Source organism: Aotus nancymaae, unplaced genomic scaffold (assembly GCF_030222135.1).
Source record: "Aotus nancymaae isolate 86718 unplaced genomic scaffold, 86718_ANA_hifiasm-v0.15.2.pri h1tg000030l, whole genome shotgun sequence".
Taxonomy (NCBI): Eukaryota; Metazoa; Chordata; class Mammalia; order Primates; family Aotidae; genus Aotus; species Aotus nancymaae.
Window position 1 is genome coordinate 5,894,802 of NW_026988443.1, and position 121,896 is coordinate 6,016,697.

The window sequence follows — 121,896 nt, forward strand, 5'->3', positions numbered from 1 at the left end:
CTGAGATTACAGGTGTGAGCCCCGCACCTGGCCTAGGATATATTTTTAAGGGTGGCATTGCAACCCTGGACAAGTCACTTAACCCCCGCAGGTTACAATGTTACAAATGATCCCATTTTCCTCAACTGTACAATGGGATAGGAACACATCCTGAGCAGAGCTGGACTGATGACCCGGCAGTGCCTGGCCACACAGTAGGCCTGGGGAGCCCTGACTGTTACTGCGCAGGGAGCTGCTCGCAGAGCTTGTTTTCAATCATGGGCTTGGTAGGGACTTGCTGGTATCCTAAGGAACAGGGTCTCATGAGGATGCCTAATCCCAGCCCAAAGAGGAGACCCCGGGACTCTATCACTGCCAGTGGGGGGAGTGGCTGCTGGAGCAGGGCTTCATTGGAATAAACTCCTTCAAGCTCCAGGCCGAATGCCCAGAGTGGGTTTGGAGGTATGGTTGTGAGGCTGGCATGCTGCTCCTATCTGCAGTCCCTTGGGATGGGGCACCTATATGGTAGAGGGTCTGGGTGGAGAGACAATGAGGATGGGGATGAATCCCAGGATCACAGACAGGCCAGTTCCATGGATGATTTTCATTGAGGTGCCTTTAAGTCAGTTCAACACTGGGCTTTGCAACCTTTGAGGTGTGCAGGTAGAAGTTACCTGCGGCAGTGGGGGATGCTCTTGTTAAAGTGCAGACTTGGATTCAGCAGGTCCAGGGTGGGGCCTGAAATCCTGTGTTCCTAACAAGGCCTCATCATGGATATGGAAGGCAGGTACCTTACCTCTCCTGTGGACCCAGCTTTTGAGGAGTCAGGAGAAGAAGGTTCAGTCCCAGCTGCTACCACTCTACAGTCCCCTAGAAACAAAGACTAATACAGATGGCATGGGAGAAGACCCAGGCAAACAGGGAGGTGGAGTACCCTGGTGGGGCTGCAGTGAGCCCTGAGGAAAGCTTGCTGGAGGAGGGGGCCGGAGGGATTCAAGGACTTGTTCCAGGAACCCAAGGAATGTGTGAGTCCTAACTGCTGCTGCATATGGGAGATGCCAGGAGGAGCTGGCTGTGGTGGGCCATCCCAGGCCATCAGACAACTTGTAGTGGGTGAAGACGCAATGTGCATGGCCAGAAGAAACTCCCATGAACCCTCAGTTCTAGGCTGCGAGAAGCACGAGGAAGGGCAGCAAAGAGTCATCAGGAAGAGGCAAGGTCATGGTCCTGACGCTGCCCTGTGTGGCCAGTCCCTTTTGGGAAAGCTGAATAAGTCCATTTCCTGTTCACTGCGTGGGAAGCCAGCCTCTCTTCAGAGGTACCGATGGGGAGCCCTCCGTGTGATTCCGTAGGCTCCTTTACTCCCATATACGTATTTTCTTTCTCTGTGCACATGCACACACACACACACACACATACACAATGTCCTGCACACATCTCATCTATCTCTGATTTTGAGATGCACTTTCTTTTTTCACATTTCAGCATCTCTGAACTCAGTGGCACCCTACACTCCTTACTGGCCTGGCTTGATGCTGACATCCTTCAGCCCCAGGAAAGACCTGAAGATCTCCAGGTCTTGAGGCACTTGGAACACCTCAATCTGAGACCACTTTTGATTCCTCTGCTTGAGGAATTTTGGACCACACTGTGTGTATTCAGCCCCAAAACATGGGTGAGCGCCAGCCTGCAGTACAAATTCTCAGAGGAAGTTCCCGGTCCTCCGCCCAGTGCCAAGTTTGATTCGTGTGAATTTCCCTAATGTCCCCTCCTGTGCAACAGGTTTATTCGGTGTTAGCCCTTACATTGGGGTCTGACTCTTTGGTTTCCAATTTCCTGCAGGAATATGCCATTAAACTGTCCATGTTGGGCATTTTTTCTATTTAGTATATATTTGGTGCACCTTGGAGTTGATAGCATTTTAGATTTGAAGAAATAACTGGCAAAATCAATAAAATCTGTTTCATCATCACAAATAGACTAATAGTTCTTTAATTATTCCATTTAATACTTTAATTTTCCATAGGCCCAGCTTTTCAAGAAGTCCAATATCTCCCAGTTCAAGTGTCTTTTCCCTGGAGTAGATTGAGAGACTTGAGGGATATCTGTCCAAAGATAGCTGTTTCTAATCTCCCATCTAGCCTGCTGGGGTGCCTATACTTGTTACCACAAGGTGTCGCTGTTGAACAGATTCTGGTGCAGTCTGGTGCGTGCTTGTCTACCTCTAGAGTGATCACTTGCTGGGCCAAGTCCCTCCCCTTAAGTGGTGGCTCACATTAAGGTTCCCAAGTTACAGCCTTTTAAATTCACCCTAATAAACTCATCCAGGCTGTTTAGGTCTTCAGGGGCTTCCAGCCTCTAACACACATTGGGCCAAAACCTACCTGTACCACCAACTCCAAGCCCTGTGTTGAACCTAGGTCATTGATGCAGATGCCCCTTCATTCTGGGCCTGTGGTGTCCTTTCCAGACAGCGGACCTCAGTCAAGGGCATCCCAACCCACCAGAGAGGTTCCAGGATACAGACTCTCAAAAGGGGCAGCGTTGAGGATTCAGTCTCTTTTCTACCCAGAAGCCCCATTAAGTATGTTGTATCACCTCCTGCCAGGGCTGTGTCTACATAACCCAGGGAAGCCATTCATGGAACAGCTGCCTTATGAATGAAAATCTACACCTAGACAATGTGCTACGCCATCCCAGCCAGAAAAAATTGGCAACTTGCCAAAAGTGCCTTGTATCATAAAATCTTATGCTATTATTGCTTTCTGGTTCAGGATCCTACCACCCTTCAAAGGATGGCATACAACTCCCACCGTGTGTGTGTGTGTGTGTGTGTGTGTGTGTGTGTGTGTGTGTGTGTGTAGAGGCTGTTCTTGAGGGCAATAGGTAAGCTTTTGTTTTGCTGCATCAGGTCTACATGGTAAAGGAGAAAGGCTAGAATATTAGGATAGTATTAGGATAATGGATGGGAATATTTTAAAGCAATTCTGAGGTGGAAGGAACAGAGAGAAAAGCCTTGGAACAGCTGGAGAAAACTGTCTTCAAGGAAATGGACTAAGCTTTGTTTAGAATGTGCGAGGTAAACTTCTCCTCTAGCTTCCCATGAAGATACTGGTGAGGTGGACACCGCTGTGCAGGGTTTTGTCAGCTGGGTTTCTGTTTTGGAGATGAAATGACCCTGGCATCAAGGGGACATGGGACACAAGCAGAGGCTTCCAAGGGACCCCAGGAGCACCTCTGTTCCATACAGATGGGGAAATTGAGGACCAGAGGAGGGGCTTGTCCAAAGTCACCTAGTGAGTTAGAGCCCTCAATGGCTTTTCCCATTAAAAATGAACCCCAGGCCAGGGGAGGTGGCTCACACCTGTAATCCCAGTGTTTTGGGAGGCTGGAGCAGGAAGATCATTTAAGGTCAGAAGTTTGAGACCAGCCTGGCCAACAGAGAAACCCTGTCTCTACAAAAAAATTAAAACATTAGCCTGGTGTGGTGGTGTGCACCTGTAATCCCAGCTACTTGGGAGGCTGAGGTGGGAGGATCGCTTGTGCCCAGGAGTTTGAGACTGCAGTGAGCCATAACTGAGCCACAATTGAGCCACTGCACTCCAGCCTGGGTGACAGAGCAAGACTATCTCAAACACCAAAAAAGAATAGGAAAAAGAAAAAAAAAGAAAGAAAGAAAGAAGAAGAACCCCAAACAGTCCACGGTGAGCCATGGTGACCCCAAATCTCTAGCGTCCCTGCGGGGTCCCAGGCCGGCTCAGTGGAGGTATTCCCGCACAGTGAGCTCCTTCAGGGTGATGCCGCGGGGCATGGGCCTCCGGAGCTGGCTCTCCTCCAGCCTCTCCTGCAGAGACACGAAGTCCTTGCCCAGCGCGTAGGCCAGGCGGACCATGGCGTCCAGCAGAGGCGCGTAGTAGCGATGGCCCTCCCGGGCCTGCAGCCGCTGCAGGGCGCTCTCTCCGGCCGCGAAGGCCTCGGCGGGGCGGTCGAGGTCGCGGTAGCACAGCAGCACAGCGCACAGGGCCGGGACGGCGGCTGCGGGGCAGTGGGCGGTGAGCTTCTCCTGCAGCGGCAGCACGCGCAGCAGCAGCTCCAGGGCTCGCGGGGTACTGGCCGGCGCGCAGGCAGCCGAAGGCCTCGCGCAGCTCCGGCCGCGTGAGGAAGTCCAGGAACTCGCGGGAGCGGCGCACGCAGCGGATGGCGTAGAGCAGGCCCAGGTAGTCCTGCAGCGCACGCCGACGCTTGCAGATGATCTCCTCCGCGAAGTTCCCGGTCAGGTGCTTCCTGGGGAACTCCACATCTTCGATCTCCTCCCTGAACGTCTTCAGCAGCGCTTTCTGGAGCTTCGCGAAGTCAGAATAGCGCCGTTCCAGGACGGCCTTGTTGTTGTCAAAGCTCCCGGTCTGGATGACGATGATCTGGTATACCTAGGGCGCAACGCAGAGAGAGCCGTGGCCACCTCCCAGCGGGGGCTGCGGTGGACGGAGCGCCCCGAGAATAAAGCTAACCAGGCCGGTGTAAAGCATGCCCTAAAAACGGGCGATCCTTATATGCAATTCTGTTTATTTATTTATATATTTATATTTAGAGACAGGGGCTCGCACTGTCACCCTGGCTGGAGTACAGTGATGCGATCATAGCTTACTGCAACCTTGAACTTCTGGGTTCAAGTGATCCGCCCACCTCAGCCTCCCGAGTAGCTGGGACTACAGGCACACCACTGTCCGGCTGACTTTTTTGATTTTTATAAAGATATGGGGTCTGGCCGTGTTGCCTAGGCTGATCTTGAACTCCTGGGCTCAAGCGATCCTCCTACCTGGGCCTCCCAAAGTGCTGGAATTACAGGCCTGAGTCACTGCACCTGGCCCAATTCTGTTTTAAATTGCTGTTGGCATCAGCTGAGTCAACCCTGGAACAATAACACAGCAAGGTGGGGACATCCTGGAGGAGAAAGGGCACGGGGACCTGGCCTGCAGGCTGCTGGGGTCCCTCTTGGCTTTACTTGCTAAAACTGGGCCTCCATTTTCTGAACTAGGATGCAGTGTTTTCCAAATATTTCACACTTGGGAGTTAGTTTTAGGTACAATATAACATCATTTAGGTACACCAGTGATGGCGTTATATGGTAAGAAAATCATTCCTTTTCAATTCTCTTTCAAGAGAATCCTGATTAAGGGCAATTATATATTAAGGGCAATTATAACCCATGCATCTGACTCCAGAGCCAGATTGCATGGGCTATTATTATAGCCCTACCATGGTCTAGCTGTGTGGTTTTAGATTGGTAATTTAACCTCTCCGAGCCTCAGTTTTCTTATTCATAGAACGAGGACAGGCATACTGCCTACCTCACCCAGCGAGGATTAAATGAGATAATGCACTGAAATCACATGGAGTTGTGCCCAGCATGTCACTGGCATTCAGTGGTAGCTTTGTTATTATCCTGGTCCCAGGTAAGTGAAGGAGAAGGATGAAGTGCGGCTCTTAGGACGTCTTGAATATCTCCTTACACAAGCTAAAATTCCAGTCTAATAGGGAGAGCAGCCCCCAGGCTCAGGGCCTTCCCGAAGCCACAGTACCCAACTAGAATTTAACAACAGCGGGTGGCTTTCTTTGTATTGACTGACCTTTCTAGTATGACTTTTCTAGTTACTTTTCTTTATGCCATGTGATGTTGGTTTTCCATTTAAGGTATTTCTCTTAGAAATAAATGTATCTTGTGTTTTAAAAAAGTGATCCAGGCCGGGCGCGGTGGCTCAAGCCTGTAATCCCAGCACTTTGGGAGGCCAAGGCGGGTGGATCACGAGATCAAGAGATCGAGACCATCCTGGTCAACATGGTGAAACCCCGTCTCTACTAATACAAAAAATTAGCTGGGCATGGTGGCGCGTGCCTGTAATCCTAGCTACTCAGGAGGCTGAGGCAGGAGAATTGCCTGAACCCAGGAGGCGGAGGTTGCGGTGAGCCAAGATCGCGCCATTGCACTCCAGCCTGGGTAACGGGCGAAACTCCGTCTCAAAAAAAAAAAAAAGTGATCCAATTTAAAGAAAAAAATAAGTAATAATAATTATAATGGATACAGGGATATGGCAAAATTGGTGAAGAAAGGATACAGGTGACCCACACCTGATAAATAGGATTAAACTGGACTATTTCCTTCTTAGGACCAAGAAGCATGAGTTGTATGCTTGGAATCCTCACAGACGCTAGCAGGTACTGAGCCTGAAATCTTGCTCTTTGGCCGTTTTCTCTGGAAGAACACTGTGAGTTAGAGTGTGTCGATCCATTTCATAGTTGGGAAAGCTAAGGCCCCACAAGATTTGTTCAGGGGCAGGAAGGAAGCAGAGTGAAAGAGGCACCGCCATTTCCCAATCTCTGCTTACCACAAACTTAGAGACTTTTCTCTCCTCGATGCGAGCTGAAGCGATCTCAAAGAGCAGTTTGACATGCTTCCAGTGGCATTTCTCGTTCTGCCAGTACTGCTGAAGCTCCCGCGTGGTCATGCTGGAGTTGGAGCTCAGGCCGCTGTGCATGTCTGGAAGGACAACACCCTTAAGGATCTGTGCCCGGTCAGTGCGCTTTTGAGGCAAGGGCTTGGGGAGATGGCTGGGATCTGAGATGGGATATCAGAACTCCTAAAGAGTGCTGAATATCTTTCACTCCCACCCCACCATTTATAGGCCCAAGCGACCTGTGTGTCCAGCCTGGCTGAATCCACCTTACAACTGACAATCTCAAATAGCGCATCATCTCCAAGTGGTTTCTCAGCTGTGAAATGTGGTGCAGGCACCTTGCATCATCCATTTTTGGTCTGCGGATTGGCCTTGGTGAAATCCCTGCTCCCGACAAGCAGAGACCGTGGCTTGTGTGTTTCTGAGCTCCCTGCAGCCCTGACTTCATGATTGTCTCCAGGACTTCTTGAGCACACATCAGTGGGCAGGGGGCAGGGAGTGATAAGGATGTTGTGTTCCAGCCTCAGCGGGCTGGCCCTTCCTAACGTTCGCATCTAACTGCCCACGTGCCAGGCTCTTCTCAGACACGCACTCCTCTGCTTTGCATCCAACCCTCTATTTCCATGCCTGGAAAATGAACACGGTGTTTCTTAAACTCCACTCGAGCCCTGCGCCTCTCTGAGCTTCTTGAGAAGTGCAAATAATTGTGCATTTTATTGCAAAGGGCATGGGTCCCAGCTCTTTTCCAGTCTACCCTTCAAGACCCAATCCCCGCATCACTGCAAAGGCCCCTTGGCATTAGAGTAAGAGCCTCCCACCTTGCTCCTATAGCCTTTTTTGTGGCACGTCTAACTATTTTTCACTGATCTGTTTCTCTGCCAAACCTCAGGGCCAGTGCAGTGTTTGATTTGTTCTGTTCCTGCTTCTGCAGTGCCCTGCAGAGGGCTGGGAACAAAGCAGGTATTCAACAGGGGAATCTTGAAGGGTTGTAAGAAAAGTTCCAGGAGATGGCGCTACAGCAGATGCTGTCCATGCCCATGGCTGGGCCATGCCCTCTTGGCACTCACTTTTCCAGAACATGCTACTGGCTTCCCTGAAGGTTTTCTAGGGCCGTAGCAGCAGACCCAGGAGTGTCCCTTCTCTGATGCAGGGCAGGACTGGTAGATAACAGCCTGGCTTTCTCACCCTTGTGATAGGACAACCCAGAGATATGTTCCAGGGTCTCCTAGAAGACCCCTGCTGGAGTTGGGCCCCAGCCACCTACCATGCCCATCTGTTCACTGATGCCCTGCACTGGCCTCCTGCCCTGCCCTTCCTCGATTGCCCACTCTCCTGCTGTGACTCCTAGGACCGTCTCCCAGATAAATAGCTTGCACAGATCTGTGTCTCAGTGTCTGCTTTGGGATAACCCAAGTTACAAGAGCTGCCCAGGCCTCTTGCTGCATCCGCCAAAGTGACCCACATTTGTACTTTGAATGTCTTCCGACATCTCCCCTGGACCGAGTCTCAAGCCTCAAGCCCACCTAAGTGCCCATCAGGTCCCAGGTGCGGGAGGTCAGGGCCAGTGGCTGGTGCTTCCTGCTTGGTCCTTGCAGTGCACTGGGTTATGGGTCCCGTCCAGCCAGGGCTCCCAGGATGCTCTGGACTTGCCATGCTCCAAGTCTGCCAGAGGAACAAGAGAACAGTGAGTACCCCCTCCAACTGGGTTCCCCTTGGTTCCTGGAGTGCCTAGGAGCTGTGTCATGCTCCCTGCTGGCAGGTGGAGGGAATGACAATAGCCCCACGGCTAAACCTTCCCGGCTCTCCCAGCTGCCAGATCCCAAACCTGGGTCTGCCCCTTTGCTGGGCAGGAAGGCAGAGAAGACCCTTCGCCTACTGTGATGACCCGTGTGTTATTGACGTGGTCCTTATGTACTGCTCAGAGTTTTAAATGAGATGATTTCAAGCAAAAGTATTGGCTTTAGCGATTACTTGAGAGAAAGATGCTGGCTTGTCCAGATGATCAGTTTTATGTTACACATGTGAATGATGTCTCAGTGTTCAGGCTGGGCATGGTGGCTCATGCCTATAATCCCAGAGCTTTGAGAGGCAGAGTCAGGAGGATCACTTGAGCCTGGGAATTTCAGACCCACCTGTGCAATGTAGTGAGACCCCGTCTCTAGAAAAAATTTTTAAAAATTATCCAGGGGTGGTGGTGCACACCTGTGGTCCCAACTACTTAGGAGGCTGAGGCAGGAGGATCCCTTAAGCCCAAGAGACTGAGGCTGCAGTGAGCTATGATGATGCCACTGCACTCCAGTCTGGGTGACAGAACGAGACCATCTCAAAAAAAAAAAAAGAAAGAAAAGAAATCTCAGTATTCAGAGCAGAGCAGGTAGATATACTGGTATGAATCTTCTATAGAGCAATCAATCAATTATCCATCTATCAGCAAAATTAGCTGATAGCTTGTTATACCGACTCCACACCCACCTAGGTTCTTCACAGCCCCTAATCTAGTTTAATGCTCACAAAAATCTATCATTACCACCAAATAACAGATGAGGAACCTGAGGTCTAGTCCAAAGTCACGCAGCTGGTGAGTGTGGGCAACAAGCAAAAGTGAGTTTGTCCCCAGTGATCAGTGACATTCCGGTGTGTGTCTGACACCCAGCACACACGCTGGCGCTAGCCTCACTGCTGGGTGCAGTCAGGACTGTTTTCTCCCTTTTATAAGGGAACTGAGACTCAGAGTTGCCAAAAATGATGAGCTGGTGAGTGGTGGGCAGGATACAGACCCAGGCTGGGTTGACTTCAGAATTCTCTCCACCTTACTCAGGGAAGGAGAATAGGCAGCTGGCATCTGGTTTACATAATAACTCTGTCTGTGACCTGGATAAGTGGATGAGATGACCTGGTGGCTGACAAGTTGCTCAACTTCTCTGTGTTTCTGTTTCCTATAAACTGGGGATGATAACAGAACCCATGTTCACGAGGCTGGGGAGAGGATTCCAACAGGCAGACTCTGAAGCCTCAGCTCAGGGCCCTGTCCATCCTAGGCACTGTGTAGTAGCCCTGCTCTTAGTGTCCAGCAAATGCTAGATGCTTCCAGAAATATTTGTGAAATAAATGACTAAGTTAAGGTGGACTGGAATAGAATTACAAATGTTTGAGACAACTTCAAAAAAGAGACAATTAAAACATTAGCTCAGCTGGAGCGAGTAGCTGATATACCAGTTTGGCACAGAAATTCAAGATGAGGAGGGTGCAAGTGACCTCACTTTTCTCTTACCAGGACCTGAGGAAGCTGCCAGTGGAACACAGAGGTAGAGCTGGGACTTGAACTCTGATCTGTGGGATTCTGGGCCCTTGGTCTGACCCCTGGGCTGACTACAGCCTAGAGAAAGATAGAGCCAATGCCTCCCTGGCACCCTGGCACCCCTTGAGCACAGATGGGGGCAGGAGGGCGGGTCATGCATGTCCCTGAGCACAGCTAGCACCTGTCCTGGGAAGAGAGCCCCTGGCCTGGGAAAGGGGAGGTCAGCTGGGGCCTGGAGCCTGCACTTCACAGGGAAGTGCTTGCTGTGTCAGGTAAAAGGAACGCTGTGGTTCTGCACAGCTGTCCAGTGAGTGGCCCTCAGGGACCCTTGATCCAACCTCACCTTTTACAGATGGGCAAACTGAGGCAGGCACAGGGGCCTGGCTGGCCTGGGGCTGCACATTCTTGAGCATGCTGTCACGGACACCTCTCGCTTGTCTCTTGTCCCTGTCAGGGAGTCAGGAGACATCGCCTTCCATCCTGAACAACCGTGTGACCTCAGGCAAGTTCTTTAATAGCTCTAGGCCTCAGTTTCCCCACCTGAAAAGTGTGGCTACAAGTCCCGTCCTGTTGATAAGATGATGGATGACTGGAGGGGAGGTTTCCTATATTCTGATAGATGCCTAAGCGAGAGAGCCGGTGGTCTACGTGATTCTTGGTAGCGATTCTTGGGGGCCCAGGGTTTTCCTTGGGCACTCCTATGCTCAGCACTGCTGTAAAATGGGTGATGGAGAGTGGCCTTGGTCACTGAGGCCCCAGCCTTTGCAGATCAGCTTTCACGCCCAGGCAACTGGCTCCAGGTCAGAAGCAGGGCACTGTTGGGCCAGACACCCTGTAAGACCCTAGAAATGATGCGTTGGCTGGACACTCCAGTGAAGACTGAGAAAGCTGATCACGAAACCAGGCCTTAGAATTAAAAATCAGGCCGGGTGCAGTGGCTCACGTCTGTAATCCCAGTACTTTGGGAGGCCGAGGTGAGTGAATCACCTGAAGTCAGGAGTTCAAGATCAGCCTGACCAATATGGTGAAACCACTTCTCTACTAAAATTACGAATTTAGGGCTTGCTGGCATGCGCCTGTAGTCTCATCTACTCGGGAAGCTGAGGCGGAAAAATTGCTTGAACCCGGGAAGCAGAGGTTGCAGCCAGCCGAGATCGCGCCACTGCACTCCAGCCTGGGCAACAGAGTGAGACTCTGTCTCAAAAAGAAAAAGAAAAAGGGAATAAAAATCGATTTCAGCAGTCACAGTCAGCTCCCTTACGCTGTCATGTTGTTTCTTATGGGTTTCATTGGAGTCACACATTTAAAGAGGAGGCAGAAGGAAAGAGTTGTGCATTGGTGTATCCATTGGGTTTTGGGTAGCTTTCCATCCCTCTCCAGGCCTCAGTTTCCTCATCTGTGAAATGGGAAAGCAATCCTGTCGCTCTAAAAGCTCTCTGGGGACAGCCACATAGACGGTTCCATGGACCCTTTCCTCCCCTCTCCTCACCCTCTGTAACAAAGCTTCCTCGACTTTATAACTAAATACTGCAAGTGTTGGTGCTGTTGGCCTGGGGGCCTGTAGTTCGCCCAGGGGACAGAGCAGCTTCCCAGACCCCGCTACCCTCCAGCCCTGTGTGCATAGAAGTCATTCTCCTCCTCCTGTCCCCAGGTGCCCTGACCACCCGCTCTCCAAGAGCTGCCTGCCAAGTCCAGTCCTTCTTTTGCTGGGCACACAGAGGTCATGCTATCTTTCTGAGGGCCTGCAGAGGACTTTTCATGGGGGATGAGCCTCCAGAGGGGTGAAATAAAGCACCTGGCTCACTCCGGGAGACAGGAGGTCCCGGGACGCTGGATGTGTGGCTCCCTCTGTTGGGGAAAGGATGGGTACCCTCTGACACCTGGATGCTCAGCTGAGAAGCCTTGCCAAAGCCAGGGGCTCCCAGCCCGAGTATGTGTAACAATCTCCTGGCGGGTGGAGGTGGAGGTGGAGGTGGGATACCAGGGGGTTATTCAAAAGCAGGTTTCCTGGCTCCTAACATAGGAAACTGCCTTCAAACAGGCCTGGATTCTGTATTTTCCACGAGTTCTCTAAGGCTATGCTGACACAGGGGTTCCCTGACACTGTTTTTTGAGAAACACAGGTGTGGTGACTTATTCTCCAGGCCTAAGATGGGTTGTATAAGTGTCTAGCATTTCAAAAGGAATGGAGGTGATGGAGGGTCCAGGAGCTGCCCCCTCCTCTGCCTCAGTGTGCTAAGGAGAGCTCCAGACACAGCGGCTGTCACCCACCCTTCCCCGTCCCACCCTGCCCCCAATAGATGTCAAGCAGGGTCCCAGGAGGAGGAACTCAGCCCACAGCTGAGCTTGGGATCAAATACTGACCTCCAGTCTCTGGGGCTGTGTGTGTCCAGGAGTCCAGGAAGAGTGTCACATGGCTCCTTCAAGCTCTCGGTTCCAAGCTCCAGTGACCAGCCAAGGAGCTGCCACTTTGCTAAGTTCCCCGTTTGAAAACAGGAAACAGGCTGTGAGCAGGCTGTGACCTGCTCCTGATCGCCCCAGCCCATTGGCTGGTGAAACATGGTATATTGAACTCAATTGGCAGCCTGTCAGCTGTACCTACTTCTCCTTCCGGGCAGCGCAGGGAAGGACAAGGTGTTGCGGGGCCAGCCTTGTGGGGTCTAGGTGAGCCTCACTCTCCCTGCAGCCTTGCAGCAGTCTGGCTGTCCTTCGAGTCCCCGTCGATCTCTGGCATTCAGGCATTAGCTCCCAGAGCCCTTTAACATTCATTATTCCACTCTATGAGCTAGGCAAGATGGGGGCTGGCATGCTCCATGAACAGATGGGAAAACCGAGGCTTGGATCACAGAGCTGGTGGGACACACAGCCAGTGACAGACACAGAACAGCAGCGGGGTGGGGTTGCAGTTCCATCTCGTGCCTTTTCTCTGAGCGAAGCTGTATCCATCACCACCAAGAGAAAGTACCAGGGAAGTGAAACTCCTCGGCACTGGTGTGATTCATGGCCACCCATCTTTGTGGCTTTGAGGGAAGAGACTGAAATCAGACAGAAGATAGAACCTCGCTGGCTGGCCCAGAAGTTTACTGAGTTTCCTCAGAGCCATGATTCCCTTCTTCCCCATTAGAGGTAGTCAGAATCCTGATTCAGATGGGGGTTACTTCTTTATTTTTCCTTAGCAATTTACCACCTATGAGATCCCCGAACAACTGAGTTTCATTTTACTTGTTTGTGAATCTTATATAAATTGAGCCATGTATACTGTGTGTATTCTCCAGCGCCTTGCTTCTTTCATGCAACGTTTACGTGTGTAAGATTCACTGACACGTTACTGTGTAGCTAGTTTTCTCATTTCCATTGTGTGTTGCTACATTATTATTATTACTATTTATTTTACTTTAAGTTCTGGGACACATGTGCAGGCTTGTTATATAGGTATATATGTGCCATAGTGTTTGCTGCACCTATTAACCTGTCATCTAGGTTTTAAGCCCTGCATGCATTAGATATTTGTCCTAATGTTCACCCTCCCCTTGCCCCCCGCCCCGACAGGCCCCGGTGTATGATGTTCCCCTCCCTGTGTCCATGTGTTCTCATTGTTCAACTTGTACTTATGAGTGAGAACATGCGGTGTTTGGTTTTCTGTTGCTGCATTATTGAAATACATCACTATTTATCATTTTTTGTCTTTTGATGCACACTTGACTTGTTCCTAGGATGGCCATCATGATCAGTGCCACTGATGATATTCTTACAGATTTGTCCAATTCCATGTAGTTACCTGAGGTGAAATTGCTGGGTCTTAGAGTATGGATAGCTTCAACTGTGCCAGATTATGCCAAATATTTTCCAGAGTGGCTGTGCCATTTTATATTCCTACCAGCAGCATATGAGAGTTCCAGGTACTCCACCTTCCCACCTGCACTTGATATGGTCATTATTATTATTATTTTAGAGACAGAGTCTTGCTCTGTCACCCAGGCTGGAGTGCAGTGCAACCTAGAACTCCTGGGCTCAAATGATCCTCCCACCTCAGCCTCCTGAGTAGCTAAGACTACAGGTATGTTACCATGGTGGGCTAATAAAAAATTTTTTTTTGTAGAGATTGACCATGATGGCTACTATGTTGCCCAGGCTGGTCTTGAACCCCTGGCCTCAAGCAATCCTCCTGTCTTGGGCTCCCAAATGCTGAGATTACCAGTGTGAGCCACCATGCCTGGCCTGGTCAGTGTTTTTTAGTGTGTCACTGCATTAATGTGCAGTGGTCTCTCATCATGGTTTTAAGTTGCATTTCCCTAAGGACTAACAATGTTTAGCATCTTTTCATGGGCTTATTCACCATCCTTATGCCTTCTCCAGTGAAGTGTCCTTTCAAAGCCATTGCTCATTATGGATTGGATTATTTTAATGGTTTGTAGGTGTTCTTTACGTATTCCTTTGGGTTTATGTGCTTCTCAATGCCCTTTTCCATCCTACAGTTTGCATTTTGTACCCTCTTAATGGAGTTTTGTGATGAATCAAAGTTGCCAACTTTAAAGAACCCTATCAGTCCTTTGATATGGTTGAACTTCGACTCTCCTAATTGCAACACGAAATTTATTAAAGTCCTCCTGGTACCAAAGCATTCTGCCCTGAGCCAGTGTCATCCTTGGCGGGCATGGAGGTTTCTCCTGTATTCACTGCTGCAACCTCATAGGCTTGTGAGGCTTAAGAGGAGTTCAGATGAGCCAAGCGCTTAGAACAATGCTGTTCTGTGCTGTGCAAGTGCTGGCAGTTATTATTCTAAGACCTTTATCGCTTGTCTTTTTCACTGGGGGCTCTATAAGGTCCCTGTTTACCTATTGGCCTTGCTTATTGACATGGCCCTGCAATCCCACCTCTCTGCAGTGCCATCACTGTCATTAAGGATCTCCACATCTGCAAAGGTCTGTCTCTGGGCAGAGCTCATGAGGAGCGCCATGAATGGTGTGCCTCTGGCCTGCTAGCCAGCGTGCTCCATGAGAGCAGGGGCCGTAGCTCAGTCATCTCCATCTCCCCCTGCCCAGCAGAGGACCTGGTGGTGTGGCTCCCTGCGTAGAGTAAGGCTGGAGTGTCCTGTGCCCTCTCCTCCCTGGGTTGTGTCCCGTAACTTTTCAGTTTTCTCGCCTATTCTCTGCCCAGGCGAGGGATCTGCGAGGCACCAGGGTGGACTCTAAGCCCTTCTCGGCAACCCTGTGGGCCTCTCACTCTGCAGAAGATAACCACAGGGGAACATGCGTGGTTGCTGCCGCTTCCTCTTCTGGGGAAAGGGGAAGTTTCTTGGAAACCCCCTGACGGAGAGGACTCTGACCCACATAGGTAGGATCCAGCTGAACTAGAGTGACAGAAGATGCCACACATGGTCACCAGTTGGATGTTGTGTTTTCTCTGCAGCCAGAATTCTCTGTGGTGGAGGCAGAGATAATTCTCACACTGCAGAATGGGCAGCTTAAACAACAAACATCTCTTTCTCACGGTTTTGGAGGCTGGGAAGGCCAAGATCAAGGTGTTAGCAGATTCAGTGTCTGGGGAGGGCTTGATTCCTGGTTTGCAGATGGCTGTCTTCTTGTTGTGTCCTCACATGGCACTCAGGGGTCTCTACCCTCACGGCCTCATGACCTCCCAAAGACCCCACCTCGTGATCACAGTGTGTGTTAGGATTTCAATATATGAACTATATGAATTTGGAGGGCACACAGTCAGTTCATCACAGGCAGGCAAGGTCCCATTGTCATGTGGGGGACACAGGAATGGGCATCCTCCATTGCAGTGCTGAAGCCAGAAGGCGAGGAGGGTCACCAAGAGGTACCAGGAGTGAGAAAGGGGAAATGCTGGTAGTGTCTCAGAGTCTGATGCTTCTCCTGGAATTCAAAATCAGAGCAGGTCTCCCTCTTGCTCGGACCCACCCTTCAGTGGCCTCCCACCGCACTCAGAGTGAATCCGAGCTCTCTACTGAGGCTTCTGTGACCTGCCGCTGGTCTCCCTTCTTGTCACTCGGTCCGCTCCCAGTGTCACTTGCCACACGCCAGCCGACCCAGACTGCGTTCTGTTGCCCAGATGTGCCTTTGTCTTTGCAGTTCCTTCAGCTGGAAATACCCTCCGCTTGGTTTTTCCATCTCTGGCTTTCTCATCGTTAGGCGGCAGCTCCGTTGTCGCTCCTCCCTGCGGTCTTCTCCTGACCCCTCTGTCGGGATCTGTCCTTGTTTTGCTTATCTGTATACTTGTGCATTTCCTGCCTCAAATGCCACGATGGCAGGGACTTTGTCCATATCATCATCTGTGCCCCCAGCACCTAGCACAGTGCCTGCTGCAGAGCGAGTGCTCAGTAAATAATTGTGTGAATGAATGAATGAATATCGGGGTGAATGCAGAGAAGTGGACACCTGGGCTGTGGTTGCAGCTCAGCCCCGACTCACTGTGGGATTCTGGGCAGGCCACCGCCCCTGTCTGATTTTTGGCTTTCCTAATTGCAACATGAAGTTAAATGATGTCCTTTTAGCACCAAAGCATTCTATATTGAGCAAACAGTTGAATACTAGAAGCTACCCCCTCTACCGCTCTGGATGCCTGATATGCTTGGAACTGCAGCACTGATACACCTTCTTTGAGAAATTCAGCAAGAATGTATCAATCCCAGGTGTGTCTCCCAGCACTGGTATAGCAAACCGTAACAGGCCAGGTGTTTTTCACAGGTGACACAAAACTTGGTCGTGTCAATCTTGTTTTTCTGCAGCTGGATGTGCCTGTATAGCCTTTTATTAAGTTTCAAAGGTTCTTAATATTGTAGGGTTTAAAAACTGGGACTGCAGACAGAATGCACTATGGGGCACTGCTGTGGTTGTATTGAGACATAACAGGGTGGGGCTGGGCACACGCCCATTTATTTCTACACTGCAGGCCCGGGAGCTTCAATCACTATTACTGGACTTCCTGGTCTTCACAAACCTCAGGACTGTCAGAACTGCTGATTGTGTAAAGATTCATGGTTAAGATTTGGAGAAAATCCAACTTTTCTTATCAGGAGAGCACACACATCCTGTTCTTGCAACATCTGTTTGGGCAAAGGTGTTGATGAGCAGTTTGGATGCGGTTAAGGGCCATCAAGGCCATTGAATATCATTTTAAGGTTTGTGCCTTGCACAGATGACCTATAAAATGGCAGTGGTGGGCCGGGCATAGTGGCAAATCATGAGATCAGGAGATTGAGACCATCCTGGCCAACATGGTAAAACCCCAGGTCTACCAAAAATACAAAAAATTAGCCGGGCATGGTGGCGCATGCCTGTAGTCCCACCTACTCAGGAGGTTGAGATAAAAGAATTGCTTGAACCTGGGAGGGAGAGGTTACAGCGAGCCAATATTGCACCACTGCACTCCAGCCTGGGTGACAGGCAGCAGTGACGCTAAAATCCAGCCCTGGCTCTGCTGTTCCAAGCTGGCACCTGTGTCCATGAAGATAAAGCTGGCACTTGTGACCACATATTGGAAAAGAAGAATCATACGGTCTGCTATGAGTTAATTAATAATGAAGGAGTGAGAAACTGATTTTCAAAGACAATGCCCTCAGCCAATGGAACATTTTATTTTGCTGAAGTGGGTTTGTAAGCTTGGGGCTAAAATGGCAAGATTTGAGAATAGAGGCGTGATCCTAGAAGCAATATGGCAGAGGGAAGGAGAGAGAGGAGGTACAGCAAGGGGTCTCAGGAGGAGGCTTGGGCAGGGGGGCTGGATTGTGTTTTTCGGGTGTCTGATCTTCCTGTCCAATGTACTGATGAGCCTGGACCTAAGGTGGGGAAGTGACAAAATTCTAAGTCTGGTCTTCAGGTAGGAATGGGGCAATCTCAGAGGCTGCCCAAGAGACGCAGGCACATTGGGTTCCCAGGTTGGTGGCTGCTCCATGGAGAGCTGTCTGCTCTGATGTGTCCTTGTCTCAAGCATTGTCCCTCTGTCCATAAGTCACCCACAGGCTGGGCGCAGTGGCTCACACCTGTAATCCCAGCACTTTAGAAGGCTGAGGCAGGCAGATCACCTGAGGTCAGGGGTTTGAGACCAGCCTGACCAGCGTGGTAAAACCCCGTCTCTACTAAAAATGGAAAAATTAGCTGGGCGTGATGGCACATGACTATAGTCCCAGCTACTTGGGAGGCTGAGACAGGAGAATTGCTTGAGCCCAGCATGCAGAGGTTGCAGTGAGCCAAGATCTCGCCACTGCACTCCAGCCTGGGTGACAGAGTGAGACTCTGCCTCAAAAAAAAAAAAAAAGTCATTCTGCAAACAGACTTGGGCCGAGCACTGGGCCAGAGGCTGAGGTCTAGCAACAGAAAATGGTTCCCTGAATCCTCAGAGACTCGTGGTCTGGTGAAACACAGGACAGACACGTGGAACCGGGGCTGACAATGGAGGACCATCTTGGCTGATGGCCAACAGGAGGACACGCAGGCTGCTCTTTGCAGCTGAGAGGACTGGGAGACCCGTGGGGACTGCGGGGTCTGGAGAGCTTTTTTGTGGGAGGTGGGCATGGAAGCTCCCGATAAAAGCGGATAGAGAAGGACATGGACTTGACTCACAGTCCCACCATTCCTTAGCTGGGTCACCTTAGGAAATGTATAAACCTCTTGAAACCTCTGTTTCTTCATCTCAAAGATGGGGACGAGGAATAGAATCTACTCCATAGAGGTGTTGTGAGAATACAGGGCATGGCATATGGCAAGTGTTCAATAACATATTCACACTGTAGAGTGTTTACTATTTACCAAGTCCTAGTGTAGGTATCCCTCATGACAAGATCTAAGGGGATTGTCATCCCCACTTAACTATGAGGGAGACTGTGGTCAAGAGAAGTGAAATGACTGGCCAAGAGTATTCAGCTGCTAAGGGGCAGGGCTGGGATTCAAATCCAGGTTCGCTGGGGCCAGAGTCCCTGCTCTTGCCCCCTGTTGCCTCTGCCTGGGGTGCAGAGTGAGCAGAAGCTGAGGGTGGGAGTACTGAGGGCTGGTGGAAGCTGGTGGAGCTGGGGATGCAGAGACTAGGGGAGGCAAAGGCATTCCTGTCGTCATCCATTTGGGCCAGCTTGTGGAAGGGTTTGGATTATGGTGAGTGGCTGGGCTGCCTGGAGCAGAAGACCACCAGCGTGGAGACCGTAGCCCAGCATGAGGCGGGGTAACCACCACTGTCAGCAACAGCTGGTCCTGGGCTGAGCTCCCATCATCCAGGCCTTCTGAGAGCCCTCGCTCCTGGGGGCAGTGCTCCAGCACAGGCAGCTTCCCCACCTGGGAGAATTCTAAATGACACAACCCAAGGGTTTCTCTCTTCCGAGGCCCTGGGGAGCCCGGAGGCTTTTTCCCTCTGCCCCTTCTGAGCTCTTACTGGCTGGTGCCCAGGTCAGAGCACTCAAGGACAGAAATGTCCCCAGGGCATCCCAATTGCCCGTCTTGGCAGAGGGCCCTACATGCAGGGAGTTTTTAATTGATGTCCCTTAACTCATTAGAAAGTTTTTAAAAATCATTGGACAAGTAAACTGTGCTTATTAGGAAATACAGGTTAGCACGGAAGAGTTTTAAAAGTCCACTTATAACCTGATCCTAACTTGTCTTTTAGATGTTTCAATGCATACATATTCATACATAGCTACTACAGAATGTCTGTATAAAGTGTGAGGTAGGAGTCCAAATTCGTTTCTTTTACATGTGGGTATCTAGTTTTCCCAGCACCATTTGTTAAAAAGATCATTTTCCCCCCTTGAATTATCTTGGCATCCTTGTTAAAAAAAATCTACTTTTAAAATTTAGCCTTATATTTTTTCTACACAAAGCACTTGGCAGCCCAACTGTTTTTCATTGAGTATAATTCACATACCATAAAATTCACCCTTTTAAGGTGTATGATTCACTGGTTTTTAGTCCATTCACAAGGTTGTGTAACCATCACCGTGATCTAATTCCAGAATATTTTCATCGTGCCAATGAAACAAACAAACCAAAAACAAATCTTACACCCACTAGTGGTCACTCCTCATTCCTCCTTCCTCAGCTCCTCGCAACCACAAATCTACTTTCTTTCCTTATGAGTTTGCCTACTGTGGACGTTGCATATAAATGAACTTGCATAATACATGTCATTTTGCGGCTGGCTTCTTTCACTTAGCATAGTGTTTTCAAGGTTCATCTATGTTGCAGCATTTCTCAGTCCTTTGTTTATTTCACAGCTGAATAATGTTCCGTTGCACGGATACATCACATTTTCTGGATCTATTCATCAGCTGAGGGGAGCTTAGGTTGCTTCCACTTTTTCCACTTACAATAATGCTGCTACGAATATTTGTGTACAAGTTTTTGTGTGCATATATGCTTCAATTCTGTTAACTATACCTAGGAGTAGAATTGCTGAATCATATAGTAACTCTATGTTTAACTTTATGAAGAACCAACAAACCATTCTCCACAGTGGCTTCACCATTTTACATTCTGATCAACAATGTAAGAGGCTTCCAATTTCTCCACATTCTTTCCAACGCTTGTCTTCTGTCCTTTGGACTCTCGGCACTTTTGTTAGTGTAAAGTGGTATCTCAGGGTGGATTTGATTCACATTTCCCTAACAATTAATGAAGTTGAGCATCTTTTCATGTGCTTGTTGGCTACTTACATATGTTCTCTGAACGTTTTCAAATCCTTTGCTCATTTAAACAGTTGTGTTAGTCTTTTTCTTATTGAGTTTCAGGAGTCCCTTATATATTCTGGATATGAGTCGAAACTATTTTTTCCCATTCTGTTGGTTGTCTTTTCACTTTCTTGAGAGTGTCTTTCAAAGCACAAAAGATTGGAATTCCAATGAAGTCCAATTTATCTGTTTTTTTCTTTGGTCATTTGTGTTTTAGGTGTCAAATCTGAGGATCATTGCTTCATCCAAGGTCACAAAGATTTTCACCTTTGTTTTCTTCTAAGGATTTTATATTTTAAATCTTGCATTTGGGACTTTGATCTATTTTGGGTTAATTTTTGTAAAAGGCATGAGGTAGGAGTCCAAATTCAGTTATTTTGCATGTGAATGTCTAGCTTTCCCTGCACCATTTATTAAAAAGACCATTTTTTCCCTTTAAATTATCTTGGCATCCTTGTTTTAAAAAATCTACTTTTAAAATTCAGCCCTATATTCTAGGCATCTTTCTATCTAATAAACACACTTATAGGATCTTTAAAAAATAAATATCTATTGAAATATGACAAGCATAAAGGAAAATGCAAATATCATGTGTTTAACTTGGTCAGTTTCACAATGTATTTGCATCAATGCAACCACTATTCAGAGCAAAAATAGTGGAAAAAAAAAATAGCACCGCAGAAGTCACCTTCACCCCTTCCCTAGTCACTACCTCCAACTTTCTCCCCAGTGATAGCCCCTCTCTTGGCTCCTACCACTGTAATGCAGTTTTGCCTGCTTTTGAACTGTATAGAAACGATACCATTCAGTATGCATGCTTTTCTATTCAGCTTCTTTCACCCAACATCATGTCTGTGAGGCTGCAGTTCTTGTAGGCTGGAGTGGTTCATTGATTTTCCTTGGTTATTAGAATCACAGCATTATTTTTAGCATATTCACTTAATAAAGATTTACTGCTTGCCAGGTCCTGTTCTAGGCCTTGGGAGAAGGCAAGGAATAAGGCAAAAAGTCCCTGTTCCCTCGGAGCTCATGTTCTCCTGGGGAGAGACTGACAACGAAGACAATAAATAAATAGAATACTTAGCGTGTAGTGTGCAGATAAGTGACATGGGGAAAAATACAAAATAAATCAGGAAAAGGGAGTGGGGGTGTTGCAATTGTACACAGAATAGTTAGGGAAGCCCTTGTTGAGAAAGTCACATGAAAGCAAAGACCCGAAGGGGAGGAAGGAGGGAGCCATGTAGATTTCTAAAGAGCATTCCAGGCACAGCAAAGGCCTGAGTATAGCTGCAGGCTTGGCATATTTGAGGAACAGCCAGGAGGCCAGTGTGGGTGGAGTAGAGTGAGTAACTGGAGAGTGTAAGGAGGCAGGCAGAGAAGGTGCCAGGGCCAAACAGTCATTGTAAGGACCTTGGTTTTTACTTTGGGATGGGAATCATCAACAGAGAAGTTTCAGCAGAGGAGTGATTTAATTTGACTTAAAGAAAAAAAAAAGCAGACTTTCTGGCTGCTGGATTGAAGAAAGGCTGTAGTTGGAGGCGTGCAGAATGGCCAGGAACTCCTGGCCTCACCCAGGTGAGAGATGGTGGAGATTTGGACCCAGGTGGTAATGGTGCATATGGAAAAAATAGGATGCATTTTGGAAATATTTGAAGGCCAAGCTGAAAATTTTGCTCCCAGATTGGATAGTGGGATTGAGAGAAGATGGGTCAGGTTGAATTTTCTAGGTTCAGATGTTCTGTCAGTTTTCTTAATTAATTTTCTGTTACTGGGCATTAGGGAGGTTCCCAGCTTCTTACTGTTATAGGCAAGATGGTGGAGAATATCCTTGTAGATGGATCTATTCACTGTCCAGAATGATTTTTCTAGGGTAGATTCAGTCCTTCTAATGCAGCGTTTTCCAACCTTGGCCGACTGTGTACCACCTGTACAGTTATTTACCTGAAAGCAGTATGGGGTAGTGGTTAGAGCATGAATTTGGTGCCAGAGGCCTGGGGCAAATCCCATTTCTGGGGCAAATCCCCATCTCTGGTACCAGAGAAAAGGGGCCATTTCAAAGTTGAGGAGGTCCCTGGCAGGAGTGAGGAGTCCTGAGGAGCCCTGGCTTCAGGTCTCAGAGGGGGCCAGCTCCCCTGCTGGCCACCACCAAAACTCTCCATCCCCAACCCTTGCCCTTGGGACTGGCCAAGGACATCCCAGAGCACGGCTGCAGGTCCTGCTGAGCCCCTGTGCTGCATTGGGCCACCTGCTGGTTGTGCCACTGGGAAGCCCAAGGCCTGGTCAGCTGCCACAGCCTCCAGGGGCACCAGGTCCCCGTTTTTGCCTCTGTCACCACCTGCTGGCCAGGTCAGCTGGGGCTCCAGTTGGGTGGAGAGTGCCTTCCTCACTGGGGGCTCGGTGTTGGGCATGCGCTTCTTCTTGGAAATCAGCACCTGGAGATCAGATGCATCTGAGTAGAGCACTGTCCTCTTTGGTTGATTATTTCTCTGCATCATTACCTTTATATACTTCCAGTTCTGGGAAGTTTGAAAATTTCCTTTCAACTATATTAGGCATTCTGTGAATTCTTGTAACTTCTTAGTGATTTTACTTGTCTGCATAAGTGTTTAAAATGTATTATTTTTCTGAAAAGCAGAAGTATCAATAGTTGCACATATTAGTAAAATATTTTACATAGATTTTCTATGGTATATGTCACCACCTTATGAGAAATTCCAAGTTTTTTCATTTGAAACACCTCTCCCATCAATAGACCATATTGTAATAATTTGTAGAATGTGATTACTTTTGCACCATTGTTAAATTAATCATATATTATGTACAATATGTCCTTTGTAGGGACATGGATGAACTTGGAAACCATCATTCTCAGCAAACTGACACAAGAACAGAAAATCAAACACATGTTCTCACTCATAGGTGGGTGTTGAACAATGAGGACACATGGATACGGGGGGGATCATCACACACTGGGGTGTGTTGTGGGGAGTAGGGGAGGGACTGCAGGGGGTAGGGAGTTGGGGAGGGAAAACATGGGGAGTAATGCCAGATATAGGTGATGGGGATGGAGGCAGCAAGCCACATTGCCATGTGTGTTCCTATGCAACAATCCTGCATGTTCTTCACAAGTACTCCAGAACCTAAAGTGCAATAATATATATATGAAATCTGTACCCTGGCTGTTACTCTCTCTTCATCCCTCCTTCCTCTAGCCCTGGCAATGGCTAATATACTTTCTGTGTTTATGGATTTGCCTCTTCTGGACATGTCATAGAAATGGTATCATATAATACATAGTCTTTTGTGTCTTGTTTGCTTTTAGCATAATATTTTCAAAGCTCGTTCATGTTGCAGCATGCAGCAGTGCTTCGTTGCTTTTTATATTTGAATATTGCATTGTATGCATGGACCACTTTGTTTATTCATTCTTCTGTTGATGGACATTTGGATTATTTTCCCTTTTTGGTTATTGTGAATACAGCTGTTATGGTAATTATCATACAGTAATTCCATTTAGCTTTTTGAGGAACTAGGCCTTCCAATTCCAAAATCACAATAATTTTGCAATAATTTAGTCTGATTTGTTGTTTTTGTTTATATATGACCATGACTTAGAAAAATGTTCACCAGCCGGGCGCGGTGGCTCACGCCTGTAATCCCAGCACTTTGGGAGGCCGAGGCGGGTGGATCACGAGGTCAAGAGATCGAGACCATTCTGGTCAACATGGTGAAACCCCGTCTCTACTAATACAAAAAATTAGCTGGGCATGGTGGCGCGTGCCTGTAATCCCAGCTACTCAGGAGGCTGAGGCAGGAGAATTGCCTGAACCCAGGAGGCGGAGGTTGCAGTGAGCCGAGATCGCGCCATTGCACTCCAGCCTGGGTAACAAGAGCGAAACTCCATCTCAAAAAAAAAAAAAAAAAAAAAAAAAAAGAAAAATGTTCACCAATTAAAAGAAATATAGACAACAATTTCTAATACACATTTCCTAGCTTCTATAATAGCTCAAGTCTCAGTCTGAGTGATGGGCCATTGACACTTCTCTGACTTCCTTCAGAAAAGTAATACATAAAGTCTTACTTCCAAAGCTAGGTAAAAAGTAACCTCCTGAATTAAATCTGCCTTTCAGTGAAGGTTGGTTAGGTAACAAAGGCAATGACACTGAAGCAGTTACTGAAATGTGGATAGATAGCACAGGAAATCTGAGTGGAACACCACTGTAGAATCCCATACACATAACAAGGCAGTTAGCTTTTATACAAATCCAAGAATTTAAAAAAGTTTTTAGCAAAAATGCAACTACACTTATTACCTAATAAGTATTCTCTCTCCCATGTGCATTTCACATACTAATGGCCGTTTTGTGGTGGTGGGGTGGGTTTTCCCAGAGTTTTCTAAAATCCTTTCTAGGGACATTTCCTGCCCCATACTGCAGGTTTTCCAGGATGCAAAGGCAGCTCACTCACTCTTCTCAAAGTGAGGTGCCAGGCCACCGAGCATGGGGTCCTTCAGCAGCTCTCAGGGCATGGGCTCTGGCTTCTTCAAGTACCAGGGACAGCTGCCCTTGGGTCAACAACATCTGAGGCTGGCTTGCATGGTTTGCTCCCCAAGTCTCCTCACTCCATTGTTTCCATTTTCATGGGGGTCCAAGGCTGGGATCTGGTGGCTGATACCTTGAAAGAGCTCTTCAATATTAATAGCATTTTTTGCCCTTGCCTCAACCAGTGATGGCACCTATGGATTCATCGTATTCCTCAGCAACCTTCAGGGGAACCTCCCTAATATCTGAGAGATGGCACTTGTTTCAGCGAGAACCATTAGGATGTTTTCCGGACCATGTTCTTTCAGCTCTTCATCCCACTTCTTCAAGGTATGAAATGAATCCTGCTATCAGCTGCAGCCGATCCTTCATAGCACATGAGCCAATGAATGAAACCGTTCCTGGCCAGCAGTGTCCCACATGAGGAACTTGTGAAGGTCATTTCCACTAGGCGCTGTTTTGGTCATAAAAGATGCCTCAGGCTGGGCGCAGTGGTTCACACCTGTAATCCCAGCACTTTGGGAGGCAGAGGCGGGCCGATCACGAGGTCAAGAGATTGAGACCATCCTGGCCAACATGGCGAAACCCTGTCTCTACTAAAAAAATACAAAAATTAGCTGGGCATGGTGGCTCACAGCTGCAGTCCCAGCTACTTGAGAGGCTGAGGCAGGAGAATCACTTGAACCACGGAGCCAGAGGTTGCAGTGAGCTGAGATCGTTTCATTGCACTCCAGCCTGGCGACAGAATGAGACTCTGTCTCAAAAAAAAAAAAAAAAAAAAAAAGCCTCAATGGTAGGGCTGATGTTGTGGTAAAAGTGATCCTGAGCAAATCGACACACAATGCTTGATTTCCCAATGCTTGTGTCCCTGAGAAGGCACGCTTTGTGCTCCCCTATTGCCATCATGTGCTGGCGGTCAGGCCGGCAAGGGCTCAGCAACATCCTCCCGGCCCCATCGGCATCTCCTGCCTGGGCCCCTCGCTGGTGCCACCCAACTTTTCATCTTAAAAGCCCCACTGCAGTTGTTTTTCCCAACTGCTGCATATTTATACCAGGGAAGGACTCTGATAGGGGCTGGTTGAAGCATAGGTCCATTCCTGGGCCAATCCCTCTGCCCCAGGTAATGAGATGCAATGATTGGTTAGGTCTGCATCAGATGCTTATCCACCAAAAGGAGAGGTGCTGGGCAGTCTGAAACCATGGCTGTTATAATCCACTACAGCCCGGATTGCGAGATCATGGGAACTTTCCTCTTTCATAGTTCCATAGGGAGGACATTTGGTTGGTATCAGGAGACTAAAAGGGGAGTAGGGTTTTCTGTGTTTCTCCTTGTTAATTTAGGACTGGGATTTCTTTGGAGGTTGAAAGTCAGCTTAGGTTCTAGGTAGAGACAGCTGATTCAGTGTATGCATCACCTGGCATGTCAGTGAAGCTTTGAGAGTAAACAAAAAGTAAGAAGATTAAAAGAATATGTTTAAAAAAAAAAAAAACTAGGAAAAAGCAGGAGAAAGGAAATAAAAACGTGAAATTTGGAAGTTGAAAAGCACATGGACAAGTGGGAACTGACTTGGTTCTCCCTACCACTGGCTTAGGAGTCAGTTTTCTCTGTCTGCTGGGAAATGCCTACTTTACACTGAAGAACCCCTAAATGGCACAGGAATTAGCACTTTCAGGCACTTCTGGAAGTAGTGGTAAAGGCAAGATTTGAAAAAGCAGAAAATCAGTTGGGTGTGGTGGCTCAGACCTATGTAATTCCAACACTTTGGGAGGCCAAGATGGGTGGATCACCTGAGGTCAGGTGTTCGAGACCAGTCTTGCCAAGATGATGAAACCCCGTCTCTACTAAAAATACAAAAAATTAGCCGGGTGTGTGGTAGATACCTATAATCCCAGCTATTCAGGAGGCTGAGGCAGAAGAATCCATTGAATCCGGGAGGCGGAGGTTGCAGTGAGCTGAGATAGCACCATTGCACTCAAGCCTGGGCCACAAATAGGGAAAATCCGTCAAAAAAAAGAAAGTCTCTGGCTTGGCAGACACCATGGATAGTAGGCCACAGGAGTGGCTCCTAGTTTTCTTCTCTCTCTCCCTTTTCTTTCTTTTTTCATTTTTTTTCCTCTCTCTCTCTCTTTTTTTTTTTTTTTTGAGTCAGGGTCTCGCTCCGTCACCCAGGCTGGAGTGCAGTGGTGCGACCCTCCGCCTCCCGGGTTCAAACTATTCTCGTGTCTCAGCCTCCTGAGTAGCAGGGACTACAGGTGCCCTCCACCACATCCGGCTAATTTTTGTAGAGACGGGGTTTTCGCCGTGTTAGCCAGGCTGGTCTCGAACTCCTGAGCTCAGGTGATCCACCCGCCTTGGTCTCCCGCAGTGCTGGGAGTACAGGCGTGAGCCACCGTGCCCGGCCCCTAGTTTTCTTCTCATGCTCAGCTTCCAGGATGCCGACTGCCAGGGCCGTACTCTATGGGCAGAGGGTTATAGAAAACTTTTTTAGTCTCCCTTCGTAGTCGGTTTCCCCAAAAAAACTGTACAAATACTGGATGTTCTTTAAAGGAATGCCCCATGATTGCCCTCCTGTAAAGCTCACAGTTGCTAAGTATCAGGGGATTGAGCCTCCAATCAGTGTGTTAGTGTCTTGCCCTTTTAAATAGAGCAGATGGCGCAGGATCCCCAGACAGCTGAGGAGAGCCTCTAATATGACTGAGATGAATGCAACCCCTATCTCCTCCGACCGTTTTTCCTCCAGCAGCACGGACCCGGGGTCAGTCTCCGCTGAGGCGGCCAGGCCTGGCTGCGGCTACGGTGACTGAGTAGGGGTGGAACCGGCAGCTGGGTCCTATGCAGATGGCAGGACGCTGGGGCCGGCCGGCCCCGCTGGGAGGGCCCGCTGGCCGCGCAGAGGGTGGCGAGCTGCCCACTCTGAGGTCCTCGGGTCTGAGCTCAGCAGCCCTCGCTCGCGCCCGAGCTGCAGCCGCGATTTGCACGGAGCTCCGCCAGCCAGAGAGTGTCCTCATGAGTGTTTCTCCGGGCGAGGCTTTCAGCATCCCAAGGTTCTCTAGCTGCTCTAGCCCCAGCCCTGTGTTCCCACGTGGGAACGCAGTCTTCACACACGACTGGCGCTAGAGTAACTGGAACTTCAGGATGCCTTCCTCTCTCAGAAAATGTCCTGAAAACTCTGCCAACTCCCACTGACGTGGGACGGGAACGCAGAGCTGGTGACAAGCTGTCATCGATGTTTCTAACACGTGGGCCTTGCACACACCCGCTGAGAACCGTTAGCCAGCTGTCGGCTGTGCGCACGCGCAGTGACGGAGCTGTCAGAGGTGCGCACGCGCAGTGACGAGCTGTCAGAGGTGCGCATGCACGGTTGGGCTTACAGGCTTTGCTTGGCGCGCCTTGGCTGCTTGGCTTCGCTTGTTACTGGCTCTGACTTTGGAAACAGCGGAGTTTCCTGGTTGGAGGTGGTGGCTGACCAGAGTGGTTTGGTCTTATTGGGCCCCTGAGGCTGTGATAGGTGGAATGGTGCTAAGGTGTCTCTAATAAACTCCTCCATGAAAAAGATCTCTGGCTCCCGGGACCAGAAGGGCCAGGGGCCTAGTGGCTTCTTCACCCGCTGGTGGAGGAGCAGCAGGGGTGATGTCGCCGAGTGCAATGAGAGCCCCTTCGCCCAGCGTGGGTACGACATCCGAGGGAAACATCTCGGCAAGCTCCACAGAGCGGCTAGCCGGGGTGACGTCTTCAGGGTGCAGCTCATCCTTACTCGCGGGAACGTTGACTTGGATGAGAGAGACAAGAAGAGGTGACAGGAGCTGGACTGGGGGCAGGGGCTGGGTTGAGGTGGGGTGTGAGAGAAGCGCCCCCTTCCCGGGGGGGTGATGCGGTGCACGGGGAGCGAGCCCTCCTGTCCTCGGGGCCCGTGCTTTTCTGCCTCGGGCAGGCTCCACAGCACCTGGCATAGGGAAACCCTGGAGAGGTAAATTAAGTCTATATAGCACTTTATCTTGAATGGACACATTTCAAAGCATATATTATATATATTTATTTATTTTACTTTAGGTGTATACTACATCCAGTATTTCTCCCCATGTTATCCCTCCCCTCCCTCCCTACCCTCCCCACCTCCCCTCGTCCCTCCCCTAATCCCCACAACTGCCCCAGTGTGTGATGCTCTTCTCCCTGAGTCTATGTGTTCTCATTGTTCAACACCCACCTATGAGTGAGAACATGTGGTGTTTGGTTTTCTGTTTTTGTGTCAGTTTGCTGAGAATGATGGCTTCCAGATTCATCCAAGTCCCTACAAAAGACACAAACTCCTCGTTTTTTATGGCTGCGTAGTATTCCATGGTGTATATGTACCACATTGTCTTTGTCCAGTCTATCATTGATGGGCATTTGGGTTGGTTCCAGGTCTTTGTTATTGTACACAGGGCTGCAATGAACATACATGTGCATGTGTCTTTATAGCAGAACAATTTATAGTTCTTTGGATATATACCCAGTAATGGGATTGCTGGGTCAAATGGAATTTCTATTTCTAGATCCTTGAGAAATTGCCACACTGTCTTCCACAATGGTTGAACTAATTTACACTCCCACCAACTGTGTAGGAGTGTTCCTATTTCTCCACATCCTCTCCAGCATCTGTTGTCTCCAGAATCTGTTGTCTCCAGATTTTTTAATAATCGCCATTCTCACTGGCATGAGATGGTATCTCAATGTGGTTTTGATTTGCATTTCTCTAATGACCAGTGATGATGAGCATTTTTTCATATGTTTCTTGGCCTCATATATGTCTTCTTTTGAAAAATGTCTGTTCATATCTTTTGCCTACTTTTGAATGGGTTTGTTTTTTTCTTGTAAATCTGTTTTAGTTCTTTGGAGATTCTGGATATATGTCCTTTGTCAGCTGGGTAGATTGCAAAAAATTTTTCCCATTCTGTTGGTTGCTGATTCACTCTAATGCCTGTGTCTTTGGCCATGCAGAAGCTCTGGAGTTTAATTGGATCCCATTTGTCTATTTTGGCTTTTGTTGCCAATGCTTTTGGTGTTTTAGTCATGAAGTCCTTGCCTATGCCTACATTCTGAATGGTTTTGCCTAGGTTTTCTTCTAGGGCTTTTATGGTGTTAGGTCTTATGTTTAAGTCTTTAATTCATCCGGAGTTAATTTTAGTGTAAGGTGTCAGGAAGGGGTGCAGTTTCTGCTTTCTGCACATGGCTAGCCAGTTTTCCCAACACCATTTATTAAACATGGAGTCCTTTCCCCATTGCTTGTTTTCGTCAGGTTTGTCAAAGATCAGATGGTTGTAGATGTGTGGTGTTGCTTCCAAGGCCTCTGTTCTGTTCCATTGGTCTATGTCTCTGTTTTGGTACCAGTGCCATGCTGTTTTGATTACTGTAGCCTTGTACTATAGTGTGAAGTCAGGTAGTGTGATGCCTCCAGCTTTGTTCTTTTTGCTTAGAATTGACTTGGCTATGTGGGCTCTCTTTTGGTTCCATATGAAGTTTAAAGTGTTTTTTCCAGTTCTGTGAAGAGGGTCATAGGTAGCTTGCTGGGGATAGCGTTAATCTATAGATCACTTTGGGCAGTATGGCCATTTTCACGATATTAATTCTTCCTAACCATGAGCATGGAATGTTTTTCCAACTGTTTATGTCCTCTCTTATTTCATTGAGCAGTGGTTTGTAGTTCTCCTTGAAGAGGTCCTTTACATCCTTTGTTAGTTGTATTCCTAGGTATTTTATTCTTTGTAGCAATTGTGAAAGGGAGTTCACTCTTGATTTGACTCTCTTTAAGTCTGTTTTTGGTATACAGGAATGCTTGTGATTTCTGCACATTGATTTTGTATCCTGAGACTTTACTGAAGTTGCTTATCAGTTTGAGAAGATTTTGGGCTGAGATGATGGGGTCGTCTAGATATACAATCATGTCGTCTGCAAATAGAGACAGTTTGACTTCCTCCTTTCCTATTTGAATATGCTTTGTTTTCCTGATTGCTCTGGCTAGAACTTCCAATTCTATATTTGATTAGGAGTGGTGAGAGAGGGCATCCTTGTCTAGTGGCTGATTTCAAAGGGAATTCTTCCAGCTTTTGCCCATTCAGTATGATATTGGCTGTAGGTTTATCATAAATGGCTTTTTATCATTTTATGATACGTTCCATTGATACCTAGTTTATTGAGAGTTTTTAGCGCTATTGAATTTTGTCAAAGGCCTTCTCTGCCTCTATTGAGATAATCATGTGCTTTTTGTCTTTTGTTCTGTTTATGTGATGGATTACGTTTATGGATTTGTGTTATGTTGAACCAGCCTTGCATCCCCAGGATGAAGCCCGCTTGATCGTGATGGATAAGCTTTTTGATGTGCTGTTGCAATCGGTTTGGCAGTATTATATTGATGACTTTTGCATTGATTTTCATCATGGATATTTTCCTGAAGTTTTCTTTTTTAGTTGAGTGTCTGCCTGGTTTTGGTATCAGGATGATGTTGGTCTCATAAAATGAGTTAGGGAGGATTCCCTCCTTTTGTATTGTTTGACACAGTTTTAGAAGGGATTTACAGTTTTACAGCTCCTCTTTGTACGTCTGGTAGAATTCGGCTGTGAACCCATCTGGACCTGGACATTTTTGGTTGGCAGGCTATTGATTGCTGCCTCTACTTCAGCCCTTGTTATTGGTCTGTTCAGGGTTTCAACTTCCTCCTGGTTTAGTCTTGGTAGAGTACAGGTGTCCAGGAATTTAACCATTTCTTCCTGGTGTACTGGTTTATATGCAAAGAGTTGTTTGTAGTACTCTCTGATGGTAGTTTGTATTTCTGTGGGATCAGTGGTGATGTCCCCTTTACCTTTTTTTATTGCATCTATTTGAGTATTCTCTCTTTTCTTTTTTATTAATCTGGCTAGTGGTCTGTCTATTTTGTTGATCTTTTCAAAAAAACAACCTCCTGGATTTATTGATTTTTTGAAGCATTTTTTGTCTCTATCTCCTTCAGTTTGGCTCTGATCTTAGTTATTTCTTGTCTTCTGCTAGCTTTTGAGTTTTTTGATCTTCCTCCTCTAGCTCTTTCAATTTTGACTATTGGGTATCAATTTTAGATCTTTCTTCTCTTCTCATGCAGGCATTTATTGCTATAAATTTTCCTCCAGTCTCTGCTTTAAATGTGTTCCAGAGATTCCGGTACATTGTGTCTTCATTCTCATTTGTTTCAAAAAACATCTTTATTTCTGCCTTCCTTTCATTGTTTATCCAGTCATCATTCATGAGCAGGTTGTTCAGTTTCCATGTAGTTGTGCAGTTTTGAGTGAGTTTCTTAATCCTGAGTTCTATTTTGATTGCACTGTGGTCTGAGAGACTATTTGTTATGATTTCCATTCTTTTGCATTTGCTGATGAGTGATTTACTTCTAATTATGTGGTCAATTTTAGAGTAAGTGCAATGTGGTGCTGAGAAGAATGTATGTTCTGTGGATTTGGGGTGGAGAGTTCTGTAGATGTCTATTAGGTCTGCTTGGTCTAGATCTACATTCAAGTTCTGAATATCCTTGTTAACTTTCTGTCTCATTGATCTGTCTAATATTGACAGTGGAGTGTTGAAGTCTCCCACCATTATTGTGTGGTAGTCTAAGTCTCTTCATAGGATGTTAAGAACTTGCTTTATGTATATGGGTGCTCCTGTATTGGGTGCATATATATTTAAGATAGTTAGCTCTTCTTGTTGTATTGATCCTTTTACCATTATATAATGTCCTTCTTTGTCTCTTTTGATCTTTGTTGGTTTAAAGTCTACTTTATCAGAGACTAGGATTACAACCCCTGCTTTTTTTGCTCTCCATTTGCTTGATAAATCTTCTTTCATCCCTTTATTTTGAGTCTATGTAAGTCTTTGCACACTAGATGGGTCTCCTGAATACAGCACACTGATGGGTCTTGACTTTTTATCCAATTTGCCAGTCTGTGTCTTTTGATTGGGGCTTTTAGCCCATTTACATTCAAGATTAATATTGTTATGTGTGAATTTGATCCTGCCAATTTGAAACTAGCTGGTTGTTTTGCCTGTTAGTTGATGCAGTTTCTTCATTGTGTCAATGGTCTTGACCATTTGGTACATTTTTGCAGTGGCTGGTACTGGTTAATCCTTTGTTTACTGCTTCCTTCAGAAGCTCTCGTAAGGCAGGCCTGGTGGTGATGAAATCTCTCAGCAATTGCTTGTCTGTAAAGGATTTTATTTCTCCTTCACTTATGAAGCTTAGTTTGACTGGATATGAAATTCTGGGTTGAAAGTTCTTTTCTTTAAGGATGTTGAATATTGGCCCCCACTCTCTTCTGGCTTGTAGTGTTTCTGCTGAGAGACCCACTGTGAGTCTGATCGGCTTCCCTTTGTGGGTAACCCGACCTTTCTCTCTGGCTTCCCTTAGCATTTTTTCCTTCATTTCAACCCTGGTAAATCTGATGATTATGTGCCTTAGGGTTGTTCTTCATGAGGAATATGTTTGTGGTGTTCTCTGTATTCCTTGGATTTGAGTGTTGGCCTGTCTTACTAGGTTGGAGAAGTTCTCCTGGATAGTATCCTGAAGAGTGTCTTCCAGCTTGGATTCATTCTCCCCATCACATTCAAGTATGCAGGTCAAATGTAGATTATGACTTTTCACATAATCCCATAATTCTTGGAGTCTTTGTTCATTTCAGAGTGACAAAGGCTTAAAGAAGTGATCTTCTCAGTGGTTCTTTCCATGGGAGGTAAAATGGTAGGTAAATTTGAACCTTATTTGTGTCATACATAGGGCAGAGAAATTCACTAGAACTAAGTAAATTTAACTAGCCTCTTCCTTAGAAGAGGATTAGTAACAGTGATTACATTTTAATATTTCTCTTGAGCTCCTCTCTGTTGGCTGGAATGTGATTTGCTGAATCTTTGACTTGCTGAAAGTGATTTGCAAGAATCTTTGTTTCTGGTCTATTTTCTATGTTTTGCTATAAAACATAGTATGGTGCCCATAGACCTAGCTTCTTTGTGATAAAGCATTTTATTCTAAACTAAATAATTTTGACTGAAGAGTTGGAGAAGTTATGTTGTATGATAACAAAATAAGTACAGTTGTCTCCCTTTATCCATGGGGAATATGTTCCAGGACCTGTGGCGAATACCTGAGTGTTTGCATAGTACCCATCCCCATATATGCAATGTTTTTTCTATACATACATATGTGTGATAAAGTTTAATGTGATATTTAGGCACGGTCTGAGCTTAACAACAATAACTAATAATAAAACAGGACAGTGATAACAATATACTGTCATAGGAGAATACCAACTATCTTGGCCTGTGGCATGGTGGTAAAAGGATTTACCAAGACAGCTGTAGGTCAAGAAGGGCAGAGTCATTACAGAAGGCATGAAAATATGTTGCAAGAAGGCAATGGGCAGCCTGAAAGAAAAATGCCTACTTCCAGGAAACAAAAGCTTGCTGGAAATTTTATAGGATTGTCCTTAGGCTGACTGATAATGCCAAGATAGCAGGGAGCTAACTTGCATTCTAATGTCTGCTGTGGGGTTTGATACACTGAAGTGTTTGATGGTAAGCAGGAAGTTTGTGACTTATATACATTATCTGTGCTGGAAGGTGGTATGTCCTGGGCCATAAAGAAAAGGAGACCTATAACTTATTTGGTTCCTCTTTTTAAAAATAATTTCTGGACCATGAAGAAAGGAAGACATAGCTAATTTGCTTTATCTCTTTGTTTTCTTCTGGCCCTGCCAGCCTGACTCTTTTTTTTTTTCTAATTAGAACTTCACGTACGCTATAATAAAAGTTTATATGTATATGTGTGTGTGTGTGTGTGTGTGTGTGTGTGTATTCTTTCAAAATGTCTTCTTGTACTCCACTTACACTTCTTATGAAGATGATACAAAGCCTCTGCAGTGAGATGAAGTGAGATGAATGATATTGTGATGTAGTCTTAGGCTACTATTAACCTTCAGAAGGAGGACCATCTGCTTCTGGTAATCCTGGATTACTGAGCCTTGTTGATGTTGTTGGTTGGATGTCAGGAGGAGATGAAGTCAGTGACTGATGTGCACATAGCATATACGGCATAGATACACTAGACAAAGGGATGATTCATGTCCTGGGTGGGATGGAGTGGGAAGGCTGGAGAGTCTATCATGCCACTCAACACACAATATAAAACTTATGAATTGCTTATTGCTGGAATTTTCCATTTAACATTTCTGGACCATGGGTGATGTATTAGTTTGTTCTCACACTGCTAATGAAGACATACCCAAGAATGGGTAATTTATAAAGGAAAGAGGTTTAATTGACTCATGGTTCCACTGTGGAAGGCTCAGGAAACTTGCACTCATGGTGAAAGGGGAAGCAAACACTTCCTTTTTCACATGGTGAGAGCAAGAAGTACAGAGCAAAGGGTAGAAAAAGCGCATTATAAAGCCATCAGATTTTGTGAGAACTCACTCACTCTCATGAGAACAGCATGATAACTCCCCTCCATGATTCAATTACCTCCCACAGAGTACCTCCCATGACACATGCGGATTATGGGAACTACAATTCAAGATAAGATTTGGGTGGGGACATAGCCAAACTATCAGGTGACCATGGGTGACTAAAACCACAGAAAGCAAAACCACAGATGTGATACTGTGAATATATATTTGATCTTTGAACGCTTTTCTTGGCAAACAACTCCTGAAATCCTTAGAACCTCCAAAGTGGTGTCTCTTTGTATGTGAATGATTCATTATGGCTGGCAGCCCCTAATGAGCTTCAGGATGGGGGCTTGTCACCAGAAAGACCAAGGCATGATGAGAGGGTTAGAACTTTCAGCCTCACCCTCTAACCCTTTAATCTCATGGGAAAAGGTAGGGGGACAAAGCTTAAGTTGATCACCAATGATGAATGATTTAATCAGTCATGGCTATGTAGTAAAATTTTTATAAAAACCCAAAAGGACTGGGTTCAGAGAGCTTCCAGATAGGTGAGTATGTGCAGGTTCCTGGAGGGTGGTGTACCCTTGGAGGGTCTGAAACTCTGCACTTCTTCTCCTATGCCTTGCCCTATGTAATTCTTTATCTGTATCCTTTTTTTCATTCTTAAAATAACCAAGAAATGTAAATAAGTGGTTCCCTGAGTTCTGTGAACTACTCTAGCAAATTAAACAAACCTAAAGTGGGAATTGTGAGAACCTTGAAGATGGTTGATCAGGAGTTCTGAAGGTCCAGGCTTGTGTCTGGTGTGGGGATGGGGGAGCCTTGGGGACTGAGCCTTCTACTGTGGGATCTGACACTATTTCTAGCTAGACAACATGGGAATGGAATTAGAGGTCACCCAGCTGGTGTCTACTGCAGAAATGATTGCTTGCTTATTGGTAGTGACCCTCAACATTTGGTCTGTGTTGGTGGTGGTTGTGGTGTGAGCGCCGAGGAAAAATATGTTGAGTGTGTTTTTTCACACATATCATGGATAAGGGAGCCTTACTGTATATTCTGTTCCAAGTGCTACTAATTCATTAGTTCAGAGAGTATGCTCTTGAAGTTTGACTCTGTTTGCTAGTAATGCTAGTCAGTCTGACAGCGTTTGGTTAGGATTATGATTATTGTACACAGCAATTCACTTGTAGGTTTCACATTTTGCCAAATCCCATTTTCTTTTGCATTTGACTGATACAAAGGAGGAGAAGTAAGAATTCTTAATGTAGTAATTGCCTACCAATAGTATAATTAATATTAATTCTCAAGGTATGGTCCTAAAGGAATACTTTGTGAAAAAAAAGATCTAAAGCATGCACGAAAGTATACATGATTTCTTTTAATGAAGGCAGAGTCTCACTATGCTTCCCAGGCTGGTCTCAAACTCCTGAGCTCCTCAAGTGATTCTCTGGCCTCAGCCTCCTGAGTAGTTGGGATTACACATATACACCACTGGACCCTCTTATCAAGGCTTTAAATATTCTGTGTTTTTCCATTGTTGACTTAAAATGTATTCTTTTTTTCTTTAATAGTGGATGAGATTCCTGAAAATCCTGTAAAAAGGTAAGACTTAAAGCTTTTAAAAATATATGTTACCTAAGGCAATATAGAGAAAAGAAACTAACATCTGTTGAGTGTTGTATTCTGGGGTAGACACTATTTTACGTGCTTATCTCATCTCATCTCATATAGTTATCACAGCAGTTTTGAAAGGTTCTCTGTTATTATAACCTACTTTTTCCTAGTTAGCCAACTGTGGTCAGAGAGGTTGATTAATTGGCCCATGTCCCCATAGTCAAAAGTAGCTGATCATGATTTGACTGGCAGCCTGCCTCACTCCCAAATCCCTTCTCTTGCCCCTCTGCATAGATTGGCAGAGACCTGTACAGCACTAGAATCAAGGTATAGGTCCAGACCAGATCAATTCAGAAAGTCAAATTTAGTTAACTCTGATTTATAGTTTTTCTCAGAAGCCTTGTTAGTCTAAGAGTTTTTTCTAGTATATTTCAGTGGCAATTTCAGTGGTAATCAGTATCTTGTTTTTACCATCAAAGATTTTAGGGCAGATCTCACTTAGCTATGGCCACAAGAGCATAGGTTTTACATAAGCAAGACCAGCCTCGTCCTAAAGAGGAATTATTTTTTTCTAAGTGAAGGATATTTGTGTTACATTTACTTATTATGTTAGTTATATTTAGCATTTAAATAGAGGCTATTTATAATTGATTTCTCTACTTATTGACTCCCTAGTTTAGTTTTCCCTTTAAGACACTACCCTAATTCCAGGTGCCTTTTAAAGAGTATTTTTTCTTTTTCCATGACTTTTCCATAATTTTTTTCTTTAGTTGTTAACTTTCTTCTCTGCTTTCTGTAGTGTTGATTTTGTTCTAGTTTTTCCATTTCTGGCAGCTAAGTATTTCACATTTTTGTATAGATAGAATCAAAAGCATACACAATTTCAGGATTTTAAGGAATCTTAGTGACTAATCAAAATACTCTCTAGCACTTCAACCTGTGTTTAACATTCTGGTTATGTGGTTGTTCAGATGGAGATCTGAAACTAAAAGAGATTAAGGTGACTTATTTGTATACAGGAAGTGGCAGAAATGAGATCTGAACTCATTTCAAAGCCTGTTACTCTTCCTTCTTTACCATCAGTTGGTGAGTGTTTTAATAATAGAAAGGGAAAGTGGGTTTAGTGAACACAGTGGATGAGCCTAGGAAGGGAATTAGCTGGGAACCCAATGGAAGAGAAGAATTAAGTTAGTAGGGGAAGGTCAAGTTTGAAGAGAAATAACACTAGGCTAGATAGGAATAAGGGTTTTAGAAAAGAGAAGTGAATATTGGGGTTTATGGCAAGTTTCATAAAGATAAATTATAGGAATGAAGAAGACAGGATGTTGGGAGCTATCTAGAAATGCATATTTACGTAGGTGGTTCAAAGGAATCCTGAATAGGTTACTGCTGTTTTGATTGTTTAATTACAGTGACTGACCAACTTCAAAGTTTCTATTGAAAGATGTTAAAAGAGTTTGAGCTATTGGGAAGAGTCTCTCTAGCAGATTGAATTGTGGTATTATCTACTTCCACCCCACCTTATAGAGGGATGGCTCAGAGTCCCTCCAGTACTAGAGGACTGAAGTTTCCTGAACTATATAGATCTGTGCACCAGAACACATATTCTCTAACCTCTGCCTCTTTTCCCAATTCACTGATTGTCCTTCCCATTTCCATGTAGGGTAGGGCTGGGGTAGGATTGTCTGACAAATCAGTCATGTACCTTCAGTTTGGTAGTTGATAACAAGCCTATGCTGGGGGAAGATGACTGAAATTCCATTTAGCTTTCTTTCTAGCAGCAGTAAAATAGAGAGCTCTGACGCTTGGTCATTTGAGTCCACTCTTTTAGTAATGTGTGCTTTTACTGGCTGAAGATTTAAAGGTAGGAGACTGCCATAGAGCCTTGCAGAAGAGGGATGTGGAAGTGGGAGCCCATAGGAAGAAAGATATTTAGCTACTACTTAGGGAAATAGAGATACAACTAAGAGGACTCTGTTTTTCAAGAAGTTTCTCTCCTTTGGTATCTGACTGTCTATGGAGGTTTTCAAGAGCTTAGTACTTTATGTGGCCCTGAATAGGGCAGAGTCTATCTAGGGAAAATAGATTTTATAATTAAGTTTTAATATTTCTGGGAAGAGTATTTTTAATAACAATATATACATTTGTCCTTTGAAATCCATACATTTAACTTTCAAGTATTTTAGAAGTTTGAGGGAAGATTCTGCACTATTTTAGAAAAAGGGGAAGCAATGGGGGCCTGCTTAAGTGGTTTCCAAGCAGAAGAATCAGGACTGCCATTTTTAAGTGACACAGATTAGTCTTTGAACCAGAGATAGATCATGGAGAAGGGACAGTGGACCTTTTTACCTTATTTTAGGTTATCGGGTTTCTTCCAGTTCAGGTAACAAAGATTATGTCAGCCATTACTTGGATTTTAAGTTCTGCCTCCAGGACATAGAATTTGTGAAGCCCAATTCTTCTCAGGCTCTACCAATGTATTGACTGTCATGATTTGTTATGGAACTGTGGGTGAGTCTTCATGGACTGTTCTATAGCTTGGGAGAGGAGGAAGTAGAAATAGGTAATTAAGATCTTTTCCACAACAGAGGCCAAAATATAATTATATTGAGACATTATTTAAATACAGATAGTTGACTTTTCACCAGATTTGCTTTTTTGTTTGTTTGTTTGGTTTTGGGAGGGTACCCAGGTATGAACCTGCAAATTACTTAAAGAAATGAACACACTCATTTTTATTGTATATTTTTATTCTAAAGGCTTTGCAATAAACTATCTATTGATCACTCACGATCTACGTCAGCTAATGAAGACTCTGATTTTGATACTGAGGTAAGGAGGTCTCTTGCAAAATTAATTTTCTCATTCTGAATCTAATTTTCTATAACATTTACTCTTAAAATTTAGTAGTAATCTACCTATAATCCTTTTATATTGGTTGTGGAAAGTTCATCAGAGAAAAACCATTTTACAGAAACATGACTAAACATTTTTGAACATTTTTTACTTTGATAAATAACAAAGACTTGGTAAATACGTAAAGGGAGTGGGAGTGAAAAAAGAATGGGCTGGAAAATACACAGTGACAGGAAAATTGTATTAAGCAAAGCTTTTTCATAACAGCAAATTTGAAATTTGGTCAAGGTTGATTTGAATAAATATTCTTATGCATGACTTTTAAGTTATACTAAGATGGCTTTTTAATATTTATGCTGAAATAAACCTTTAATGGATATAATTACTTATTATAGTAATCATGGAATCTCCTTGATGCCTTTTGGTTCAAAAACTGTACAACAGATAGCATATACTTTTCTTTCTTAAACACATTATTTTAGTATTATATATATAGTTTTTAGGGGTGAGTTTTTTCCTATTTCCATATTTGGTTATGTAGCTAGACTAAAATAATATTAGCCATCGTGAAAATTTAGCTGGGTATGGTGGTGCATGCCTGCAGTCCAAGCTACTCAGGAGGCCGAGGTGGCAGAATTGCTTGAGCCCAGGAGCCTGATCCCAGCCTGGGCAACTTAGCGAGAACCTGCCTCTGATTTTAAAAAGATTGTGAAAATGTAGAAATTTAAATTTTCTTTCTCAAAATCTGTATTCCAATGAGATTCCACTGTGTTTTCTATGTCATTTCATTAAGAATATATTTAAAACTCTTCCCCTAATTGAAGAATAGTTGTTTTGTCCAAATAACCAGTTCTAGAAGCAGAGACTCTTAATAACCATATAGTGTGATTTAATTTCAGAATTATTTATATCGTAGTTCTTAAAAATATCCAAATAAAATCCTTACATCACATACTAAGATTTCAAATTTCAGAAGTTTTTGTATTTATTAAATAATCATTTTAAAACTCCTTTATTACTATGAGCTCCTGGAGGTTAGGGAATTATTTTTTGTATCCTGGAGTACCACAAATGAACAGACAAATGCATTTCTATATAATGGAATGTTAGCAGTAATATAATATGCCAAACATATCTAATAATTAAATCCATTCATTTATAAGATATGGCCTAAATGTATATTCCCTTTTATATTTAGGATGTATAAACTCAGATGTGTTATGTTGAGAAAATGTGTCATAAATAAGAAGAAAGTAAATTAGAAATGTATCAACAATAGGAAAGAGGGTTAAAGTGTTAATATATTTTCTAGTGCCTTCCAGCTGTAAGAATAAATTAAGATTTTAGATATAAAGTATTTAAACTTTTTAAAAGCCCCAACCCATATTCTACTAAATATATCTTTTCAATCCATATATTACTGTTTAGAATTCTGATTAGTATTTTCTCTCCAAGTGGAATGTTGATGGAATATTTCTTTTTCCATTTTTCTTTCTCTGAGGTAATACTGTTCCAGCTTTTAGGAAGCGGTATACGCTGAATATCTTGTTTTACAGTATGAAATTCAATTCTGTGTCACAGAAATGTTTACCAAAAACTATTATAAATGCTACGCAGTATTATTAGAAATACACTATGAACCAAAGTTTCTGTTATACATCTATATTTCTCCACGTACCTTACTGTATGTGATGTTTCTCTTTCTCTTCTTTGGCTTTGGCTTTTTTTCTTGGCTTTCTTTCAAGCTCATACTTGATTGACTGGTCAAGTTATATCTTTTTGTTTGTTTCTTTCTTTCTCCCTCCTCCCCAGTCTTTTAAAAATGATTTATCTCAACCTATGTTTTTCCTCATAGAACACATTCTCTACAGCGTCTCTTCTTTCAATCCATGTGTGTGTGTGTGTCTTCACTGAAGCATACTTAGTGTAGCTTTCTACTTAGTAACTATGTGAGGCTTTTATTCACCTATCATTGCCCTACAAGATTTATTCTTTTTTTCTCTGTTTCCTGGAAAGAGGTGAATTTATACATCATTTGTCCTTAGCTTTATGAGAAACAGAATAGAAACACAGGAAAGAATTAGAAAGTAACTCACTACTGCAGCTTAACAAATGTGAAGCTGAAGAGGGGGATGAAGGGGAAGAATTTGTTTATTTATTTTAAAATTATTATTATTATACTTTACTTTCTGGGGTACATGTGCAGAACATGCAGATTTGTTACATAGATATACACATGCCATGGTGGTTTGTTGCATCCATCACCCCATCATCTACATTAGGTAGTTCTCCCAATGCTATCCCTCCCCTAGCCCCCACCACCTCTCTCCTATCCCTTCCCTAGCCCTCCACTCCCCAACAGACCCCAGTGTGTGATGTTTCCCTTCCTGTGTCCATGTGTTCTCACTGTTCGATACCCACTTATGAGTGAGAATATGCAGTGTTAGGTTTTCTGTTCTTGTGTCATTTTGCGAGAATGATGGTTTCTAGCTTCATCCACATCCCTGCAAAGGACATGAACTCATCTTTTTTAATGGCTGTATAGTATTCCATGGGTATATATGCCACGTTTTCTTTATCCTGTCTATCACTGATGGACATTTGGGTTGGTTCCAAGTATTTTCTATCGTGAACAGTGCTGCAATAAACATATGTGTCCATGTGTCTTTATAACAGAATGATTTATAAGTCTTTGGGTATATACCAAAGACTTTGATTGCTGGGTCAAATGGTAGTTCTAGTTCTAGATCTTTGAGGAATTGCTACACTGTCTTCTACCATGGGTGAATGTGAACTGATTTACACTCCCACTAACAGTGTAAAAGCATCCTACTTCTCCACATCCTCTCCAGCATCTGTTGTCTCCTGATTTTTTAATCATCACCATTCTAACTGGCATGAGAAGGGGAAGAATTTATTAAAGAGAGGCAAGATAAATGTAAAGATTGAGTAAAGTCAAGTTGAGTCAGATTATTGTAAAAACACATCACAAACTGGGATTTAATGAGAGCAGGAACTCTTTACATTATAAAATATAATAGGAATTATTTTAAATGTAAATTAAGAAAAGAAAGACAGATAATGAAAAAAAATTGCTGAGATTCCTCTGAATATATTATAGCTGATTTTTATGAAGAACTGAAGGAAAATTTAAGGGTGCTATAGTTAACATTAATCTACTGTACATTTAAAAGAAAATATAACTAAGGTGATTTGATTATATGACTGCATCAAATTATCACATTTACTTAAAAAATATGTACATCTATTATGTATCAATTTTTAAAAAAGAAATTTTTATCCTCACATCTTTGAATTTAGCAAAGTTATGTCTTATATTTTATCTAGTAGGAACTGTGTTTATAAATAATGCACAGTGAAATCTGTTTTAGGCCTTATCAGATTTATTATGAATTTTTTTTTCTTTTTAAAGTCAAACCTGTGAGTTCATATTATGAATTCTTAATTTTTGACTCTTGCTTCTTGTTTAACTTTTCTAACTTAGTGTTTGGCATATCCATGACTTAACTAATTTATCTTACTCTTTCATATAATCTGGATAGCTGTTTTAGATGTTTCTAAGAATAAAGAAAGAAAAGAAATAAATACATTATATTTAATCTTTTCATTAGTTAACATTTCTGGTTATATAAAAAGGGTTCTTAACTTTATCCATTCAATGAGAAAATAAATTTCAAGGTACAATCCTCTTAAAGAAATAAATTCAGGGAAGAAGATGAATCCCCCGCCCCTGCCACAAGGATACCAAGTCCACAACTATCTACGTAGGAAAAAACACCTTTATTCATAAGAACCAAAAATAAGGTGAGCACTCACAGTACCTACTTTTAACTTCATATCACTGAAAGAGGCACTGAAGAAATTTTTTTAAAGTCCTGAATGGCTGACATCACCCCTCCCCCATTCCCAGCAGACTGACATAGTGTGGAGAGTCTCTTTGGGTGCTGGGGGAGGGAGAACACAGCAAACACGAGGCAGTGAACTCAGTGCTGTTCTGTTAGAGAAAAAAGGAAAATTAGACCAAACTCAGCTGATGTCCAATTATGGAGGGAGCATTTAAACCAGCCCTGGCAGGAGGAAAATCACCAGGCCCAGTGGTCTGAACTTGAGTGCCTGAAACCTTGCCACTGATGGCTACAGTACTCTGTGTATCCAAGTAAACTCAAAAGCCAGTCTAGGCCATAAGGACTGCAACTCACAGGTGAGTCCTAGTGCCGAATTAGGCCAAGAGATAACAAACTGGATGGGGAGGATATACCATATTGAGGACATCAGCTGGGGTAGCCAAAGGAGTGTTGGCATCAACCCTCCCCTAACCTCAGGCTGCACAGCTCACAGTTCCAAAAGGCCCCTTTCTTCTGCTTGAGGAAAGAACAGGGAGGACTTTTACATTTAAGATACCAGCTGAGCCACAGCAGCAAGGTAGGGCACTGGTAAGAGTTGTGAGGCCCCCATTCCAGGCCCTGGCTCTCTGATGACATTTCTGGACATACCCTGGGCCAAAAGGGAACCTGCTGCCTTGAAGGAAAGAACTCAGTCCTGGACTGGCAGCATTCCTCACCTGCTAACTGAAGGGCTCTTAGGCCCTTAATAACCAGCAGTGATACTCAGGTCAAAGGCCTTGGGTGAGCCTCTGTGACTTGCTGACCTCAGGTGAGATAGCACATAACCAGCTATGGTAGCAATGGGGCAAAATCTTAGCAGAAGGAAAAATAAAGGGGACTTTGTCTCGCACCTTAGGTATCAGCATGGCCATGGGGTTGGGGGGGCAGGGGTAAAGCACCAAGTAGGCTCTTGAAAGTCCCTGATTCTAAGATTTGACTCTTGGATGACAGTTTTGGACATGCTGTGGTCCAGAGGGGAGCCCATGCCCCTGAAGGCTGAGTCGCAGGCCAGGCAGCATTTATGACAAGCTGACTTGGGAGACTTTGGGCCTTAGGAGAACATAGACAGTAATCTGGTGGTACTTCTCATGGCCTGAGGTGGTGGTGGTTATGGGATAAGGCTCCTCTCCCTTTGGAAAGGAAAAGGAAAATTGGGAAGGATGTCATCATGTAGTTTGACTGCCAGCTCACCTGTAGTACAGTAGAATACCAGGTAGACTTCTAAAGGTTTGACTCTAGTTGCTGACTCCTGGACAGCACTTCTGGACCCACCTGGGGCTTGAGAGACTTCACTGCCTTTAAATGGAGGACACAGGCCTGGGTGGCTTTGTCACCTGTTGATTGTAGAATTCCAGAGCCTTGAGTGAACACAGGCAGTAGCCATGGAGTGGTTACAGCAGGCCTTGGGTGAGACTAAGTTAAGTACTGTGCTGGCTTCAGGTCTGACCCAGTGCAGTTATAGTGGCGGTGGCCACAGGGGTGCCTGTGTCACTGCACCCCCAGCTTTAGGTGGCTTAGAACAAAGAGAGAGAGTCTATATATTTGGAAAAAAGTAAGGGAAGAGAACAAGAGTCTATGCCTGGTAGTCAAGAGAATTCTTCAAGACCATCAGGATGATACCTTTATGAGTATGCAAGAATCACAGCCTTACTGGGCTTGGGGTGCTCCCTAAAGCAGATACAGCTTAGATTACAACACCCAAGTCCTTTCAAATATCTAGAAATCTTTCCCAAGAAGGATGGCTACAAATGAACCCAGACAGTGAAGACTACAATAAACACCTAAACCTTCAATGCCCGGACACTGAAGAACATATACTAGAATCAGCTTGATTCAGGAAAATATGACCTCACCAGATGAACTAAATAAGGTACCAAGGACCATTCCAGAAGAAACAGAGATATGTGACCTTTCAGACAGATAATTCAAAATAGCTGTATTGAGGAAGATTCAAGATAACAGAGAGAAGGATTTCTGAATTCGATCACATAAATTCAGCAAAGAGACTGAAATAATTTAAAAGAATCAGGCAAAAATTCTGGAGCTGAAAAAATACAATTAGATTTTTTTATTTGTTTAAAATCAAAGATTTTATATTTGTTTAAACTCTTCTTTGGACATATGTATATATTTGAGTAAAGAGGCATATAGGCAAGACAATGATGGCCTCTGGACAACTAAGACAAACCAACAGAAAGAGATGGTGCTGCAACACCAGATTTACTCAGGAATCCCAGTACGTGCAGTGAACAGCAAGATGTAAGCCCAACAAAAGGGATGAGAGATTGAGCCAGCAGAAACTCACTCTGGATTTCTCAGCCTTGAGACATGGGCTTCAAGATAGAGTGACCAGTGAGGAAGCACCTGTTCCTGCAGCACCTGCTGCTCTCTCGGCCACTCAGTTGTCACTACTCATGAACCTCACAGGCAGCTGGCAGAGATGTGGCAATTTGACAGATCTGCCTATAGCCCTAATAAACCACTAATGTTCATCTTTATTACAGGCAGTCTTATAAAAACTGAATTTCATCTTTTTCAACAAATAAAGGCTGGACATGGTGACTCATGCCTGTCATCCCAGCACTTTTGGAGGCCAAGGCAGGTGGATCAAGGCAGGAGGTCAAAAGTTCGAGACCAGCCTGGTCAACATGGTGAAACCCCGTCTCTACTAAAAATACAAAAATTAGCCAGGCATGGTGACACACAGCTGTAGTCCCAGCTACTCAGGAGGCTGAGGTATAAGAATCACTTGAACCTGGGAGGTGGAGGTTGCAGTGAGCTGAGATTGCACCACTGCAGTCCAGCTTGGGCAACAGAGTGAGACTCCATTTCAAAAAAAAAAGAGTTTTTTCCAAAGAGATAGTAACAGAGAACTTCTTAAACCTAGAGAAAGATATTAGTATCCAAATATAAGAAGGTTATAGAACATCAAGCAGATTTAACCCAAAGAAGCCTACCTCAAGGCAATTTAATAATCAAACTGCCAAAGGCCATAAAGGATTCTAAAAGCAGGAAGAGAAAAGAAACAACAGACAATGGAGCTGAAATGCATCTGGAATCTGATTTTTCAGAGGAAACCTCCTTACAAGCCATGAGAGAGTGGCATGACATATTTAACGTGCTGAAGTAAAAAACTCTTACCCTAAAATAGTATATCTGGCAACAATATTTTACTAACATGAAGGAGAAATAAAGAGGTTCCAGACAAACAAAAAGCTGAGGGATTTTATCAACACCAGACCTATCATACAAGAACTTCTAAAGGGAATTCTTTAGTTTGAAACAAAAGGATGTTAATGAGCAATAAGAAATCATCTAAAGGTATAAAACTCACTGTTAATAATAAGTACACAGAAAAACATAGACTATTACAGTACTATAGTTGTGGTATATAAACTACTCATATCTTAAGTAGAAGGATAAAAAGTTGAACCAAAGAAAAATAATAACTATGACAGTTTTTCAAGACATAGTACTATAAGAAAGAAATAGAAACAAGAAAAAGTCAAAAAATGGGCAGTTGAAGTTAAAGTATAGTTTTTATTAGGTTTCTTTTTGCTTGTTTATGTAAATAGTGTTAAGTTGTTATCACCTTAAATAATGGGTTCTAAGATAGTATTCGTAAGCCTCAAAGCTCAAACCAAAAGAACAGTGGGTTCACAAAAAATAAAAAGCTGGAAACTAAATCATATCACCAGAGAAAATTACCTTCACTAGAGGAAGGCAGGAAGGAAAGTAACAAGGAAGAGAAGACCACAAAAGAAACAGAAAACAAATAACAAAATGGCAGTAGTCAAGTCCTTACTTACCAATAGTAACATTTAGAGGAAGACAGGAAGGAAAGTAACAAGGAAGAGAAGACCACAAAAGAAACAGAAAATAAATAACAAAATGGCAGTAAGTCAAGTCCTTACTTACCAATAGTAACATTTAGAGGAAGACAGGAAGGAAAGTAACAAGGAAGAGAAGACCACAAAAGAAACAGAAAATAAATAACAAAATGGCAGGAGTTAAGTCCTTACTTATCAATAGTAACACTGACTGTAAATGGAGTAAACTTTCCAATCAAAAGATATAAACTGGCTGAATGAGTGAAAAAACAAGACCCACTGATCTGTTGCCTTTAATAAACACACTTAATTTACCTTTAAAGTCCACATAGACTGAAAATAAAGGTATGGAAGAAGATATTCTACGCCAATGGAAATCAAAAAAGAGCAGGAATCACTATACTTACATCGGAAAAAAATATATTTCAATACAGAAACTATAAGAAGAGACAAAGAGGGTCACTATATAATGATAAAAGGGTTAATTCAGCAAGAGGATATAATACACTCAACATTGGACAACCCCACTATATGAAAAAATATTATTAGAGCTACAGAGATAGACCTCAATATAATAATAGCTGGAGACTTCAACAACTCACATTCAGCATCAGACAGATCTTCCAGACGGAAAAATCAATAATCATTCTTGAGGATAGACTATGTTAGGTCACAAAACAAGCCTAAAACATTAAAAAATTTAAATAATGTCAAACATCTTCTCTGACCACATGGAATAAAACTAAACAAGAAGAGTTTGGGAAACTGTAGAAGCACATGGAAACTCAATAATATGCTCCTGAATGACTAGTGGGTCAATGAAGAAATTAAGAAGGAAATTAAAAAATTTCTTGAAATGAATGATAATGAAAACACAACATGCAAGAAACCTATAGGGTACAGCAAAAACAGTACTCAGAGGGAACTGGTACAAGTGCCTACATCCAAAATAAGAAAAAACTTCAAATAAAAAACCTAATAATGCATCTTAAGAATTAGAAAACCAAGAGCAAATCAAACCCAAAGCTTATAGAAGAAAATAAATAACAAGGATCACAGCAGAAATAAATGAAATTAAAATAAAAAAACACAAAAGATCAATGAAACAAAAGTTGATTTTTTTTAAAGTTAAAAAGATTGACAAACCATTAGCCACACTATGAAAAAAAGAAGACCCAAATAAATAAAACCAAAAATGAAAAGGAAGGCATGAAAACTGATACTGCAGAAATTCAAAGGATTATTAGTGACTACTGTGAGCAACTATATGCCAATAAATTAGAAAATCTAGAAGTGATAGACAAATTCCTAGATATGTACAACTTACCAAGACTGAATCAGAAAGAAATATAAAACATTAACAGACCAATAACAGGTAATAAGATTGAAGCTGTAATAAAAAGTCTTCCAGTAAAGATAAGCCTGGGACCAGATGGCTTCAGTGCTGAATTCTACCAAACATTTAAGGAAGAAATAATACCAATCCTGCTCAAACTATTCTAAAAAATAGAAGAAGACAGAAAATTTCCAAACTCATTCTATGAGAAAAGTATTACCCTAATACCAAAACCAAACAAAGATACATCAAAAAACAAAACTACAGGCCAATATCTCTGATGAGTATTTATGCAAAAATCCTCAATGGAATATTTGCAAACTTAATTCAATAATACATTGGAAAGATTATCACAACCAAGTGGGATTCATCCCTGGGATGCAAGGCAAGGATGGTTCAACATATGCAAATGAATCAATGTGATATATCAACAGAATGAAGGATAAAAATCATATGATAATTTTAATTGATGCCAAAAAAATGCATTTGATAAAATTCAACATCCCGTCATGGTAAAAATCCTCAACTGGATATGGAAGGAGCATACTTCAATCATAAAAGCCATATATGACAGACCCACAGCTAGTATCATACTGAATGGGGAACCCAAATTTGCATTTCCTTTAAGATGTGGGACACAACAAGGATGCCCTCTGTCACCACTGTTATTCCACATAGTACTGGAAGTTCTAGCCAGAGCAATCAGACAAGACAAAGATATAAGGGACATCGAAATTGGAAAGGAGAAAGTCAAATTATCCTTATTTGTAGATGATATGATCTTATATTTGACAAAACCTAAAGAATCCACAAGTCAACTATTGGAACTGATAAATGAATTCAGTAAAGTGGCAGGATACAAGATGAACGTACAAACATTGGTAGCATTTCTAGATGCCAACAATGAACAATGTGAAAAAGAAATTTACAACAGCCACATGTAAAGTTAAATACCTAGGAACTAACTTAACCCAAGAAGTGAAAGATCTCTACAATGAAATGTATAAAACATTGCTAAAGAAATGGAATAGAACACCAAAAAATGGAAAAATATTCTATGTTCATGAATTGGAAGAATCAGTATTGTTAAAAGTTTCATACTACCCCAAAGAATCTACAGATTCAACGCAATCTCATAAAAATATAAATTACATTCTTTATAGAAATAGAAAAAAATTATCCAAAAATTTATATGGAACCACAAAAGACCCAGAGTAGCCAAAGCTCTCCTATACAAAAATAAGAAATCTGGAGAAATCATATTACCTGACTTTAAATTATAATACAGAGCTATAGTAACCAAAGCAGCATGTTACTGGCATAAAAGCAGACACATTGACAAATGCAACAGAATAGAAAACCCAGAAACACAGCCACATACCTACAGTGAACATATTTTTGAAAAAGGTGCCAAGAACATACACTGGAGGAAAAGACAGTCTCTTCAATAAATGATGCTGGGAAAATTGAATATCTATATACAGAAGAATGAAACTAGACCCCTATGTCTTTTTTTTTTTTTTTTGAGACAGAGTCTGGATCTGTCACCCATGCTGAGTGCAGTGGCGCGATCTTGGCTCACTGCAACCTCTGCCTTCCAGGTTCAAGTGATTCTCCTGCCTCAGCCTCCCAAGTAGCTGAGATTACAGGCACCCACCACTATGCCTGGCTAATTTTCGTATTTTTAGTAGAGTAGGGGTTTCGCCATGTTGGCCAGGCTGGTCTCAGTCTCCTGACCTCAGGTAATCCGCCTGCCTCAGCCTCCCAAAGTCTTGGGATTTATGGGCATGAGCCTGCCGCACCTGGCCTAGATTCCTTTCTCTCATCATATACCAAAGCCAAATAAAAATAGATTAAAGACTTAAATTTAAGACCTCAAACTATGAAATTAGTACAAGAAAACATTGGGGAAATCGCTAGGACAATAATTTAAGTAAAAATTTCTTGAACAATACCCCAACAAGCACAGGCAACAAAAGCAAAAATGGACAAATGTGATCACATGAAATTAAACAACTTCTGCACAGCAAAGGATGCAGTCCAACAAAATGAAGAGACAATCCACAGAATAGGAGAAAATATTTGCAAACTACCCATCTGACAAGGGATTAATAACCAGAATATGTAAGAAGCTCAAACAACTCTATAGAAAAAAATCTAATAATCCAATAAAAAAATGGGCAAAAGATTTGAACAGATGTTTTTCAAAAGAAGACATACAAATGGAAAACAGGCATATTAAAAGGTACTCAACATCATTGATCACAGAGAAATGCAAATGAAAACTACAATGAGATATTATCTTGCCTCAGCTCAAATGGCTTATATCCTCAAGATAGGCAACAAGAAATGATGGTGAGGATGTGAAGAAAAGGGAACCCTTGTACACTATGGATGGGAATGTAAATTAGTACAACCACTATGGTTAGAACGGTTCAGACATGCCTCAAAAAACTAAAAATTGAGCTACAATCTGATCCAGCAATCCCACTGCTGTGTACATATCCAAAAGAAAGGGAATCAGTATATCAAAGAGATATCTGCACTTCTATATTTGTTGCAACACCATTTATAATAGCTAAGATTTGAAGCAAACTAAGATTCCATCAACAGATGAATGGATAAAGAAAATGTGGTACAGATAGATACACAATGCAGTACTATTTAGCCATAAAAAAGAATGAGATCTGGCCTGGCGCAGTGGCTCATGCCTGTAATACCAGCATTTTGGGAGGCCCAGGTGGGCAGATAACGAGGTCAAGAGACGAAGACCATCCTGGCTAACATGGTGAAACCCTGTCTCTACTAAAAATACAAGAATTAGCCAGGAGTGGTGGCGTGCTACTTGGGAGGCTGAGGCTGGAGAATCGCTTGAACCCTGGAGGTGGAGGTTGCATGGAGGTGAAGGTTGCAGTGAGCCGAGATTGTGCCACTGCACTCCAGTCTGGCTACAGAGTGAGACTCCATCTCAAAAAAGAAAAGAGAAAAAAAGAGATCCAATCATTTACAAAACAAACATTGCGTGTTTTCACTTATTTCTGGGTTCTAAAAATCAAAACAATTGAACCTGTGGGCTTAGAGAGTAGAAGGTTGTTTATCAGAGGCTGGGAAGGGTAATAGGGTTTGGCAGAAGTTGGGGATGGTTAATGGATACAAAAAATAGAAAGAATGAATAAGACCTACCATTGTTAGCACAATACGGTGAGTATAGTCAATAATAATTGTATATTTTTAAATAACTTAAAGAATTTAATTGGATTGCCTGCAACTCACAGAATAAATGCCTCAAAGAATGTAATTGGATTGCCTGCAACTCACAGGATAAATGCTTGAGAGGATGGTTACTCCATTCTCCATAATGTGCTTATTTCACATTGCATGCTTGTATCAAAACATCTCATGTACCTTATAAATATGTACACTTACTACATACCCACAAAAATAAACAAATAAAAGTATTAAAATAAATGAAATAAATTAAGAAATTATCTCTGGAGGTATTCTCATTTCTAATAACACCAGTACATAATAGACATACATGCATACATCAAAATGCAACCAAAATTTATGATTTTCTAAAATAAACTACCTGTTACCATAGGATTACAAGAAAGTTAAGATTTCTAAGAAAGTATCAACAATTATCTCTAGAAGATGATTTTCTAATTTTAAAAACGTCTCTGGCAACAAAGACACATTATGTTATTGTCAGGAAGCTTTATTAACTTTAATATTCATAGTTGTTAAACTTTACACATAAATTATTGCATCTCTAATACTTAGGAATTCTGCTGACTTGATTTTTTTGTGTAGAGAATGGGGTCTTACTATATTGCCCAGGGAGGTGGTCTCAAACACCTGGTCTCAAGCTGTCCTCTCACCTCTGCCTCCACAAGTGTTGGGATTACAGGAGTGAGCCATGGTGCCTGGCCTGACTTGATTTTTAGTCATTTTTTTCTCTCCTCATGTGAATATGGGGTCCTACTTGAGCAGCATCTTGAGTTGATGTTTTAGAATGACATCTTTTCATTCAATTTAAAATGCATATTACCATAATATTTCAGAAATAAATATTTGTGTATATTAGTAAAAGTATATTTTATATCCTTGAAACAAATGTTGAAATGTGTAATTAAAATTTGGAATCTCAAGATTTTTTTCTCTTCTTGCTTTCATTTTAGAAATTTCAGAGAAATGTATAGGTTTGCATTATTTAATTCTGTGAGTTTAGTATAATTTAAAAATATTCCTTTTCTTCACATTATATGCTTTTCCTGAGTAAGGTCATCCACTCTTACTTTCTGGGTGCCTCAAATTTGTTGTGTCCCACACTGAAGACATTGTCTTTGACCCTTTCCTGACTTTTTTTTTTTTTTTGAGACGGAGTTTCGCTCTTGTTACCCAGGCTGGAGTGCAATGGCGCGATCTCGGCTCACCGCAACCTCCGCCTCCTGGGTTCAGGCAATTCTCCTGCCTCAGCCTCCTGAGTAGCTGGGATTACAGGCACGCGCCACCATGCCCAGCTAATTTTTTGTATTAGTAGAGACGGGGTTTCACCATGTTGACCAGGATGGTCTCGATCTCTTGACCTCGTGATCCACCCACCTCGGCCTCCCAAAGTGCTGGGATTACAGGCTTGAGCCACCGCGCCCGGCCGACCCTTTCCTGACTTTTTGTAATCTACTCTGTCATCTGGTTTCACCTTCCTAGGAAATAACACCTAGTAAGTAGCACTGAAACGTTGAAGCAGGAAAAATTCTACATTTCAGCTCTTTCTCAAATCATCAATTCAGTCACTTGCAAATTCTTTATTTTCTACCTGCATAGCATTTTTTTTTTTTTTTGAGACGGAGTTTCGCTCTTGTTCCCAGACTGGAGTGCAATGGCGGGATCTCGGCTCACCGCAACCTCCGCCTCCTGGGTTCAGGCAATTCTCCTGCCTCAGCCTCCTGAGTAGCTGGGATTACAGGCACGCGCCACCATGCCCAGCTAATTTTTTGTATTTTTAGTAGAGATGGGGTTTCACCGTGTTGACCAGGATGGTTTCGATCTCTTGACCTCAGGATCCACCCGCCTCGGCCTCCCAAAGTACTGGCATTACAGCCGTGAGCCACCGCGCCCGGCCCCATAGCATTTTTTATATCTCATTACCATAATTCACTCTCTGACTCATAATTTTGAAGTGCTCTTGTCTAATTTCCTCCCATGCCATGTTCATCTGTATCTTTTTGTTGCTGCCAAGGTGACTTTTATAAAATGTATTTATAATGATATATAACTCATCTGCTTTTGAATGGTTCCCCATTACATGATGGGAAAAGGCCACACTCTAGTGTGGGCCATATCTTTCTGTGGTTTGGCCTGATTCTCCCATTTTATCTCCATTCCATTCCTTCTGTGTTCCACTTTTACCACATTATTTTGGTATCCCTCATTACCCTGTCATTTCATGCGTCTTGCTTTTACGCATGCTTCTCTGTCTAGAAACTTTTCCTACCCTCACTGTGTACTTGGTCTATGTTTCAAAATATGGGTCTATCTTTGCAGTATTTCCTGAGCTTCCCATGTAGAACTGATTGTTCTGTTCCTTGTGCCTGTACTGTACTTTATTCCTTTAGTTGTAGAACTCGTGGATTATACTTTTCTGTTTTTATCACTTTTCATATATCTCTACCTCACTGAAATATAAGGTAGGATCTGACTTTTATTTATATTTTTAGCTTATCCCCAAATATTGATTATGATTCGATAGACAGTAAATTTTTGTTGTCTTACTGACAGAGTGGGTGAGTAAGTAAATACAATGTTTTCTGAAGTTGCTGTTTTTTTCTTTTTAATAGGAGAAAGCAACAGAGCAAGCAAACGGAAAAAGACAAAATGGTATGGGTATTACTGAGGGTGCTCCACAAATGCACACAAATAATGAAAATTTAATTTCGATTAAAAAAATTAGAGGTGGTAAGTTAGTGAGTATCTCTGAAAAGAGTTTGTACTAAGTACTTTGAATAGAAAATCACCAAATTGTAGATCCAAACATAATATTCACTTCTTTTCAATCATTTTTTGTCTTTATTCTACCAACTTTTTCTTAAAGCTACTTCAATTCTTCAATTCCCTTAAATTCTTTTTTCTTTTTTTTTTTTTTTTTTGCTGTTACTTTTGTTTCACTGAAATATTTATGGGTGTAGACAAACTTGTATATGTATATAAAATTCACATACAATTTAGTGATAAATTTTCTCATGTATGTATCTGTGTATGACATTTTATAGATATGCCATCCATAGTAAAATCAGGACAAAAGGAAGAGATACAATCACATTTGGACACCAAGGTATTATCTATGGTTATTGCTGTAGTTACTATTTTAGAAAATAAGTTTTCAGTGATGTTACAACATAAAAGAGAATGCTTTCACTTCCTTTTGCACCTCTGCAATATACTCATAAAGAATTATTTTTTGGACAGGCGTGGTGGCTCATGCCTGTAATCCCAGCACTTTGGGAGGCCGAGGCAGGCACATCACCTGAGGTCAGGTGTTCGAGACCAGCCTGGTCAACATGGTGAAACCCAGTTTCTACTGAAAAAAATACAAAAATTAGCAGAGTGTGGTGGTGTTCACCTGTAATCCCAGCTACTCAGGAGGCTGAGGCAGGAGAATCACTTGAACCCAGAAGATGGAGGTTTCAGTGAGCTGAGATGGCACCACTGCACTCCAGCCTGGGTGACAAAGCAAGACTCTGTCTCAAAAAAAAATTATTTTCTTACAGATACATAATCAGCCCATTATTTGTACAGTAATTATGTACAAAGTATATCACTGCTGCATAGTACAATTCTGTTAATTTGGAGAATTTGTGTAAAAAGCTGGTATCATATAGTACAAAAAATGTAAGGCTTAGAAGTCACAAGGAATCAGTTTGGGCTCTAAAGCTAAGTTTATCTAGAAACTAAAAAAACTGTTCCATGTCAATATATGGCTAAATGCATGATTCTGTGGTCTACCTGGATGTGTAAAAGTGCTAATTGTAAGGCTGGCTGCGTCGCGGAGAGTTCGGACACACCTCCTCCCCTCGCGGGGAGTTCGGACACGCCTCCTTCCCTTGCGGGGAGCTCGGACACGCCTCCTTCCCTTGCCGGGAGCCAGGGAAAAAAGCCCCATCAGGACCTACCTGATACTATTTTGTCCTATCTGGGCCCCACTCCCTGCCTACTATTTTGTCCTATTTGGGCCCCATTCCCCTCCATCCGGGTCCCACTCCCCTCCATTTTGTTTCATCCGGGCCCCACTCCCCACCATTTTGTCTCACTCACCTTGGGCACAGCCAATCAAACGCCTCCACTCCCTATAAAACCCTGTGCCCGCGAGGAGTCCGCGCGACTTCTCCGGCGCCTCTTGTTGGACCGCAGAACCTTGTCCGGGAGCCTGAATAAATTCCCTTGCGTTGGATTATTTTCGTGCTGGCCTCAGTTTCTTCATTTTATCCTCGGTGAGAACAGACCTTACACTAATGAGATTCAGAGAGAAAGAGTTTGTACTGTAGTTTTGTACAATTTGAAACTTGAAAAGATAATGCCTGGGACTTGAAAGTACTACCATATTTGGATTGTCTAGTATAGATCTGCAAAAAATTTCAGAAGAAGCAAAAGCATGGGGAGTTGTAAATAAGTGAAGCTATAAACACAATAGTTTGGTTTAGTGGTGTTTTATTAAGTAGAAATCATATTCAAAAAAAGAAAACATTGAGTAACTTCATGATAAATGAAGACTATTCTAAGGTGACAATAGAAAGAGATGAAAGGGCCTGGCTTCCTAGAAGCAGTTGCTGTATCATGATACCAGTACCAAGTTGGTCAAAAGACATGTTGTTATCATGGTGCTTTTACTCACTAGCTATGAATTTCTGGTAAAAGTTATTTAACCTATTTGAAGGTCAAGTGACGACCTTCATAAAAAGGAATAGTATGTGTCTCTTAGGCATGTGTAATGAACAAATGCACTAAAAATTTGGAAAGCATTTTGTAAACTTGAAAGTGGGTACACTAATGCATGATGAAGTGATCACAGGGGTATTCAGTGGCTTAATAAGTAGTGAGGATGCTTCATGTAAACCTGGAGGACAATAAAATGACAGTAGCATCAAGAAAAGATTGGGAAAGTCAGAGTGGATATGCGAATTTCTAGTTTGGGGAACATGTAGTTTCAGCAGACTATTATTAGAGAAATCTAGGAATCTAGTTGTTTGACACTTGAGACATTCCCATGGTATTTAAAGTGTTTTGACCTGGAGTGAATTTCTGCTGTTGAACACTAACTCTGCTAGGCAGTTAGAGACTGAATTTAGATGATGGAGGCTTAGGTTACAGCAGCAAGAAGAGAAAAACAAGTAAATAACCTAGTCTGTAAGTTGAATGTCCTTCCTATTAAGCAAACAGAGAAGGTAGATTAGAGATTATTGAAGAGGTTTGTAGTTAGCATGGGGATGGGAATGGCAGTAGAGTTCTGTAGTCAGAGATGTTTCCGTATGTGACATTGAAACTGTCACCTAAAGGATGAAAGGAGCCAGCCATGGGAAAGTCTAGGAGGAGGACATTCTGGACAGAGAGCAAACAATGGATCTCATCTGTTCATTTTCTTGTTAACATTCTGGAATGACAAGAAAGTGGGGTGACCATCATCATCATCATCATTTTTATTAGTATAATATGTAGAAAAGAAAATGTGAAATGAATTGCCTGGTACATTTTAGATGCTTCACAAGTGAATGTTCTTGTTCTGTTTTATACTGAGGCTCAGTATACTTTGTTGAAGTTATTTCATTATTGGGAGAGAGTTGCTTACTATATCTAATATTTGCTTGCTTATATGCAGACATAATCTAAAAGTTTTCTCTTTGCTTTGTAATTTTTTTCAACCATTTTTCTATCAGTAAAAATGGTATCAAAAACTGTGTTTATTTCTCCAAGCTCTTGTTTACCTAAATGAAGCAGCTTCTACAATGTTCTGTTTAAATGCAACATCCCACACTCCACAGTTTCTTATTGTGCTGTTTTAACATTTACAGATTCTATAACCAGAAATCTTTAAAATATGTAATGCTTTAAGTGTAATAGCAAGTGTGTTATGTAGCATTTTAAGTGGTCTCTTACTTTTGGTTGGGAACGTAGGGTAGAGTTAGGTATTTTGAAGTTAGTCTTTTGCTGCAATATGCACGTAAGTTATTGTTTGGTCTGTGAATCTACTTCTTGTAGCCTTTTAGTCTGGGTGTGTAGAGGCAATAGCTGTGTAAAGATAAAAGATAAGTTTGATTTAGAGAGCCTATGTAAGTTTATCTTTTAAATAATTTAGTTTCCCAACACACACTTTTCTTATTTTGAAGTTATCTTAATGATAAACACTTTCTCTAAAAGAAAGTGTTTGGGAAATCTTTATGTAACTACTACTTCTTCTTCATCTTCTTGAAACTCATTGTCGTTATTAATTTTTACAGAAGATCTCCAAGAATCACACAGCTAATGGTGGCAGTCATGTATCTGGGGCTACAGACTGTAAGACAAAATATAATATAGTAAATAGGCAAGAAAAAGGTAAAAACTGTATATCACAGAATAAGTCAATTGACAGAATGTCTCTTTGAAAACATGAGCACTAGTATATTCTAATAACCAGAGAAAACTTCTTAAAATGACTTTTTTTTTTGAGACGGAGTTTCACTCTTGTTGCCCAGGCTGGAGTGCAATGCTGTGATCTCAGCTCACTGCAACATCTGCCTCCCAGGTGCAAGCTATCCTCCTTTCTCAGCCTCCCAAGTTGCTGAGATTACAGGGGTGCACCACCATGCCCAGCTAATTTTTTTGTATGTTGTTTAGTAGTTTAGTATAGATCCGGTTTCACCATGTTGGCCAGGCTGGTTTTGAACTCCTGACTTCATGTGATCCACCTGCCTTGGTCTCCCAAAGTGCTGGGATTACAGGCATGAACCACTATGTTCGGCCCTTTAAAATGACTTCTGAGGTCAGGCCTCAGATTACGCCTATAATTTCAGCACCTTGGGAGCACGAGGCGGGTGGATCACCTGAGGTGGGAGTTCAAGACCAGCCTGATCAACATGGAGAAATCTTATCTCTACCAAAAATACAAAATTAGCCAGGCATGGTGGCGCCTGTCTGTAATCCCACCTACTCGGGAGGCTGAGGCAGGAAAATTGCTTGAACCTGGGAGGCAGAGGTTGCAGTGAGCTGAGATCATGCCATTGCACTCCAGCCTGGGCAACAAGAGTGAGACTCCCTCTCAAAATAAAATAAAATAAAAATACACAGTGATAAATGTTCTCATGAATGTGTCTGTAATATCATTTTTTAGGTAGAACATCTGTATTAGGAGCTGGAGAAGAGGAGGGTACAGAATCATGCTGAATTCTGAGGTATTGTCTATTGTCATTGTTGTGGTTGTGATTTTAGAATATAAGCATTGAGTGATACTTAAAGAGGATGGTTTATATTACCTTCTCATTTCAGCGTGTGCTCATAAGGAATTACTTTTTTTTTTCATGCCATAAAGTACAGTAATTATGTGCTGTTCCCCCTCCATAGTACTAATCTGCTAATTAGCAAGATTTGTGTAAGAAGCCAGTGGTAGCATAGAGCAAAAAATGTAAGGCTTAGAAGTCACAAGGCATCAGTTTGGGTTCTGTAGTTAAGTTCATCTACAAACTAAAGAATTACTCCACATCAACTTATAGCCAAATGTATGATTCTGTATTTGACCCGGATGTGTAAAAGTCCTAATAAGATTCAGAAAGAAAGTGTTTGGACTGTAGTTATATACAACTTGAAACTTGAAAAGATAATGCCTGGAACTTGAACGTACTACTGCATTTGGATTGTCCAGTATAGATCTGCAAGGAGCACTGTAGGAGAAAGTCCTGGGGAGTAGGGGATATGTGGGAATATAAGAACGGTGTGGTATGGTGGTGTTTTAATAAATAGAAATCATGTTTGAAAATTGAACACATTGAGTACCTTCATGGCAAATGAAAAATTGAACACATTGAGTACCTTCATGGCAAATGATGACATATTCCAAGGAGGCAACTATGGAAACAGGTGAAAGTGCCTGGCCTCGTAGAAGCAGTTGCTTTATAGTGATCCAATGTGTGGAAAAGAAAATGTGAAATTAAGTACCTGGCACATTTTAGATGCATCATGTATAATGTTCTTATTCTTTTGTTAAGGCTTGTTATGCTTTGTTGAAGTTATTTCTTAATAGGGAGAGAGTTGCTTACTATATCTAATATTTGCTTGCTTTTATTTAAAGATAACCTAAAGACAAGTTTTTAAATGATTTTATTATTTTATTCAACCATTCTTTGTATCAGTAAGAATTTTTGAAAAATGATGTAGATTTTTTGAAGCTCTTGTTTACCTAAATAAAGCAGCTTCTACCATGTCCTGTTTATATTCAACATGACATATTCCACAGTTTATTATGCTAAGCTTTTTAACACTAAAAATTATATAACTAGAAATCTTTAAAATATTTAATGCTATAATAATATAGCAAGTATAGTATGTAATTATTTAAATGTCCTTTCATTTTCCATGTGGAATTTAAAATTGAGTTAGATATTTTTAAGTTAGCTTCTTTCTGTGATATGCACATAAAGGTACTGTATAGTCTGTGAATATATTTCTGTGGCCTTCCAATCTCAGTGTACAGAGGCCATAGCCATATGAAGATGAAACATAAGCTTGATCTAGAGAGCCTAAGTAAAGTTCTCTGTAGAAATGTTTTCCTTGTCAGTACATAATTTTTTAATTTTTAAGTCATTTGAAAGAAGAAATTCAGATTTTTAAAAGAAAGTGATTGCGACATTTTTGTGTAACTCATTATCATTTCATTTTTAATTTAAATACATTGCTATGATTTGCTTTAACAGCATCTCTAAGTGTCTTTCACGGATGTCTTTTGCTCGTTTATCTGGGGCTGAAGATTCTGAGTCAAAATATTTATTATATGACCAAGTGGCAGGTAAAAACTGTACTTTATAAAAAATGTCATTTGTTAGAAAGTTTATTTGGAGTCATAAGTAGTAATTTATTCTTATCACCAAATAAATCTCTTATTAATTGCATAATAAATAAAAAGCGACATGGAATGATAATAAGTCTTATCGTGTCAGGAACAGATTAAATTGAGAATGTCGATAAAGGGGCTGAATTATTGGTTGCAATTTAAGAAATTCTGAAATCTGAGAAATGTCAGGAAAGAAGGAAGAGCAAGTGAGTAAAAGAAGGAATGATGGCTTGGTGTTGTGGCTCACACTTTCAATCTCATCACTTTTGGTGACTGAATTGGGAGTATCAGTGAGTCCTGGAGTTTCAGACCAGTGTGGACAACACAGTGAAACCCCATATGAACAAATAATGCAAAAATTAGCCAGATACAGTTGTGTGTGTACCTGTATTTAGCTATTCAGGTGGCTAAGGTGGGAGAATTGGCTGAGTCTGGGAGCTGGCAGCTTCAGCGAGCTGTGATCATGCCACTGCGTGCCAGCCTGAGCCACAGTAAGACCTCATCTTGAATAAAAGTCTAATAGAACAAAGTGGGAATGAAGAATAAGGGAAGCAGTGTGTACAGGTAGTAAATGAAGGGAAACAAAGCAAGCCTATATAGCAGAGAGTGGTAAAATAAAGTCATTGTAGAGGAAAAGGAAGAGTGAGGTATTTTAAAAATAAGCAGAATGTAAAATGAACTTCCAATACGAAAACTTGTCAGAGAAGTGGAGCAAAAATTTCTCACTCTTCCTGTCTTCTTCAGTGCTTGAAAGGAATTAAAAATGAAGGAGACACTTGACAATGTCAAGGTATGCTTTATCTACATAGATGAATACATGTATATTTGGTGAGCCATACGCATCTATAATTTAGGAGAAATACCTAATGTAAATGACAGGGTGATGGATGCAGCCAACCACCATGACACGCGCATACCTATGTAACAAACCTGCATGTTCTGCACATGTACCCCAGAACTTAAACTATAATAAATAAAATAAAAGGATTTTTTAAAATGTAAGCTTTAACTCAGATATTTTAACTTTTATGTTTTGATACCCTAAAGTTCTCAGTTTGGAATCCCTATATTAGAGATTCACAGAGAGAAACTGTGAGACTCTTAAGATTTTTTCTGTGTTTAAAATGCTTTTTGGAATTCTGTTCTACCTGGAGAAAAGCTAACATGTCACTTTTAAGTTTAATTATTAGATCATAGTGTGGTTACACTGATCTTAAGCCAATCAAATGTTCTAATTAGCAAACTGTGTGTGTGTTATCTTTGATTATTAAAAATGAAGAAAGTAATTAATCATTTCTTAATGCCCATTTGGTAGTCTTTAAATACACCAGTTCTGAAACTTGCTGGGCTTTGGGTCCTTTTATACAATTAAAAATTATTTCACAGATATAACCAACATGCTATATGAGGTGTTTATTATTTATATTTACTGTTAAAACATTTTACTACATACGGGTATAGTCATAAATAATATTTAGAATTTGTTTCATGTCCTGAACTTGGATATAAATGGTTATATATTAGACATGCCATTCTGCAAATTTCTTTTATTTGGTCAGCATTATATTTCTGAGATCAATCCATATTGACATAAATAGCTCTGGTTTAACTTATTTTAAGTTATCCATCATATGACTGGACCTGATTTAATTAAACCCTGTTTATATTGGAAAAAAAAAAGGTTGCAGATTCCATAGACTTTTGTTTAAGTGGGTTATATCTATTGATACTTACTATTTTAGAAATTAAAACTAAAAATTTAAAAATACAAGCATGCATAGTTATACATTTTAATAGCCATTAGAACTATAACCCATTGACCATTAGAACTATGAGGTTATGTCTTATGACATCTCTGAAAAACTCCACTTTACATTTCTAAGAGAATGAGAATGATAATGGAAAATAACGGTTTGTGTTATTTGACCTTTTGGATCTTCTGACTGGATCTTGAACTCCAGAGATTCTCAGATCACAGTTTGAAGCATGATTTTAAACCATACATATGGGCTCTTGATGATGAAATGGCCTTTAAGTTGTCACTTCTATGTTTTTTTTCTTTCCCTTGTCTTAAAAAAGGTTTGATAATTTTATTTGTAAATAGGAAAATATTTTTGTTATATATTCATTTTCTGTCTGATAACACTATGCACTTGGGATCTACTGTGGTTCTAGACTTACTCTATTTTTACGTGGGAAGAATTAGGTCCCTTAAGCCTACCATTTTAATATAAATTTATGATATTTATCCCAGGCCTATTAAAAAGTGAATTCTGAAGATACAGGTGCATGGAGGAAAGACTATCACATTGTAATTAGTTTCTTATTTAATAAGTGTATTCATTAGAAGTTTTTGTAAAACCCATATCTTTAGAACACATATAACACAATACTCTCATGTATATTTAAATTTAAAATGGCTATATGTAAATTTGTTAATAAAAATTCATATAAAGAATCTTAATTATTAAGAATTTTTAAAACCTGATATGAAGAATCTTAAGTATTAATAAACCAAGTTCTCACAGAAGGCAAAATATGTAATGGAGATTGCTGAGTGAATCAAGGTAAGTAATAGTAAAAATACAAATGTAGAGAAAAGCGAGAGATGATAGCTATTGAGACTTACCTAAATGACTTGTAAGCATAGGATGTGTAAAGTATAATAAGCCCTGACTGAATAGTGTGTTTTTCAGAAAGAAGAAGACATGGGACTGCTTCTGTGAAGAAGGAATATATACAAGTTAGTCAAACTTGTGGTATTTACATCCTAATAAATGAAAACTTATCTTCGTATTTTTCAGACTGGCATTCTACTAGTTTGAACCTCAAAAAGAAGACTTGAAAAAGATCTGAACATTTGAAAGGTGATGATAAATGTCCATCTGAATCACTGTCAATGACAGAAAAGAAGTTGCCATCCACAGAACTGAGACAAACTTAATAGATGAAGAAAAGTTGAATATTGGAGCTGTAGTTATGTTTGAGAATGACACTGTCGACAACCTGTGTGAATCAAAGTTATCAGATGACAAAGGGATCAAAGAAGGTAATCAACACAGAGAATTCAATCCTAGAGTACCTCTGCTTGGCTTCGTAATACCCGAGTTGTAACTTAAAAAAATGATTTTGGGTACTTTGTATTTACTCCCCTTCTGCAACCTAGAACCAAACAGAACACCTTCTAGAAGGCCATTTGTATTCTTTCTTTAACCAAAGCAACAAAGAAACAACAAAGACAATTGGGAGAAAGAGTGATTTTGTTTTAGGGTAGTATTTAACATAAACTTGAGAGTGAGTACCAGGAATATATTTAGAATTTAGGGACTGGATGGAAAACTAGGTTGAGATCTTGCTTTTTTTTTTCTGATATATAATTTATTTATTTAATACACATTTATTACCACTATACACTTCCCAAGTGAGGTGGACAGTAAATCAAATATTTATTAAGTATCTACCATGTGCTAGGCTTTGGCTACATATACAAAAACAAAAACAGACATGGTCCCTGCCCTCATGGAGCTCACAGTCTAGCTGAAGCACACAAACAGTCACAAATACAATGGCAAAGCACCAGGGAAGCATTATGGAAGAAGGGATTGGTTCTGCCTGGAGTATGCAGGGCAGGCTTCCCAGAGATGGAGACGATGGAGTTGGGTCTTGGATGAGTAGGAGTTTGCCAGATGGAGGGGAAGGGGTAAGCACATTCTAAGCAGAGCAAACAGCATATGAGCAAGCACAGTCTTGAAAGCGCACGCCATGGTGCAGAACGATGAGTGGTCCAGCGCAGCTAGAGCAGAAAAGTGCACACAAACTTATTTTGATTGAGAGGACCGTTTCGCAGTCTCTGCTCTTCTGTAATTTACTAGGCATCATCTTTCCAGTCCTGAAGTCAAAACTGCTGAGATCAACAGTATTTCCCAGGTACCTTGCCAACTGAGGCTTGCTTCAGAACTTCTTACCACTTGGACTGAAGTAGTAGACATCGCTCTTGCCAGCACTGAGCCCAGATTTTCGGATCACTTCCTCCTTCTTCCATCCGGGGGGGTTGGGCCGGGCAGTCCATCCTCTTCCCGCTCTCCGTGGCCCGGGGTCCCCTGGGCCCCGGCCCAGCGCTCCCGGACGGGAACGGGACCGGCTCCCGCCGGGGGGGCGCCGCCGCCGCCGCCACTCGGGGGACGGCCGCAACCGCGGCCCCGGCCACGGCCACGGCCACAGACGCCGCCGCCCGGCCCACCTGCTTTCACCGCCTCCGGCCACGGCCGCCGCCCCAAGCGCCTTCCCTGCGCACGGGCGAGCGCGCTGCCCTGGCCCCCCCTGCTCTATGGCGGAGTCGCAGCCAGCGCCGCTGCCGCCAGCCGCGCTCTCCCACTCCTCCTGCTCCGGGCAGCAGCGGCTTCCCCCGCGCCGGGTGCGCGCGCATTCAGCTGGTCTTGCTTTGTTTTTACAGCTATTAATTCACAGGTAATAGTTATAATGATATGTACTATAACTTTAAAAAGCACCTTTCAAAATCAAATATTTAGTGATTTCTTATAATTCATATGACTTTATATATTATAGAATTGGCTTTCTAAGTATTAATGAGAATCATTGAGAATTTGCTACATAGTATCTCCTCCACTGTGTCCACATGAGCCATCACCTTGTGTTAATGTATTCAACTAGGAATATTAATTTTAGCATTTAGAGTGATCTATCTCCAGTTCAAATAGAACCAGAGACCACTCTTAAGAACATTAATATCCAAGCATCTTAAAATGCCACATAAAGATTTTATAATTTGACTTCTTCTTCCCAACTCTCCATGTTCAGCCCTTTTCCCTGGATGCCCTTTCTCTGGCATTACCGAACTGTGGGTCATGCCCTGCTGGTCCATTACTCTACTGTAGGCAAATACAAATACTCATTCAGGCTTCTCTCCCTCTCTTGCTGCCTGGCGTGCTCTCACTCTTTTTTGTCCTCTACCCCTTTTAATCTGGCTAGCTTCACTCTTGGTCTGCTCAAGCATGATCTCTAGAAAAGCCATTTCTGTATACTTCATTTTTATTCTTTAAGCCCTAGTGCCTGACACTTAGCAGGACTCAATAAATAATTGCTGAGTAAAATACATAAAGGCTGTTTATACAAAGATGATTTGCAAGTTGTCCCCTGCTGTGTAGCAGTAAAGGGAACAGTCATGTAAAGCAATAATGTAAAGTTCAGGTGGTAAAGATGCAGTAGAAAAATCAATAAAATACTAAGGCAGCCCCAAGGTATTAATTTTAAAAAATCACCAGAATCAAGGAAGACTTCACATAGCCACCTGTTTTAAAAGAAAAAAATAAATTTGTAAAGAAAAACATTTCAGATATTAGTAACAGCGTACATACACGTCGATAGTTTAAACAGTCAATTTGGAAATCATCAATAAGGTACTAATATGAAGTAGAGACTAGTATACCACATTACTGTGTAGGGATGTTTCTACTAAATTTTTAAGTATATTTTTAATTTTTCGGTACAGAGTAGGTATATAAAAAAGTGAGAGATGACAGCTGTGAGATACATATTGAGATGACAGCTATTGAGTACATGAGATATTTTGATACAGGCATACAATGTATCATAATCACTTCAGGGTAAATAGGATATTCATCGGTTCAAGGATTTATCCTCTGTGTTAAAAACAATCCAATTATACTGTTTTAGTTATCTTTAAATATAGAATTAAATTATTATTGACTATAGCCACACTGTTGGGCTGTCAAATGCTAGATCTTATGTATTCTATTTTTTGGCACCATCTTCACATTCTACCCTAACATGCCCCACCACCCTTCCCAGCCTCTGGTAATCATTATTATACTCTATTTCCATTAGTTCAGTTGTTTTAATTTTTAGTTCTCAAAAATAAATGAGACTATGCAAAGTTGGTTCTTCTGTGCCTTGCTTATTTCAGCCAGCATAATGACCACCAGTTCCATCCATGCTGTTGCAAATGACAGGATGGGATTTTTTTTTATGGCCAATTAGTACTCTATTGTGTATATATACCAGAATTTCTTTATCCATTTGTCTGTTGTGAAAGACTTAGGTTGCTTGCAAATCTTGGCTGTTGTGAATGGTGCTGCCATAAACATGGGCGTGCAGATATCTCTTTGATGTACTGATTTCCTTTCTTTTGGGCATATACCCAGCAGTAAGATGGCTGGATCATATGGTTTCTGGAGAACCTTCAAACTATTGTTCGTAGTGGTTGTACTAATTTACATTCCCACCAACAGCATACGAGGTTTCCCTTTTCTCCACATCCTCATCAGCATTTGTTATTGCCTGTCTTTTGGATACAAGCCATGTTAACTGGGGTGAAATGGTATCTCATTGTACTTTTGATTTGCATTTTTCTGATGATTAATGATGTTGAGTACCTTTTCATATGCATGTTTGCCATTTGTATGTCTTCTTTTGAGAAATGTCTATTCAAATCTTTTGCCCATTTTAAAATTGATTTGTTTGATTTTTTCCCATCATAGAGTTGTTTGAGCTTTTTGTGTATTCTGGTTATTAATCCCTTGTCAGATTGGTAGTTTGCAAATATTTTCTCCCATTCTGTGGGTGTTCTGTTCCCTTTGTTGATTGTATCCTTTGCTGTACAAAAACTTTTTAACTTGATGTAATCCCGTTTGTCTATTTTTGCTTTTGTTGCCTGTGGTTGTAGGGTATTACTCAAAAAATGATTGCCCACAGTGAGGCCCTGGAGAGTCTCTCCAGTGTTTTCTTCTAGTAGTTTCATAGTTGAGATCTTAGATTTAAGTCTTTAATCCATTTTGATCTGCTTTTTGGAGAGATAGGGGTGTAATTTCATTCTTCTGCGTATGGATATCCAGTTTTCCCAGCACCATTTATTGAAGAGACTGTCTTTTTCCCAGTGTATGTTCTACCCCAGTGTATGAAATCAAGCATGAGTTCACTGTAGGTATGTGGAATTATTTCTGGCTTCTCTATCCTGTTGTGTTGGTCTATATGTCTGTTTTCATGGCAACGCCATGCTGTTTTGGTTACTATAGTTGTAGTATAATTTGAAGTCAGGTAATGAGTGTGATTTTTCAAGTTTCTTTCTTTTTGCTCAAGATAGCTTTGGCAATCCGGGGCCATTTGTGGTTCCATATAAACTTAGGATAGTTCTTTTTCTATTTCTATGAGGAATGTCATTGGTATTTTGATAGGGATTGCATTGAATCTGTAGATTTCTTTGGGTAGTATGAACATTTATAAAATACTGATTCTTCCAGTTTATGAAAATAAAATATCTTCCCATTATTTGGTGTCCTGTTCAATTTCTTTCACCGAAGACTTACAGTTTTCATTGTAGAGATCTTGTACTTTCTTGATTATGTTAATTCTTAGGTATTTAATTTTATCTGTAGCTCTTTTAAATGAGATAGATTACTTTCTTGATTTTATTTTCAACTTGTTAACTTTTGGCATCTAAAAATGCTACTGATTTTTGTGTGTTGATTTTGTATCCTGCAACTTTATTGAATTTATCAGTTCTAATAGTTTTTTAATGACGTCTTTAGGTTTTCCAAATATGGGATTGTATCATTATATCATTTGACTTCTTCCTTTCCTATTTAGATGCTCTTCGTTTCTATCTCTTGTTTAGTGGCTTTAGCTAGAACTTCCAGTACTATGTTTAATAACATTGGTGACAGTGGGCATTCTTGTCGTGTTCCAGATCTTGGGGGAAAGCCTTTCAGGTTTTCCCCCTTATGATACTACCTATGGGTTTGTTGTATATGACTTTTATTGTGTTGAGGTATGTTCTTTTTATACCCAGTTTTCTGAGGGTTTTTATTATGAGGGGATGATGAATTTTTACCAAATGCTTTTTTGTGCATTAGTTGAAGTGATCATATGATTGTTATTCTTCATTCTATTGATATGCCATATCACATTGATTGATTTGCATATATTGAATCATCTTTTCATTTCTGAGATACATTTTACATTGTTATAAAGAATAATTTTAAAATGTGTCATTGAATTTATTTTGCTAGTATTGGTTGAGGATTTTTTGCATCGGTGTTTATCAGAGATATTGGTGTGTAGTTTTCTTTTTTTGATGTGTCTGTCTTATTTTGGCATCAGGGTAATACTGGTATTGTATAGTGAGTTTGGAATTATTCCCTTCTCTTCTGTCTTTCAGAATAGTTTGAGTAGCATTAGTATTACTTCTTCTTTAAATGTTTGGTAAAATTTAGCAGTGATGCCATCAGGTCGTAGGCTTTGCTGGGGGACTTCGCTCGGCCCCTAGACTTTGCTGGCTTCAGTCTCATTACTTGTTCTTAGTCTGTTCAGGTTTTGGATTTCTTCATGGTTCAATCTTGCTGGGTTGTGTGTGGCTAGGAATTTATTCATTTATTATAGGTTTTCCAATTTATTGGTATATAGTTTTTCACAGTAGCCTCTAATGATCTTTGAATTTCTGCAGTATCAGTTGTAATGACTGCTTTTTCTTTTCTTTTTTTTAAATTTTACTTTAAGTTCTGGGATACATGTGCAGAAGGTGCAAGTTTGTTAATGTGTGCCATGGTGACTTGCTGCACCTATCAACCTGTCACCTAGGTATTACGCCCTGCATGCATTTGCTATTTGTCCTGTTGCTCTCCCTTCCCTTTCCCCATTGAGAGGCCCCAGTGTGTGTTGTATCCCTCCCTGTGCCCATGTGTTCTCATTGTTCAACTCCCACTTATGAATGAGAACATGCAATGTTTGGGTTTCTGTGTCTGTGTTAGTTTGCTGAGGATGATGGCTTCCAGCTTCACCACATCCCTGCAAAGGACACGATCTCATTTTTTTTTTCTGAATATGTGTTAAATATTTCATGGTGTATATATACACCATGTTTTCTTTATCCAGGCTATTATTGATGGGCATTTGGGTAGGTTTTATGTCTTTGCTATTGTGAATAATGCTGCAGTAAACATACATGTGCATGTATCTTTATAATAGAATAATTTATATTCCTTTGAGTATATACCCAGTAATGGGACTGATGGGTCAAGTGGTATTTCTGGTTCTAGATCCTTGAAGAATCACAACACTGTCTTCCACAATGGTTGAACTAATTTACATTACCACCAATAGTGTAAAAGCATTCCTGTTTCTCCACAGTCTTGTCAGCATCTGTTGTTTCTTGACTTTTTAATAATCGCCATTCTGACTGATGTGAGATGGTATCTCATTGTGGTTTTGATTTGCATTTCTCTAATGATCAGTGATGTTGAGCTTTTTCTCATATGTTTGTTGGCTGCATAAATGTCTTCTTTTGAGAAGTGTGTGCTCATGTTCTTTGCCCACTTTTTGATGGGGTTGTTTGTTTTTTTCCTGTACATTTGTTTAAGTTCCTTGTAAATTCTGGATATTAGACCTTTGTCAGATGAGTAGATTGCAAACATTTTCTCCCATTCCGTAGGTTGCCTGTTCACTCTGATGATGGTTTATTTTGCTGTACAGAAGCTCTTTAACTTAATTAGATCCCATTTGTCAATTTTGGCTTTTGTTGCAATTGCTTTTGGTGATTTCATCATAAAATTTTTGCCCATGCCTATTTCCTGAATGGTATTGCCTAGATTTTCTTGTAGAGTTTTTATAATTTTGAGTTTTACATTTAAGTCTTTAATCCATCTTGAGCTGATTTTTATATAAGATGTAAGGAAAGGGATCCAGTTTCAATTGTCTGTATATGGCTAGCTAGTTTTCTCAGCACCTTTTATTAAATAGGATATCCTTTCTTCATTGCTTGTTTTTAAGTGATTACTTTTTCATCTCTGATTTTATTATTTTTGTCCTCTCTCTTTTTTCTTAGTCTGACTAAAGGTCTGTCAATTTTATGTAATTTTTCAAAAAACCAAGTTTTTGTTATGTTGATTTTTTGTATTGCTTTGTTTATTTCAATTTCATTTATTTCTGTTTTGATCTTTGTTATTTCTTTTTTCCTACTATTTTTGGATTTGGTTTGCTCTTGTTTTTCTAATTTTTTAAGTTGCAATGTTAGGTTGTTTATAAAGTTTTGTCTCCTTTTTGATGCAAGCACCCATAGCTATAAACATCTCTGTTAGTGCTGCTTTCAGGGTATCATATAGGTTTTGGTACTTGTTCCATTATTAATAAAAATTTTCCATTTGTTTTCTTTCTTAATATATATATTTTACTGCATTTTAGGTTTTGACGTACATGTGAAGAACATGCAAGATTGTTGCATAGGTACATACATGGCAATGTGGTTTGCCGCCTTCCTCCCCATCACCTATATTTGGCATTTCTCCCCATGTTATCCCTCCCCAACTCCCTACCCCCACTGTCCCTCCCCTAGTTCCACCCACACAGACCCCAGTGTGTGATGCTCCCCTCCCCGTGTTCTCATTGTTCAATACCCACCTATGAGTGAGAATATACGGTGTTTGATTTTCTGTTCTTGTGTCAGTTTGCTGAGAATGATGCTTTCCAGGTTCATGCATGTCCCTACAAAGGACACAAACTTATCGTTTTTTATGGCTGCATAGTATTCCATGGTGTATATGTGCCACATTTTCCCTGTCCAGTCTATCATCAATGGGCATTTGGGTTGGTTCCAAGTCTTTGCTATTGTAAACAGTGCTGCAATGAACATTCGTGTGCATGTGTCCTTATAATAGAATGCTTTATAATCCTTTGGATATATATCCAGTAATGGGATTGCTGGGTCAAATGGAATTTCTGTTTCTAGGTCCTTGAGGAATCACCACACTGTCTTCCACAATGGTTGAACTAATTTACACTGCTACCAACAGTGTAAAAGTGTTCCCATTTCTCCACATCCTCTCCAGCATCTGTTGTCTCCAGATTTTTTAATGATCACCAGGCCCTAACTGGTGTGAGATGGTATCTCAATGTGGTTTTGATTTGCATTTCTCTAATGACAATTGATGATGAGCATTTTTTCATATGTTTGTTGGCCTCATTTATGTATTCTTTGGTAAAGTGTCTGTTCATATCCTTCACCCACTTTTGAATGGGCTTGTTTTTTTCTTGTAAATCTGTTTTAGTTCTTTGTAGATTCTGGATATCAGCCCTTTGTCAGATGGGTAGATGGCAAAATTTTTTTCCCATTCTGTTGGTTGCCGATGCACTCTAATGATTGTTTATTTTGCTGTGCAGGAGCTCTGGAGTTTAATTAGGTCCCATTTGTCTATTTTGGCTTTTGTTGCCAATGCTTTTGGTGTTTTAGTCATAAAGTCCTTGCCTATGCCTATGTCCTGAATGGTTTTGCCTAGATTTTCTTCTAGGGTTTTTATGGTGTTAGGTCTTATGTTTAAGTCTTTAATCCATCTGGAGTTAATTTTACTGTAAGGTGTCAGGAAGGGGTCCAGTTTCTGCTTTCTGCACATGGCTACCAGTTTTCCCAACACCATTTATTAAACAGGGAATGCTTTCCCCATTGCTTTTGTGAGGTTTGTCAAAGATCAGATGGTTGTAGATGTATGGCGTTGCCTCTGAGGCCTCTTTTCTGTTCCATTGGTCTATATCTCTGTTTTGGTATCAGTACCATGCTGTTTTGATTACTGTAGCCTTGGAGTATAGTTTGAAGTCAGGTAGCATGATGCCTCCAGCTTTGTTCCTTTTGCTTAGAATTGACTTGGCTATGCTCTTTTGCTTCCATATGAAGTTTAAGGTGTTTTTTTCCAGTTCTGTGAAGAAGGTCATTGGTAACTTGATGGGGATAAGGTTGAATCCATAAATTACTTTGAGCAGTATGGCCATTTTCATGATATTGATTCTTCCTAACCATAAGCATGGAATGTTTCTCCATCTGTTTATGTCCTCTCTTATTTCGTTGAGCAGTGGTTTTTAGTTTTCCTTGAATAAGTCCTTTACATTCTTTGTTAGTTGTATTCCTAGGTATTTTATTCTCTTTGTAGCAATTGTGAATGGCAGTTCATTTTTATTTGGCTCTCTTTAAGTCTGTTATTGGTGTATAGGAATGCTTGTGATTTCTGCACATTGATTTTGTGTCCTGAGACTTTGCTGAAGTTGCTTATGTTTTAGGAGATTTTGGGCTGAGATGATGGGGTCTTCTAAATATACAATCATGTCATCTGCAAATAGAGACAATTTGACTTCCTCCTTTCCTGAGCGAATACCCTTTATTTCTTTTTCTTGCCTAATTGCTCTGACCAGAACTTCCAATACTATATTGAATAGGAGTGTTGAGGGAGGGCATTCTTGTCTAGTACCAGATTTCAAGGGGAATGCTTCCTGTGTTTGTCCATTCATTATGATATTGGCTGTGGGTTTGTTGTAAATAACTTTTATTATTTTGAGATACATTCCGTCAATACCTAGTTTATTGAGAGTTTTTAGCATAAAGGCTGTTGAATTTTGTCAAAGGCCTTGTCGGCATCTATTGAGATAATCATATGGTTTTTGTCTTTGGTTCTGTTTATGTGGTGAATTACATCTATAGACTTGTGTATGTTGAACCAGGCTTGCATCCCTGAGATGAAGCCTACTTGATCGTGATGGATAAGCTTTTTGATGTACTGTTGCAATCAGTTTTCCAGTATTTTATTGAAGATTTTTGCATCTATGTTAATCGTGGATATTGGCCTGAAGTTTTCTTTTGTTGAGTCTCTGCCAGGTTTGGTATCAGGATGATGTTAGTCTCATAAAATGATTTGGGAAGGATTCCCTCTTTTTGTATTGTTTGGAATAGTTTCAGAAGGAGTAGTACTAGCTCCTCTGTATATCTGGTAGAATTCGGCTGTGAACTCATCTGGACCTGGGCTTTTTTTGGTGGGTAGGCTATTAATTGCTGCCTCAACTTCAGCTGTTGTTATTGGTCTATTCAGGGTTTCCACTTCTTCCTGGTTTAGGCTTGGAAGCGGGTAAGTGTCCAGGAATATATTCATTTCTTCCAGATTTATCGGTTTATGTGCATAGAGTTGTTTGTAGTAATCTCTGATGGTGGTTTGTATTTCTGTGGAATCTGCGGTGATATCCACTTAATCATTTTTTATTGCATCTATTTGATTCTTCTCCCTTTTCTTTTTTATTAGTCTGGGTAGTGGCCTGTCTATTTTGTTGATCTTTTCAAAAAAACAGCTCCTGGATTTATTGATTTTTTTGAAGGATTTTTTGTGTCTCTATCTCCTTCAGTTCTGCTCTGATCTTAGTTATTTCTTGTCTTTTGCTAGGTTTTGTGTTTTTTTAATCTTGCTCCTCTAGTTCTTTCAAGTTTGACAATAGGGTGTCGATTTTAGATCTTTCCTTGCTTCTCTGTGGGCATTTATTGCTATATATTTTCCTCTAGACACTGCTTCAAATGTGTCCCAGAGATTCTGGTTTGTTATGTCTTCATTCTCGTTGGTTTTGAAGAACATCTTTATTTCTGTCTTCATTTCATTGTTTATCCAGTCAACATTCAAGAGCCAGTTGTTCAGTTTCCATGAAGCTGTGTGGTTCTGAGTTAGTTTCTGAATTCTGAGTTCTAACTTGATTGCACTGTGGTCTGAGAGACTGTTTGTTATGATTTCCTTTGTTTTGCATTTGCTGAGGAGTGATTTACTTCCAATTATGTGGTCAATTTTTGAGTAGGTGTGATGTGGTGCTGAGAAGAATGTATATTCTGTGGATTTTGGGTGGAGAGTTCTGTAAATGTTTATTAGGTTTGCTTGGTCCAGGTCTGAGTTCAAGTCCTGGATATCCTTTTTAGTTTTCTGTCTTGTTGATCTGTCTGATAGTGACAGTGGAGTGTTAAAGTCTCCCACTGTTATTGTGTGGGAGTCTAAGTCTCTTTGTGAATCATTAAGAACTTGCTTTATGTATCTGGGTGCTCCCGTATTGGGTGCGTATATATTTATGATTGTTAGTTCTTCTTGTTGCATTGATCCTTTTATCATTATGTAATGTCCTTCTTTGTCTCTTTTGATCTTTGTTGATTTAAAGTCTATTTTATCAGAGAGTAGGATTGCAACTCCTGCTTTCTGTTCCTCTCCATTTGCTTGGTAAATCTTCCTCCATCCCTTTATTTTGAGCCTGTGTGTATCCTTGCATGTGAGATGGGTTTCCTGGATACAGCACACCAATGGGTTTTGGCTTTTTATCCAATTTGCCAGTCTGTGTCTTTTGATTGAGGCATTTAGCCCATTTACATTTAGGGTTAATATTGTTATGTATGAATTTAATCCTGCCCTTTTGATGCTAGCTGGTTGTTTTGCCGGTTAGTTGATGCAGTTTCTTCATTGCGTCATTGCTCTTTACCATTTGGTATGTTTTTTGAGTGGCTGGTACTGGTTGTTCCTTTCTATGTTTAGTGCTTCTTTCAGGAGCTCTTGTAAAGCAGGCCTGGTGGTGATGAAATCTCTGAGCAATTGCTTGTTTGTAAAGGATTTTATTTCTCCTTGGCTTATGAAGCTTAGTTTGTCTGGATATGAAATTCTAGGTTGAAAGTTCTTTTCTTTAAGAAGGTTGAATATTGGCCCCCACTCTCTTCTGGCTTGTTTCTGCTGAGAGAGCCGCTGTGAGTCTGATGGGCTTCTTTTTGTGGGTAACCCGACCTTTCTCTCTGGCTGCCCTTAGCATTTTTTCCTTCATTTTAACCCTGGTGAATCTGACAATTATGTGCCTTGGGGTTGCTCTTCTTAAAGAATGTCTTTATGGAGTTCTCTGTATGTTGAATTTGAATATTGGCCTGCCTTGCTAGGCTTGGGAAGTTCTCCTGGATAATATCCTGGAGTGTGTTTTCCAGCTTGGATTCATTCTTTCCATCATATTCAGGTATACCAATCAAGTGCAGATTAGGTCTTTTCACATAATCCTGTATTTCTTGGAGGCTTTGTTCCCTTCTTTTCACTCTTTTTTCTCTTGTCTTGCCTCCTCTTTCTATTTCATTGAGTTGATCTTCAATCTCTGATATCCTTTCTTGTGCTTGATCGATTCAGCTATTAAAACTTGTGTTTGCTTCACGTAGTTCTTGTGCTGTGTTTTTCAACTCCATCAAGTTGTTTATGTTCTTCTCTAAGCTGGTTATTCTAGTTAGCATTTCTTTTAACCTTTTTTCAAGGTTTTTGGTTTCTTTGCACTAAGTTAGAACATGTTTCTTTAGCTCAGAAAAGTTTGTTATCCACCTTCTGAAGCCTGTTTCTGTCAATTTGTCACACTCTTTCTTGGTCATGTTGTGATCCTGTGTTGTTGAGGAGTTGTGATCCTTTGAAGGAGAAGAGGTGTTCTGGTCTTTGATGGTTTCATCTTTTTTTCACTGCTTTTTTCCCATCTTCATGGATTTACATGGCTGTGTTGTCAGGGAGTTGCTTGATGAGGTCACTTGTCTGCCTGTCAAGGTGCTACTGGGTTTCTAGGGACTCCTTCAGGTTACTAGGGAGGCTTCTTGTGTCTTTTTTGTTTATACTGGAAGATTAGGCCCGCCTCTTCCGCTAACCTGTATGCTCTGTTGGTTGGTGAAGAACGCTGTCCTGTTGTTATGTAGGCTTCCTGTGTTTTTTGTTAAAACATATAGCCCAGTCCCACCCCTCTAATGGTGGGTTGTGCCCTTCCTCCACTGGGCTGGATCATTCAGGGTTCAGCTCAGACTGTGGCATTGGTTGTGCAACCTGCTAGAGTCAGAGCTTCAGCCCTCTGGAGTTCGTTGGGGAGGGGAGGGACCCTCCTAGCCGCAGCCGGCCATCTCTCCCTTTCAGCTTGCTCTCTGTCAGGTCGTGGGGTAGGGCCCTGCCACGCTGCTCCATCTGTCCTCCCGCTTACAGCTCCCTCTCTCTCTGGGTCGGGGAAGGGGGTGATCACTCGGTCCACAGGCTCTCCCGGTCAGCTTTTGGGCTTATGCGTCAGTTTAGGTCTGTGCACCAATCTGGGACACCGTCCTGGATTATTATTGAACTCCACACTTGTAATTCCTGGTGCTTGACTGGAAGAGATCCCCTGTTCTGTGTATTGCTGAGGCTTTGGGGGAAGTGCTGTATCTGGACCGGAGTGCCAGAGGGGGAGTCTCCGACTTGCGGGTGAGATGCACTTTCTGGGTGAAGCATATGCCTCCCCGCCTTGCTCTGCCTTGCCTGGGCTTTGCTCACTGTAGGACCAGACCCACTGAAATGCCCCTGGTACCTCGGTTGGAGCTAGGAGATCTCTGGGTTTCTGCGTCTCTCTCACTGGGTGTTGTGTGCCAGAGTTGTGTCTATTCGGCCATCTTGGAGAGTCTCTGGGTCTTATTGTTTTTTAATTCATTCATCCAATTTATGTCTTTTGATTGGAGAGTTTAGTTATTTGTATTCAATGTTTACATTGATAAGTGAGGACTTACACCTGTTATTTTGTAATTTATTTTCTGAATATTCTGTGGTCTTCTTTTCCTTCTTGTCCTCCTTTAAGTAAAGGTGATTTTCCCTGTTGGTATGTTTTAATTTCCTGCTTGTGTGTGTGTGTGTGTGTGTGTGTGTGTGTGTGTGTGTGTATCCATTTCATATTTTTAGACTTGAGGTTACTATGAGGATTTCAAATCTACTTAAGATATGGTAGTTTACACACCACAATTATAGTGTCGTAATATTCTATTTGTCTGTGTACTTACTATTATTAGTGAGTTTTACAAGATTCATTGATTTCAGGTGGTTTCTTATTGCTCATTAACATTCTTTTGTTTCATATTGAAGAACTCTCTTTAGCCTACCTTGTGGGACAGGTGTGGTATTGATTAAATCTCTCAGCCTTTGTCTGGGAAAGTCTTTATTTCTGCTTCATATGTAAAAGAAATTTGTGCTGGGTATATTATTCTAGGTTAAAAGTGCTTAAATATGTCATGCCACTCTCTCCTGGCCTGTAAGGTTTCCACCAGAAAGTACTTCCGAATGTATTGCAATTCCATTTTATGTTACTTGCTTCTCTTTGCTTGCTGCAGGGATGAATGACCTTTTCTTTATTTTTGATCTTTGTAAGTTTAATTGTTAAGTTCCTTGAAGTAACTTTCTTTGGGTCAAATCTGCTTGGTTTTCTATAACCTTCTTGCACTTGAATATTGATGTCTTTCTTGAGGTTTGGGAAGTTCTCTGTTATTTCTTTGAATAAACTTTCTGCCCCCATCTATCTCACTTCCTCCTCTCTAAGGCCATTAACTCTTGGGTTTGCTTTATTAGGTTATTTTCTATATCTTGTAGGCATGCTTCATTCTTTTCTATACATTTTTCTTTTGTATCCTCTGACTATGTTTTCTCAAATAGCCTCTCTTCAAGCTCACTGATTATTTCTTCTGCTTGATCAGTTCTGCTATTAAGGGACTCTTATGCATCTTTCAGTAGGTCAATCGCATTTTTCAACTTCAGAATTTCTCTTGATTCTTTTTAATTATTTCAATTCCTTTGCTAAATTGATCTGATAGGATTCTGGAACTTTTTTTCTGTGTTATCCTGAATATTTTTGAGTTTCCTCAACACAGCTGTTTTGAATTATCTGTCTGAAAGGTCATATATTTCTGTCTCTCTAGAATTGGCCCCTGGTGCCTTATTTAGTTCACTTGGTGAGGTCATATTTTCCTGGATGATCTTTATGTTTGTGGATTATTGTCTGTGTCTGGGCATTGAAGAGTATTTTTTGTAATCTTCACAGTGTGGACTTGTTTTTACTCATCCTTCCTGGGGAAGGCTTTCCAGGTATTCAAAGAGATTTGGGTATAGTGTCTATGCTTTTAGTCACTGCACCCATATCTGCATTAGGGGGCAGGGACTCTAAGCCCAGTAATTCTGTCATGTTTGCAGCCTCACAGAGACATGCTTTTGTTGGTTGTTCAATAAGAGCTGGAAGAATTCTCTCAATTACCAGACATAAACTCTTGTTCTCTTCCCTTACTATCTCCAAAATGAATGGAGTCTGTCTCTGTGCTACCTGGGGCTGAGGGAGGATTTAAATAAGCACCTCTGTGTCCACCACCACTGGGATTTCACTGCATCAGACTTGAAGCCAGCACACCACTGGACCTTGCTCAAGGCTTATGTAACTATGACCTGACTAATGCTTTTGTCTGCTAAAGCCTGTGGGGCTTAGGGCTATACAATCAGCTGGTGGTGAAGTCAGCCAGTCTTATGTCCTTCCACTGGGGAAGTGAGAGTTTCTTCAGGCCCCAGGTGGGGCCACATATACTGTCCAGGAGCCAGGGCATGAACCTGAGAAATCTACCTGGTGCTGCAGCTAAACTGGCACTGAAACCACAAGACAAAGGCCTTTCCAATCTTCTCTCTCATTTCCCCAGGCAGAAGAATCTCTTCCCATGTCCACCACCACCACAGACCTAGGAGGAATCCTGCCAGGGTACCACCAATGTTCACTTAAGGCCCAGGGGCTCACGTTTTAAACATTTGTTTTGTTTGTAATGGTTTTGTTTATTTATGGTTGGTGGATAGATTTGTGAGTGAATGTTCGGCATGTGTGTTTATCTTCAACCTGGTGACATCTAGTATCTCCCCAGGTAGTTTTTTGAAGTTTTAAGAATTAGGAGTATTTATTAAAGAAGTAAATATCCTGCTAAAGATTAAGCTTCCTTGAAATTCACAATCTATAAAATAAAATGAAATATTAGTTTTAATCTATTTTTATAAAGATTATAGTTTAACTGTTCTAAGTAGTTAATTTTAACTGAATGTATAACTTTTTTCAGCAGAACAAGTCTTAGCAATGATACGAGAGGAAGAGCAAGAAAGGCTTGAAGAAAGTGAAAACAACCAGCTACAAGTATACAACAATTTCATTTAAATTTCTGGTTGACTATTATGTTCTTTGCTTTAATAATGTAGGGTAGTCCAAATGAAATTACCTTTTAGATTAGCCTTTGAGAATCAATAGATCCTAATTTACTATTTACTATTGAATTTTAAATATATTTTAACTAGTTTTAAAACTTAAAATATTTTTAAAATCTGTAGTAACTTATAGCTCATTTTTTCCCTTGGAATAGAGAGCAAAAAATTTCAGAATTTTGTTTACTCTTTCATCTTTATAACATGTTTGTGTAATGAAGAAAGTAGCATGAATTATTGAATCATATTATTGAGCAATGGAAGTTATGAACAATTTAAGAGTGATGGCCACTGAGCTGGATTTGTGTTACGGGAGTCATGATGGCCAGTGGTTCAAAATTTGCAGTTTTATATTGCCAGTCACTAATGCCAAGGTTAAAGATTTATTCTGCCTCATGGTCTCCATTGACTTCAGGTCATGTTTAGGAAGAGAACTGGGTCATAAAATCAACATGACTGTTTATTAAGAGAATCATACTCTGCAGATTGGGACCTTTGGTGTTTGGATATGAACAATAACTTTCTAACATATTTCAATGCAGGAAATCAGTAAATAGTTCACAATTTTTCATCTACCATCATTGGTGGATATTAGAATATATTAGAAGTGGACATAAGCAGATAAACTAGATACATAACAGTGTCAGCCGGGCGCAGTGACTCACACCTGCAATCCCAGCACTTTGGGAGGCCGAAGCAGGCAAATCACAAGGTCAGGAGATCAAGACCATCCTGGCTAACACAGTGAAACCCCGTCTCTATTAAAATTGCAAAAAAAATTAGCCGAGTGTGGTGGCACATGCTTGTAGTCCCAGCTACTTTAGAGGCTGAGGCAGGAGAATTGCTTGACTCCAAGAGGTGGAGGTTGCAGTGAGCCAAGATTGCTCCACTGCACTCCAGCCTGGGTGACAGAGAAAGACAGTCAAAAAAAAAAAAAAAAAAAAAAAAAGGAAAGAAAAAAAAGGAGTGTTATAATATATAACTTGAATTAAAATTTGATGATTTGCTTTTCTTTCTGATAGGTATTGATTTTGGCTTCTAACAAAGTCTGCCTATAGTCCAGTTAGTAATCTTTAGAAAAAGTACTCAAATACACTGTGCATGCTCACGAGTTAGGGTATGCTGAGGTAAAATCTTTTCAAGTGAGGACACTTTGTAACAGTACTAATCATCTGATAATTCATTTTTTGGTAGATTTAACACAACATGAATTTAGTCCAAACAACAGTGCCAAAGTTAAGTTTGCTGGTTTATTTTTTTCTTGCAATTGTAGTTAAGGCAAATTATTTTTCACTTCTTCCTGTGATTTGGGAGTAGCTAAGCCTACATTAAGAAGTTTAACAGGTACATTTTAATTGGTTTAAACATTTTTTGTTATATTTTATTGGGAATAAAGTTGTTTTAAAAAATCCTCTGTGCTGGGCATAGTGGCTCACGCCTGTAATCCCAGTATTTTGGAAGGCTGAGGTGGGAGAATTGCTTCAGCCCAGGAGTTCAAGACCAGCTTGGGCAACATGGTGATGCCCCATCTCTAGAAAACGTTTAAAAAATTTAGCCAAGCATGGTGGCATGTGCCTGTGTTTTCAGCTACATGGGAAGCTGAGATGGGAAGATCACTTGAGCCTAAGAAGTTGAGGCTGCAGTGAGCCATGCTTGCACCACTGCACTCCAACCTGGACAACAGAGTGAGACCTTGTCTCAAAAAATAAAAATAAAAACATGTACCCTGACAAAGATAACTTCTGAGAAACAAAACAAGCAAATTAATTTTCCCTTTTGCATCTGCCAAAAATATCTCAAGAACAAGAAATAAATAAGGATTAGATAGAGAAAATATGTCTGCATACTAAGGACTTTTTTTGTTTTTTTTTTTACCATTTCATGTATCACTTGGTATATGAACAAAGAACATTCAGAATATGGTCTCTGAACTGGCTATACATTTTCTCCTTACCTTTCAGTAGAAATAATAAACTAACCTCTCCATTAATATAAAAATAAGATTAAATCTTGTTTTAAATCTGAGGAAATGTGTATTAAATGAGGCAAATTAGAGTGGGAAAATAAAACTTCTCACAAATAAGTTAAATCAGCGGTTTGGTGAAGTCTGTGAAATTGTGAAATTGCTGCTTTTACTTAGGAAGAGCCAGTCCATGATAGCTCAAAAGGAGGAACAAACATAAAGGAAATTCCTCTAATTTAACAGATAATAACTTGTGAGGAAAAAGATGCATCTGGAGTGCCTGTCTTCATGGGATCTCAGGCCTTTGTTGAACACATAGAACCTGTCTCAAAAATGTGTTTCTATCTTATTCATATTCTGGGTTTTTGGTACATGTTTGCCAGGCAGCTTCTAAGCTTTATTTAAATGAAAATAAATTAGACTGTGAAAATAACAAACCAGACAATGAACGTGTTTTTAACATAGATGAGGAAAATTTTTATGATACTCTGAGAAAGTAAGTTGTTACAATAAAAATAAAAGAAGGTCAAGAGCTTGATATGCAAATGACAAAAAATATGACCAAGACCAAGGTACCATAAGGCACTGAATTAGACATCAGGCATATGCCTCTGTCTAGTGAGCCAAAGGTCAAAACCCTTGCTACTAACAAAACATGTTCTAGTTGTTGGAAGTGATTTAATCTTATTTTTGTATTAATGGAGAGGTTAGTTTATTATTTCTACTGATAGATAAAGAGAAAATGTATAGCCAGTTCAGAGACCATATTTTGAATGTTCTTTGTTTTACTTTTGACAAGAGTAACAGTCTGCTCCAAATAGTGTCTAATTTCAGTGCAAAGAGCTTTGAACACAATGGTATGCCACAACATATGCTTAGTGATAATTTATTAATATGTATTTTATTCCTAGTAAAATAGTTCAGTATATTTCTCCATTTCACATTTATTATTCTTTCAAACATTATAAAGAGGATATAGAAGTTACTGCAATGGCAAATGATTTTATGACTTTCTAAGAAAAGCTCTATAATTTTATCTTATTTACTGTTGGTGTTTTGAAATAAAGAAATAAAGCTTCTCTTTGTATTTATTTACACTAAAGAAATAAATGTGATTTGGTGGAGGAGCATTAGAAGTAGAGTCAGAAAACCTGGGGAAAGTCCTGCAGCTTGCTTATTTTTTGATCACTTCTTTGCAGAATTGTGATAATTGAGTTCAGTGATGTATATAGAAGTGCTTAGTAAGATGCTTATATTTAGCATTTATGCATGAATGCCATTCTTAGGACTGACTATAAAAAAGATACAAAAATAGAATATCTGTAGAATATACTCAGGAAAAAGAAACTTAAAGGACTTTGGGAAATTTCATCTGTCCAAATATATGCAGAGCTAAGGCTCTTAGTATATGGTGGAATATAGCTTAGATATCAAAGTATAAACCCGGTATTTAATGTAGTAAATTTTAAAAATCTTTTATGTCTTTGGGTTTGTTGTTGTTCTGAGAAAGGTTTTTCCAATTCTGGGAACCTTACAAATCATCTTGTGCTTTCTCTTTTACTTGTATGGATTCATTGTCTTCAAATAAATCTTTGATCTTTGGAGAATTTATGCTGTATGAGGTTTGAAGTTTTAATTCAGCTTTTTTCCCAGTTAGATATTTATTTGTGGCAATGCTTTCATTGTATAAATGTACATGATATTTTTTAATTTCAGAGAAAATAATGAGATGTCATTGTATCGAATGCTAGCTAGAAGTTTTCTTTGTTTATTTAGATTTCTCATTGGCATAAGAAAGAAAAAGATCTGTTGCATGAAAATTGCGTGTTGCAGGAAGAAATTGCCAGACTAAGACTGGAAATAGACACAAAGGAAAATAGGAACCAGCAAAAGGAAAATAAATATCTTGAGGACATTGAAATTGTGAAAGCAAAGAACGATTTCCTTCAAAATGCTTTGACACTGAAAGAGGAAACATTAACAACAACGATATATCAGTACAGTGTACAGCTTGAAGTTTCGACAGCTGAGAATAAAACACTCAGTTCTAAATTGGAGCATAAAAATCAAAACCAGGAGAGATTGGAAACAGAAATTGAATCATATCGTTATAGACCGGCCGCTGCTATACAAGATTATGATCAACATCAGGCATCAAAAAGAGATGCAGAACTCGGTTTCAAGAGAGCAAGACAAGAGTGGTTTCATTTAAAGGAAAAAATGAATTTTGATATGAGTAACCTAAATGATAAGAACAAGATGTTTTCTGAAAAACTTTCTAATGCTGAAAATAAAATCAGAAGCCTCAAAATGAAGCACCACCGCATAAAAGATGCTCTAAGAGAAAAGACATTGGTTTTAGAAGGTATCCAAAACAAAGAAGGCAAAGTGAATAAACACATTCAAAAGCAAGACTCTCTAGAGGAGAGATTATCTCAAATACAAAATGAAAATTTGTTACTTCGACAGCAACTGGATGAGGCTCGCAAGAAAGCTGACAATCAAGAAAAGACAATAATTAATATCCAAGAGCAATTTAATGCTATTGTCAAAAATCAAGCTGAGAGTAAAAAGCAAAGTCTTCTACTAGAGCAGAAAAACAAGAAGTTAGTCAATAAATGCAATTACTTAAAAGAAAGATTATACAAATATGAAAAAGAGAAAGCAGAAAGAAATGTAAGTATTGTGAAATAAAATATTTTTCAAGCTTCTTGAAAGAAAATGTAAAGTAATATTTGGTTTTGGCTAAATAATAAGTCTCATTGAATATAAAGATATTGTAAACATATTTGCTATCTCAGCCTGGAAGCATGCTGGCAAAAAAGGTTAGACTAGAAAGATGCTTTACTTTGAGTAAAGAAATTGTGTCACCTATGAAACATTAAGAGGTTAAGTTACAGATTATTAATAGATAAAGACTGATATAAATAATGTAGTCTTACACTACTTAAATAATACTTTTTTTTTTTTTTTTGCGACAGAGTCTTACTCTGTTGCCCAGGCGGGAGTGCTGTGTCATGATCTTGGCTCACTGCAACTTCTGCCTCCTGGATTCAAGCAGTTCTCCTGCCTCAGCCTCCGGAGTAGCTGTGATTACAGGCATGTTCCACCACACCTGGCTAATTTTTGTATTTTTAGTAGAGATAGGGTTTTGCCATGTTGGCCAGGCTGGTCTCGAACTTCTGAGCTCAGCTGATCCCCCCCACCTTGGCCTCCCAAAGTGCTGAAATTACAGGTGTAAGCCTCTGAAGCCGGCCTGAAATATTTTTAATGTCTTTATGTGGCCACATTTTAAAACCATGATGAAATAGATAAATGAAAATGTTCATACCTGAAATGAATATTTTGAAATTAACATTCAATTTGGTGGGTGATTTTGACAGTTAGGTCCAGATTTCCCAGGTGAACTGAAGTGTACTGCTGTATCTCATAAGGCTTTCCCTCAGGAGCTTCTTATATATTGAAGTTGGTGTAGCTTTATTTTTATTCATGTTAGTTTGACTTAAATCTGAAACTATCACAATCTCAAATTATTGTCATGATCTCCCAACTCTTTGAAGGGATTCACTTTTAATTCAATATAATTTGGGACAGATGTGAATGTCAGTAAAACCATATTTGGTTTAATCTTACCACTGGCATTTGTAATTTATTTTGAATGTTTTTACAAGTAATTTTTGCACAATTTTTATTTCAAAGCTCTATGACTCTTTTGATTTGGATATAACTTTGTCAAGTACAAAGATAATTGTAGCCATCTGTGATTTCTTTGTTTGTCATGGGGTGCCCATGTTCAAACTAATGAGGGGTGACAGGATTCACATATAGTGGGAGTGGAGTGAGCAGGGCAGAGAGTGTAGGAGCTGAGATCAGGGAGGTGGAGGCAAGGTTATCAAGGGCCTCAAAGGCCATTGGAATTTTAGTTTTATTTTGAGATAGGAATCTATTGGAAAGATTTGAGCAGGCAATTGAATAAAAGAGGAATTGTGAAGTTGATTTGAACTTCTAATAAATAAGAGAGAAAACATTTCAGAGTATAGAATTTACCACCACTAGTCTCACTCACTCACCCATTGCTTTTTGAGACTTCAGTAGATGATTAAGCATTGCAGACTTAGGGGATGAATGAATAGTGGGCTGTATCTGTTGTTTAATAACAGAATACTGATTTGGCAGGAAAATAACATCTTTTTTGTTCTTAACTAAATTCAGTAATGAACATTCCTGTTCATTACACATGAGGAAAAAAAGGTGAATTAATGTATGTGGTAATATTTTTCAAAGTATTTGTATTAGAGTTAAATCTTATGACCATCATTTAATAATAAGGTGACATAAAGTTAATAACAAAAATATCTTTACAGGAAATTGTGAGACAACTTCAACAAGAACTGGCTGGTACTGTAAAAAAACAACCTATGTCAGAGCCTTCACTAGAGGCTACACTATGTTATCATGTTAATTTAGAGAAACACGGGACTCAAAGAGGAAGTCAGGTCAAATCAGAAGTCAAGTATGTATAAAATGTAGCATGTCAACATTTAATCCATAGCTGGTTATATAATATAAGTGGTTTAGGATACTAATTTCAGTGAGCAGCTTTCTTTTGTATTTTCATTATAATTAATTTTATTATCTTTATAATGTATTTGTTTCTTAACCTCTTGACTTTTATTCTGTCACTTTTTCCTCTTAAGTATGTACATATTTTTCTTATAATATTTACCTTTAGGAAAAGTTGGGAATTAGACATCGTTTCTCACAAAAGTTGAGAGACTTTTTTTCGGTGAAACAGTATTTTTAAGTGATTTTTCTCTATTATCATGGTGAGACAAGCCAGATTAAATCAGAGGACAGTATTTATTTCAGAAAATTATCTTATTTCTTACCTTCACTTTTGTGAATGGGTACAGAATCTGTGTGTTTCTTTCATGCATTTCAGGATAACTTGTACAGGAAAGACTATTACAGTGGTCTTCAAAATGCAAGTGTTTTAGATTAGTTTACAAAATATTTAAAATGTTAGGCATTTCCTTCCTATTTTATTTCTTTTAAATATATTGTAAAGCAGAAATATTCAGATCATGTGTAGTATATAATCCAAAGGAGAGAAGTAAGAAATTTATCAAGATCCTGCCATTTGATTTTTAAAACAACTTTATTAAGATATAATTCACCTAGTATACAGTTCACCCATGTGAAGTTTCTTAGTATATTCTTAGTATATTCACAGAGTTGTGTAACCATTGCCACCATCATTTTAGAACATTTTTATGACCCTGAAAAGAAACTGCATCCCTAAGCCATCATCGACCGGTTTCCCCCTTTTTACTCAGCTCTAGAGAACCACCAGTCTCCTTTGTATAGATTTGTCCACTCTGGAATTACACAATATGCGGTCTTTTGTGACTGTTTGTTTCAGTTAGCATAACATTTTTAAGGGTTTTCTGTGTGGTAGCAGGTATCAGTACTTAATTTCTTCTTATTGCTGAGTAATATTTCATTGTATAAATATACAATCATTTTATTTATTCATTCATGAATTGATAGACCATTGGGTTGTTTCCAGTTTGGACTGTTGGCTGTGAACTTTGATATAAAAGTGCTTGTGTTTGCATATGTTTTCGTTTCTGTTGGGGTTACACTTATGAGTGGAAATGTTGGGCCATGTGTCAACTCTTTGAGAAGCTGCCAGTCTGTTTTCCAAACTGGCTGCACCATTTTACATTCTTTTTTTTTTTTTTTTTTTTTGAGACGGAGTTTCGCTCTTGATACTCAGGCTGGAGCGCAATGGCGCGATCTCGGCTCACTGCAATCTCCGCCTCCTGGGTTCAGGCAATTCTCCTGCCTCAGCCTCCTGAGTAGCTGGGATTACAGGCACGCGCCACCGTGCCCAGCTAATTTTTTGTATTAGTAGAGACGGGGTTTCACCATGTTGACCAAGATGGTCTCGATCTCTTGACCTCGTGATCCACCCGCCTCGGCCTCCCAAAGTGCTGGGATTACAGGCTTGAGCCACCGCGCCCGGCCTATTTTACATTCTTATCAGCATTGTGAGAGGGTTCTTATTTCCCCACATCCTTGCCAAAATTTTCCATATTTTTGATTGAGAAAAGATTTTATTCCAGTAGTGCAATGTGGTACTTTACTGTGGTTTTAATTTGCATTTTTTGATGACTAATGATTTTAAGCATCTTTTTATGTGCTTATGAACCATTTGTATATCTTCTTTGGAGAAATATCTATTCAAATCCTTTGCCCATTTTTAAATTGTCTTTTTATTTCTAAATTTTAAGAGTTATTTTTATATCCTAGGTGTAAGTCCCTTATCAGATACATGATTTTCAAATATTTACTTCTACTAAATGGCCTTCATCTTTACTTTCCTGATGGTGTCCGTTCAAGTTCCAAATTTTGATCAAGTCCAGTTAATCTCTTTTTCCTTTTGGTGTTATGTCTAAGAAACCACTGGCAAATGCAGTCACAAAGATTTATGCCTATGTCTTCATCTAAGAATTTTATAGTTTTAGCTCTTACATTTAGCTCTTTTATTTTGAGTAAATGTTTAGATACAGCATTTGGACAATACCATTTGTTGAAAATGTTATTCTTTTCTCATTTGTTTTTTAACTACTGTTGAAAACCAATTGAACACAAATGGACAGATTTAATTTTGAATTCTCAATTTTAATATGTTGGTCTCTGTCTATCCTTGTTCGCTAACATGTCTTGTTCAATTTGTATGATATAGAACAGCATTTTGTTACAATATTAAGATGAGATGGTCTTACCTTCTTCATGCAAACAGGCTCAAAGTAAGGTAAAGGGGAAATTGTACTTAATTTCTTAATATTCAAAGGACATATTTGTTTCACTACTGAGAAGATTAAATATAGTTCGTAATAGTCTATTTCCTCATTGAGGAAATGAACATAAACATCAAATACTAAATTGATTAATAAATACTCAAAGCCGCTTATCAGAATTTCAGTGAATTAAAATCAGGTCAAACATCTGATTTTGGTTGGAAAATCAAATATTTCTAGTTTTTTTTTTCCATTTTTTAAATTATACTTTAAGTTCTGGGGTACATGTGCAGAACATGCAGATTTGTTACATAGGTATACATGTGCCATGGTGGTTTGCTGCACCCATCAACCTGTTATCTACATTAGGTATTTCTCCTAATGCTATTCCTTCCATAGTCCCCCACCTCCTGAAAGGCCCTGGTAGGTGATGTTCCCCTCACTGTGTCCATGTGTTCTCATTGTTCAACTCCCACTTTTGAGTGAGAGCATGTAGTGTTTGGTTTTCTGTTCTTGTGTTAGTTTGCTGAGAATGATGGTGTCCAGTTTCATCCATGTCCCTGCAAAGGACATGAACTCACCCTTTTTTACAGCTGCATAGTATGCCATGGTGTATATGTGCCACATTTTTTTTTATCTAGTCTATCATTGATGGACATTTGGGTTGGTTCCAAGTATTTGCTATTGTGAACAGTGCCACAATAAACATATGTGTGCATGTCTTTATAGTAGAATGATTTATAATCCTTTTGGTATATACCCAGTAATGAGATTGCTGGATCAAATGGTATTTCTAGTTCTAGATCCTTGAGGAATCACCACACTGTCTTCCACAATGGGTGAACTAATTTGCACTCCCACCAATAGTGTAAAAGTGTTTCTGTTCTCCACATTCTCTCCAGCATCTGTTGTTTCCTGACTTTTTAATAATTGCCATTCTAACTGGCATGAGATGGTACCTCATTGTGGTTTTGATTTGCATTTCTCTAACGACCAATGATGATGAGTTTTTTTTTTCCATCTGTTTGTTGGCTGCATAAATGTCTTCCTTTGAGAAATGTCTGTTCATATCCTTTGCCCACTTTTTTTTTTTACATTTGTTTAAGTTCTCTGTAGATTCTGAATATTAGCCCTTTGTCAGATGGAAAGATTGCAAAAAGTTTCTTCCATTCTGTAGGTTGCCTGTTCACGCTGATGACAGTTTCTTTTGCTGTGCAGAAGCTCTTTTGTTTAATTAGGTCCCATTTGTTAATTTTGGCTTTTGTTGCCATTGCTTTTGGTGTTTTAGTCATGAAGCCTTTGCTCATGCCTATGTCCTGAATGGTATTGCCTAGGTTTTCTTCTGGGGTTTTTATGGTTTTAGGTCTTACATTTAAGTCTTTAATCCATCTGGAGTTAATTTTTGTATCAGGTGTAAGGAAGGGATCCAGTTTCAGTTTTCTGCATATGGCTAGCCAGTTTTCCCAACACCATTTATTAAATAGGGAATTTTTTCCATATTGCTTGTTTTTTTTCAGGTTTGTCAAAGATCAGATGGTTGTAGATGGGTGGCATTATTTTTGAGGCCTCTGTTCTGTTTCATTGGTATATATATCTGTTTTGGTACCAGTACCATGCTGTTTCGGTTAGTATAGTTTGAAGTCAGATAGTGTGATGCCTCAAGCTTTCTTGTTTTTGCTTAGGATTGTCTTGGCTATGCAGGTCTTTTTTGGTTGCATATGAAATTTAAAGTAGTTTTCTCCAATTCTGTGAAGAAAGTCAATGGTAGCTTGATGCTGTTAGCATTGAATCTATAAATTACTTTGAGCAGTATGGCCATTTTCTTTCTTTTTTTATTTAATTGTACTTTAGGTTCTGGAGTACATGTGCAGATCATGCAGGATTGTTGCATAGGTACACACATGGCAATGTGGTTTGCTGCCTCCATCCCCCCGTCAACTACATCTGGCATTTCACCCCATGTTGTCCCTCCCCAACCTCCCCACTCTCCTGCTGTCCCTACCTTGGCACCCCCCAATGGACCCCAGTGTGTGATGCTCTCCTCCCTGTGTCCATGTGTTCTCATTGTTCAACACCCACCTATGAGTGAGAACATGCAGTGTTTGATTTTCTGTTTTTGTGTCAGTTTGCTGAGAATGATGGTTTCCAGATTCATCCATGTCCCTGCAAAGGGCACAAACTCATTTTTTATGGCTGCATAGTATTCCATGGTGTATGTGTGCCACATTTTCCTTGTCCAGTCTATCATCGATAGGCATTTGGGTTGGTTCCAGATCTTTGCTATTGTAAACAGTGCTACTATGGACATACATGTTCATGTGTCTTCATAATAGAATGATTTATAATCCTTTGGATATATATCCAGTAATGGGATTGCTAGATCAAATAGAATTTCTATTTCTAGGTCCTTGAGGAATCGCCACTGTCTTCCACAATAGTTGAACTCGTTTACACTGCCACCAACAGTGTAAAAGTGTTCCTGTTTCTCCACATCCTCTCCAGCATCTGTTGTCTCCAGATTTTTTAATGATCTCCAGTATGGCAATTTTCATGATATTGATTCTTTGTATCCATGAGCATGGAATGTTTTTCCATTTGTTTGTGTCCTCTCTTATTTCCTTGAGCAGTGATTTGTAGTTCTTTTTGAAGAGGTCCTCCACATCCCTTGTAAGTTATATTCCTAGGTATTTTATTATCTTTGTAGCAATTGTGAATGGGCGTTCACTCATGATTTGGCTCTGTTTGTCTATTATTGATGTATAGGAACGCTTGTGATTTTTGCACATTGATTTTGTATCCTGAGACTTTGCTGAAAGTTGCTTCAGCTTAAGGAGATTTTGGGCTGAGACTATGGGGTTTTCTAGATATACAGTCATGTTATCTGTAAACAGAGACAATTTGATTTTCTTTTTTCCTAATTGAATACCCTTTATTTTTTTCTTTTGCCTGATTGCCCTGGCCAGAACTTCCAATACTATGTTGAATAGGAATGGTGAGAGAGGGCATTTTTGTCTCATACCAGTTTTCAAAGGGAATGCTTCCAGTTTTTGCCCATTCAGTATGATACTGGCTATGGGTTTGCCATAAATAGCTCTTATTATTTTGAGATACATTCCATCAATACCTAGTTTATTGACAGTTTGTAGCATGAAGGGCTGTTGAATTTTGTTGAAGTCCTTTCCTGCATCTATTGAGATAATCATGTGTTTTTTGTCATTGGTTTGTTTATGTGATTAATTATGTTTATTGATTTTCGTATGTTGAACCAGCCTAGCATCCCAGGGATGATGCCAACTTGATTCTAGTTTTTTCATCTTTTATACTTTGTGAACTCACAAGATTTGAGACAGGTCTCAGTTAATTTAAAAAGTTTATTTTGCCAAGGTTTGAGGACACACCCATGACACAGTCTCAGGAAGTCCTGATGACATGTTCCCAGGGTGGTCAGGGCACAGCTTAGTTTTATACGTTTTAGGAAGACATGAGACATCAATCAATGTATGTAAGAAGTACACTGGTTTTGTCTGGAAAGATGGGAAAACCTGAAGCAAAGGCAGGAAGACTTGAAGTGGTAAGGAAGCTTCCAGGTCACAGATAGGTTATCCACAAAGGGTTACATTCTTTTGAGTTTCTGATTAGCCTTTCCAAAGGCAGCAAGTCAGATGTGCATCTATCTCAGTGAGCAGAGAGGTGACTTTGAATAGAATGGGAGGCAGTTTGCCCTAAGCAATTTCCAGCTTGAGTTTTCCTTAGTGATTTTGGGGGCCTGAGATTTTTTCCTTACACAACTTCAAATTACATATTTCCTTTCATCCTCACCATCTTTACTCTATAACTTGAACAAATTCTAAAAAGGCTCATTTGCTTAGTTATCAGAATGTGTAACTGAAGAAAACTTTAGAAAAACCTTTTCCTCAATAGTTAATATGCCTTTCTCCTGGCTGCTGCTTCTCATTAGCATTGTTTGTTGTTAATAAATTAAACTTAGCATTTATTAATTCCTACTTTAAAGGACATTAATTTCTATTGTTTAAGTTATTGTTTCTTGCTGTCTCTTTGTTTAAATCAAATTTTCTGTTTATTTTTCCCTAACAAATTACCCAAAGTTGAGTCGCTGAAAACATCTATTTAGTTCAGCAATCTGTGGCTTGGGAAAAGCTTGGCCAGTACAGCTTTTTTTTTGTTCTCCTGAGCTTCACATGGGATGAATCAGAGGTGGGAGGACTGGAGTCATCTGAAGACTTGTTCCCTAACAGTCTGGTTGTTGATGATGGCACTGACTGAAACTTTACTTGGGGCAGGCAGCCCAAATACCTACACTGGAACTTCTAGGTTCTCTTTGTGGCCTGAGCTTTCTCACAACATGGGGGCTAAGTTTGAAGGACAAGCAGTATGAGGTAGAGGGCCTTTTCTAACTTAATGTTGGAAGCCACATGATATCACTTTTGCCACATTTCTTCATTAGAGGCAAGTCACTAGGATTGGTCCACAGTCTACTTCTCTATAGGATAATTTTTTCTTCTATTTTTATTATTTACCTATTTATCTATATTAGAGATGGGGTCTCACTATGTTACCCAGGCTGGCCTTCGACTCCTGGGCTCAAGGGATCCTCCCACTTCAGCCTCCCAAGTTGCTGTGACTACAGGCATGTTTACTCCATGCCTGGCTTTCTTTTATATTCTGTGGTCATGTATATTTGTACATGTTTATAGGATACACAATATTTTGATACATATAAACAATGTATAATCATAAAATCAGACTAATTATTATATCCAGCACCTCAACCATTTACCATTCTTTTTCTGTGAACATTTAGAATCCTTGCTTCTTGCTTTTAAAAATAATGCAATAAATCATAGTTAATCATATTCACCCTACAATGCCACAGAACAATAACGTTCATTCTATCGAGTGATAATTTGTATCCATTAACCAACCTCACCCCATCCCCGACTTCCCTCATTTCCCAGCCTCTAATATCCACAATTCTATTCTCTACTTCCATGAGTTCGATTTTTAAAAATTTTAGCTCCCACGAGTGAGAACGTACAGTATTTGTTCTTCTGTGCTTGACTTATTTTACTTGACATAGTGTCCTCCAAGGTCATCTATGTTGCTGAGAATGTTATAATTTTATTCTATTTTATGGCTGAATGGTATTCCACTGTGTACAGATACTGCATTTTCTTTAGGCATTCATCTGTTGATAACCATTTAGGTAAATTCCATATCTTAATAATTATAAGTAGTGATATAATCAAAATAGCAGTGCTGGTATTTCTTTGATATGTTTATTTTCTTTCTTTTTGATAAATAGTAGTGGGATTGCTGGATTATATGATAGTTCTATTTTTAGTTTTTAAGAAACCTTCACACTGTTTTCCTTAATGGCTATACTAATTTACATTGCCTTCATCAGTGCATAAGAGTTTCCTTTTTTTCTGCAACCTCACCAGCATTTTTTACTTTCTGTCTTTTTGATAGTAGCCATTCTGACTGTAGTGAGATATCTCATTGCAGGTTTATTTCATTTTCCTGATGATTACTGATGTTTTTTCCTATATTTGTTGGCCATTCATACATATTCTTTTGAGAAATGTCTATTCAGATCTTTTGCATGGTTTTTAATCAGATTATTAACTTTGTTTTTGCTGTTGAGTTGTCTGAGTTCCTTGAATACTCTGATTATTAGACACTTTCCAGATGGATAGATTGCAAATATTTTCTTCTGTTCTTCATGTTGTCTCTTCACTCTGTTGGTTGTAACAGATCTTCTTTGTATGTCTGGTAGAATTTGGCTCTGAATTCATTGGGTCCAGGGCTTTTTCTTTGGTTACTAGGTTTCTAAATTACTGATACAATTTCAGAACTTGTTATTGTCTGTTCAGGATTTTAATTTCTTCTTGGTTCAATCTTGGGAGGTTTTGTATTTTTAGGAATTTATCCATTTTCTCTTGATTTCCTAGTTTCTGTGCATAGAGGTGTTCATAATAGTCTCTGATAATATTTTATATTTCTGTGGGATCCATTGTAATGCCATCTTTGTCATTTATGATTGTACTTATTTGGATCTTCTCTATTTTTTCTTTCTTAATGTAGCTATCTATCTATCGATCTTGTTTATTCTTCAAAGAACTAACTTTTGGTTTTGTTGATTATTTGTAAGGATGTTCATGTCTCAGATTTATTCAGTTTTGCTCTGGTTTTAGTTATTTGTTTGTTTATTTTTTGGTTACATTCTTACTGTGTATTTTGTTTGTTGCTGTCCCCAACCCTGGAGTCGATCACTTCTCTAAAAGCCCTGAATCCTTTTACTAGAGAATGGTATTTAGAAACCAAGATCTGGGTGCCAGGTCTTCTGGGTGTCAGCTCCTCTCAGCAAAGACATATCTGTGTATATGTACTAATCTATGTAGACATACATATCTGTATTTCTGTATCCATATATCTGTATCTATATTTTTAAAAGTATGGATTTATGCTCATATTTTTTTTAAAAAAATTAAAACTATTTGTTTAGAGACAGGGTCTCATTCTGTTATCCAGGTTGGAGTTCTGTGGTGCAGTCATGGCTCACTGCAGCCTCAAACTTATGAGCTCAAGTGATCCTCCTGCCTCAATCTCCCAAGTAGCTAGGACTACAGGTACATGCCACCATGCCTGGCTATTTTATTTTAGTTTTTATGGAGACTAGGTCTTGCTATGTTGCACAAGTTTGTTTCAACTTTTGGTCTAAAGCAATTCTCCTTCCTCAGCTTCCCAAAGTGTTGAGATTACAGGTGTAGACCATCATGCCTGAACTTGGTACCTTATTTTGAGAGCCCCCAGCTAAACGGGGGTTCCAGTACCAGTTTACCTAGCAACTCTACCCCAACAGGATATGAAGGGGAGATGGATGTGGGTGTTTACAGTATGCCTTTCATGTGATACTTCTTTTACCTGGAAGATGGCCTAAGGCCTAGTTGCCTGACCTGACTGGGGGTCCCTCACATGGGAAATTGGTTTATTTTATTTTTATTGTTGTTATTTTTAAATTTAATTTTTTAAATTGAGGTACATGTGCAGAATATGCTGGTTTGTTACATAGGTATACACGTGCCATGGTGGTTTGCTGCACCCATCAACCTGTCATCTACATTAGGTATTTCTCCTAATGCCATCCCTCCCCCAACCCCCAACTCCCAACAGGCCCTGGTGTGTGATGTTCCCCTTCTTGTGTCCACTTGTTCTCATTGTTCAACTCCCACTTACGAGTGAGAACACGTGGTGTTTGGTTTCCTGTTCTTGTGTTAGTTTGCTAAGAATGATGGTTTCTAGCTTCATCCAGGTGACATGAATTCATCCTTTTTATGGCTGCATAGTATTCCATGGTGTACATGTGCCACATTTTCTTTATCCAGTCTATCATTGATGGACATTTGGGTTGGTTCCAAGTGTTTGCTATTGTGAACAGTGCTGCAATAAACATATCTGTGCATGTCTTTATAGTAGAATGATTTATAATCCTTTGGGTATATACACAGTTATGGGATTGCTGGGTCAAATGTATTTCTAGTTCTAGATCCTTGAGGAATTGCCACACTGTCTTCCACAATAGTTGAACTAATTTACACTCCCACCAATAGTATAAAAGTGTTTCGGTTCTCCACATCCTCTCAAGCATCTGTTGTTTCCTGACTTTTTAATGATTGTCATTCTAACTGGTGTGAGATGGTATCGCATTGTGGTTTTGATTTACATTTCTCTAATGAGCAGTGATGATGAGCTTTTTTCATGTTTGTTGGCTGCATAAATTTCTTCTGAGAAGTGTCTGTTCATATCCTGTGCCCACTTTTTGATGGGGTGTTTGTTTTTTTCTTGTAGATTTGTTTAAGTTCTTTGTAGATTCTGGATATTAGCCCTTTGTCAGATAGATAGATTGCAAAAATTTTCTTCCATTCTGTAGGTTGCCTGTTCATTCTGATGATAGTTTCTTTTGCTGTGCAGAAGCTCTTTAGTTTAAGTAGGTCCCATTTGTCAATTTTGGCTTTTGTTGCCATTGCTTTTGGTGTTTTAATCATGAAGTCTTTGCCCATGCCTATGTCCTGAATGGTATTGCCTAGGTTTTCTTCTGGGGTTTTCATGGTTTTATGTTTTATGTTTAAGTCTGTAATCCATCTGGAGTTAATTTTTGTATAAGTTGTAAGGAAAGGGTCCAGTTTTAGTTTTCTGCATATGGCTAGCCAGTTTTTGCAACACCATTTATTAAATAAAGAATTATTTCTCCATTGCTTGTTTTTGTCAGGTTTGTCAAAGATCAGATGGTTATAGATAAGTAGTGTTATTTCTGAGACCTCTGTTCTTTCCATTGGTTTATATATCCGTTTTGGTACCAGTGCCATGTTGTTTTGGTTACTGTAGCATTGTAGTATAGTTTGAAGTCAGGTAGTGTGATGCCTCAAGCTTTGCTCTTTTTGCTTAAGATTGTCTTGCTTATATGGGCTCTTTTTTGGTTCCATATGAAATTTAAAATAGTTTTTTCTAATTCTGTGAAGAAAGTCAATGGTAGCTTGATGGGGGCATAGCATTGAATCTAAAAGTTACTTTGAGCAGTATGGCCATTTCACAATATTGATTCTTCCTAGTCATGAGTATAGAATGTTTTTCCATTTGTTTGTGTCCTTTCTTATTTCCTTGAGCAGTGGTTTGTAGTTCTCCTTGAAAAGGTTCTCCACATCCCTTGTAAGTTGTATTCTGTAGCAGTTGTGAATGGGAGTCCAGGGGAGTGAAGGGTTGTATCTCACTGGCATTTCAGGTGCCACTGGGGTATGAAAAAAATACTCCTGCAGCTAGCTCAAATGTCTGCCCAAATGACTTCCAAGTATTGTGCTTGAAACCCAGGGCCCTGGTGGCATAGGCACCAGAGGTAATCTCTTGTTCTGTGGGTCACAAAGCCCCTGGGAAAAGCATAGTATCTGGCTGTAGTGCACCATTCCTCACATCACAGTCCCTCATGGCTTCCCTTGGTTAGGGGAGGGATTTCCCTGACCCCTTGCACTTCCTGGGTGAGGTGACTCCCCACCCTGCTTTGGCTTGGCCTCTGTGGGCTGCATCTATTGTCTAACCCATGCCAGTGAGATGTGCTGGGTACCTCAGTTGCAAATGCAGAAATTACCTCCCTTCTGTGTTGATCTTGCTGGGAGCTGCAGACTGGAGCTGTTCCTATTCGGCCATCTTGCTTGGGAAACTAGTTTTAGTTATTTATTTTCTTCTGCCAGCTTTGAGGTTATTTGGTTCTTGTTTTGCTAGTTCTGGTAGGTGTGATTTTAAGTTCTTAACTTGAGACCTAACTTCTTGATGTCTGCATTTAATGGTATGCAATTTTTTCTTCATATTGCTTTTGCGTATCCCAGAGATTTTGGTATGTTCTGTCTCTGTTTTTATTTATTTTCAAGATTTTTAAATATTTGTCTTAATTTTGTTGTTTACCCAAAAGTAATTCAGGAGCAAATTGTTTAATTTTCATATAATTATGTGACATTGAGAGAAATTCTTGTTATGGATTTTGATTTTTATTCCACTAGGGTTTAAGATTAGGCTTTGTATGCTTTCAGTTATTTATTTATTTATTTATTGAGACAGGGTTTCTCATGTTGGCCAGACTGGTCTTGAACTCCCGACCTCAAGTGATCTGCCTGACTCGGCCTCCCAAAGGGCTGGGATTACAGGTGTGAGCCACTGGGCCTGTCCCAGTTTTTTTTTTTTTTTTTAATGTATCGAGACTTACTTTATGGCTCAGCATGTGGTCTATCTCAGCGTGTGTTTCCTATGCAGATGAGAAGAAAGTACGGTCTGTGGTTGTTGGGAGGAGAATTCTGTAAGGGTCAATTAAGTTCAACAGGTGAAATGTCAAATTTAATTCTAGAATGTCTTTGTTACTTTTCTGTGTCAGCAATTTGTCTAATGCTGCCAATGAGGTGTTGAAGTCTATATTATTGTGTGGCTATCTAAGTCTTTTTTTTTTTTTTTTGAGATAGGGTCTTGCTCTGTCTCCCAGGCTGCAGTGTAGTAGTGCAATCTCAGCTCACTGCAACCTCTGCCTCCTGGGTTCAAATAATTCTCCTGCCTCAGCCTCCTGAGTAGCAGGGATTACTGGTGTGCACCACCACACCAGGCTGATTTTTGTATTTTTAGTGGAGACGGGGTTTCACCATGTTGGTCGAGCATGTCTTGAACTCCTGATCTCATGATCTATTTGCCGTGGCCTCCCAAAGTTTTACAATTACAGGCATGAGCCACCATGCCCGGCCATCTAAGTATTATCACAGATCTAGAAGTACTTGTTTTAGAAATTTGATGCTACAAGTTTGGGTGCCTATAATTAAAAACATTTATGCCTTTTTGTTGAATTGAGTTCTTTTATTATTGTGTATCATTCTTTATCATCTTCTTCTTTGTCCTTTTTAAAAACTGTTGTTGGTTTAAAGTCTGTTTAATCTGATGTAAAAAAAGTGACCCCTGCTTTTTTTGTTTTCCATTTGCATGCTAGATCTTAGTTTATGCCTTTACTTTGAGCCTGTTGATGTAATTGTATGTGAGATGGGCCTTTTGAAGACAGCAGATGGTTGGTTCTTGATTTTCTTTAATCCAACTTGCCAGTCTGTGCCTTCTGAGTGGGATATTTAGATTATTTTATCCAAGGCTAATAATTATGTGTCAGATTTTTATTCTGCCAGGATATTGTTATCTGGTTGCTTTGTAGCTTCATAAGGTCTGTGAGCTGTGTACTTATGTGTGTTTCTGTGGTTTCTTGGTCTTTCATTTCCATGTGTAGAACTCCCTTAAAGATCTCTTGGAGGGCTGGTCTAATGGTATTAAATTCCCTTAGCATTTGTTTGTCTGGAAAAAATTTTTTCTCCTTCACTTATGAAGCTTAGTTTGACAGGATATAAAATTTGGGGTTTGAATTTCTTTAAGGATGCTAAAAGTAGGCCAACACTCTTCTGGCTTGTATTGCTGACAAGTCTGCTGTTAGCTTGATGGGGTTCCTTTTGTATGTGATCTGACCCTTTTCTCTAGCAGCCATAAGACTTTAATGTTGACTTTTGGATCCTTTCACTATATATCTTTGGAATGACTATCTTGTATAGTATCTTATCTCTGAATTTCTTGAATTTGCATGTCAACTTCTCAAATGAGTTTGGGGAAGATTTTGTGGACTATATTCTAAAATATGTTTTCCAAATTTCTTACTCTTTCTCCACAATGCCAATGAGTCATAGTCTATTATTTTCATCTGACTGGGTTGATTCAAAGGTCCAGATTTCAAGCCCTATAATTTTTCCCTCTGCTTGGTCTAGTCTGCTGTTGAGGCTTCCAATTGTATTTTGAAATCCCTATAGTGAGTTGGTCAATCCAAGAAGCTCAGTTTTCTTCTTTCTTAAAATGGCGATGTTATCTTTCAACTCTTGAATTCTTTTACTGGCTTTCTTGGTTAGGTTTCAGCTTTCCCTTGGATCTCATTGTGCTTCCTTGCCATCCAGATTCTGGATTCTATGACTGTCATTTCAGCATTTCCATCTGGTTAGAATCCATTGCTGAGGAGCTAATGTGATCCTATGAAGGTTAGAAAACACTGACTTTTTGAATTGTTGGGCTTCTTTCACAGATGCTTTCTCATCTGAGAGGGCTGGTGTTTATTTATCTTTTTGAAATTGCTGTCATTTGGATATGAATTTTTGTTTTTATATTCTTTTTCTTCCCTTGAGTGTTTGACTGTTGTGTATGTTGTATACAGTTCATTGGTTTAATCTCTGGGTTCTTTCAGAAGGCCAAGGCTGTTAATGAATTTCTTTTCTTTGAGATAAAGTTTTGTTCTTGTCGCCTAAGCTGGAGTGCAATGGTTTGATCTTGGCTTACTATAACCTCCACCTCCTAGGTTCAAGTGATTCTCCTGCCTCAGCCTCCCAAGTAGCTGGGATTACAGGCACCTTCCACTACACCTGGCTAATTTTGTGTATTAGTAGAGATGGGGTATCACCATGTTGGCCAGGCCAGTCTCGAACTCCTGACCTCAGGTGATCCACCTGTCTTGGCCTCCCAAAATGCTGAGATTACAGGCTTGAGCCACCCCCAACACCTGGCCTCTACGGATTTCTTAATTGTGGCTAGTTTCTGCATTGGTTTTCACAGGCTAAGTGTGTTGAGGGAATTTATTTTTGTTTGGTGGTGTAATTCTGACTTCAATCCCACAGATGTTGCTCTGGAGTAAGGGCTGGTAGATAGGCTCCTTACTCAGGACTCCTTTGTGTATCAGTGTGTTTGCAGCAGTGCTCTGAGGAGGGGGAACAGTTGGCAAGGAGGCAAGAAATACCTTTCTCACAAAGTTTTTTCCCCAAGTCTTCAGAGAATTTCCTTCAATCAATGGTGCTCTACCCCCATTTTCTTAGCTCCAAAGAAGTCCCTGGACAGTTGCACGCCCCCATCTTTAAGGTCAGGGATGTCCAATCTTATGGCTTCTCAGGACCACATGGGAAGAAGAAGAATTATCTTGGGCCACACATAGAACATATTAACACTAATGGTAGCTGATTAGCTAAAAAAAAATTGCAAAAAAAATCTCAGAATGTTTTAAGAAAGTTTACAAATATGTGTTGGGCCACATTCAAAGTCTTCCTGGGCCACATGCAACTCATGGGCCCAGGACAAGCTTGCTTTAGGGGCAGTCTGAGCCAAAGGTTATTCCTATAAATATCCAGGGACCTGCTGATTCCCTGTGCTTGGAAGGGTCTGACTGGGATGTGGGGTATGTCTGCAGGTATTTGTGGATGCTGTGGGTCAAGGGTGAAGGTTCCCTGGGCAGGGTGGGTGGTGCCATGGGTGTGCAGCTGGCATGGTGCCCACAGTCTGGAGTTTTTTTGCTCAGCAGTTGGCTTTGAGGACCATTCAGCCTCATGTTCACCTGACCAGGTTTTCTGTGATATGTGCTTTTAGATAAGGCCTGACCAGCTAGTTTTGTCCCAAGCCTTCTGCACCCAAATCTTTGGGCTTACATGTTCCAGGCCACAGGTTTTTCTTGGATGGAGGCTGTGGCCAGCCAACAGGCTATGGTTTTCCAAGACCAGTCTGGCAGAAGGAGACACATCCAGTTCCCGTGCCGGCACATGAACCTGTGCCTCATTCTTCTCAGTGTTCTGAGAGTGGGGAGCACCACCTCGACTTGAGCTCAGGCCACAGATACCAACTCAATACCCCTTAACTGTGCACTCAAACCCTGGGAAGTTGGGATGGGTCTTGTATTTATATTCTCTGGTACCTCAGGGTCAAGCTCTGGCTGTTCTGGAGCAGGCAAACTGCTCTCAGGCTGCTTGAAAAACACTCAGGTGGGGCAGTTGAGGCTGTGCTATGTGTACACCCTTGAGAGAGCAACCAGGCAGGAACTGGGGAAGGGAGCGGCACACAAGGGGGTGTGCACATCAGATGCACTTCAGGCCCTCTGGAAAGGCAGCCTGCTGTCTCCTGGTCTGGCTGTCAGCAGGCAGTAGAGTGACTCAGAAAGATGGTGAGCCTTGGGGGATGGGTACCTATTGTCATATTTTCCTGCAGCTGCCTCATGCATGAAGCCTTTTGGGCTCCATACATGTTCAAGCTCTGCCTCTCCCTATGCTCTTGGCAGTTCCTCCTGCCAATTCAAATGTCTGTGTGTGTTATGGGATCTCTTGTAGCTGGAATCTCAGAGGTCCATGGGAGGAGTGTGTGACCTATAGTTTCTTCACTCTCTCCTTCCTTAGATCCAATTCTGGACCAAGAGCTGGTCCTGGTGACTGGTGACTCCATCTGGCTTCCTAGATTCCTTCCTCTTCAAACTCAGTGTCTGCATTGCCTCTCCATTTATTTTGAGTGCTTTTTTCCCTCAAAGTTCTGTTCAAAGTGTGATGGTTTGCTCAATATTTTGTTTTCTGTCTGTGGAAGAGCTGTTTCCCGGCTGCATCTGGTTGACCGTCTTGTCCCCCAGCTAAAAACGTAATTTATATTTTGATACAGTTTGGCTCTCTTTCCCAACCCAAACCTCATCTTAAATTATAATCCCCATGTGTAGAAGGAGAGACCTATAATCCCCACATGTTAAGGGAGGGACTTGATTGGATCATGGGGGCAGTTTCCCCCATGCTGTTCTCATGAGAGTGAGTGAGTGAGTTCTCACATGATCTGTTGGTTTTATAAGGGTCTCTTCTCCCTTCACTTTCTCCTCTCTCTCCTGCCACCCATATAAGTAAGATGTGCCTGCTTCCCCTTCTGCTGCGATTGTGTTTCCTGAGGCCTCCCCAGCTATGCAGAACTGTGAGTCAATTAAACCTCTTTTTTCATACATTTTACTCAGTCTTGGGTAGTATATTTATAGCAGTGTGAAAATGGACTAATACATATTTTAATAGGCATCATATATAACCTGTCAATTCCTTCAGGTAGTATTTTAACAATATTAATTCTTTAAATTCATGAGCATGGGATATATTTCCATTTGTTTTTGTCCTCCACCATTTCTTTAATCAGTGTTTCGTAGTTTTTCTTACACGGAAGCTGTATCACCTCTTGGTTAAACTTGTTCCTGAGTAGTATTTTATTATTTTTTAGCTGTTGTCATTGGTATTAATTTCTAGTTTTATTCCATTGCAGTTTGAGAAGATGCTTGATATGATTTCAAGTTTTTAAAATTTGCTAAGACTTGTTTTCTGGCCTAATATATGGTCTATCCTGGAGAATGTTCTATGTGCCCATGAGAAGAATGTGTATTCTGTAGCAATTTGATGAAATGTTCTGAGAGTTTCTTTGAGCAGTTTAGGTTTTTCTATATATAGGATCAGGTCTTGTGCAAAGAGAGACAATTTGACTTCTTCTTTCCCAATTTAGAGGCCCTTCATTTTTTTTCTCACCCAGTTGCTCTGGGTAAGACTTCTAATGCTAGGTTGAATACAAGTGCTGAATGTGAGTGTCCTTGCCTTATGCCAGTTCTTAGAGGAAAGACTTTCAGCTTTTCCTCATTCGGTGTAATGTTAGCTGTGGTTTTGCCATATATGGCCTTTGTTGTGTTGAAATATGTTCCTTGTATTCCTAATTTGTTGGAGTTTTTAATAATAAAGATTCATTAATTAGAGTCTTATTTTCAAGTCTTCTTCTGGGAGTGATTTATTGGCTTAGGTCTGAATAATTTAAAATGGCATCCCTAACACTCCTTTAGAAAATGTGGGGAATGACAAAGGATGTGAAGAGGCAAGAGCCTTTGTACTAAGAAGTGACTTAGACCAGATGCGGTGGCTCACACCTGTAATCCCAACACTTTGGGAGGCCAAGGCGGGTGGATCATGAGGTCAGGAGTTCAAGACCAGCCTGGTCAACATCTCTACTAAAAATACAAAACCCATCTGTGAAATCCCATCTCTACTAAAAACACAAAAAATTAGCTGGACACAGTGGCAGATGCCTGTAATCTCAGCTACTTGGGAGGCTAAGGCAGGAGAATCTCTTGACCCTGGGAGGTGGAGGATGCAGTGAGCCGAGACCATGCCACTGTACTTCAGTCTGGGCAACAGAGCAAAACTCCATCTCAAAAACAAAAAGTGACTTAGAGCCATTTTAAAGAGGAAATACATTAAACAATTAGGAAAATGAAAGTCTACTATCACGTAAAAATCTTGTGTGGCGAAGATGATGTGAGTAAAACATATTTTTGTGATTCCTGGTGGTTTTAAATTTTTTTTTGATTTTCTAAGGAATTCAAGGATCTGTATTTTAAGAATCTACTATGCTATAGGTAACATTTTATTGCAACTGAATTTATTTTAAAAATTATTCATTTTATGTTAGACTATTCTAAGTCTTCTTTCTTCATTACCAAACCACATTATTTTACTTACACAGGCTGATCTTATAGAAGCAATGGAAACTGCATCTTCAGAAGGTCTACATGTGGATGAAGAGATTAAAGTTCTTCAACAGGCATTATTATCTCTAAAAACAATGCAAAAGAAACATGAAACACTGCAGAAGGATGAGGAGAAGTTGAAAGAAGAAGTAGTAAACCTCAAAAGTTACATGGAAATGAATATGTTAGAACACAGTCCATTGAAACACTGTAAACAGGAGGATGAAGAAAGAGCAAGTCAGGAGATAGCATAACAATTAGAAAAAATCAGTCAATTTATACAGGTTAGTTTATTTTTCTGTAATGTGCCTTCATTCATTTCACTGCAAATTCTATTTTGGATATATATATAGTATGTGTTTTTGCTACTTCTTCTATAGTGATTTGGTAGATTTCTAGAAGGAAAGTGGTATCTGTTTCTCTCTTTAAATATTTTACTTGCCATTATTATTGTAACTAAATTGATCTTCCATAATAATGATTCTCATTAGTGAATCATTTGATTACTAAGACCAGTGGACGTAAAACAAGACTAATAGAAAAAGAAATATGATTTAGAAATTATACTATACTCTTGAATTATTCTTAATTTTATTTTTATTTTTTATTTATTGTACTTTAGATTCTGGGGTACATGTGCAGATCATGCAAGATTGTTGCATAGGTACATTCATGGCAAGGTGGTTTGTTGCCACCATCCCCCCATCACCTATACCTGACATTTTTCCGGACCTCATCCTTCCACAACCCTCCCTCCCACTATCCCTCCTGTAGCCTTCCCTAATGGACCCCAGTGTGTGAAGCTCCCCTCTTTGTGTCCAAGTGTTCTCATTGTTCAGCACCCGCCTATGAGTGAGAACATGCGGTGCTTGATTTTCTGTTCTTGTGCCAGTTTGCTGAGAATGATGGTTTCCAGGTTCATCCATGTCCCTACAAAGGACACAAACTCATCATTTTTTATGGCTGGATAGTATCCCATGGTGTATATGTGCCACATTTTCCCTGTCCAGTCTATCATCGATGGGCATTTGGGTTGGTTCCAAGTCTTGGTTATTGTAAACAGTGCTGCAGTGAACATACGTGTGCATGTGTCTTTATAATAGAACAATTTATAATCCTTTGGATATATACCCAGTAATGGGATTGCTGGGTCAAATGGAATTTCTATTTCTAGGTTCTTCAGGAATTGCCACACTGTCTTCCACAATGGTTGAACTAATTTACACTTCCACCAACAATGTAAAAGTGTTCCTGTTTCTCCACATCCTCTCCATCATCTGTTGTTTCCAGATTTTTTAATGATTTCCATTCTAACTGGCATGAGATGGTATCTCAATGTGGTTTTGATTTGCATTTCTCTAATGACCAGTGATGATGAGCATTTTTTCATATGTTTCTTGGCCTCATATATGTCTTCTTTTGAAAAATGTCTGTTCATATCTTTTGCCTACTTTTGAATGGGTTTGTTTTTTTCTTGTAAATCTGTTTTAGTTCTTTGTAGATTCTGGATATAAGTCCTTTTTCAGATGGGTAGATTGCAAAAATTTTTTCCCATTCTATTGGTTGCCAATTCACTCTAATGATTGTTTCTTTTGCTGTGCAGAAGCTGTGGAGTTTAATTAGGTCCCATTTGTCTATTTTGGCTTTTGTCGCCAATGCTTTTGGTGTTTTAGACATGAAGTCCTTGCCTATGCTTACGTCCTGAAAGGTTTTGCCTAGGTTTTCTTCTAGGATTTTTATGATGTTAGGTCTTATGTTTAAGTCTTTAATCCATCTGGAGTTAATTTTACTGTAAGGTGTCAGGAAGGGGTCCAGTTTCTGCTTTCTGCACATGGCTAGCCAGTTTTCCCAACACCATTTATTAAACAGGGAATCCTTTCTCCATTGCTTGTTTTTGTCAGGTTTGTCAAAGATCAGATGGTTGTAGATGTGTGGCGTTGCCTCGGAGGCCTCTGTCCTGTTCCATTAGTCTGTATTTCTGTTTTGGTACCAGTACTATGCTGTTTTGATTACTGTAGCCTTGTAGTATAGTTTGAAATCAGGTAGCATGATTCCTCCAGCTTTGTTCCTTTTGCTTAGAATTGACTTGGCTATGTGGGCTCTCTTTTGGTTCCATATGAAGTTTAAGGTGGTGTTTTCCAGTTCTGTGAAGAAGGTCATTGGTTGCTTGATGGGGATAGCATTGAATCTATAAATTACTTTGGGCAATATGGCAATTCTCATGATATTGATTCTTCCTAACCATGAGCATGGAATGTTTCTCCATCCGTTTGTGTCCTCTCTTACTTCATTGAGCAGTGGTTTGTAGTTCTCCTTGAAGAGGTCTTTTACATTCTTTGATAGTTTTATTCCTGGGTATTTTATTTTCTTTGTAGCAATTGTGAATGGCAATTCATTCTTGATTTGGCTCTCTTTAAGTCTGTTATTGGTGTGTAGGAATGCTTGTGATTTCTGCACATTGATTTTGTGTCCTGAGACTTTGCTGAAGTTGCTTATCAGTTTCAGCAGATTTTGGGCTGAGACGATGGGGTCTTCTAAATATACAATCATGTTGTCTGCAAATAGAGACAATTTGACTTCCTCCTTTCCTGAGTGAATACACTTTATTTCTTTTTCTTGCCTGATTGCTCTGGCTAGAACTTCCAATACTATATTGAATAGGAGTGGTGAGAGAGGGCATCCTTGTCTAGTGGCAGAATTCAAAGGGAATGCTTCCAATTTTTGCCCATTCAGTATGATATTGGCTGTGGGTTTATCATAAATAGCTTTTATTATTTAGAGATACATTCTGTTGATTGCTAGTATTCAGAATTTTTAGCATAAAAGGCTGATGAATTTTGTCAAAGGCCTTCTCTGCATCTATTGAGATAATCATGTGGTTTTTGTCTTTGGTTCTGTTTATGTGGTGAATTTCGTCTATAGACTTGCATATGTTGAACCAGCCTTGCATCCTGGGAAGAAAGCCTACTTGATTGTGATGGATAAGTTTTTTGATGTGCTGTTGCAATTGGTTTGCCAGTATTTTATTGAAGATTTTTGCACCTATGTTCATCATGGATATTGGCCTGAAGTTTTCTTTTCTTGTTGAGTCTCTGCCGGGTTTTGGTATCAGGATGATGTTGGTCTCATAAAATGATTTGGGGAAGACTCCTTTGTTTTGGATTGTTTGGAATAGTTTCCGAAGGAGTGGTACCAGCTCCTCTTTGTATGTCTGGTAGAATTCAGCTGTGAACCCATCTGGACCTGGGCTTTTTTTGGTTGGTAGGCTCTTAATTGCTGCCTCAACTTCGGCCCTTGTTGTTGGTCTATTCAGGGTTTTGACTTCTTCCTTGTTTAGGCTTGAGAGGGTGCAAGTGTCCAGGAATTTATCCATTTCTTCCAGGCTTACTGGATTATATGCATAGGGTTGTTTGTAGTAATCTCTGATGGTAGTTTATGTTTCTGTGGAATCTGTGGTGATATCCCCTTTATTGTTTTTAATGCATCTATTTGATTCTTCTCTTTTTTCTTTTTTATTAATCTGGCTAGCGGTCTATTTTTGTTGATTTTTTTCAAAAAATCAGCTTCTGAATTTATTGATTTTTTGACAGTTTTTTTGTGTCTCTATCTTCTTCATTTCTGCTCTGATCTTAGTTATTTTTCGTCTTCTTCTAGCTTTTGAGTTTTTTTGATCTTGCTCCTCTAGCTCTTTCAATTTTGACGATAAGGTGTCAATTTTAGACCTTTCCTCGTTTCTCATGTGGGCATTTATTGTTATAAGTTTACCTCTAGACACTGCTTTAAATGTGTCCCAGAGATTCTGGGTATGTCTGTCCTTGTTTTCGTGGTTTAGAATGTCTTTATTTCTGCCTTTATTTCACTGTTTATCCAGTCAACATTCAGGAACCACTTGTTCAGTTTCCATGAAGTTGTGCAGTTTTGAGTTAGTTTCTTAATCCTGAGATCTAATTTGGTTGCACTGTGGTCTGAGAGACTGTTTGTTATGATTTCTGTTTTTTTGCATTTGCTGAGGAGTGATTTACTTCCAATTATGTGGTAAATTTTAGAGTAAGTGCAATGTGGTGCTGAGAAGAATGTATATTCTGTGGCAGTGGGGTGGAGAGTTCTGTAGATGTCTATTAGGCCAGCTTATTCCAGTTCTTTGTTCAAGTCCTGTATATCCTTTTTGATTTTCTGTTTTGTTAATCTGTCTAATGTTGACAGTGGAGTATTAAAGTCTCCCACTATTATTGTGCGGGAGTCTAAGTCTCTTTGTAGGTCATTTGGAACTTGCTTTATGTATCTGGGCACTCCTGTATTGGGTACATATGTATTTAGGGTCATTAGCTCTTCATGTTGTATTGACCCTTTCACCATCATGTAGTGTCCTTTGTGTCTTCTGATCTTTGTTGGTTTAAAGTTGATTTTATCTGAAACTAAAATTGCAACCCCTGCTTTTTTTTTCTCTCCATTTGCTTGGTAGATCTTCTTCCATCCCTTTATTTTGAGTCTATGTATGTCTTTGCATGTGAGATGGGTCTTCTGAATACAGCATACTGATGGGTTTTGACTTTTTACCCAGTTTACCAGTCTGTGTCTTTTGATTGTGGTATTTAGGCCATTTACATTTAAAGTTAATATTGTTATGTGTGAATTTGATCCTGCCATTTTGTTGCTGGTTGTTTGTTTTGCCCATTGGTCGACACAGTTTTCTCATTGCGTCGTTGGTCTTTACCATTTAGTTCGTTTTTGCAGTGGCTGGTACTGGATATTTTTTTCTGTGTTTAGTGCTTCCTTCAGGAGCTCTTGTAGGGCAGGCGTGGTGGCGATGAAATCTCTCAGTAATTGCTTGTCCATAAAGGATTTTATTTTTCCTTCACTTATGAAGCTTAGTTTGGCTGGATATGAGATTCTGGGTTGAATGTTCTTTTCTTTAAGGATATTGAATGTTGGTCCCCACTCTACTCTGGCTTGTAGGGTTTCTGCCAAGAGATCTGCTGTGAGTCTGATGGGCTTTCCTTTGTGGGTGACCTGAACTTTCTCTCTGGCTGCCCTTAGCATTTTTTCCTTCATTTCAACCCTGGTGAATCTGATGATTACGTGCCTTGGGGTTGCTCTTTTTGAGAAGTATCTCTGTAGTGTTCTTTGTATTTCCTGTATTTGAAAGTTGGCCTGCTTTATTAGGATGGGGAAGTTCTCCCGGATAATATTTTGAATAGTGTTTTCCAGCTTAGATTCGTTTTCCCTGTCTTCTTCACGTACACCGATCAAGCGTAGATTAGGTCTTTTCACATAATCCCGTATTTCTTGGAGGCTTTGTTCATTTCTTTTCACTCTTTTTTCTCTTTTCTTGCCTTCTCTTTTTGTTTCGTTGAGTTGATCTTTGATCTCTGATATCCTTTCTTCTGATTGATCGATTTGGCTATTGAAACTTGTGTATGATTCACGAAGTTCTTGTGCTATGTTTTTCAGCTCCATCAAGTCATTTATGTTCTTCTCTAGGCTGGTTATTCTAGTTAGCATTTCATCTAATCTTTTTTCAAGGTTCTTAGTTTCTTTGCATTGGGTTAAAATATGTTCTTTTAGCTCAGAGAAGTTTGAGAGGTGTTCTGGACTTTGATGTTTTCATCCTTTTTGTGCTGGTTTCTTCCCATCTTCTCTGAGTCGATGTCCTTTCTGTTAAAGTTGGGCTTATTTCTCCTGTATGAGGCTTTTTTTTTTTTTTAAATGCAGGTATCAGTGTGCCACTTGAGACAGTCTGTCCATTGTCTGCCTGTGGAGGCACTTCTGGGCTGCCTTGGTCTCAGCCCAGGCTGCAGTTTATTCTTTGCCTGGTTTCCATACTGCTGGGGTTAGCCCTGCCTTCCCAATGGCAAGCTCTTTTGCTCTGCCGATCCGGCTGTTCCTGGGTGGAGGATGTGTTAACTGTGAAACTCTCCTGGGAGAGGGACTCCAGTGGCTGAATCTTGTGGGAGAGGGGCTGTCTGGTCATATCCCTCTCCCTGCTTTCAACTCTCCCTTCTGTGGGACAGGCAGTTCCTTTTTGCGAGCTTTCTCAGTATTAGTCCAAATCTCCACCCTCATCTGCGCTAACAAGGCACCAGTCTGGCCAGGGCTGCGGGCCTGGGCTGTCGCCCGGGTCTGTGACTCCAGGTGGTTCTCAGCAAGGCAGTGTTTTCCTAGTCTGTGTGCTACCGAAGTCTTGGAGTGAATTTCTGTATCTGATTCAGAGAACTGAGGAGGCGATGCCCCCCCATCCTCCTTGCCTGATACACTTTCCAGGTGCAGCAGTGCCCTGCCTTGCCTCGGCTGGATGCCTTTGGGCTGCCTTCACTGCCTTTTTTTGGGATTAATCCCGCTATTCAACTAGTCCCTTTAAAACAAAACTGGTACCTTTCTCAGAGACGTGGATATTGCTCTGGTTCTGTCTCACTCAGTGGTAGCTACACTCTGGAGAAGCTTCCTTTCTGCTATCTTCCCCTGAATCTACTCTTGAATTATTCTTAAGTTATGTTGTTCAGTTTTTCAGAATTTAAATTCATTTTATTATTCTTTGGAGTGTTACATTCATGAGTGCTACTGTAAGCATTTCATTTTATTACAATTCAGATTAAATTATTAATTTAGCTGATACTGATAATAAATATATTAACCTTCAATTTCTTTTTTTTGCATACTTAAAAATGCTCTCTAGATCACTGACCCAAAACAAACAAACAAACAAACAAAAAAACAAATACACAATAATTGTTCAGGTTATAATTATTTTTTAAATGTACCCTTTCAATTTGTTTTAGACACAGAAAATATCTCAAGAAAAGTTACAGAGGTTAACAGAGGAAAACAATGCTTCCATGAAAAGTCAGATGGAACTTAGAATTAAAGATCTGGAATTTGAAATCGACAAGGCAAAAACTTCACAAACAGACTACAATACAACAGAATTGGAAACATATAAGAAACTGTATCTAAAACAATTAAAACTGAGAGAATCTATATCGGATGAACTAAGAAAGTAAGTCAAAACACAGAATCATAGAAAATAAATGAAGCTGTTTACTTTGCCTCAAAAGCATAATTTTTAGTGAGACAGGTTCATGAGATTAGGTGGAAGTGAAAGCTAAGATAAGACAATTTTGAAAAATGATGTTAGTAAATGAACTTACCTTTGAAATGTTAATCCACAGGTGGATCACCTGAGGTCAGGAGTTCAAGACCAGCCTGACTAACATGGTGAAACCTCGTCTCTACTAAAAATACAAAAATTAGCCAGGCATGGTGGCGTGCTCCTATAATCCCAACTACTCAGGAGATTGAGGCAGGCAAATCACTTGAACCTGGGAAGTGAACATTGCAGTGAGCAGAGATTGCACCACTGCACTCCAGCCTGGGCGACAGAGTGAGACTCCATCTCAAAAAAAAAAAAAAAAAGAGTTAATTCAGGACAATTCATCTTACTCTCCTGTGTGTGTGTGTGTGTGTGTTTTCTTTTTTTTGTGTGTTTCTCTTTTTGGAGATGGACCAAAAGGGCAAGCCCTGCTTCTGAGGCTTTGGTCACAATTTTAGGAGTAAATTGCCTTTGGAGATGATTGAGTTCTCTTTGATCTTGGCTGTCTCCTCCCCAGAGAGTTGTTACTCTGAATGATTCCTCAGTGCCAAATGCTTAATTTTTCTCAGATAATGGGTGAAATGTACAAGGGTGGTGAAAAGAAATGCTTGAAAATGTCTTTGAGAGATCTTTTTTCTCTGTAACTAGCTTACTAAATACCAGTATTTCTAGCTTTATTTTACTGGAGTAAAATTTTTTTGGATTTATATTTTTGGGTATATTTTAGTACTCCTATATATTTAAGGAGTATTGCATGATGTTTTAGTATATATACAGTCAAATAGTTATTCTAGTCAAGCAAATTAGTATGTTTATCTTTTCATATAGTTACCCTTTAAACACAAGTATTTATTTACTTAAGAAAAATTTTTTTGAAACAGTTTCACTTGTCTCACAGGCTGGAATGCAGTGGTACAATCTTGGCTCACCGCAACCTCCGCCTCCCAGGTTCAAGTGATTCTCCTGCCTCAGCCTCCTGAGTAGCTGGGATTACAGGCGTCTGCCACCATGTCTGGCTGATTTTTTTTTGTATTTTTAGTAGAGACTGGATTTCACTATGTTGGCCAGGCTGGTTTTGAACTCCTGACCTCAAGTGACTCTCCCTTCTCAGCCTCCCAAAGTTCTGGGATTACAGGTGTGAGCCACTGTGCCAGGCCTAAACACAAGTATTTCTAGTGGCATTCTGAAGAATCTTCTAAGTAGAGCCATTTCAGAAGGCAACAAACATGACCTGTTAATCCATACATCATTATTAGCTTTTGCTCTTTCCTCCCTACTTTGTTCGAATTACTTGTTTGTTAGAAATCCTCTAGGAATACATGTACTTCTTTAGAACAATTTTAAAATTATTCCTGGGACATGACCCTTTCAATGTTTCAAGGTTCAATTAAACAAGAACCTTTCAATCCAACTGTTAGGGCAGGCAGTTAGTCAGATATGAGCAGGCAGGAGGAAAGGTAGCTATGTGGAAGGAATGCCCCATAATGACTCTTAAGATGCTCAGTAATCACTCATTCTGTGGTTGAACTGTCAGAATGTGAACAGTACACATGCCCTCATACATTTTCAGAGTTAAAACATGGTTTGTGGTATCTTTTATTGACTCATGGTTACTTTTTAAACAATGCAAGTCATTTAGACATAATTTTTTAAAAAACAAAATACTCAGTATCTGTCTTTTGCAGTCTTCACAGACGTAAAAAAATTCTAGCAGATGTCAGTACCAGACTTCTTCAAGAAAAAGAGCAGAACAAATCTTTATTTACTTCTCATACTGCAAGGCCAGCCCTGGAGTCAGCATGCAATGGAAATCTTAATGAAAATTTAGGTCTCGACAGAATACATGTTCCAAGAGAAACCTTAAGGGTTTCTACCTCAAGCTTATTGTCCTCAGATAACAGAATGGAGAACGACTTGTCAAAGGTTAGCTGTAGCATCTTTTTTTTTTTCAGACTTCTGACATAATTCTTGTATTTTTTGGCAAAATATTGAGTTGTCTAATTGACTTACACATTTTAAATAATTACCTGTGTTTTTAAGGAGAGGAAACAAACTTAACAGCTTTTTTTTTTTAAGTCCTTGGGGGCTGTCATTGTCAAGAGATATTCATTTGTTAGCTTTATTCAATAAATGTAACTAAAGCAGCACATTCTACATTTCTGTAAAAATTGCATTTGAGTTGGATTTTGGAAATGGAATGGTATTGCCTAACAACTGAATGTATACTTTGAGATGCTTTGGCTTGCTTTGTAATTGATTTTAGTTTGGTTTGGGTTCATAATGTTTTTAAAGATTTTTCTGTAGCATCTCAAGTTTCCCACTTCTAATCATATGTGAACAATTGGTATTCAAACACTTAACCACGTATGGATGATGATTATGTAAAGGAATCCAAGATAAATACTTTTGATGACTTATATGAACCTGTAACACTAAAAAATATTTTTTCTGTTTTTCAGTTTAAAGTTTTTTGATTTTCTTACATGAGTATATCCTTTTATAACATTTTAATATCAGTTGTTGTAAAATGTGCCCGTTGCTGTGCAATTATACAGCAGTGTTTAAATACTTAAAGCAATATTTGAATTCATAAAGTGAAGTTCACTTATGTCTATCTTACCATGACTTGAATGATTTATGGCTAAAATGGCAATGATATAAAGAATAGGTAGATAGCAAATGTGAGCAAACAGAATCCAGTCTGTTCTTCCTACCCAGAGTTCCATGTAAAACTACACAGGGTTCCCATCTCCCTGGGACATGACCCTTTCAGTGTTTCAAGTTTCAATTGAACAAGAGCCTTTCAGTTCAACTATTAGGGTAGGCAGTTAGTCAGATATGAGCAGGCAGGAGGAAAGGTAGCTATGTGGGAAGGAATGCCCCAGAATGACTCTTAAGATGATCAGTAATCACTCTTTCTATGGTTGAACTGTCAGAATGTGTTAACTACATTCTGATAAAGAAGGGGAAAGGCAAAAGGGGAATTCTTAAGAGCTGCATGGACACAATGAATACAAATGTGATGGCTGTACCACCTTGCTGAGTGGCAGTAATGAGCAATGCCACCATTGGGTAGAATTTGTTGTGATCACTGGGTTCTGCACATGTGCATTAATCAAAAGTAAGGGAGGGTGTCCCAAGCCTGGTTGCAAACTGGGCAAGAACAAAGGCAGGAACCTAAAGAAAGTGAGAGAAAAGATCAAATGCAGAATGTATTGGGGCTGCTCCCAGCCAAGTCAGCCCACTCTTATCTTAAAGCATACTGTCACTTCTGCAGTAAATTTTTTTGCTAGATTTACTAATTGGTCTTTTGGTTGAATTCTTTCTTGCAAGAAGACAAGAACTGAGGACACTTTCTGGAACTCCAGGCTTGGCAACGTCTCTTGGTGCTGTGACTCGCATCCTGTCATGAGGTAAGGGCTGTGCTCCCTGCTGTCTCCTCTCACATATCTGCTCCTATCCAGCATAGTCTGTGAGAATGCTGAGCATGCCGATCAAGCTCCCTGGCATCTCTGCTTTGTGTGCTCAGCCAGCACTTCCACCCAATAGAGCTCAATAGAGCTCCTCCAGGCACAGAATGCTTTCTTCTTGTCAGAGACCCTGAGGCTTCTGATTACTTCCACATTCTCACAACTGACTTTTGGGGACTCACCACCCTTTCTTCACAATTGGTCCTGCTGCCCATGCCATCACAGCATCTCTCTCTTGCTAGCCAATGCCACCTCCTTTGTCCTTTCTCTTCCCAGATAGGCCCCAGTACAGTGGCTTTTAGAATGCTCTGTCACCATCTCCTCTGCACTAATTCCACCTCCAGATGAAATTTAGGTAAATTTCAGGTACTGTGGTCTTGGTCTAGGGGTCACCTGGATGTAGCTAGTTACCCAATCTTCTCTCTATGTTCTTATCACTGAATTCTTAGGGATTTGCCAGTCAACTTCCCTCTTGTCTTTGGCCCTCCCTACTGTCCTTGACATGCTTTTACTGTATGCAGAGGATTATTACAGAAGGCTACAAAATTATAATTGGGCACAGTCATCTATAATTAGATGTGAGACCTATAGATCTGGAGGGGTCAACAGACCAAATGAGGGAAAGAGGTAACGGCTTGGGTGGGAGCATGCAGTAAGGGTGCATGAAGTCTGAAGCTCCTCACAGGCTAGAGATGCCTGGCCTACTGTGGGAAAGGGATGGAGAGGATGCTCTCCCCCTTTCACAATGGATGAGAATGGACAGAGGGCGAGGATGTTCACTCTCCCCAGGCCTTTACTCCTCTCTGTTTTTCAGATGAACATTCAACACTCCACACTGTAGGACTCTCCCCTGGGATGCATTCTCAAAAGTTAGGACAAGTTTGATCCCCAGACATTAAAGAAAAAGATATTAGCTTTCTTTTGTAACTGTGCATGGCCTCAATACAAAACTCTACGACTACAGGAAGGCTGGCCAGAAAATGGTAGCCTTAATTTTAATACCCTCTTGCAGTTGGACCTGCTTTGCAGGTGACAGGGTAAATGGTCAGATGTGCCCTATGTCCAGGCCTTTATGGCTCTAAAAGAGGACCAGAATCTCTGCCAAAAATACAAACTGGACCCTGCCACTTTGGCTCTTGTGAGCCCCTCAGTAGATAATTCTCCTATAAATGGCCTAGGAAATTTTCCAGAAGAGCATCCTTAGCCTTCTTTTATTTATCCTCCCACTGAGGTTCCAAAGCCATTAGCCCCTGTACTCACCATAGGAATAGGAATGGGCACAGGAACATGAGGCTCCGGAGGCTGGTATCAATTCGGAGAGGTCCTACATCTGCCTTAAAATGTTCAGTGGGAAGTTAGCTATGCTTTGCATGACTCCTGCCACTTTGGCAAGAAAAAGCTTTCAATAGTGTACAAATGGCTCTTTTGGAGAAAAAAACCTTTTGAAGACTATTGAACAAGTTTTCCAGGGCCTGTGCCCTTTGCACATTAAACATCCCATGAGGAGCCAAACCTCCTTTTCTTTTCCAGCCAGTCCAATGGAGGGGCACTCTTGCTAGGGAGGAATGGCAGTTTGACTTCACCTCACTTTGTGCCTGTCAAGGGTATAAATATCTTCTGGTCTTTTAGACACTTTCCCAGGTTGGATAGACACTTACTCCATGTAAATGGAAAAAGCAGTGGGGATAGTAAAAGCCCTCCTCAAGGAGGTCATACCCCGGTTTGGCATCCCAGGTCATTGCAAAGTGGTAATAGTACATCCTTCACCTCACAGGTTACTCAACTTGTTTCTCAGGCCTTGGGAATCAGTTGCTTTCTACATTCCTCCAGGTATCCACAACAAATAACGGTTGATAGATATTAACCAAACTCTCAAGCAAACCTTGGAAAAATTATGCCAGGAAACCTCAAAGCCTTGACCAGAGCTACTACATATTGCTCTACTAAGGATACCCATCTCTAACTTACAACTCAGTTCTTTCAAGTTATGAAGTGGAAGACCCTTTCTTTGCTTTCCTATTGGATACTGAAACTTGCCAACTTACTAATTATGTTACTTCCCTATCCCACTTCCAGCTGGGAGCTCAGAAACTAGGCCAAAAGACATTTTCACACCCTGAAAACTCTGACCAAATTTTATACCCACCAAGTAAGTACTCAAGTTATCATCAAGACTTGGAAGGATGGCACTTCAAACTGTCTACTGAATCTTATTTGGAGAGGTTCTTACACTGTTTTGCTCTTCCTACAGCAGATGCTGGGGATCACCATGTGGCTTCACTACTCCAAGATAAAGCTGTATTACTCATCTCTGGCAGAAGAAGTTGTAAAGGTCCCATCAGACACCTGCATCATTGAGCCCCTCCAGAGTCTCAAACTCCTCTCAAGCAAAGCCAAAAGAATAAAGATAAGTAAATTAGTAACACTTTGGCCTGTTATACCATGAGTCATAATACTCCTTGCAGGATTACTACTGTGAACAAACACCCCCTCCAGGAAAAGGAGGGGCTTGGCATCACCACAGGTGCCATGATGGGAATAACTGGCATTGGCACTTACTCCTGAACCTACCACAGCCTGTCTCTGGAATTGGCTCAAGAGTTAGAAACCACTGCTTGAGCTATAACAGAGTTACAGTGGCAAATCAGTTATCTCGCAGCTATAGTTCTCAAACACGGTAAAGTTCTTGACATGCTAGCTGCCAATCAGGGAAGAACTTGTCTATGCTTAGAGAAGAGTGCTGATCTGGGTTAAGACATCAGGACAGGCTCAGGAGCACATTAGAGATCTCATAAACCAGGCTTCTCACCTTTGGGAAAGGACTACTGAGGGGTGGCTCTCCTGGGGTGTCATCTGGTTCTGATTCTTATGGCTCCTCCCCTTCCTGGGACCCCTGACCTCTGTCTTCCTTCTTCTCCTTTCTGGGCCTTGCTTCTTGAATCTATTAAGTTATTTCATCCCATCTAGAAGCTGACAGACTTCAGATGGTCTTGTGACAAGGATTTCAAACTCTTTCCTACCCTTGAGGACAACCAAGTTTCTGCATGTCTCCTCTGGACACTGTGTGTGAAACCTTTTGAGAGAGTAGCTACAGAAGAATGACCTCTACCCCATTTCCCAAAAGATTTCTGAGTCCCAACTCCCTAAGGAATAAATGTAAGAGTAGGCAGTTCGTCAGACATTAGCAGGCAGGAGGGGAGGTGCCCATGTTGGAAGGAACAGCCCAGAACACCTCTTAAGATGCCCAGTACTCACTCTATGATCAAACTATCAAAATGTGGTTAACTAGATCCTGATAAGGGAGAAAAAAAGGCAGAAGCAGAATTCTTGAGAGCCACGGAGTTGCAATGAATACAATTTGATGGCTGTATGACCTTCCTGGGTGGCAGTAATGAGCAATGTCCCCATTGGGTGGATTTGTATTGATCACTGTGTCCAGTGCATGTGCATTAACCACAATAAGGGAGGATCCCCCAAGCCTTGGTGAGAACTGGGCAAGGAAGGAAGCCAGACCAAGGAAGATCAAATGCAGAGTGTCCCAGGAATGTTTCCAGCAGGATCAACCCACTCCTGTCTTGAAGTGTACTTTTACTTCCCCAGTAAAACTTTTACCTGCTTTACTAATTGGTCTTTTGGGCAAATTCTTCCAAGAAGACAAGAATACTCTGGGTAACATCAACCAGATAGGTAACATCAACATGAGACTTCATTCATAGTAGGAGTCTGGGGACCTCAAAGTGAATTCAATAATGACAAAGTGTATCAATGATAGAATTGGTAAGGAAAAAATGGTTCAACTATGCTTGATTTATTTTAAGAAATTTATCTAATGTTTGACCAGTTTTCAACTATTGGAAAATTACAAAAACTGGGTGCAGTGGCACACACTGTAGTCTCAGCTACTGTAGATGCTGAGGCAGGAAGATCACTTGAGCCCAGGAGTTCTAGGTTGTAGTGTGAGACGATGGTGCCTGTGAATAGCCACTGCACTCTAGCACTGCAGCCTGGGCAACATAGAATAACCTATCTCTTGAAAAGATTTAAAAAATTATAAAATATTTGTTTTAACAAAAATAAATCGTAACTAGTTTTTTTGTGTCTCATTGTTATTGAAAAATTCAGTCAATGCATTTTGGCTTATAGTTTTGATGGTATTTTTATGACCTCCTTAATACATAGAAAAGTAATAATAGACCCATGTGAAATGAGGCCTTAACCTTCTTTCTTTACCTGGGTTCATGTCCTAACACATCATTGATGAGCAAATCTAAAGTTTTTAAGAAATCATTTCAGCCAAATAGCTTAAAAGAGAACAAATTAAATGCTTGTTTTAATAGATAAATTACAAAATCCTAGGTAGCTGATCTTAAAAATAATATTTTTAGTTTTGTTTTATTTCTCTGCAAAAAAAAGATGATGAGAGTCTAAGTGCTTCAGAATCAAAAAATTCTGCCACTGGATACAAAAAGAAAATGAAAAATACTTCTGTAAATTGTTAAACATGATTAAAATATAAATGTTTAAATTTTTACCAGCAAAATCAGGCAATATATCATTTTGCAAGATGGCAATGAAAGAAGGTACAAATGCAGATGTGGTGCCAGGGAAGATTTTTGAGGCAAAAGGTGTTTATTTTTAGTATTTCTAGATAACTTGAGAAATGGTTTATTTTAAACTTAATGTAATAGTTCCAAGTAGGCTTGGTTCCCTTGTGAGACATTGGTTTGCCAAATCGTGTTAGACTTTATAAGAGAGATTAAAAATGATTCTATCAAGATACAAAGATGTGAATCCATAATCACTACAAGATGTCTTGAATTTTAATATAGTTGCCATCTATAAAATTCTTAAGTTAAAGAAGATGCCTTCTAGAGTTGTTAGAAAGTGTAAGTTGATTTCAAACAGTGATGAACTTTCTGAATACCTTTTCTATGTTGGATTTTACTATGATATTTTCAAACAGTTAAAAGCCATTTTTTGATTCTGCAATGAGCTAAAGGATGGCATAACAACAAGCAAGGTCAATGAAGATATCCAGGGAGTAATGTATGAATATTATATACATCCAGTGTTGTTAGACTGTGTTTTGCAAATGACATTTGTCATGGCCACAAGATGCAGAAAGATAGAAAAAGCTACTTTTCCACCAAAGAAGGGCAAATTGATAGTTTTTAAAAATTTGGAGAGGGAAATGAATATATACATGAAGGTCATCAAATCTGTCTGCAGAAAACCACTTTGAAGTGTGTGGGTTCTTTACAAACAAATATGGCTCCATTTTATCAACATTTGAACAGATGTGTTCATGTATAGTAAACAAACACAACCTAATGATAAGTTGCTTCTATGAAACATGTGGAAACAAATATCACAATTCAGGTGCTTGGAAACTCTGACAAAGTGCCCCTATGAATAGTTTTAGTAACACGTCTAAAATAGCTAAATATTTGCCTTATGACTCTAAGTATATTGGGTTTCAGGAATGAGAAATAAGTCCACATTCTGAGATGAGAGTGGATGATAGAATGAGAATGGAAATCAAGGACTTTCATTATGTTTTATTCTTGTGGATAATTCAAAAATGAAATGAAGGGATCCCAGAAACACCTATTCATGAGGCATTTTTTAAAGTTTATTTTGGCCTTGAGGCATTTTCACGAGATATTTTTCAACTTATTTGGGCCCTGAAGCATGTCAACTTATTTTGGCCATGAGGCATTTTTCAACTTACTTTGGCTTTAACACACCAAAATGTTGATTATTCTGTGACGGTGCTCACTTACAGAACAATAAGAACTTTGGATTACTTCAACCTAGGATTTGCTCTCTCTGTCATGACAAGAGCCTTTTTGATGGAAGTGCCTTGCATCATATTTCAGATGGTAGATACGTGTGGTATAATGCCACAAAATGTCGCAAGCTTAGCAGAAGCTATTAGGAAAAGTAAGGGGAAGAATGATCCAGAATTCTATATTGATTGTCAGGGGACAATAATCATTTCTGCAATCGGGCATATGTCTTTTGAAAGGGTTTATGATAGCAAACCTCACAAGGGCAACCAGAACTCTGAAGTGTTCACTCTGCACACCTCAGACCCATACAATGTAGTAAAGATGACAGCCAAAATAGAAAGACACAAACTCACACTGTTCAATGACCAATTTTTGGAAGTCGAGACTGATAAAATATGTATTTACTCAGAAGATTATTTTCCTGTTAGCACCTCTGGGTGTAATTTTGACAATAATTTGTATTGGGCTGATGACACCAGGGGGAAACATAAACTACAGGCACTGGACTTCAACAGTACAGGAGCAGCCATGTGCAAGGCCATTCAAGAGATAAAGACTGGTGATCACATTGCCACATGTTTTTGTGCATGGTGTCATGAAAGGTCTTAACTCCTGACATCATGTGCTTTCACAGCAAGATGGTTCTGGTATTTAGAAATGGGCCTTGTGCATCATATACTTCATAAGAGCTTGGAAAATTCTCACCCAAGTATTGCAAAATGCCAAACATCTCTGCATGCTTGGAATGTTCTCCCCACAGCAAAAATCCATTCTAGGTGAAATTCTGGCCTTGGATGCTGAGGAAATAATCTGGATTGTCAAGTGCCCTTCACTCTTTCTAGGTCTATGGCATAAAGGAGACACTGAAAGCCATTAAATTTACTGCCACCTTTAGAAGAACTTGTCAAAGAAACACTGACTCTCCCCGTTTGACTGTTGTAGTCATATGCTGCCAACACCAACCTGAGTTTTTATAGCAATTATTACATAATGATCACAATCACATTCAAGTCCACATTCTAAGTCTTAGCCAGGTTTTACAGAAACTCTG

At 40.4% G+C, this 121,896-nt stretch overlaps 3 protein-coding genes and 2 pseudogenes across 4 annotated transcripts; 2 read left to right on the forward strand and 3 right to left on the reverse strand.

The window, feature by feature from the left end:
* Positions 1-1,682: 1,682 nt before the first annotated feature.
* SNX20 (sorting nexin 20) lies at positions 1,683-12,217 on the reverse strand. Its single transcript, XM_012472250.3, is given in 5 exon segments — positions 1,683-4,084; positions 4,086-4,406; positions 6,363-6,514; positions 7,955-8,093; positions 12,094-12,217. Coding segments are annotated over 4 exon segments (951 nt in total). The 5' UTR covers positions 8,085-8,093; positions 12,094-12,217; the 3' UTR covers positions 1,683-3,736.
* A 12,754-nt stretch (positions 12,218-24,971) lies between these two features.
* On the reverse strand, positions 24,972-25,848 carry LOC105730803 (ras-related protein Rab-31-like; annotated as a pseudogene).
* A 9,371-nt stretch (positions 25,849-35,219) lies between these two features.
* LOC135277193 (putative ankyrin repeat domain-containing protein 26-like protein) lies at positions 35,220-58,558 on the forward strand. The gene is made up of 6 exons (XM_064382930.1): positions 35,220-35,223; positions 36,951-36,981; positions 39,753-39,825; positions 54,761-54,800; positions 55,193-55,254; positions 58,412-58,558. The coding sequence occupies exons 1-6, from the start codon at positions 35,220-35,222 to the stop codon at positions 58,556-58,558; spliced, it is 357 nt and encodes a 118-aa protein (XP_064239000.1).
* Positions 58,559-59,280: 722 nt separating this feature from the next.
* LOC105730799 (putative coiled-coil domain-containing protein 144C) lies at positions 59,281-111,359 on the forward strand. Of its 2 annotated transcripts, XM_064382939.1 has the most exons (6): positions 59,281-59,344; positions 63,801-64,045; positions 79,682-79,755; positions 83,560-84,459; positions 104,493-104,780; positions 111,273-111,359. In XM_064382939.1, exons 2-5 carry the CDS (start codon positions 63,976-63,978, stop codon positions 104,748-104,750), a joined length of 1,302 nt encoding a protein of 433 aa, XP_064239009.1. In that variant the 5' UTR covers positions 59,281-59,344; positions 63,801-63,975; the 3' UTR covers positions 104,751-104,780; positions 111,273-111,359. The 2 variants fall into 2 exon arrangements, with proteins under 2 accessions (XP_064239009.1, XP_012327655.2); XM_012472232.2 differs by lacking the exons at positions 59,281-59,344; positions 79,682-79,755 and having other exon boundaries at positions 63,962-64,045.
* Positions 64,584-69,320, reverse strand: LOC105730793 (methyl-CpG-binding domain protein 2-like; annotated as a pseudogene).
* Positions 111,360-121,896: the final 10,537 nt, after the last annotated feature.

Bases quoted from the DNA above. Each gene is read 5' to 3' on its own strand.
- LOC135277193 (XM_064382930.1), top strand. The intron at 36,982-39,752 runs GTAAGACTTAAA...TTTATTCTAAAG, and splicing joins CCTGAAAATCCTGTAAAAAG to GCTTTGCAATAAACTATCTA. The intron at 54,801-55,192 runs GTATGGGTATTA...GACATTTTATAG, and splicing joins AAACGGAAAAAGACAAAATG to ATATGCCATCCATAGTAAAA.
- LOC105730799 (XM_064382939.1), top strand. From the start codon at position 63,976: ATGTTTGAGAATGACACTGTCGACAACCTGTGTGAATCAAAGTTATCA. The intron at 64,046-79,681 runs GTAATCAACACA...AACTTTTTTCAG, and splicing joins TGACAAAGGGATCAAAGAAG to CAGAACAAGTCTTAGCAATG. The intron at 79,756-83,559 runs GTATACAACAAT...TTGTTTATTTAG, and splicing joins GTGAAAACAACCAGCTACAA to ATTTCTCATTGGCATAAGAA.